At 39.0% G+C, this 131,962-nt stretch overlaps 2 protein-coding genes across 9 annotated transcripts; one reads left to right on the top strand and one right to left on the bottom strand.

Annotated features, from left to right (window-relative positions):
* Positions 1–19,690: 19,690 nt before the first annotated feature.
* On the top strand, positions 19,691–39,294 carry MRAP2 (melanocortin 2 receptor accessory protein 2). Of its 3 annotated transcripts, XM_083858518.1 has the most exons (7): positions 19,691–19,930; positions 23,480–23,574; positions 24,264–24,412; positions 27,121–27,225; positions 27,637–27,786; positions 33,224–33,323; positions 37,991–39,294. In XM_083858518.1, the coding sequence occupies exons 5-7, from the start codon at positions 27,660–27,662 to the stop codon at positions 38,382–38,384; spliced, it is 621 nt and encodes a 206-aa protein (XP_083714644.1). In that variant the 5' UTR covers positions 19,691–19,930; positions 23,480–23,574; positions 24,264–24,412; positions 27,121–27,225; positions 27,637–27,659; the 3' UTR covers positions 38,385–39,294. The 3 variants fall into 3 exon arrangements, with proteins under 3 accessions (XP_083714644.1, XP_083714643.1, XP_083714645.1); XM_083858517.1 differs by lacking the exon at positions 19,691–19,930 and having other exon boundaries at positions 23,428–23,574; XM_083858519.1 differs by lacking the exons at positions 19,691–19,930; positions 23,480–23,574; positions 24,264–24,412; positions 27,121–27,225; positions 27,637–27,786 and adding an exon at positions 31,710–31,968.
* Positions 39,295–43,318: 4,024 nt separating this feature from the next.
* On the bottom strand, positions 43,319–87,914 carry CEP162 (centrosomal protein 162). 6 transcript variants are annotated; one of them, XM_083856622.1, is made up of 29 exons: positions 87,618–87,914; positions 86,908–87,093; positions 85,976–86,076; positions 81,191–81,329; positions 75,175–75,324; positions 72,422–72,574; positions 71,976–72,162; positions 70,997–71,046; positions 69,647–69,762; positions 68,664–68,694; positions 68,136–68,258; positions 67,214–67,405; positions 66,965–67,046; positions 65,866–66,133; positions 64,475–64,742; positions 62,598–62,740; positions 61,572–61,799; positions 60,795–60,929; positions 59,785–59,897; positions 58,921–59,026; positions 58,039–58,165; positions 56,958–57,121; positions 55,450–55,554; positions 54,204–54,428; positions 51,865–52,535; positions 50,917–51,058; positions 49,856–49,954; positions 46,930–47,064; positions 43,319–45,206 (listed from the first exon to the last, which is right to left on the bottom strand). In XM_083856622.1, the coding sequence occupies exons 3-29, from the start codon at positions 86,033–86,035 to the stop codon at positions 44,988–44,990; spliced, it is 4,431 nt and encodes a 1,476-aa protein (XP_083712748.1). In that variant the 5' UTR covers positions 86,036–86,076; positions 86,908–87,093; positions 87,618–87,914; the 3' UTR covers positions 43,319–44,987. The 6 variants fall into 6 exon arrangements, with proteins under 6 accessions (XP_083712748.1, XP_083712750.1, XP_083712749.1 ...); XM_083856624.1 differs by having other exon boundaries at positions 68,187–68,258; XM_083856623.1 differs by having other exon boundaries at positions 69,695–69,762.
* Positions 87,915–131,962: the final 44,048 nt, after the last annotated feature.

The raw sequence follows: 131,962 nt of genomic DNA, 5'->3' as shown, positions 1-131,962 counted from the left end.
TCATATGTCAATGCTCTAAGTGGTGAAGGGCCTTCACAGATGCTTTTGGGTCAGGGGAAGGAGAGGGAAAGGAGGGTGTATACAATGTAACTCTGTTAATTTTTGTGGGGAAGACTTCTAAAAATTAGGAGCACGAAGGTAGGTACCTAAATGCAGGGGCAAGAAGACTGACTCTAGGAGGCACAAAGAGCAGCTGAGTGCCTCACCAGTGTGAGGAGTGGTCATGTGTGTCTTAAGGAAGAGCCATCTCCTGCCTCCTCAGCAGGCTGAGCCATTGTTGAAAAGTGCATCCAGTGCTTCTGGTAGCCTGGACTGTTTGGAGCAGTGGAGTTTGCTCCTAAATAACACAGTCAATGTGAGTTTCAAGTCAGGTTGTAGTCACCTGCTGCCTCCCTGTAGCCATTCAACAAGATAAATGAATAAAAGCAGAGTAGACTCTTTATGGCAGTGTGTTTTAAGTCTAAAAAGGTGTTTAAAAAACTATCTTAAATCCATCTATTCTCCCTTCAACATTCTGCATCATTCCTCACAGGAAAAATAAGTTCATTAACAGGAATTCAGTATGCTAGTCAAATGAGGGTTTTTCTTTTTTGGTGCAGAAATTCCTGTGCAATTATTTTTCTGTGAAGACTACTGAATAGGGAAATCATAAATAAAATAAATTCTGGATAAATAGCACAGAGATTCTCTACATATTTTGAAACCAGTGAAGCAATTTTAATAAATTAATATCTTCCCTACTGTTTGTTCATGAACTTTAGGGAACTTGCTGGCAAAGTTTACATGCTGAATTACTCCTATCTCTGCTTCTTAGGAAACAGTCAGGGACTTGACCAGCCCTCCCAAGCTGTCATCCTGGAACCATGTAGCTTGGCATGGGCTGCTTTGTCTCTGTTCAGACTCCCAATGGAGGAGATACCAGTATTGTAGGACTGTTACTCCCCTAGCTTTGGACTTTGTGAGCACAGTCAGGATGGACCCTGACAAAATGCTTTTGCAAACCTTGCACCTCTCCATGCCTCTGCTGAAGAGAAGCAGAGGCTGGAGGGTTTGCCTCACAGATATTGGGGGCTGTGGACTGGTGCACACTGGAGAACATGTGAAGTGTTCCATATGCAGAGAGCCAGCTTGGAGAGTGAGAGTTCAGTACACCATAGGCTTGAGTGGATATTCAGTCACACAATTTTGGTTTTCACCTAAGTAGAGTCAGCTTGTTCTTGCATTTCTCTTGGTTGATTATGCAAACAGCTACCAAGGCCTTATAATGTATTTTATTCATATTAAAATAAATCAATAAATCAGTTATTTTAAATGCGAAGCTATAAGGCTTTGGTTACCTTTTGAACTCATCTCCTAGACCCTTAATTTATATTTGAGACATAACCTGTCAAAAACTCCCCTCAGGAGACCTTTGATCAGGTCTTTGCAAAGGTGGTCTGCAGAATGACAGATGGCCAGTGAACAAGGGCAAGGGAGGGAATTCTGTATTGATAATATACTGAATGTTTAGTGTATTATTTTTTGGACTTGTTTTTGGATCACTTTGTCCAGTGACACTCATCTCTAGCTTGGCTTGCCTTATCAGTGTTGTCTCAAAATGTCTCTACCCTACTCCCTCCAATCTGAGGTCTCAAACCACCTCATATACATGAACCTATATACCTTATATACTCCACAGCACTCATGACTAGTGTGTGTCCCTGTCCCCTGTATCTAACACTGTGCTCACCATTCTCCTTTGCTCTGTGCTGCTCTCTTTCCTTTCCCCTTAAGTAACTGAGGAACAGAATCAAGTTAAATTCAGATCAACAGTCTCAAATTTCAGCTGGAAATCTGTTCTTAATGTTCCAGACACAAAGCTAGTGTGCTCTCCTTTTTTTTTTCCTTATTTCAGTTTGTCTAAGACAAGAAATAGTGTCTCCCAGCAAAACACATCTTGTTAAAATTTAAAAAACTCAGCACAGCCCTTTAGCATATGTTGAGGACATAAGAACATGGTGTCTTGTATGTGTAAGGGAGATATTTGCCAATATCTCTTGACAAGGCCTTGAGCTAAGGTATAACTTATCTTGGTTAGCATTTAACTCAGTGTAGTGCTCCCTGACATTCTCTTAGTAAAATAAGAATAATTTAGTAATAAAATACACTAGTGTATCTATAGCTACAATAAGAGCATCTCCCATCCCAGCAAATAATTCGTTTGGAAAATAGTTTCTAAATCATTCATAGCAAATAAAGATCTGGCAACAAAACTTGCAAGTAACAGCCAGACTTTTATGTAGTCTCTTTCTGATTATTAGTATGACTACTTCAAAATGACTACAAAGAAAAATTGAGTGCAGCTCCTTTCCTTTGCCAGAAGTCAAGAAAAGGCATGAATCTTGTGCATAACTGCTTATTCTTCAAGGCAGCAGAAAAAAAAAAATAATTTCTATACTGCAAGCTAAGGATGAATAAAAATAACTGCTTGAAATATGCTTTCATCAATTATTAACCTTTTATTGACTACTAGTAGTGAAGACACTGGTTTCAGTTCCCTCAGCTCATCAGTTGCCCTTGAGAGAACTTACAGTGAACTCTACTTTGATAACCCAATATGTCCTCCAGCAAAATTGCACAGCAGATTTAATGCTCCTGGTTTTGTCTGTGCTGTGTCATAGAGGTTGGTTTTGAACCATAGTTGTTATACCAGAAGCCATAAACTGAGACCAATGGACAGCTTAGACTGTGCTGGAACAGTTTAATCTATTAGAAAGCCAAACAATGTCTTGGAGCAAGGTACTAAGGTGTCCTGGTCTGACACACAAGCTGAAAACACCAGAACGTTTTCTCTTTCAGGTGCCTGGCTTTGATTCTTTGTATTAGTTTCTCTAGTCCAACTCTGAAAACTATCCTATGCCATGAATGTGGAAAATGCACATGATCTTGTCTCTCTGTGTATGTCTGAGATCCCTTTCATTGTGTGAAGTGTGGGCTTCTTGACAGAGGCAGGCATGGTTTTTTCCAGTTGCAGATGTGGCTATAAAGAGGTTCAGTCACCAATGAATATCTGTGCTCCCCAAAACATACATAGATATAGCAGAATAAGCAGGAGTTCTTTTGGATCTGAGGAATTGAGAAATAATTACCTAAACTGATTTCCTACCCTGGTCCTGTAACAGCTGTATAGTTACCATAGCAATGAAAATGTTGCTCAGCATAAGAGAGAAATTAGCTGGACTGATGGACCACGTCATGGGTGGTTTGGAACAACACTTAGTTCAGATTCCATTCGCTGGGAATAAAGCCAACAGAACAATGTCACAGTTAATAAAACAAGAAAATAACAAGACCACAATATGTCTCAGGTGAATAAATTCTACAGAAAAAGACACAGGATACAATTTTTGTTTGTATTCCATGCACAGTTGTATTTATAATGGCATGCAGCATTTTTGGCAGCCCAGACAGCTTCCTAAGTGAAAGTGTGTTTGCTTTTATTTCCCCTTTCAAATAGACTGGTATCATGGCACTGTTTGCAAATAAATTTTATGTACTCAAGGGAGAATGAGCGTGAGACAAATTCAGAATTTGTATCTTGTTAAGCTGTGTATAGTGAGACCTGAAGACAGTAGAATTTTACTCAGTAAATAATAATTATATATATATATATTTAAAAAATAAATAATTATTATATGCATAGTTTAATGCAGTGTAATCTCCTCTTGGTAAAGCTCTTAATCAAATTCTAAGCATGGCAACAATGCTTGTGAATTGTGTATTGGGATGCTCACACAATGTGAACACTTGAAAAAGGAGCTGACAGATCAAGACCCTGGGAAGTGGGGTTATCTGGAAGTGTCTCTAAATGTTGCTGCTTGACAGGAGAGCAGGATAAATCACTCAAGCACAGGGGTTACTTAACTGTGAGACATTGGAAGTTACTGATTCTGCAACTGCAGAAAGATCCCTCGTGTAGGTTGGGACTCTCTGCACATTCATCTCAGTGCATGTTGGGTCACAAGGAAGCAAGGCCACTGTCACTCTAATGGGGTAGTCAAGGAAAGTGAATCATGCATCTGGCCTTGCTGGTCTTTTGTGAGGGCACAGCATCAGTGGAACATTCCTCTTTCATCCTCAGTCCTGACCTTTTGCTCTCATCTCAGATTTAATCTAGATTGAAGATTTGGTATAGTGAAGATGCTTCAGTCTTGTCATATTTCTCTCATCAAATTGGCTACCTGTTTTCACAAAATGGAAAGCTGCTGGCTATCCTTTGCCCAGCAACTGCCAGGAAGCCAAGAATGTAAAAGCATGCAGGGAACCATTGGTTTAGCCTCCTTTTATGTCCCCTGGTCGTGCAGGGTGGGAACTGCATCCTGGCAGTGAAGTGGCACAAACAGCTTGGGAACCAAGCACCAGTCAAAGGTTTTAATAGAAAGAAGATGGGCAGTCTCTTGGGAAGAGCATCCTCAAATGCAGCCCTGTTGCAGAGAAAGTCTTTCTCTGAGGGTTGTTAAAGAGTGCTCCCATTAGCCCAAAGGAGACAGGTAATGCAGCTGCTCAGCAAAGCTGTCTGTTTCTGCTGGAAACAAATATTTCTCAATATTTTTGCAGAGCAGCTGTTACTGTTCTCATTGCTCTGTATGATGGAAGATGTGTCTGGCCCACACTTCTTTGGCACTGGTTCAGCAAGAGATGGGCCTGGCCAAATATGGCTGCAATCTACGTGCCAGGTACCTCAGCAGATGCTTTGGCATCACACCCTTGGAAAAACAAACTGAGGTACGATTGGCTTAGCCTACTTCTATGTCCACTACTCATCCATCCCTTTGGAACTAAAAGATGCTCCCAATTATAAGGTTTAGTGAGTGAACTCTTCTTTCCAGCTTAGGTTTGTGTGTTGCAAACTGCTGAAAATAGTTTTAGCAGTCGTTTTGTCACCAGGAACTAGAGTGTGAACTCCTAGGCACTGACAAAAAACTCACTTCTGGCTGATCCTGTGAGAGTGTCTATTTTAGTACACAATTGACTATATAGATGTCTGTGCTGGGACTGAATGTACTGACTACCCTGAGTGGTTGTTAAAACTGGAATAAAACAATGAGAACTGCAGTTCTTTATCTAAAGTTGACTTGGACTCTTCAGTATCTGTCAAAAATGTGGACTTGGAAATAGTGCCTGCTGTCTTATTAGTAGCTTGGGATGATTTCATGTGTTGGTGGAGGTGAAGGGCAGCAAACACTTTATTTCTTCTCTCTTCCTCACCTCAGGCTTCACTGAAGAGAAGAAGTGGCAGCATAATAGAGAAACACAGGTGTTTAGGAGAACATGAACTTGACACAACCAGCAAATTCAGAATGCCTCAGAGCGTTCCTTGAAAAAATGCCAAGATAAATAACCAGGAAAAACAGACCAGCTAAATGTAAATGTTTTGACCAATGGGTGTTATTTTACTGACATGTTCACAAGGGTGTTTACAGATGGGAGTGAGATGGCTAAAGAAGTGTTTCAAAAAGAAAATTAAACCGGCATGAAATTCTGTAATGTGCTTGCAGAAATCCAGGGTTGGTGCCAAGGTGCAAAGTGTTACCTTTTTTTTCCTTTGGTTGCAGTGAGTCCAAGGTCTGGCCCTGAATGCATGTTCTCCTGCTGTCATCTGGGCTTGCAGGAGACTCTTGTGATGAACATAAGTAGTAAATGTCTTCTTCCTCACTTTGCATTGGGCAAAAAATGTTTGACACAGACAGAATTTAATCAAAGTGCTAATTTGTTTCAGGTCTCCCCTGCTTCTTCTGTAAATGTGTTTTTTTCAAGTCTACATTGCTGTTGAAAACAAATCTGGAAACCGTTTTTTAATAAAATCTACCTCATCTGTGAAAATAATCTATTATGCATTGCAGGGGTATAATTACCACAGTCACTGTCAGAATTGTATCATTTAAATCCTTTATCCCTTTCTTGTATGGAAGAAAAGAAACTACTTATTGCAGGGATTCCCATTATTTAGGAAGAGCAAGATTCTTAAAAGAAATTAAGTTCTTTGGTGGCAAGTGACCTGTCTCATCCCGAGGAGCACTACAAGGCTTGTCTGTGTGAACCCCAGGGAGATGTGGGTGTGGGGCCTTTGTTTCAGCTTTTATATTAGCTAAGTGCAGGCATCTGAATGTATACACTTAATTTGCAGAAAAAAGTCTCTGTGCACATCATCTTCAAAAGCAGAGTTTCTGCTAGTACTCTGAGGTGAAGTAAACCATGTTGTCCTGGATCATTGGCAGCCAGTGCTGCTGGTGATGCATGTTTAGGCTGACAGATGGAAGATTTATTTACAAAATATGTCCCATCTTCCCTTCAGACATATTCATGGATATATTAAGATTTGAACTTACACACTTCTTCAGGAGTTGCATAGCAATGTAATTTGCTTGCTATCACATGGTGTATGAGCCTTAATTTTTCATTCATCTTCTAATCATTAGGATCTCAAACCTAGGACAGTCCTCATCAAGCATGCTGTAGGAAATGCAATTTCTTCCATTCCTTGTATTTGTTTTTTAGTAATTGCCATTGTTGATCTGTCTTCAAACAAAAGCATCAGTGAACAGGAAGGTGTTCTACCTTTATGTGTAGTGTGGGTGAGAGAGAAGTGAGATGCATGATTCACTTTCCTTGACTACCCAGAAATCAAGGATTATAGTCAGGGGGGGAAGGACAGGCTCCTACAGTGTATGTGTCACTTAATTGCAGACAGACATGTTTCCAGTAGGCAATGGTTCCCATCTTTTCCTCCACTTTCCCTGTACTGATGCTGGCTGGAATTTATTGTCTTCATAAGCAGCTCATAGGTGCTTTGCTTGGGTTTGGGTTTGTGACCACAGAGTGGTGATAACACACTGAGGTTTTAGCTACAGGTGGACAGTGTTTGCACAGCATCAAGGCCTTGGTTTCTCACTCTTCATGTCCACCCCCACCAGGGAATAGATTGAAGGTGGGGAGGGCACAACCAGGCAGATGTTGTGCCCAACCAAACAAAACAAAAGGATATTCCATGACATATAATGTCATGCTCAGTAACAAAATGGACAGGAGGGTGATTAGGGAGATGAGACGTCTTTTTCTTTTTTTTGCTCGTGGCTGGCATCAATCCACTCGTGGGAGGTGGTAAGTGATTGCTTTTGTTTGGTTCAGTTGTTTTCTTCTTTTCTTCTTCCACTTCTCCTTTGTTTATTGAAAATTTTTTATCTTGCTTTTGCTCTTCCTTTCCTCTTCCTCTGCTCCACGGTGGGTTGGAGGGGGATGCAATTGAGCAGTTGTTAACCCACAACACGACATTTCTGCATTGAGAAGACAGCTCCACTTCCAGTCAAGCTGTGTGAGTTTCTGAAGCCTTGGTTGGAATAGTAATTGTTAGCACATTTATATATAGCAGGTCTCTGAAGCCACTAAAGCAAAGCAATTCTTATAGGATGGATCTTAACAGTGAATGCTGTAATCAGCTCTCTTCGGTGAAAGTCAGAGAGTTTCTGAAGATACACAGGCATGAGGATCTGGGAACATATGCAGGGGTCTGGGTCTTCTCCACAGCTGAAACAACGACTTTGCAAAGCCATGGTTGTCTTCTAGTTCTGCTTGGGGATGACCAGTCTAGCCATGCCAATACGTGGGTCAGAACTCATGCATCAGCAAGAAAGAATGGCCTCAGGTACCAACTGCTTTTGGCTCATGGTTTTTCAAGTGCCATCTGGCTTCAGTTCCTGGCTTAGCCATGGACTGCTTGGTTAAGATCCTTCAAATCTCTGCCACGGCTCCACACGATCTGCTTCATTACTGTGACAGTGGGAGGGTGTTACAGAAAAGCTTATTATCAGGCTCAAATAATTATACACACTGTGGCTGCAAGTAGCTCTCTCCCACGTTTCGAAGCTGACTTGCCCAAATTGAAGCTGAATGAAGGATGATAGAGAGCTCTTTGTCTCTTTTCCCCTGTACAATGATAAATGTTCCTCCTGTGGTTTCATTTTTAAATTAAAGCAATTTAAATCCATTGTGCTTTCTCTGCACCTTTATTTAATTTTCAGCCTCTTGGCATTTTCCTTTCACTCTTCTTCAAAATTTGTTATGATTTTTACTGTCTGATAAAATTAATTTAGGGCTCCACTTGTCACTTGTTTATTGTCTGACTCCCTAGCTCCCTTCACTCTCCTACTGTTTATTACTTAGTACGCACTGTATTTCCCAGCTTTAGCAATCTTTTCTCCATCTTCCTTGGCTGTTTTCCAGTATTTTGCTTATGAGTATTTTTCATGACATAAATTCTTCTTACTGTTATCCATCAACGTTGGAAACCTTCAACTCAGCTTCTCAGCAAAGAGGCAGATTGTGCCACCAGTCCCGCAATTTTCGGTACTAGCTAGTAGCACTGTGAGTAGTTCAGCCACCACACTTGTTTCTTTTCTGATACTAATTGTAAGTTTTTGAAAATCTGAGAGAGGTGTTTTTAACCATGAGGTTGTACTGGTATCTCCAGCCATATGTTCTCTTGACATATCTTGCTTTTGTGCCCTTGTTGCTTCTGTGAAGATGGTAAGAAAATTGAGTTCAATTATATTTTATTCCTATAACTGACTTGTTGGTTGGGTTTTTTCCCCTCCTGGAAAATCACAGAACTATATGAAACCAAACAATGTAGCACAGTGACAGGATACTCCATCAACAATTCACCAGAATATATTTTCTCACTGCTCATGAAGCTTTCTAGTGCATTTTTATATTTCCCTCACAGGGCTGATAGCTGGGGTGTCTTCCCTGGACACAAAGTGTGGCTCTATTTTTATGCTTTGTGTTTCTCAAATCTCTTTTTGGGCAACTTGCTATAACATCCTCCCTTCCCATTTAACCTCTATCTGCTTCAGGACAGGGCTGCCCCCATTATGGACTTGTACTCTGCTTCCTACTATGAAACTTCAAGATCTGAAACTGCTGCCAAGGGCTATGTTAAAGAGAAAAAAAAAATTTAAAAAAAAAGAGAAAATGAAGAACCAAAGTTCTTCAACTTCATTTGGAGTTCCTTGTATTTCATTTTTTTTTTTTCTGGATGTTATAATCATAGAAACATAGAAGAGTTTGAGTTGGAAATGACTTTTAAATGCCACCTAGTCCAACTGCTTTGCAGTGAGCAGGGACATCTTCAACTGGATGAAGCTGCTCAGAGCCCATCCAATCTGATCTTGAAATTTCCAGGGGTTTACCACCCTCATTATAAAAAACTTCTAAATTAGATATAAGAGCTGTTGTATTTTACAAGCTCAGAGGACATCTGTCACTTTTCATCAGCGTAATGAACTTATCAAATATCTACAATAACTTGCTTACTTAGAACTTAAGTTACAGGAAAGAGATATTGTAAGTTTCGTTTTCATTCTCTCCCATGTAATTCAAAAATTGTTCTTGAAGACATGGAAAAGCAGCAAGAAGTTAATAATCAGCCCTTGCTGGAGAGAAGCACCGCAGCATTAATTATGTCTCTCATGAGGAGGCTTCAGGCATATCACTTCCACTCACACTGATCATAAACCAGCACTGTGAATTGTTTCACATTTATAGCCATATCAAGCTGATGCCAATTTATGACTTTATGTTCTTTTTAAATACTGAAATCTTATTTTGTTTTGATATGTACAGATAAGGGCTGTTAGTTTCGTTTTGAAATATATAGTCTTATTCCATAAAGCTGACTATTATTTTGTCCTGGATTTGTGAGATAAGAATGTATTCTATTTGCCATCTGTTGGAGGTGGGGGGGCAGTTATCTTATCTCTTCCAAGAACAATGTCTCCCTCCGGGGAGATGTCTCCTGCTAATGGGCCATTAAGTGGCTCACTGCATGACTGATAAGGTACATCATCCCATTGTGAGATGCTCCACCCAGAAGGAGGAACCAAGCATTCCTACCTGCATAAAATAAGCTTGGTCTAAGCCATCGGCCAGTTTTTTTCTTCACTGGATTCCCAGAGGAGCAGCCATCTTCGCTGGATTCCCAGAGAAGCAGCTTCTTCCCTGTTGAATTCCCAGAGGAGGACCAGGCCCATCTACTCTATCACCAGACCTTCACAGAGAACTATACCCTTCTACAGGATCTCTGCTTCAGCAGCATTTCATCTGCCACTGCAGGAGGCACAGCCACCATCCAACTGGACTTTTACCAACACCCTGACTCCTCAGGGTGTCAGGTTTTCTGACTGTATCAGTAGTTTTGTTTGTACTAATTACATTTGTTGTTCTTTTTTTTTTTATTTTTATTTTTTTCTAGTAAATAACTATTATTCCCATTCCCATACCTTTGCCTGAGAGCTGTTTTTTTTTTTTATTTTGAAATTGTGGTAATTCGGAGGGAGGGAGGGGGTTTACCTTTTCCACTTCACAGGAGGCTTTTGCCTTCCTTTACAGACTCCTGTCTTTTCAAACTAAGACATATTTATATTACTGAGCTGTTAGAACCTCACTCCATTCTCAAACACCATCCTAGCAAGGGAACAAGCATATCAGGCCTATTTTCACTGAAGGGCCTTTTCGTATTTGACAGTTTAAACACACCTGGTGTTCTTATTTTAGCTTAGCTTTCTAAACTATCTGTTAACTACAGCATGTTCTTGTAGCAGGTTTGTTTTGCTCTTTCTGGGCATGGTTGTTCCGTGTGCTTGCCCAGACTACACAGAGGGCTTAATGCTGCTTGAAGTTAGTGACACTCTGTCCTTTCTTCTGTCCCTCTGAGTTCCACTTGAGAACAAGTTGTCAATGGGAATTTCAGGAACAGTGTGGACTTCAAAACACGATGTGGCTCGGTTAGGCCTGGCAGAGTCATTTGACTGTTTTCAACCTAAGTAAACTGAAAAGAGTAGGTTTTTCTCCGACTAAGAAAGATTTTGGATGGATAAAAAAATCCTTATTGAGTAGAGACTTACAAATTCCATACACACACCGCCTCTGACACAAGACTCACTGAAGCAAGGCGGCATGCTACCTATCCTGGTTTTCAATGCTGTAGAGAAAAACATTTCCATACTATAAAATAATCTTTGAAGTGTTGGAAGCTACAACTGCCAGACCCTCTAGGGAAGGAAGGTCTTCAGGTTAGCAAGTTCAGCCTTTTCAATTTACTAGCAAGCCCTTTATGATGGGGGCTGACACATTTAAAGGAGAAGGAATGAATATACCTCACTTAGTTGCTGGTGAAAAGTCCTGACCTCCTGTCCTTGTGCTGGCCAGAAGGATTCCTGTATCAATCATCCTTGTGCTCCATGCTCTCCAGGCACAAAGATTATTTGGCCTCTGGAGCCCTCAGCCTAAGTCTGGTCATGCAGAAGATAAAAGAGCCTGTGACCTTTTCTCTGACACAGGAGGCAGCTTAAGCAACTCTTGAACTCAAGAGTCAGATTTGAAGCTGGCCTTAAGTCTTGAGACCTCCAGATGACAGGCATTCTGCCATACGAATAGCATGTACTTAAATATTAAATAGCTATTTCCAAGCTCTATCCTAGTCCAAGCAGAAAGATTATTTCTTTGAAGCAATACTACTTACAAAGATTAGAGGCTAAAAAACCTGACTGTACTGCAAGAATATCTTGCTTTATAAAGGGAAACTTTTCAAAGCTGAAAATGGCTAAAAGCCAGTTACACAGCAGACTTCAGTGAGTTGTGGTTTTATTCAAACCGTGGATGCAAAATGAATTTTTTAAAACAGCAAGCCCTTTAAAGGGCTAAATTTTCATTGAAAGTTAAATGAGAGTTGAGTTTTAAAATGATGTTTAGTATTTAAAGTGCCTAACAGAAATGGTAACTTAAAATTTTTGGAGTCTCTGCTGACCACCTTAAAGAAAGAAGGCAATTCTTTCCCACCAAGGAGCTTTTCTTTCTCTATAGATGGTGGGTCACTCTTGGTTCTGTGTTTCTTTCATGCACTTACCATTGCTGGTCTTATGTGACAACTGTGCATGTACTAGAAACAGGGTTTTGTTTCCATAACATAATAAGGCCTATTTAAGGGGCTCCCCAAACCCACAATGTTTTAAGAAGGAGCATCCTTTTGAAATTAATATTGTCATTACAATGAATGTTCAGTATCTGAACTTGTTATATCAGACTGTAGCTGTATTTGTAGAAGTGGATATGTTGATCTACGAATTTTGAAGAACCCAAACCACCGCTGTGCAATAGCACGGAGCAAACACCTCCTTACAGTCATACTGTCAGTGATTTCAGAGGAGTGCTCCTTTCACCTCTCTCCTGACCCTCAAAGTGTTTACCTTAACCAGAAGAGTCTGGCAGGCATAGTTCATAACTGTACTGCATACTGAAAAACCACAGACTGAAGAAAAATATTGGCTTCTGCCTACTTCCCATCCTTGATTTATTATTTACAGATCTATTCTGTAAAGAGTAAACTATTTCTCTCTCTTTTTCTGGAGCTACCAACCTTAGAGCTGTATGTCTCTCTAATATCTACCTCTGCTTTACAGGTTTTAACATATTCTTTCAAACCATTTAACAGATTAACATAAGTTAAAATATCATTCAAATTGCACTTGGCTTTGAGAATGTAGCTTCTCCTTCAGACTAGAAGAAAGACTGTGTGCATGTTAGTTTGCCTGTCTGATTGTATTAGTTTCTCCTGGTTTATCTAAAAAAAGAAGTCAGCTCACAACAAACAATGCCCTGTGGAAGGCAGTGTAATAATTTTTTATGATGAGTTGCCTAGTAGTTCAATGACATGATTTCTCAAGAGGTTCAGACCTGGTTGATCAAGATCCTCTCTACAGCAGTGAATACATGGCTGTAAATCTTCTGGCAGAAGGCAATCCCCACTGTCAGTATCCACTTCTACTATGGAGGAGACAGCAGGAAGAAAAATACAACAAATTCTAGGCTAAATTGGAGCTTCACAACCTGCCCTAAGGGCTCAGCATAAGATGACAGCCTTTGTAAAGAACCAGAAAATGAATATCTGAATGTCCTCCCTCTCATATCTAAGGGAATGTGGAATTATATTCCTGTTCTGCCTTTGCAGTCTCCAGCTGTCTGATCACATCCCATTTATCCCTGCAGGGGAGAATGCCCCTCTCACAGGCCCATCTGAGCTATGACTTGAGCTATGAGAAGAACACACACTGAGCAGAGCAGTAGATGCAGTAAAGCCAATAATCTAAATATCTGAGTCAATACCTGCAAGGCAGACCAATGTTAATGTGCTTGGCAGGTCATCCCTGCTTAGAGAAGGACATGAATCTGTGAAAATAGAACAGATGAGCTGCAGAGAGTTGCCTTTGCTGGGAAGCCTGGGGATGCTTGGAGTGAAACATTTCCTTTTCTCCAGTCTCAGAGCAGCCAGTTCCTTACAGACAACTTCAGAATTATTCAATTTCAGTGCAAGGGTCTGTGAGGACTTGTCAACCTGATGTCTGAAGGCAGAATGGAACTTAGGCTTCCTCCTTCCCTTCCAATAGTCTATGGAAAGAGAAAATTGCCTTGGCTTCCACTGCAGAAGTGTTCTTCTCTGCAGCACAGCAAAATCTGGGCAGCAAAAGCAAATTAGGTTTACCTGTTTCTCAGACTGCAAAATAAAGCAAACATAACCTGGAGGAGCTTTGAGCAGTGAGGCACACTCACTGTGATTTCCACCACTTGACATGACTTACCAGTTACAGTGGGTGAGCATGGCTTTCTGGTAAGGCTTTGAACTTTAGGATGTAGCTTATCAAATCTCAGAGACATGGAGCACATTGTTGTTTTATTACTTACTAATGCTGGGGTTGGCAGGTACTGCAGGTTATTTTGCTAAATTATGTCAGAATTGTCATCCGTAGGATAAACTAGGATATAATGGCTGTGACTCATGAGTAGTTTTGTTGGAATAACGCTGCTTCATATACAACACAATATTTAGAAAACAATATCTGGAATTTATCAGAATGAAGTGTGCCTGTCCCTCTCTCCTTGCGTGGCTTACAAGATTGAACTGGAAACCTTTAAGGGCTTTTTTGCCCTCTACTCCTCACAGAAATAGGAGCTGTTTCAGGAACAAGGCGCTTCATGAGATAGGGTGTGATATGACATCTCAAAAGAATTTATTCTGTGATCAAAACAGGAAGGAAAAAGAATGCTGTTCTAAAGCATTACCAAAAGGACCAAATGAGAGGATCTGTACAGGGATAACCTAGATAGGTTGCCACAGGTGGACAAAAGAGCATGAAGTTTGGCACAGGATGAATCAAAGAAATTAAAGCAGAGGCTGCAAGTGCTGTGAGTGACTTATTCTTTCTTTTCAGAACTTAACTTTTCTAGATGATAACTGCAAGTGTTGGGGAAGTTGTGAGAATTATCCATTAATCTGATTACTGATATTTGCAGGTTGTCAGAGAAACTGTTTGTTTTAACACCTGAGAGAAGAGAGGTGAGCTTATTCAAAGCCTAACTATCACTTAGTACTTTTAAGAGAACTACGGTATATCTAACAAGTATAAATCAGTTTTAAAATTAGATTACAACTTTGGCTCATAAAAACAATTGCAAGTTAGACGTAATATCTGCACCCTGTTTGGAGAACACAATCGCATTAAAATGTAAGTAAGAACTTATCAGATGTGGTGCTGATTCAGACTTTAAACAGCTATCAGTGGACAGGTGGCATAGTCATGGACTTACCTGGCTTTTTTTATTATATTGTTAAAAGGTATTTCAGAACATGGAGTTTGGAGAGAGAAGAACACAGGTCACACACAAAGAAAAAAGGATCATATGCTAAAAATTTATGATTCTGAAGAATTTTCTAAGGACAAAACTAGCAGTTAAGGACTTAGCTGTTGTTATGAAGTGGTTATATTGGCTCTACATCCTACTGAAAAGAGGAATATGCAGGATCGTTAGAGAGTTGATATTCACCTTTTTTGTGCCTGGTGCTGGAAAAATGCCTAGAGTTCTGATCTGCCTTCAATGGAAGATGAAAATGGATTACTTAACAGAAAAAAAGGGATGCAGTGTTCAAGGCTATGAACCTTATTCAAAGAATGCTAATTATAGTTACCCAGTCACCATTAGAATATACCAAGAAACAATTCACAGAAATGGTGCTAAGAGCTTTCAGTTCCAGCATGTAAGGAGACAGCACTTTCAATAGCTGAGCATAAGAGCGGGAGAAGATGCTTCAATGGAGGAAGGTGGATTCTCTATGGCTACTATGGGCAAGGAGAGTGCCTCAGAAGCTATTCCACTGGCACAACACAACATTTCCCCTTAGTTTTTCTGCAGCCTCCAATTAATATTAATTCCATCTTAAAATTATCCTTTGTGAAGGTGATATCACTACAAGATATGAACACAGAGTGTGAGTAATCCACTTTATCTTAATTATTTATATCTGTAGATTTGCATCTAACCAGAAGGGGTGGCTTCTGTTAAAGCTTCACTATTCATTCTTGAATATTTTAGTCTTAGCTTCTAATTCAGTTTCATCTTGAAAAGTATACAAAATATGTTTTCCCCTAAAATATTGTTTCTTTTTAAACATGACAGAGGAATTCAACAGAGTTTGAAGGAAAATCAGTCGAGTTTTGGTAACTTTGAACCCTGAATTTGTAAGTACAATTGTCTATCAACAGGACTGTTGAAATCAGCTTGGGCACCTGGTTTGTAGATCTGCAACCCTGAGAAGTTTTTTTGAGAATGTAGTACAGAAAAATGACAAAAATTCAGAAGCTTGTTTCTTTTTATCATTTTTATTAACATGCAAATGCAACCATAGAGCTTTATTCTTATAACATAGTCATAATTGTCGAAAGTTGTGCAGGAAAGCTTCTCTCTTTCTTTCTCTTTAAACCACTACAGATCTGGAAGAAATTCAAAGCTTTTCACTCTGTAATAATGTTCTTTTCAAGACTGTTTTTCTGTTGTTGTTTTGTTGTTTTTTGTTTCTTTGTTGTCAGTACTAAATCAGCTACAGTGAGAAGTGTTGTTTACTTTCCTTTGCTTTCTAGGTGTCTGCTAAACCCCAGGCAGCTGCTAACTACACACAAATCTAAAGATTTGGGAAGTGAGAAGGACTGGTTGAATGAATTCCTAAAGAATTTGTGCTCTTATTGTAAATGCAGTTTCTGTCTGTGTGTCACCAAACCCGGGGCTGATGCCACAGCTGCTGAGCCATAAGAGGGCAGCTGCTGCAGTTGAAGCTCCATCCTCATTCTGGTCAGCCACAGGGTGAATGCTTGTGCTACCTCTCCTCTTCCCTCAGCTGAATTCCTTTGCATTTAAAAAATTCCCACTGCTGTCTCTATTATGAGGAAGAGACAGTAATGATGAGCTTAAAGAGTCAGAAAACTAAACAACAAGAGGAACGGAAAAAAACATTGTGCAGCACCCTTATCTACACTTGCAGTTGTGCACCTGCAGTTCCACATCTCATCAGACAAGAACGCTGTGTTTCTTCTGCTGCAATCCCAGCCTCATTGCTATTACTGAACAGTCATTAATTCTGCATTTTCACTAATAAGAACTGTTAGAAACAAAATTTAGAATCTTGGGAAAATGCTACAATTCTGGTTCATTGGTCTATGGTTTGTTTTTATTTGGCTTTTTTGGCATTTAGTATAAAAGCTCTAAAATCTTTTCGTATAGGACATAGCAGAAATGTGTTGGAAGTACTAATTGGCTACACGAGGCTTCTTCCTTTTGGGGAGAATTTGAATGCTATTTTTTTTAAGGCTCAGAAAGATGAGCAAAAGCCTGAGTCATTCTGCCTTTTCAACAGCAGTGCAAATAGAGGAGATGGGAAGTCCCTGACTTGCCATTGTGCTTATTCACATTTCTGATTACAATCATGAGCATGCATGAGTATCAGTTCTGTATTTTTGAGAGGAAGATAACAGTATTGGTAGCTTTTATGACCACTGCTGGAGAGGGACAGTGCTGTCCAAGATGCAGGTCTTGCCTATAAAGAAACAGATGAAGACAATGCTAACAAGTGTCAGAGCACTGGCAAAGATCCACTATAACATTAGAGGGTGGGTATTGCAGGGGGCTTTGTTGGGTTGGTGATGTCTCAGACTTGTTTCCTAGCACTAGATTGAAAACTGAAGCCATGTCATTCCTTACAACACTTGGTTACCATGAAGATGATTAAAAGCCATGAAGCCATTTAAAGCCATGAAGTTGGTGAAGAGCCTGGGTCTGTGAGCACTCACTAAGGGATCTGTGATCCCTCCACTTAGAGAAGACTCAGGATGCTCTTGCTGATGTGGATGAAGACTGATGGTGGAAGTAAAGCAGATGTAGTAGGATTGTTCTCAGTGGTGTCCAGTGACAGGACAAGAAAAAATGGACATGAATTGGAATAACAGACACTTCCATTAAACATGACAATTATTTTTTTTCCAGTGAGAGGGATCAGGGTTTCTCAGGTTGTGGAGTCTCCATCTTTGGAGCTACCGAAGACTGAACTCACGTCCTGAGCAAAACACCCTAGATGACTCAGCAGGCCCAGGTGATCTCCAGATTTCCCACCAACCCCCAGTGAGTCTGTCAGAGCAAGCTAAGGATGTCACATACTTCAAAAGATCTCTTTATTTTAAGAAGCTACAATTCATAGGTTTGGAAATTCAGATGATTGGTTTACCTCATCAGTGTACATAAGCATCTAAAGGGGAATGTCAAGAGGATGGAGCCAGGCTTCAACAGGAAGAAACTGATGCGCACTGGAAGTTCCACTTGAACATGAGGAAGAACTTCTTTACTGTGCTGGTGACCACACACTGGAAAAGGTTGCCCAGAGAGGTTGTGGAGTCTCCCTCACAGGACATACTCAAGAACCATCCTGTGCAATGTGCTCTGGGATGACCCAGTTTTAACGGGGACATTGTACCACATGATTCACTGTGATCCCTTCCAACCTGATCCACCCTGTGATGTGGTTCCAGAGAACTGAACCAAATCCCTGTAGATTTAGGGTCCTTCACCTCCGGGCGGCTGAGGCAGCACCTCTAGCAACCTCCACTGCTCCCCACCAGGTTCCACTCACGAAGACTCCCCATGTGCACCCACGCTGCCCCTCAGCTCCCAGGTGGGGACAGGCCATCCCCCTCCGTCCAAAACCGATGGTTCCCCCTCGGGATGCGCGGGCTCCTGCCGGGCAAGCAGGGGCTGTTTCCAGCTGAAGCTCCGCCTGGAGCATCCCTGGCCTCTCCCCGCCCCTCGACGGCCGCCCCGGCTCTGCCGCCGGCCCCGCTCCATGCCCGCGGCCCCGCTCCCTGCCCGCACCCGCGGCCGCCCTGGGGCGCTCCCGCCGCGCTGCCCATTGGAGCGGGAGCGTCACGCGGCGGATCCTGCCGCCCGCGCGGGCCGGGGCAGCGCGCCCGCTGCTGATTCATCGGCTCCGCCGGGGAGCGCGCCCGCAGCATCCCGCCCGCGGCATCCCGCCCGCTCCATCCCGCCCGCTCCATCCCGCCCGCTCCATCCCGCCCGCTCCATCCCGCCCGCGGCATCCCGCCCGCAGCATCCCGCCCGCGGCATCCCGCCCGCTCCATCCCGCCCGCTCCATCCCGCCCGCATCGCCTCTCCTCGCCTCGCCGGGGCCGGGGCGTTCCTTTCGGCCGGGACGCGGCGGCGCTCCGGGGTCTGGCCGGGCGGACGTGCCCGGCGGGGTAAGTGAGATGCGGGGCCGGCGCTGCGGGGACGGGGGGAGCGAGCGGACGAGAGAAAGGGACGGCTCTGCCCTGCCCCGCCGTGTCCCTCCGTCCCTTCCCGGGGCTGGGGGGTCCCGGGCGGGGCAGGGGAGCCCCTGGAGTTCAGCCTGCGGTAACAGGTGCCCGAGGCGGCTCGGAACACGGAGCAGGCGGCTCCGCAAGCGTCAAGGTCTAAAGCGCTCTGCCGATTTTTCTTTAATTTTAAATAACAACAACAACAACAACGATAATAATAATAATATGCAGGAGGTGGCATTGTTCATTTGGGTAACGTGGAGAACGTCAGCTGTAGAAAAGCTTGTCTCCTGTCTGAGTTCGTAACGGAGTGATTCCTTCTGTATTGAAAAGCAGAGCAGCTAAAAAGCACACTGACTGCTGAGTATTTGAATGAATTTAATAATTGAACCGAAAACGTTTGAAAAAAAATGGTTGGGGGAGAAACCCCCAAGATAAGCTTGTTGTGTTTGCTGTGGGTTTTTTTGCCTTTTTTTCCCCCTCCAGGTAATATCTCTCTTCCTTTGTACTTTCAGACTGAAGGGGTGCACATCTCTTCTCCAAACAGCCTTAGATTACTTCTCCTGCTCTGTCTTCCCTTCTTGCCTTTCTCCGTGTGCTCTTCCCTAGTCTGTTGATTCTCATACTTTCCCTCTGCCCCCTGTCTCCCTTCTCCCTTGACAGTCTCTGTTTTTGACAGTTGTCATCCCAGTGGTTTCTTTCTCCGGTCTCAGCCTCTGTTGACAGTGACTGGTGTGTAAATTCAGGTCCCTCTCCTGAGCTGTCTGCCACTCTTTTTTTGCCGGAAACAATCACCTCAATGACAAGCTCGCAAAACTTCTCTCTGAGCAGTCCCTGTTCCCTGACATTTGCCTTTTCATCTTGTCATAGAACTTTGTTTGGCACATAAAGCTGGGCAGTGACTGGAAGCACAGACACACCACAAGTTTGGCACTTCTGTGACAGGAGTAGCTTGTAGAGAGATGGGACAGCAGTGGCAATGCTGCCTCAGACTGCCTCAGCAGGGCTGCTTGGACTTTGTTGGAGAGAGCACTGAGGTGCTTCTATTTCCAGGTGTGCTTCCCAGCCCACTGCTCTGTCTTGGAGTGTCTCCCTGTTTTGTTCTGCTCCTCTCATTTGAGCTTCCCAGAGGCTGTGCATGCAGGGGTGCAGATTTACGTAATTGCTGTGGAAACAAACAGATGTTGCAGTTTCTACTCAGAGATAATCAGGTAATTGTCCCCAGTTCTGGTTGTTTTTCTTGTCCATTTGTGGCTTTCCATTCAGGTTCTTAATCAGAGTGTCAAGACAATTTTCACCACAGGAGTAAATGTCTGGAATAATGCCAGGGGAATGGCAGGTCTCCAATGGCTGAGGACAGCTGGGCTCCATTCTTATGAAAAAATAATGAGATGTTTTGGGTGTATCAATCACAACCAAACGTGTATAAAATAAATCAAGCTATTGTAAGGAATTTTTTTTTAAAGGACAAAAAACCCAGAATAGTAACTTACTGCTTACTCTTTCCTTGGTTGTCCATGTACACTTTGTCATGGAAAAGGAGAAACACAGATCATACTCTTGCAGCTTGTTCAAAGTTCAAGTCTTTGAACCTATAATAGCAGCTATTACTGACAAAATTATACTACAAATCTTATTACAAATAAATTAAAGCCTTATTTTGTGTACTCACTACAATGGGTTGTGGTTGTACTGGTTCAGTGATGTTTTCTTGGCATCTAGTTACTTATTTATAAGACAGAGAAATGGCAGGGATAAGAATGGGAAAATTCAGCTGTGTGCCTGTGAGTTTTGTACAGCTGTGTGATTTATCTGATGAAAAATTTGTATTTGAGGCACTACAATAAATTGTTTGCTTCTTCAGCAGTGCTAGAGAGAAGACTTAGATTTGAAGACAGGAGAATAAATCCCCTAGTTCTTGTTTGAAACAATTCCAGACCAGTTTGACTCTGGATGAACAACTCCATTTCAGTGAGTGCTTCAAATCATCACTGAACCAATTAAGGCAGTATTTCTGAATTATGTTGTAGGATAACTACAAAAGTTATGAAAATATTTGTCATATAAGTGTGGAAATTTTAAAGAAAATCTCTATAATTTTGTCTTTTTACTTCTTGAGGAAATGTAATATGTGATTCAAATTAAAAAGCTCACATGTTATTTTGCATCTGAGAGATTATGGCTTTGAGACCCTGTGTGGGTGAAAACACAAGATGAAGATTTTTCCACCATAGCACTGTCAGACTCCAGCTGTGAGATACCAAAGTGTGGGAGTAGCTCTGATAAGTGGTCTATCATACCTGTTTTGTTTGGGTTTTTTTCTTCCCTGCCAGCTGGTTTATCTTGCTCTGGGTTCAGCAGAGGCTGGGAACAGAACTATTTCTGCAGGAAGAACATTGAGAAGTGAAGAGGTGCTGTGGGAAGCGTGTTGTGGCCTGTACTTCAGGCTAGATGAACACTGTGTGAAGATTAGAGAATTATTTTGTAATGGGAGAGAGGAAATTTTCATTGGCTTCCACTGCACTTGTCAGCCTCAGCTCTGTGGTCACTTTTTCACTGATGCGAAGCTAAAATAGAGCTATGAAATGAGGCCTGAACACACTCATCCATTTTCTGGGCTGTGCAACCCTACAAACAACTGCATCAAACCTGGAGCCTGGCACACTGCAGGTTGGTGCAGCAGCAGTGCCCCAGTGGGGCCTCTCCAGGCCCAGGTCACTGACACGAAGGGAGCCCAGGTAATTTTAGCTGTTAATCAGTGCTGAGTTTCCCAGAACAATCACACAAGGGTGGTTCCTTCCTTCAGCCTTGCTCCTGTCACAAATGGTTGGTTGAAACACTCCTAGGTGCCTCTGGTCTTGGGTTTGGTTGGGTTTTCTGACTGCACAGAACACTTCCAGTGTTTCTTCATGACTTGCAGGCCAGCCCCTTTGAGTCAATCTAGTCTGGTAACCCTCTGCATTGTAATTATTTCTCAGGTTTTTTTTTCTTTCAAAATGAATACCATCTTTTAGTTATAAAACAATGGCAGTGTTTGCTCTTTCCCTTCTGTGGAGGCTGTTTTTATTGTTTTTTAATAAGTTCTTGCATGGTAGCACAAATAGGAGGTATTTTAAAAGCAACTGTCACAGGTAGGTCATATTCTGATGGAGCCATTCCAGCTGACCTGCAGTGTGCTGATCAGTAAGAGCAGATGGAGGGAGCTTTCCTTTCTCTCTGCTCAGAATAAGGCATTGGGTTGACAGACTTCAGGGCTAGAAAGGAATTCAGAACATCCCCATCTCAGCACTGAGCTTTCTGTGAGAATAAAGCTAATAAAACTTGCTTTACAGTTTAATCTTACTTCATTAGTAGATATGCCAGGGATCTTTCACTTCAGAGTTTTCTACAACAAATCAGACTGAGAGGTAAAAAATTGTAGTGAGAAAGGTTAAAATAGGCAATATTATAAATAGCTGAAGGAAAGGCAGCCTTTCCTTTGGGAAGTGTTGAATATATATATATATACATACCATTGGTGTCAGCATTTATAACATGATAGGACTGAAAAAGTCTCTCTTTCAGTACTTTAATGCTTACTGATAGGGCTTCTTCTAGGCTAGTTGGTCTTGAGGGAACTTGGGTCTGCAGCTGCCATACCTGCACATCTAAGAGGAGGTTGGCTTTTAGTGGGGAGAGGAACATAGGTTCAGTACTGATTATGTAATCCCGCCCCAGATGCAGGAAATAAATGGAATTGTGGTTAATCTTTATTACTTTTTAAAAATGCTGGCTTTTAAAAACTCTATTTTCTGGCTGCAATGTAAAGCTTTTGGTACTGGAGTTGAGCTAAGTGTGTTGAGCTCAGTGTGTTTTGGGAGCAAGTCCCAGCAGCTCTCTACTCACAGTTCCATGTCCCTTTACCCTCAGTGCAGGCCTGAAACTTTTTAAGAGAAAGAGGAATGCAGATCTGTGATACCGTATTAGGTATAATTCATCTGCCTTCTCAGTCAAGGCTAATGAGCGGGCTTATGTAGTATTTGCTTTATTTATTTTATTTCAATGACAACATATAGTTGTCATTGAACTCATAGTATGGTATGATTTCATATTAGTTTCTGCCTTAACTTCCAGGTGGCACCTACTGAGCTGGACTGCTAAGTGAACATTATTATTTGATTATATTGTTATTGTCTGCAGGAAAATAGTTGGCAAATCTTTTTAGCCTTTATGAAATTTCACTCTAAAGTCATAATGTCATCACTTTTTAACTAGGTACAAACAGTAGCTATACAGTTGGCATGCAAATTGTATATAATGGTGTAGAGTTTGTGTGGGATGTGTAAGAAGTTTGTTGTTGGAGTTTACATTGCATAGTTGTAAGGATAATAAAATGCATGTAATAATAAAATGATATGTAATATGGTGGTATGAAGCAAAGATGTCTGCAACTGTAACCTCTCATCCTTAGTTCACAGTTTAGGAAGTAACTAAACCAGCTTTTTTCCTTTCCATTGTTATAAACTCTTTTTGTGGTGACTCAAACATTATTCTTGTTACTTTAGTGCAACAGGTCAGACATTGCTGTTTGTGAACATCAGTCACAAGCACAACAATGGTTAATATTGTACTTTCTTTTCTCTCCAAGGAAAGACCTAGGTATCAGAGTTGGCATTCATGATGGATTTTTAATTGTAAAGTCAGTTTTCAGATATCTATCTCTTTTTTCCCCCCTATATTTAACTAATTTTTATTGCTTGCTTTCCTCTCTTTAATTGCAGGTGGGATTGGGTATTCCCCTGAAAAGACTACAAATTTGAACTCAAACTCTGCCCACCTAGGGTATTGAGAACTGGCAAAAAACAAGGACCCTTAGGTGAAGTATTTCTTGCAGATTTTCCTGTCTGTGCTTGGGAGTGACCCAGCTTGTTCAAAGCCATGTGATAGGGTTGTAGAAAGATGGGGTCTGTATTGCTTTTCAGCTGATGCAGTGCAGCAGTGTAAATAAGTTTGTGATTGTTTTTTTCATTTATTTCATTCTCTGACTTCACCTCCTAGTCTTTGGGAGGGAATAAAAAGGAATGTGGGGGTGGCTGACTCCCTTTTCCCTCATGCAGAATATTGGTGCTGGTATGGGAATGTAGAAGATATGGGAACAGCCTGAGTTGTTAACTTCTCATAGCCAACAACTTCTGGGTTAACTGTACTGCCTAGCTGGTGGAGATGATGCACCAGAGTGTAGTGCTAAGCTTTGTCAGGCTGGGTCTTCTCACAGTTTGAAATGTTCATTCTTTTCTCCCCTGTCTGGGCCTTGGGATCTTCAGAGTTTGCAAGGGGACAGTGGTTTGTTCATTTGTTCTTCTGAAAACCGTTGAGTGCTTAGATTCTGCAGCACTAAGCAGAATAGAAGTATGTGGAAAATAGATGTAGGGCTTTTTTTGTGACTGAAAATTCACCAAGCTCCTTGTGTCTACTATACTGGTAGACTGGTACCTGAAGTTTTTTCTTGCTCCAGAAACAAACAATACATGAACAATCTACATGGTTTTCTTTTTGTGCATGCAGGTCAGCTTTGGAGGTAATTGTTGCTGGTTACAAGGACAGTTTCAGACATACACAAAACCGGATATGCCTTTGTGGTCTCAGTGGTGGTGTAAGCCATGAAGTTGTGTTGCAGATGTGGTGTGTGCTCAGTTTTGCTTTCATTTTGAAAGGTAAGTGGCTGAGAGCCTCATGCAATGTACCAGTGGTGTCCAGATTGGAGAAAATAATTCAGCTGCACACTGTTTGATATCCTGCTGCTGCTGTTTAGGGGCATGGGTTTTATGCAAACATAGCCCAACAGCCAGACTAGCTTGCTCAGGTGCCACTTGCAGGTGTCAGGCCAGCTGAGACCTTACAAACTTTCACACAGGTTACAAACAAATTCTCATGAAGGCATGATTCAACTCCAAGAGTTGCAGGTGGGTCTCCATGGGGAACATCTAGTTACATTTGTCTGCAGGGAGTATTGGGTTGCAATGCTCCAGAAGAAAGCCCTGAGCACTTGCCCTTTTTAGTTTCCAGGATACCGACCTCTCTAAATTTCTGGCTGGGAGCACTGCACAGAGTCCTGCTTTGGGGTTTCTTGAATAATCAAAGTGAAGCTTTTTGTTCCTGACTTATTTGCTCCTGGAAGAAGAGAGCTGGAGTGAAGAAAGCCTGTCTACATCCATACACACCAAAATCAATAGAGGAGCTTTCCTATTTGCCTCAAAAGACTCCTCTTCCTTCCAGAAAAAACCTCAGCAAAGTCAATAAGAAGAGGTCCCTCTGAAGCTTCAGAGCTGTGGGATGAATCACGGCTCTCTGTGTCTGACAGAAAGAGTGTTCGAGAGCATCTCCTGGAGGAATTCCTTCTTGGAAGTGCTTGCCTCTTACCTGAATCCCCGTATGACCTCCTTCAGTCAGGCAAATGCACCTGACAGGCTGTTACTGTGCCAGCTCAGCCTGCTTTGCTTTTCCTCAGCAGGTGCAAAGTCTTGTACCACCATGCTGGACGGCTTTTTTGTAGAATAAAAGGTTTTAACAAGTTTGAGGCGGAGTTTCTGGAGGTATTTGGGCAGGCAAAGCTTACAGGTGAGCTGAAAGTTGGTTTGGAACAGTGCTTATGCTTAGCCCTCCTTGTTGATTTAGAAGCATGTCTTTATGTCCTTCAAAGCACAGATTAGCCAGAGAGCTGGTGACTCCACTTTTCTTTAGCACCTCTCCCTCTGAGAGTGGCTTGTCTACACTGAAAGCAAGTCACCACATGCATGCAGTCAGTGGAGAAAGGCTAGAGCTTCTAATCCTAACCTAATGCTATACTGGGACAGATTCTATATGTCCTGGAAGTGGCTGTCCTCCCCATAAATCATAAATTGACACTAGTGACTAGACTGGGAGAGACATCTGCATGTGGCCCAATGAATCCCATCTGCTTTGAGGTGGGAGGAAACACTTAAGGTGGAATAAAAAATATTTTTCAGATTGTTCCTATACTCTATTCTGAAGTTTTCTGCGAGTGGATTTCAGCTCTTTTTTGCCATACTAAAAGGAGGGAGGTGGCAATGACTATTTGTGATGCCATGTGAGGAATATTTAAATGAACGGCTTCTCTGGAAAGTTATAAAAAAGAAAAGCAGCCTTTAAACCAGGCTGATCAATGTTGTCAAGAGATGTCATCAACAAAACATTGAGGAGAAGGGGGAAAAAGATGGTGGGAACCCTGTGTGGCATCATGTAGTCTCTTGGAGCACTGTCACAAAATTAAACAGAATCTTGTAATAAACAACTGACAGGGCTGAGACAGGAGCAAATTAGGACAGGGATCCCAGGATTTTCTCTGTGCCACTTCCTTCTCCTAGAGGCAGCAGTCGCTTGAGTTGATTAAAATACAAAAACTTCTGTCTAAAGCTTAATCAGGCATTCTCTTTTTAATTTGAGGAAATGGAAAAAAAAAAGGAGGAACTTTAATGCCAACACAGGCACTTTTAGTTAGACTTACCTCTTTCTTTCTGTCCATTCTGAAAGGGTTGGAAGTACAAGATGGGAAACATCCTCAGCCATGAAGTGGGTTGTCCACAACATCCATGGTTTTTTCCTTCTCTTCTGTGCTTCAGGCTGTTTATTCATACTGGAGCCTTTCTGAATGGCTAAGGGGAGGGTGAGGGTAATGTGGCGAAACTTATCCTGATCCAAAAATGGGATTGGTCACATCTCTCTCCAGCCCATCCCTTCACCTTTCCTGCTGGCAGGTTGCTTATTCTGAAAACTAAATTGGTTTGAGTTGAAAAATAGATCCATGTATTGTTTTAAAAGATTTATAACTTGCCAGTCAAGTTTTTTTGTATGTGTTTGAAGTTCTGAACATTGTATTTAAGTGTGAAATTTACTTTTTCAGGCATAGTACTTATTTAAAATTGCTTTGAGACATTACTGCCAGCAGTTGGTCATGGTAAAATAGCTGCAGAAAGAACTATTTTACAAATTTAAAATGCTATTCATATTCCCTGAATGAAAATGTTTCTTATTTTGCGCCTGATTTTTTGTTCTTTATGTATGGCCCTTCCAGCACTTGAAACCTTAGTCAATCCTAATGGGTTTTAATTGAATCCAAAATTATGCAAAGCTCAGCTTGCTTTCACAAAAAGTATTCTGTAAAATGTTTCAATTTGGATTTCCTGACTCCAGCTACTGCAGCAGATGTTTTGTGCTTTCTTTTGGTGTGCATAGAACTGTATCATATTCTGAAAAAAATGACTCTGTAAAATGCAAGGCTCTAGTACAGAATGGTGGTAATGACAGAGATATCTATCAAGATAATTTCATGATGCTCAGTGTTGCTTTGCAGTTTTTGTTAATCTATGAGGGAAATCATTCCTGTTTTATTTTCCTTCTGTAGTGGCATATTGAGTCCGTTTATCAGCATAGAGAAATTTAGGTTGGAAGGGACCCCTGGTGGTCATCTGGTCCAATCTCCTACTCAAAGCATGTTCAACTAGATCAGGTAAAATTTTCCTTGTATCTAATTTGAATTTCCCATTTTCCAGTTTTTGTCCATTGCTTCTTGTCCTATTACTGTGCACCTCTGAGAAGAGCCTGGCAGCAGCATCTCTGCAGCCCCTAAGTGTAGACAGCACTGAGGTCTCCCTGGAGCTCTCTTCTCCAGACTAAAAAACCCTTGGGCTGTCGTGCCTCCTGTGTTTTAGCTCCCTAAACATCTTGGTTGCCTTTCACTGGGCCCCAGTGTCTGTGTCTATAATTAGGGGAAGGAATGGCTGGGGATGGGATAGCTTGTCTGATGAGGCAGTAGCTTCTCTTGGGAACAGTGATGAGGAAGTGATCAACAGATGAGAAAGAACAAAAACCCAAAAGCTGTGCTGGGTGTAGTCTCCATTAACGCCTTTCATATCCACAGGCCTGTGTTTGCTGAGGTGCAAGATGTCTGCCCTGAGGCTGATCTCTAACAGAACCTCCCAGCAGGCCTTGTCTAACTCTGATTACACCTGGGACTACGAGTACTATGAGTATGGACCAGTGTCATTTGAAGGCCTGAAGGCACATAAGTGTAAGTTCAGTAGAGACATACGTCATTACAGCTGAGCTTCCTTTCTACATGTTCCTATTTTCCACCTGTGACTGAATATTATACAAAAACATTTCTCTCCTAATTCCTAGGATTCTCTGCAATTAGCAGCATTAATACAGTTCAACACGTGGCCAGAGTGTTATGAGCCCCCTGTAAATGTATCAATCTATGAGGGTGTCCTGCACTTCTCAGAATGGCTTAAAATAATTGCCAGATGGCTTTTTAGGGGTGTTTCGTAAAGTAAAAGGTTTAGTAAAAGCAAAATAACAAACAATACAGAGACAAAAGAAAAAGCTGAGGACAGGTGTCAGAGAAACCTCTGACATCTTGATAGGACACCTAAAAGAGTCCAGAGCACCTCTGTGCTCCTCCTTAAGTACTGAATGACCGAGGAGGGTTCTTTTTGCAAACTGTCAATAGAAACAGCTACAGGTTTTGAGAAACATCCCAAAGATTCAACCAGTTCCCCTGTGCTGGTACTGAGCCAATTACAGTGAGAAGGCCATGGAAAATTCTAGTTTAACTTCCTTACATGTTTAGAGGTAAAGTGAAACTCTTTCCTTATATAGAATTATTTGCTTGGCTGTGGAAATGCGTTACAACACAGCATCCCTCTATTTATTAGATCTTCATTATTTTTTATTATTCTGTATGCTTTTGTTGACTTTTTTCTTGTGCATGAGAGAACCATGGATTTATTTGCTGTGGTAGAAATTTGTCAATCCTGAGGAATATCTGACTGTTGGGAAAAGTTAACAACAACAAATACAGATACACTGCTGCTTCTGGTGACTATTTGTTAAGATCAGTGTTGCTTTGTTTTGGTTCTATTTGTTTGTATTTGTTTGGTATTAATGGTAAAAAAGGCAGTGGTGGGGAGCCTTACATGCATTACTTGTGTTTGGTTATTCTGATAGAAAATAAAGTTTAAATTTTTAAAAGGCTGAAAATAAGAGAAGAATTTTCTCCTTCTTAACAAACTTCCCATTGGTACTTTCTTCATAGGAGGAGTGTGCTAAATTCAATTTTCTCTTAATACTGGAATTGTTTTACAGCAGAAACAAAAAATGGAGGGTAGGTACCAGAAAGATGAAAAATGCAGGTTGGAGCTGGGAGAAAATATAACTAGGACAAGCTAGTACAGCTGGACCAACATTATTCTAAAAGCTAGACAATGGATTTCATGATCTTTCCTTTTAGAGGAGACGTGAGGCACAAACAATAAAAGAGGGGGGGAAAAAAGTAAAATAAACTGACTCAATTACCTGCTGGGTAACGCAAGCACTTTGCCAAAGAGAAAAAACCCATATTGTTTCTTTGTTTCTGAGCTAGATACGCTGTGAAAGGGTTTGATCCTCAGACTTCAAAGTTTTGGGGAAGGGTCCCTATCCAGTGCTGGAGGGCTGGTCCAGGATGGATTACATACTTTCTGTCTCATTTGTCACGATGTCAGATTGTGAAAAAGTAGGTAGTACCTGCACTGGCAAACAGCAGCCCAGAAAGGCTGATCTCCCTTGTCTCTACACAGTCAAAAGGTTTTGGGGAGACTCTGCAAGGGACAGAAGAAACTTGTTGAAATTACTAACACTTCTGAAAAAAAAAAAAAAAAAGAAGAATAGAATTTACTTTTTATTTTTCTTCTTGCCCCAAAAAGTCTTCTGATTACTGTCTATATTTTTACAAATGATAGGTACTTGAAAAATATGGGCTCGCTTTCATTATGTTTTTAATTTATCTTCCATTCTTCCATTTAATCAGAGGTTAAACCTGATTGCAAAGATTACTGGTTGCAAAGATCAGCTAAAATTCAGCTCAGTGTCTCAAAACGGTGTGATGGGACAAAAAGGTATAAATGACAGCTGCCTCTGGATTGCAGAAGGCACAGCTGCAAATCAGATCTTGGATTGCCATCAAAGTGATTGCCATGCTGAGCGTGGCAGCTGAGCTTCCCTGTCTGGCTGTGCTGTTCACAGAGCAGAAGGTCCTGGATAGCTCTTAGAGAAGGGGACAGAAGTAACAATTGCTTTTCAGGTGGAGCTTGACGAAAGATGTCACTAGTCGTACTTGAGTCAGTGATCTAGGAAGTCCCTTCTGGTTATGGTGGATTTTCTTTAGTTTTTGTTTGTTTCTTTGTTTAACTGATAGGTTGGAGTTGGCTCTGTTTTCTTCACTGTTATTGCATGCATTCCCCAGAGGGCAGAGTTTAATCTACTAAAGGAATAACCTGTGTTGTGTATGGGATGATATTTCTTGGCATGATGTGTTCTTGTTCCAGCTATTGCCAGCTGAGCTGAGATTGTTGTGAAATGTGGAGGCAATGTGATCAGACATTAACTTCTCTTAAATCCTAAACTGGGGAGGAGAGGAGATTAAACAAGGGTTGTATGGGGAGGGACACCTTGAATACTTACAAAGAAAAAGTGTCAATGAATGCCTGTAACTTATGTTGGAGAGCTCAACAGGGAATGGACTTCACTTAGGTGATTTAATTTAAATATAAAGGAATTCAGAAGCCCATTTTCTGAAAACAGAGAAAAATTTATTCAAAGTGACCTGTCAGAAAAAGGATAGACAAAATAATCTACTGCACAAAAATATTTTTCTTTGGGGAAAAAAAAAAAAAAAAAAAAAAAAAAAGCCACAGATGTTTCAAATATATGACTGCAAAAGAAGAAAAACAAAAGGCAAAAAGTATGTTCTGCTGGAGAGGAAGTGAAGGCAGGAACTAGAAATAAAAAAAATCTGGAAAAGTAGGAACTAGATATTTTGTACATTAAAGCTTTAGAAAATAAATAGACAAAGATAGCCAGGAGATAGTTGTGACTGGCAGAGATAAGAACAAAATCACTTTTTGTGCCCTTAAAAATGAGGAAGCTTCAGTAATGTTAGCAAGAGACAAAATAGGTAGGAATGATCAGAGGAGTTGGAACTGCTGCCAGGATGTTATGAGTCTGTATTATGAAACTGCAAAAGTATCCCATGACTATCTATTTGTAACTTTGGGCAGTGTAAGTGTCCTTCATACCATATTTGTTGAATAGAAGTTTGGTTATGTACTGTTAATTTTGAATAAGTGTTTAGAATTTAGTAGGTTTGAATAATTTCCACTTAAGTGGGTGAGACCTAAATGAAATATTGAAGAGAACCCAGGATACCTGCTTGAATTTTAAACAAATTCAAACAATGTAATTTATACAGCAGAGGGTTGGAAGTGTGTCAGGAGGCACAATAAAACAAGGAAGATGTAGCATTAGGCCCAGTAAACTTAAGAATTCTGTTGGGAGTAGGGACACCAAACCAATCACAAAAAAGGCTTGTTATTCAGCACACAATAGTAGGTGTGATTTTTGTGGGGAGCAGTAGTTTATCAGAGGCTTGATTTTCTCTTCTCTTTTTTCTTCCTTCTTCTCTCTTCTTCTTCTCTCTTCTTCTTCTCTCTTCTTCCTTTTAGTTAAGTTTTTCAGCTTGATTGATGCAATCTATGCACATATTTTTTAGTCATCCTGATCATATTTTATACTCTGGTTGTTAATGCAGCTGCATACCATCCAAGTATGTCTGACTAACTGGAAGGCTCTAGTAGCTATAAATGTTTAAGTGGTAAAATTTTTAAAGGGAGCGGGTTTTTTTAGATGTAATCTTCAGGTACTACAGAGTCCAGCAGGATGAGCTATTTTGTATCAGGAAGGTTGACCATAAGGTGTATATCTTTAACCAGTGAATACAATCTGTGCTTACAGAATGTAAGTAATTTAGTGCACAGAATGTATGGAATTACAGAAATAAACTCATGGCAGAATGCTTAAAGCAGAAAGGGATATGAAAATTTCCTCCCCCTCCATCACAGAGACCTATACTCAAACCATGTTCCTGTTATTTTACACAAGGTATTGAGAGGGGAAGATATGGCATAGGAGCGATGGAATAAATATTGTAGTGGGAGACTTGAAACTTAAACTCCTTAGCTTACCTGAGAAAGGGATTAAGTAGACTTCACTGTGATAAAGTATTTTCTCAGGAAGAAAATCTCAAGTTGCAGCAGGCATTTTGACTTTGCAGGGAGAGAATGGTTTGAGTTGATTTCCAGTTTCCACATGTGCCTTTTAGTGTGGAAGATACTTCGGAGTGGGAGCATGATTAACAGCTGGGGTCAAGCACCAGGTAGGATAGCTGATTCCTTGTTTTATATGTGTCTTTAATTAGTCCTGTAGGAATTCTGTGCTGTGCCTGCTGCACTGGGTCAGACATTAGAGCCAGTGAGGATCCCTGAGGTTTGGTAGTGGTTGTGTAATGAGAGCTCAGGGTAGAAAGGATTCCTGTTCTAACCAAGCCTTGCCTCTTGCATGTTTGTATGCTTATGTTTTTGAACTTCTACAGTGGAAGTTTTGAATACTTGCATAAGCAAAGTATAACTAACTGAAATGACAGGTAAAAAAATACCTGGGTGCTGATGGGTCCTGGGCCAGGTGGTATTGAGTGTTGGTGCTCTGTAACTTTGGTCCATGCTAATCAGTTGATCATTGTCTGGAAATATGTTTGTCTCACTTGAACCTCTCTAAATTAAGTTCCTGGAAACTTTGAATTTCCCCCAGGGGCAACTTTGGATTCACCTTGAAGTTGTAAGTGGATGTAGATTTGTTTTCAGTAGTACTGGCAAATTGTCTATGGTCCATTTGCTATAGATGAGAACAGTATATACAGTTTTTGCACACAGGCAAGAAGCTGTGCCCTTCTCTATTGCTTAACTGGTGATTTGACTTTTTTGTCCAAATCTGTTGCACTCCTCTGACATTGTGCTGCAGTTTTCTGTACTTAAGTTGGAAACCCAAATTGAAAATTATTCAAAAACATATCGTATCTGTTGGTTGTTGATATTTATTGAAGTAGCAAATAGTTTTATCTGTGGTTCTGTTTCTTGCAGAACCCTCTGTCTTGCTACTAAAAGGTTTTCCTAAACATATTTTGTCAAAGAAATCCATTTAAATCCAAAAACTTAATGATCTGGGGCAGAAATAACTTAAAATAGCAGGAGTTCAGTTCTACAGAGACAGAGGATTTTGAGGAAAATCAAATAATCCTCTCTTCATAGTTCTAGCACCGAAGTTCCAAAGCAATGCTTGGAAATGGGCCTGGCATCACATAGGGAGCTCCTCTTATTTTACTAACCACAAAAATTGTCTTCCCTCTGTTATCTACTGTCTGGCTTGTCTAGATATCTGTAGAATTTGGTCTCAAAATGAGATTTTCAATGGCAGCTCTCTGTTTAAAAATAGACAAAGATAAATTTGTTTATCCCTTCTCTTTGTCAGCCAGAAATAAGCTGCAAATTGTTTTGGGTTTGCTGCCTGTGGAAGGCAACATTTTGCAAGTGCAAGTAAAATATTGATCATCTTGTTTCCTCTTTTTCTTTCACCAGATTCCATTGTGATTGGATTTTGGGTTGGTCTTGCAGTTTTTGTCATCTTCATGTTTTTTGTCCTGACCCTGCTAACGAAGACAGGAGCACCACATCAAGAGTGAGTCTGAAAACAGGAATAACAAATCCAGCCTGCCAAGGGGCACACCTGGGCTCTTGCAGCCCCCAAACAATCAGTGACTGTGTGACATCGTACCACTTTATTCTAGTCTGCTCCTATGAAACAGTGCAGTCTGCCTTCAAGTAATTTTAGAATTTTCATTCTAAAAGCATGTTTTGGGTAGGCTGCCATACAGGTGCCTTTAGATTGCTGTTTTGTAAACAGGTGGGATGGTTCTAAGTAGGCTCAAGTTTTCATGGAGTGATACTGTGAATATCAACAGAGTAGATACAAATAAAATGCAGTGCAGATGTTGAATTAAGGAAGCTGTAGCCTGGCTGGTTTCCAAACATTTGTGTGTTCAAGTCCAAAGACAGATATGGGTAGTAATTGCAAAATCTTCCCTTAACCTCTGAGATCTGGAAGTGTCTTAGTTTCTGCTGAGAAATTGCAATTGATGCTGAATCAGAGATCAGCTCTACATTTCTTTAAAGCCAGGGTCCCTTGAAAGTCCTCTATTTTTTATTCTTTCTGGCTGATAAGTATGTGCAGACCATGCCTTGCCTCAGTGGTTTATCTGCATTTGCACAGGACGCAGGCTATCAGTGTCCCTTCCTCTGAGAAAGTTTGAAACCACATCTCCTCTCAGGCTTGTGTGTCATAAAGTGGAAATAAAAAGCCTTTCTGGAGCGTGAGATTGCTTGCAGGCAGGTAGCAATGATGAGAAGCTGATTGTAAAAGGCAATTGCTAGTGCTTATCACTTCCTAAAGCAGCCTGTCTCTGCCTCCCGGAGCCCCTTTGCTATTTAATCACATGTAAACGCGCTCTGGAACTCTGTGTAATAGCACATCTTGAGAGACAGGGCCACATTAGAGAGGGCAGATGTATGTCCTGAGCCTCTTCTGTGCTCCTAAAATTTTGCTCCTGTGAGAAGAAAATAGAGCAGAAGAATCCAGCTTACCAGAATTGATGTGCTGGTATTTTTGCTTTCCCTATAGACTGTTAAGAGGTAGCCAGATACTGCCCCCAAATAGGTTTAAAATCCCTGTAATTGTTGGTATGTTGTTTCTTTTTCACAAAGGTCTTATTTATTAGCTGAGCATGAGTCTGGATCTCATGTGGATAACTTGAGAGGAAAAAGTGATGAAGTCAAAAATACATATATAGAGAGAATTGAATATGGATATTTGTCAAAATTTTTACACTTGTAAAAATTTACTTTCAGGTACCAGAGGTCTGCTTCATATCTCCTACTTTTTTCTGCTTTTTTTCATCAATCTTCTCAGAACAGTGTCCTAGACAGTTTGTGAGATGTCCACCTTTGGTCAACTTCTACATCCAGCTAATGTGATTAGAATTCACACTTGCCCTTACCTTCATCATTAGGCTTGAGACCTCCAGAAGTCCCTTCTGTTCTACACCTTAATATAATTTTTCTTCAGCTGGAGTGAGACCAATTACTCCTTTCTGTATTTGTTATAGATCTCTTTGCTGCTTTGGGAGCTGTGTGCCCGAGTGCTTGCCCACTTGCTATGTATGCTGAGTTGGCACCTTTAACAAATTTGAGCACTGTTTTTTTGACATTTGGTAATGAAATGTGCATGGTACTGAACATGGATCCTCTGGGAATATGCTAAGGGCAGTGAATACAGTTTTGTTCTCTTATTTTTGATACATGTATATAAAAACTGGAGAACAGCTACCTGTAAAACCAGAGCAGAGTGGTTTTAGTTTGCCTGTGTCTTCTATTTTTATACCTGACTGGACTCTTCATGACTCAGTGTTTCATTACTGGGCTGCCTCGAGCCCTCCTTTAGAAATAGATGTTAACGGGATTCCTGAGTCCTGGGAGAAAGCCAGCTTGATGGATGGATGAAGTCTCTGACTTCACTAAGGCTATTGTGCTGTTCTTTAAAGTACCATTAATGTGAAAGATTAAGTGTATCTGTGCTCAGATGGATGGATCCAAAGTAGAATACTCAAGATTTTTTTTTTCCTAGTAATATGCTTTTCTTGGCTCAATATAAGAGGGCATGATAGGATGTACTTTTCAAAATCACACAAGATGTTCAGAACTAGGTACATTCTCAGACCAGAATGGACAGGATATGGATGGGGACTGGCAGAAATTTAATCAGTTATGGAAATTATGTCTGTTGCATTTCTCCTTTGTTTGCTTGCATATATAAGTATGTGTGGAACATTAGCTTGTACAACTGAAAAAAAAATTGTTAGCAGTATCTGAATTTCAAAAAATGCTCTCATTCATCACTCAGGAGAGGAAAGCATGCCATATTTGTTTCTGCATTTGACAATGTCCTTAAGAGCATATTTGTGCAACAAATGCAAAAGATCATGCAACCTATCTACAAAACCTATCTATCTACAAAATATTGGCTGATGTAATCTTAAAGCGGTACATGTTAGGTAACTGATTTTTTTTAAAATTAAATCAGTTGATCTTGGTTAAGTAAACGTGATTTTTGAGGCTGCTTTTCTTGAATGTTCTCAAAAGATATCTGCTGAGGAATTCTTGCAGATTGTAATGAGCAGGACTACGCAAGTTTCTAGTCTAGTTTTAAAAAAATCTAGTAAAATTCCTCTCCAAAATACAAAGATGGTGTTTGTGAATTTCAAAATCAAAAATATCAATGTATATTAGATCATGTGTTTCCTGCTCATGGACACAGTTTTATGCTTCATCGTGTATTGTCGTCCTGATCTTTTTCAGCCTTCTGATGTTTGAATTTTTGTAGTGGAGTTTCTTATGGATTTTCATGTAAACAAAGTGATTGTTTATCATTTCTCTCTAGATGGACCTCTAGTTTGACCAGTGTGGTTGGAGAGGTGGCAACCTTCATCCTCCAGTCCCTGGAGGGATTGTCCAAAAACTATATAAACCCAAGTAAAAAATAAACCGCTTTTTCTTTTTGCCCTGACAACTGACTGTGTGCGTGTCCTTCATTTTGTGTCCTCTAGTGACAATATATCCTCAACATTCTGGGTCATTGCAAAATTTATTTGCATCTTCTGTTCTTCCATTAAGATTAGGTTGCCATTGCCAGTCTTGTGTGCCCCTCTGCATGGTCAGCCTTAGCTCCTTCTTAAGTCACTGGAATATGAAGCACTTTTCACACCTATGAAGTAATTCTACTCCTGTAGTGGATGTATTTTAAACTTTCTTCTGTGGTCACTTCTTCCTGGGCCTACAGTGTTTGTCCTGTCTGTGCTTATTTGCCACCTCTACTGCCCGTGCCACAACACTACCTAGAAACTCTTGGAAGAGATTTGCCAAATTATATATGAAACTTAAACTCAGAGTGGTGCTTTATACTGCATTATGAACACATAAATGTCAGTTGTCAGTTCAGAATTATTCCAGGCTGTTTGCCCCCTGCTGTGTATATAGTAGATTATTACTTAGTTACTAGTCAGTCTTACATCAATTTAAATGTTATTCTTCTACCTGATTCCCTTTGAAATGCAGAGTGAGCCAATATAGTTTTGATAAACTAGAGAACTGTTCTCATTTCTAGGCTAGTGGAAGCGATTTTGTGAGGACAGAATTTCTCTATCAGGTAGTGGAAGTAAATTAGCTTTTGAGAAGCAGGGATCTTTAACTGTGATTGAAAGACTAATGGTAGGTATCCTGTGAACTTGAAATTTTAGTGGGTATATTTCTGAAGGTGTCATCTGAGACTTTGAAAAGCTTGTAGGCACTTATCTCCTACTGCAGGCTTGGAAATTAAATTACATCAAAAAACTCTTCAGTGCTGGGTGGACCTTTAGGTGTCAAATGATTGGACTCCTGTGTCATTTGCTACATCTTCAGATGTAAACAGTGTGATTTATCAGTTCTTAACAAAATTCATATTCTGAGAACATGTTTCATTGCTCATTCTCTGAATACCTCTCCTGCCTTCCAAATGCAAATAACTTGCATTTTGTGATGATAGCATATAAATTCACTCTGACAAAGAATGAATCTGTAAAACTGTTTTCTAGCTTAAGCTCTTCTCACCTTCAGCTGCAAATGGCTCCTGCATGAGTCCATGCAGGTTGATGCTGGTTTGAGATACGATTTATAGAGAAAACTGCCAAAAACCATGTTAAACTATCCTTCCTGAGCTGCCTGGATTGTTAAGACTGGCAGTGTTTAAAGCAGTCTTTAGTTCCAGCTCTCCTCATCTAGAAATCTGAATGTCATTGATTGAAGTCAGTGGAAAAGATGGTTTGATGTTTGGACAAACATGTACTCAATGCCCCTAGTGAGAGCAGAGCTGCCTGTGCCTCAGAAACATTTTGTCCATCAAGGACTTTTCTCAAACTGTTCTTATGAGCCATTTAAAACAATTATTACTACTTGAAATCAAGAGTGTTTATAAATTCATTCAGTGAGGTGATTATTATAGTATATTGATTACTAGAAGTGCCATTTAAGAGTGCTGGCATTAACTTATTCCCATGGAAAATTATCATTACAAATGAAGACTTAAAATTGCTTCAGTAGAAAATAATAAGTAGTGCTGGCTTTAAAAGTCTGTGCTAGATAAACTGAAGGGTTTCCTTTTCTCCTGATCATAATGGTTGCTGAAACCAAACTTGTTGCTAAGAACTCAAATAGCTCTACTGTTGTGTTTACTGTATTTTTCTTTTTCCTCCATAGCAATGCAGAACTTTCTGAAAAAAGATTTCGCATGAACAGCTTTGTGGCAGATTTTGGAAGACCTCTGGAATCTCAGAGGGGCTTTTCTCACAAAATGGCTGAAGAATCCCAGTCACTTTTCCATTTCTGCATTAATGAAGTGGACCATATGAACAAAGAAAAAGAGAGTCAGAAAGGTCCAAGTCTGGAGAGTAATACACACTTTCAAGAGGTTCCCAAAAGCAGTGGAATGTTTGAGGAAGACCTACATCGTCTTACAAAATTTAACATTCCTAACTTTGTGAACACTGAGCAGAACTCTTCATTAGGTGAGGATGATCTCCTCATCTCAGAGCCACCAATCATTTTAGAAAACAAACTGGTTATGCAATCTTCTCATCGGATCCTTGATTGAAAAAATCTTTTACTTTAAGGTAAACATTCCCATTATTGTCCATTATTTGAAGCCTTTCTTGGCCTCCTGCTCTTTTGACAGAAGGTATTGCCAACCTGTGCTTTCTATTGTATGTAAGACTGGCTGTACTGATAGAACTCAGTTTAAACAAGAAGTAAGAAACTGAGTGCTTTATTCTGATAACTTCTGTGGTCTAAAACTTCTGCCCAATATTATTTTTGCTTTTTGATTTTTTTTTGTTTGTTTCTCGTATTGATCTTCATTTTTAAATGACTACTTATGACTAGCTTCTGAAGGATAATAATTTACAAGGACTGTGAAGACTGGAGCCTGGCACTGGGAAGTCCATGAAAATTCATTGGCCAAGAAGAGTGTAAATCTCAAAGAAGATGGAAGAAAGGAATAAAGAGCCCCTGGGGAGGTTCTGTAGTTTCTGCTACTCCCAATAAGGATGCCTGAAGCTGAACAGCACAATAAATAGCTGCTTGAGACTAACTTCAGTTTCTGATCCCTAACTGCTTTTTGGTGCAGGTTAAACCCAATTTAAAAAGCTTCCAGAGGGAATACCTTGCAAATTAAATTGTTTGGTTACAGTGTTTACAAAATGCTATCACCACCTGCTGCTGAATAAAAGCAAATTGGTGCCTGTAATTATACTTCAGAATGACACCTCAGCAGCTGCCCCATGATGACATGGAATTAGTATTCTACACACAAACACAAACTGTGATTTGACTCTTTCTTTTCTTTCTTTTTTTTTCTGTTAATTGCTGATGTGAAATTCTGTTCAGTAATTACAGGATTCAGTAGCTAAATCACAGGAAATAAGAAAAAACATTTTTCTTTTGCCAATAAAGTTACTGCATGCAAACGGTGGTGGTATGTTAAGCTGGTGTTATCTTGCTAATAGGCTGAACCATCCTATGACTTTTGCCTTCATAAAAAGTCATTTCTTTACTCATTGGCCAGTGAAGTGCTAGTAGGCCAAAGCCTACTAGCTTTGTTGAGAGGACCAATCAACTCCAAACATATAGGTAAGCTGTGCTTGCTCCATCTTTTTAAACTCAGCTGGGATAGGGTTCCAACCCCAGCTGTTCTCCCAGTGAAAGATTTGGTAAGGATTTTTTCATAGGTGTAGTTTCAACCTTTATTTTTTAAGCATGGAATTAGGTTCTGAACCTTTGAGAGTACTTAAAATTGTATTTCAGCTTTCTTCAAAAGATGGCAACTAATGACTGAATGGTTTTAGAGCAAGCATGTAAGATGCAGAGGTACCAGGTTCAAACCCTTTGCTGGATTTCAAGTATGCTCTGCAGGAAGTTCTTAATTGAGATGAAAAGAGTGGATTCCAGACACTGTGCCTAACTGGATTTTCTTGAAATAATGTGCTTTGTATCCAACACATCTGTGTTTGAGGTTAGAGACCTGCTGCTACATTCTTCAGCCACTTAAATGCTGATTAATTCATCCCTTCTTCACCTTACAAATAGGAAAAAGAGTGAATGGGTTGAGCATTAAAAGAATACAAATTGTGTAGGAAGAGTGCAGGAAACATCTTTTGTTTTTATGTCCTGCGCCCTTATTACACACCACTTACAGAATAATTTCGTTTTCAAATGTAATTTTTTCAGGACTTGCTAGTATTTAAAGAAACAGGATTACACTTAAAGCAAAGCAGAGACTATTTTAAACTACTGTGTTATTGCTGAAAATACTTCCCAGAGAAGACTGAAATGAACCCTGTTCTGAATGAGCACAGAAAGTGCTCATAACTACAAGTATGAAGGCTGTAGGTATGCACTTTCCTTTTCCTAAATATGGAAAATCTGTCTCTGAATATGGCATCTATTTCCTGCTGAGACACCTCAGTAACTATTAGCTATCTGATGGTTAAACTTTGAAGTTCAATATTGCTCCTGCTAACACATTGTGGGACTTGTACTAAACGGCGCTTTTATAGTGAACTGCCTTTAGTAATGTTTGAGCTACTATTTTTATTTTATTTTTTCCTTTCCTGTGCTTGAAAACAGCAATGCTGCCTGAAGGAGCAGCAAATCTATGTGGAATCTATCTCCTTTGCAACTAAGAAATGAAGGGTACTTTTAAGGCATTTAAAAAAACATTTTAAATGTTTTAAAAACATTTATAAACATTTAAAAAACATTTATAAAACATTTAAGTTGGAAAAAGACCTTTAAGATTATAAAGTCAAACTATTAACTCAGCACTGCCAAGTCCCCCTCTAACTCATTTCCCCCTGTGCCATATGACTTTTTAAAACCTATAAGGATGGTGGTGGAAGCAGGGATGGTGACTACACTGCTTCCCTGGGCAGTCTGTTGCAGTGCTCCACAACTCCTTTGGGGGAAAAAAATCTCAAAAGTTTCTCAAGTTTCAAAATAATGCAGATGGGGTTTTAGAAGAAGATGCCGCTATTTCCTGTAGGCTAGCCTACGCTTTTCTTCTGCTGCCTTAAATCTCAGTGGCTTTTCTTTGGGTACATAACTACTACTTTGGGGAGAAAAAGGAAGCATTTTGTGTATGGATGTTGGCAGTAATACTTAGATGAATGGTACTTAATAAAATGACCCAAAGATGATGCCAACTTAACTTACAACACATTTAAACTGCACAGTTAATATCCTTCTGCAGCATGTATTAATCCTGTAAAGCTATTTAAGTGTTTGGTTCCTTCATCTGTTCTTTCCTGATGATGGTTCTGCTTTTTTCATCTTATCTACCTTCTATATTTAAAGTCCTTCATGCTGCTTTTCTCAGAAAAATAACCTGTCAGTCCCTGCTGTAGAGCTCCCACACCACTTCAGAGACAACACTGTGGCATCAATAGTCTGATTCAGATTTTTGCTCTGCCTCTGCCTTAAAGCAGAGCCAAAGGCAAATGCAAAAATGTTCTGCAGTCTTCGAAAGTAACTATTTTAAGGCTGTCCTTCCTTTTTTTTTTTTTTTTTTTTCTTTTTTTTTTTTTTTCTTTTTTTTTTCCTTTTTAAGAATAAGACATTTAGCCTCAGGAGAAAGGGCAATATATAACCTGTTTAAAAAAAAAATCCATCTTTTCTCAGAAAATCAACTCATTCGTGCACTGGAAACAGAATAGAAAGCGTTCTGATCAGAGTAATCTTAAAAAGGAGTACTTGGAATTTAAAAGTGTTTGAAAATTGGATTTTTGTGAGTTTTCTTAGTGCTTGGCCTCAAGCCTCTTATCAAAACTCAGTATAAATGCATCACCTGCAGCAGATTTAACTGCAGAGAGACATAGCTCCTCTAAACTAGCAACATATATTTTCTTATGGAATACAAGATATGTTTAGGCAAACACTTACTAGGTCAAGTTATTTATCAGTTTTCAAACTGCAAATATTTGCAAAATGCTCTTCTGTGTAAACAAGTTTTAGTTATGTATCTTAAAAAAAAAAAAAAAACAAAAAGGCAAAACCCCAAAACCTATAATGTAAAATCAGTAAATCCTTGCTTATAGAGAAGAGAATGGTAAAATTGATCATCTCTACTACAATCCAGAGCTATGTAGTCTCTGAGATTGCAAGGTGAAGTAAATGAGGTATATTTGTCATGAAATTAAGTATTTATGCACCTGAGCCCTCGACCTTGAATACTGTAACACGGACAATTTCTTGCGACTTTTTAGCCTTGGATATTGCCAGGTAGCAAGGACAGCAGAGAAGAACCTTCTACCACATGCTCTCCAATGACAGCAAGAGTTGGAGGCCTGTGCTTTCTTATTTTTGGATGAGAGGTATGTAGTTAGCTGTATGAAAGGCTAGTTTCAATTCAGAGATATCACTTGATTTTCTGTTTAAGAGTCAGGGCAGCACATTGCCTGAGGAAGTGGATTTGCACAGCCAGTGCTGGTGTACTTATCCTTTTTCCTTGTATTTTCCAGAATAGGTTAAATATGGGATAGAGGAACAGACTTCAAAATGTATTATGTGCTATCAAATAAAGTCTTCACTCACAATAACCTGTTTGTTACATGAACAATTTAGACACATATTTCAAAGAACCTGAAATGGAACACACGGCTGCTGCCTCTGCCCCAAGTGCCATGATGAAATCTGATCCTTTTCTGCACATCATGTTTTCCGCTCTTGAAGCAATCTAGGTCACTGAGTCAACTAGCCAGCTGTTCACGTGATTTCTTAAAAGCTTCAAACATGACACTTCAAATTATTATACTCCAGCTGCTTTGCTGTAAACAGATGAAGACCAGCTAAGCATTAGACAATGACTTAAAGACATTATGTTTGATTCTTTTAATCAATCCATTACGCTGCCTCCTGCAAATGCTTGATGAAACAGGATGGCACAAGAAGAAAAATATACGTGAGGAGTATATAATTACGTAACTCCTTGCAAGATCACACTGAAATCCTCAGAGAGTCAGTAACAACTTTAGAAGAGAACTTAAAACTTGCATCGTAGTTCTCTAAAAGGATCCCCCAATTGCAGCCATTCAAGCCCACAGGGAGTCTGTCACTATGCAGAGTGATCACTTCATGGTAAATGCCTAAAAACTGAAGACCATGCTTCAGTGAGTGTACAACTGCCTAAATACTTGTAAGAAAACATAAATAATATCTAAATCATCTGACAGCTTACAGTAATGGCAAATAATACTGTTCCTGCTCAGTAAAACAGACTCACAGAGAGAATTTAATTCCCACTACTTAAAATACCAGCACTGGCTGAGAAGTGACTTTACGAATAGTAAAAGGTGTTTGAATGAACTGCATGAACATTAGGGCAACCTTCCCTTGATGACTTAGACATCATACATGGGAGAGAGTTTCCAGTAACCAGAAATGCTTCCTCTAGGATTCCTTTCCTAGGAACCTCTATCCAGGACCTGGCCTCTCTGGGAACACAAGGGCTGCAGTAGTTGAAAAAACATCTCTCACTTCAGGTCACACACTTTAATACAGTGTTACATATATAGCAAATTGTACAGGAAATAAATTAGTTGAAATGATTCAATTTTTATCCTTTTCATTTGCAAAACAGACCCCAATCAAGAAAATGCATCATATTTACACCTAGCTTATATTTTATATACAAAGCATTTTTATATTTACATATTTTATGAATATAGACTTAATACTTTGTTGGTTAGGGACAAAATAAAAATACCGAAAATATCTGATCATGAAACAATCAAGATTACCATATTAACTGGCAACCAACCATCCTTTTAAAATATCTACGTATATGTGTATACAGGTTCATTTTATGTTTGTGTATGTGCCAAAAAGAAAAAAACCTTGTGCTTAAGCACTGTGTGTATCTATAGGGTATAATTTTTTTATACTATTCTGTTTTTTATGCATGCTCAGCCACATACTTGTATGAGAGAAAATGCACATTTACTGCTGGTCCCTGAAGAACATGAGACATAAACACACATGCACAGACCTGAACTATTTCATATCTGACTTAAATGCAAGGTTCAACCAATACTGCAGGTACCTGTTCTACAGCACAGGTGTGTATCTGGCAGGGCCTGAGGAGAGGGAGAAGGCAACAGCCTCCAACATTCAGCGCGTTACCTGCCACGATGCCTGTCAGCTCAGCAGAAAGTTACCTCCATGTTTGGTATTTTGGTTTGGTTATCAGTTGGGTGGGTTTGGTGGTTGGTTTTTGTCGTTGTTGTTTTTATTTTTTTTTTCCCTCTGGTTCCTTTCCTAACTTGCTCAATATTTTAACTCTAAATTTCCCCACCTACACATCTCTGAAGTCTGAGCTTTAGCACATTGTCTTCACATCTGACTGGTCTCTTTGTCTGTCAAGATCACCTACAGAGGTACTTAGTATCAGACCTTGAACACCCCATTGTAAAAACCTTATCAGTACAGCCTTCCCTTTTAAAAGGGATGCCAATAACTTCTCTCACACTGTATTTTATAGGTTTTTTCTGTATCTTCCCTGTAAGAATTCAGCTAGATCCACTCTGCCATCAGTCTTACCAGCAGAGTTGGAATTATCTGAAAATGAAACAAAGAACAACTTGAATTTGACCATCAACAGGGAATGCCTGCTCTGTTCCAGCCTTCCAATCATACACTGAAGTGGAAAGGAATCATAAAGATAAGGCAAGAAATATTATATGAATTGGAGGGAGAGAAGCAAATTGGAAAAAGCCACTTTTCCTGCCCTATGGAATGAAATACTTGAATGCTATACACTAAACATACAAACCAAAGAGCTTACTACTCAAATTTTTCACAAGGGAATCACTATAAAACAAGTTAGACATCAAAAATATTCAAGTATGTTCTACAGTCTGTGAAAAAGGAAAATTTTCAATGGTAGTTAAATTTATGGAATAACCTCAATATTCCTATTATTTAAAAAAAAAGTATATTTATTACTAATAAAATAGAAGACATACAGTGTGATTAGAGTATTGCTCAATGTAAATCTGCCTCCAGACATGAGAGATTCCAGAGAAGATCAGAATGTAATTTATACAACAATGCAATTTATACATGTTACAATAATGATTTTCGATAATATTTTCTATACATAACTTTGAATATTAAAATTCTGCTGCTCTACTTAACTGCTACCTAGTCATGTCTTCCAATAGCTATCTGTCACTCTGAATCCACTGGAGTCAGGTGCAGGAATAACAACCCCTTGTTTCTGCAGTTCACGTAAAACATCCAGTATTGAATCCAATTCCACTCGAAATTTCTCCAGTTCCTGATTCTTCTGCTGTGCCAGCCTTCGCCACTTCTCAACCTCCTGGGTTTGCCTCACTTCAGAAATTTGCTGTGTTAGTTGGGTTGCCTGCAAATAAGAAAAAAGTCAGCACTGTGACTTCCTATGCCAATACTCAGCCAGTGCTGCCACTTAGCAAAAAATGTGCCACATCATTTTATCTGATGCTCAGTATCAAAGCTGAATGCTCACACTGAGCAGAAGCAGTATGTTCTGAATATTACAAAAATCATTCCAATAGCAATGAATTCCTTTAAATATCTGCATTAATGACAGAAGGGTAGACTTGATTATTGACTAATGAGCCCCAGGAGAATTTAACTTATCCTCTCCAAAGCAGCAATTAAACTTTAATATTTAAAACAAAGCTGAGAATATAACATAAAGTCCTCTATAAATCAAAATAAACTTTTTGAATTGCCCCTTAAATGTGGTAATTAAAATAACGCTCTGGAAACAAACTAAATTTGAATGACATGTTGTAGCCTACTACTCTGCTTTTAAAAACCACGACTTCTATGAATTATCAGAAATTGTCCTGGAGTCACAAAGATCTGATGTTGCTACAGTTAAAGGTCTGAATAACTTTAACATGAATCCCTGACATAATCCTATTAAATTACACAACATAAGAAATGTCATTAGAGATCAAAATCTCCACACCACAATGAATTGTAATAGATTTTTTAAAGAAAGCCTATGACTTAAAGGCCATAATTACCATATTTGCAGTTTGATACTAAGGAAAACCTGTTAACTTCATGCTCAGCAATTTTCTTTTCTACTATTCATTCTGATATAATTCATTTGGCAACTGTTCAATGCCCCAGTGCTGATGGTTAAAGGAGAAAAACTAAGACAAAACAAAACCCAAAGCTTAATACATAACAAGGGCAGGAGCACCACAAAAATATGAAATTATTTAGTACTAATTATGTATACTATTATTTCTTAAAAAAAAAAACAACCTCCCCAAAACATTATGAAACATCTTAGTAAATACTACTGGTATTCAGTGGAGCTAGGTCAGAGTAGGCAGCAGCAAACACTTCATAGAAATGGTAAAGACATCCTCACATTACATAAAAGCAAATTACCAGCAAAAAACAGAGTGACATTACAGTTACCTTTAGCAAGACAGAATGTGAACAAAAATAACACAAACAACAGTGGCAACAGGATTTGTTTTTAATTCAATGACTTGCTTTATGCACAGGTCTTTTTTGGCAGAAAAGAAGTATCTGATACAGAAATGTACAAGAAGAAATCCTTCTATGACAAAAAAAAATCTGTCCATTAAAAGTATATTCCTTGAGATCTAGTTCTACAATTTAAAATAAAATAAAGTATTTCTATACTTTCAATGCAGGTTTTCTGAACAGAGCTGCTAGGACTAGATAATTACAGCTCAGTTGAGGAATATATCATAGCTCAGACTCTGTATTCCAAACTCTTGTCAGTTTTCAGCAGTTCGCTTTCATTGTGTAACTGAAGCATGAAATAATGATATTGACTCCAGAGGTCACACTGTCCAAACCTCTGAAACAACGAGGCCTTCTTAGACCAGGCTGCAAGGAAGTTACACAAGTAATCTTAATTACCACAGCAGGATCGAGCTGACCAGGCCTGCACTTTCATTCACTAGCATTAGCAGCAAAGACAAAACCATGGCTGTATAAAAGCTACTTGCCTCCTGCAGTGCAAGCTAAATAAGCCTGAATAAATACCATAACATTATAGCTAAACCAATAAATTGCTCTTGAGAAGTAAATGCAGTCATGCACTGGTTTACCTTTTGAATTTCATGCTCTCTTTCTGCATATCTGCTTTCTATATGCTTGATTTTCTTTTCCAGGCACAAGAAATGCTTCATTTCAGGACTCTGGCTCTCCCTAGCCTCTCTCAGTTCTTCCAACAATTTTGTCACCTACAGTCAAAGAGAATGGACGAAAATTGATATCATTGTGTTAGGTAGTGTATAAACAAGATTCCTATAAAAATGTATTTGCATTGTTTAATCCTTACATTCAAAAGCTGTAGAAAGGAAGACCTAAAAGATAAATCTCCTTTGTTCAAAAGCTTTAACAGGAATTCAGGGAGTTATGTTAGGATTTTTCTTTTCTAAGAAGTAGTCTCAGGACATGAAAGTCTAGTCCTTTTCGATAAATCAAGTCCTGTTAATAATGTTATGAGGGGATTGTGTTCTGTCACATTTTATACCTCATACAACAAAAGTTAACAGAATATTACGATTAGATGTTCTTACACAATCCCTTCTCACACCCAAGATAAAGACCAAATACAAAAGATACCAGTGTATTTCTATGGACTAAATTAATTAAAGACATGCTGCTCAGAGAGATAATTACAAGCCTGCATGTAAGTTAAGTAATTAGCAGGTAAAATCAACTTGACAATACTTAAAATTGATTTCCTAATACTCTGGAAATTTTCTTATAAAGTCCTACTGGTTTATTCTCATTCCTTGTCTATTTTAAGTAACTTGATATTCCTCCATTTAATATCCAGTATTTTTAGTCACTTTTCATGTGTGTAAGTAAAGTAAAGTGAAAATTTCGACATCTTTATCCTTTGATAGTCCTTAGCTCCCCTTAGCCAATATATCTGAGAGCTGCTAACCCTCTTCAAGTGCTCAGCCATCTTTGGCTCTCTGCTGTGAATTCAAGTAGCTGGAAGCATTCATTGTGTCTTCATAAGATGTCCCTCTTACTGAGAAGTGACTCTAAGCAGCTTTCTATTATTTCCCTATTTTAAGGTGGCTTTATAAAATAACAAGGCCTATGTCAGTACAGTTTTGCCTGTCCATTATTCCAGTAGCTTTGAACCTGTTCAGCCACATTTGTCAGAGGAGCAGAAGCCTTAGTTTCAAAAGGTCTGTGCAACTGAGTGTCTGCTGCTTGGCTGCTAAGTTGCCACACTGAAGAGAAGGGCTGATGTGTGGTCTTAAGTATATAATGAAAAACAATTAAAAATCATGATCTCACAAGAGGAAAAAAGCCCCAGGAGAAAATGGGCTCTGTGTATTTTGCCAGCGACAGAACCACGTCAAATACAATGCAGTGCTACGTGCAAGCTGTTAAGGAAAAGAAGTACTCAGTTAATGAAAAACATCCATGAACAGCATTTCTGAGATTAGTATTCAAATAACAATCTTCCAAGAAGCCTCAGGAAAAACTTGGCCCTTTTGGACTTACCACCATTTTAGACAGAGGACTCAATCTTACTACCAGTGAGGTGCTTTCCCCTATCACTACTATTTCCATTTGCAGGTTTGGTTCTTTTTTTCTCAGCAAAACTTATTTAACCATTTAATGCTTAAGATGTATTTTAAAAGCATCACAGAAGTTGTGCTAGAAGGCAAAACAGTATCTACATCTATTATGTAGATACTTCTCTCTGTACAGTCTTGCAATGATTCTCCTTCACAATTTCTTGAACACCTTGAAGTTGTCCTATAACACGTGGGTCAGACTGGATGATCACTCTCTTAAACCACCACTGCCAATAATCTGTAAAGGGGTCATAGAGGAAACAATAACATTTGTCTCATTGTACTCTCTCCCTGTTTTTCCAGGAAGAAGTATTACATACACTGACACTACTAGAATGAAACAAGTTTTGTATGGACAGCAAACATCTATATGAACCCAAAGTCTCAGCCTCTATTCTGCAAACACAGAACTTGTTTAATCGGACATCTATAATGGATCTATCTTTTTCCTTTTTGATGTATGACATCCCCCACAGTTTAATACAAATACATCACAACAGGTGGAATTTTGCATGTGTAAGATAAATACCCAGATATATCCAAGTTTAGTGAGATTAAGATTAATCGCTTTTAATAACCCTTGCAAGTCAGAGTGTTGTCAAAATTAAGTTAAAATCAGTGCTGTTCATGCTTAAAGGAGATGGTAAATGAAGTATAGGCACAATTCTGGGACAGGCTACATCCTGCTCCTGAACAGGAGGTGGTAACAAAAAGACTGGCAGTACTTCAATAACAACAAAAGCATAGCCAGTGATTCTAAAAGCCTGAGCTAAAAGGTGGACAGCAATTTCACACAACATTAATCTAAAAGCAAAGATAAGAACAAATGTAATTTTCAATTATGTGCTATTGATAGAAGTAGTAGATTAGAAAAAAATCCTATATGCTTCTCTCAAAACCCACTGAATTTCATAACTTTTATAGCTAACTCTCCCTTCTTAAGACACATTAAGTTTCAGAGATAGCAGAGGAGAAAGCCAAGAATGTAACTACCTAAGTCAGTTTTATGGCAATGGAGGATGAAAAAAGAAAAGCTTTTGAAAACAATAATATAAAATCCTCTTAATAGAGAGGAATAAAGAAAAAGTCCTATGGTCTATTTACCACTACTCACCATAACTCACAGAGGATATGAAAACCTGAATTAACCTGCTGATCAAACTTCATACAGATGTCAGACATTTCAAACAAAATAAAAAAATAATAAAAAGATTAAAATCAAAAAAGATCAAAGGTCTGCATTCTGTTCTGTCTTGCTGTCCTGGCCACACTAGAAAAATCTTGCATTCTCAGGGATAACTGATGTAGAGGCAACCGACAAATTTTTTTTCTAAGACTTATTTTATGATATATTATTTGAGGCTTGATGTGAATTAGGATGAAACTCTTAATAGACTAAGGTATCCCCATTGAAATTTAGATATACCTCTTTTTGCAGGAGTTGCTCTCTTATCTGTGAAACTAAAAGAGCTTCCTGACGTCTCTCTTGTTCACCAACTTGTTCTTGAAGATGTTTTATTAATATCTACAAAAGGTTTAAAAATATTTTGTTGTTAGCATACACACCCATGACAACATGTGAAACCTATGCAGGAGAAGTACAGACAAAAATAAGCAGCACTGAGAAAGTTGGGGCTGTTCGGCCTGGAGAAGGGAAGGTTGTGTAGAGACCTCACAGCAACCTTCCAGTATCTGAAGGCGCCTACAAGGAAAGCAGAGAGAGACTCATCACCAGGAACTGTAGTAACAACACAGGGAGTAATGGGCACAAACTGAAAGAGGGGAAGTTTAGGTTAAACATTATGAAGAAATTCTTTACTGTGAGGGTAATGAGATGCTGGAACAGGCTGCCCAGGAAGGCTGTGGACACCCCAAACCTGACAGTGTTCAAAGACAGGTTGAGGCCTTGAGCAACCTGGTCTAGTAAGAGGTGTCCCTGTCCATGGCAAGGGGGCTTCTGAGTAGATGATCTTTGTGGTCCATTCCAACCTCTTAGCATTCTATGATTCTAACTGTAGTACTGCAGGTGTAAGTGATGTGTGCATTAACAACACTGCCTCCAACATGCGTGTGTGCATGGGCTGCTAAATAGCACACAGGTACATATGTAGTATATGAAAACAAGCCTCAATCTTCAAGTTATTTTCCTCATTTTATGATGTTCTTAAATAATCTGAATGAAACAGCTCTTTCTACCCTTTTTACCATATGTAAAACAGGCCAGAGAAGTGGTGGAATCCCCCTCAGAAAAACTCAAATGCCACCTGGACATGGTCCTGGATGACCCTCCTGAGCAGAGCAATTGGACAAGATGACCTTTAGAGATCCCTTCCAACCTCAGCCACTCTGGTATTCTGTGAATAGTGTGGCGCAGGATGATTTTTGAAACAATAGCTTCTACTTCAAAGAAAGTAAATTTATAGTAATACAGAAAGAAATAACTGTAATATATATTTATATGTAAGTAAAGTATCTACTGTATCTCACCTCTTGTGTTGAAATTCTGTTCTTTAGTTCAGCTACTTTAGAAGTAGAATGTTCCTTTGCATGCTGGCAAACAATTTTCTCGACTTCCCTCTGGTGGGAAGCTTTCAGAGATGCAATGTATTCTGCTGTGTCTTCCTGCATCCTGAACAGGGCAAGAGAAAAAGTGAGGTGTAGTAAAGCAGCTACAGACAGTTCTACAAAAATGCAGCAGCTTCTGACTTGAACACACAAAATAACAAAAATGATAAGGGCAGCATATCTTTGATATTTCACAACAAAACCTTGCAAGACAGGACCACCATTAATTCTATTGCTCTGAAGGGAGGAAAGTGTGGGAAACCTACAAATGGTGGACAGGTATATCATCTCACTACAGGCAGTTTGGATACAGAAAATTCAGTGAATCGTCTTTGCTGGTTCCTCTTATTAAAACAGTGGTGAGAAAACACGCTTTTTAATCAAAACGCGGCTATCATCTTTCAGGTATCTATTCTAGAAAAGAATGTGTTGCAATTGAAATATACCAATTTCTTCTTTGATTGTGAAGGGCTGTAAGGGAGACTAGGTCAAGTATAAGGTTTCTACAGTTGGCCAAGTAAATCCCACCTGAATTCATACCGCAGGTTTGAAGGAAAGAACATGGACCAAGTATTAATGCTATACAACACAAAGCATCTAAGATATGATTTACACTGAGATAGTTTACTTAAAAGCATAAGAAATTGTAGCATTAATAAAAGCACTAATATAGGTTTGCCTGTGACAGTGCGCTGCTTAAAAAAACCCAAACTTAAAAAAAACCCACCAAAACCCCTCCCAAAGACAGAAAACAGTACAAATGAAGGTATAAGCAACCTTCACACATGGCTGACATAGTATTGTGCTACTTCAATCCTATGTTTGCCAACACTTTAAGAAGGTTTTTAAAGGAATGTGTTGAGCATTTACCTTCGTATGTTACTTTCAGAATAAGCCAGTGCTGCTTGAGACTTTACCCGCTGCTGGCTCATTTCTAGGGATAATCTCTCCAGCTCCTCTTTCAGATGTGCATTTTCTTGCAGAACTTCTGAGAGATGCGAATCAGAAAAGGTATGTGGTTGCTGTATTTTGTCATCATTGAAAATGCTTAGACAGGCTTCATTGTTGTTGGAATTCCTTCCATCTGTTGCTGAGCTATTCTTTTTCAAGACCTCTGCAGAGTTTCCATTAGTGTTTGTTTTATTTCTCAAATTATTATCAGACAACATCACCACCCTTTCTTTTTGAAGTTTCTCTACAGTTTTTGTAAGATCTTGTATTTCTCTATTTTTGGTGACCAATTCTTCATTTAGTTTTAACAACCTGTCTTTTGTGTTACCTTGTTTCATTTTAGAGTCCATGGACTCTAAGTCTTTATTATCATTTTTACTTCTGAGTTTTAATTGGGAATTTTGACTTTTAAGATCTTCAATTTCTGTTTGGAGTTTTCCAACAGTGATCTGATGGATCCTCTTTAGATTCTGAAGCTCCTGTTCAAGTTCTGTAGAAGTGGCTTTATCACCATTCAGTTTTGGTGTTTCATTCATAAATTCATAGGCAAGTAGTTGCTCAAGCTCTGCAAGTCTTTGTTCATACTGTATCTAGAAGGGCAGTACAAAGCAGGGACAAAAAGCAGTTTCATAAGTGTACTGTTACTATTAGCTCTTCCTATTACTCTTCAAAGTTATTGCCTGTCTGAAGGAAGATTTCAGAAGACAGGAGACAAATAAGGATTACTAACAAACTACTCAATCAGTTCAGAAATTAGAGAATGAAATAATTAAATCTGCTGTAAAACAGAATTACTCAAAAAATTTACTACAAAATAATCTAATCACAATGGATGCAGTAACTATGGGACAGAAAATTGTATTGAGAAGAAAATATTTCATTTTTATGTAATTGAGTTCTCTTCAGATGCTACCGATTTTATTTTTGTCATTATGTACCCGTTGTATGTCAGCTGGCCAACACTCATGTCACATGTTCAAAATTGTACTTCATATTTTTCAAAACATCTTAATTTTTAACAGAACAGATCTTTCTTTTAATGTATTTATAAGTATAGATGGAAGGATGAATTCAGAGAGACACAGAATCTTTCCTCCTAATGAGCTGAGGAAAACCTAACCTTAATAGCTTGGACAGCCTTTGAAGAAAGTATAATGAGCAATGTGTGGAGAAAAGGTGGAACAAGTAGCCAATGCTTTCCTCTCCTGCTCATTAAGCACCTATGCAGTTCACCTTCTCCTTGAAGTAAAATGCCAGACTTCTATGCTAACCTGAGTCTTTAGGCTTACTATCATCTAATTTTTGGACAGCATGTTTAGTGGTTCCCAATGTCCCCTGCAAAAATGCTCAGTCAGCAGACCTTTGAAATCACAGCCTTTGGAACAGCAAGGAATTAGATAAGCAGCTACTCTGACTCACAGGGTGAAAACCACTTACCTTAATTGTAAAAACTAAATTATTTCACCTTGAGACCACGTCCTCATTGTTTCAATACTACCCTAGCAATTTCAATGCTATTTTTATCTTAGGTGCTGAAGTTTTGAAACCCTAGGCACTGAGAATTTTAGACTTTCTGTGCTGACAGGCACTGAACCCCAAGAAAACACTGCATTTCACCTGAGGCCTTGGAAAAGGCTTCCAGAATTAAATGATAGCACTGAGATTATGGGTGTGTAGTTTTGAATAGAAGTGTGTAATATCACATGGTAGAAAATTTAAGAGTTTAAGATTTTAGAATATAGTAATATATAAAAAGCAAGATGGAGGTTTTAGGGCATAGGCTAGTCCTTGTTTTTCACCTTCTTCTTCATGGGTATAGGTGGTATTTTACAACTGGAGAAAAAAAAGTCTGCATTGCAGACCAAGGGTGGTTGGTTACTGGGTTAAAAGTAAAAATAATTTAGGTGTCATTTCTTTATTGGACAGTTTGTCCTTAACAGGCCTTGTAAAGAGACAGAGACGGCTCCATTTTTACTTTGTTAGCTACAAGTGCTCACGGCTTGTGAAACTGTAATACAGATAAGAATTAATAAACATCTGAGTACGAACACGAAATACCATCTTAAGCATTTAATTCCCAATCTGGCAGAAAAGAAGATAAAAGCAACACTGAAGATACTGAAATTCTGGTTCTAAATTTTCTGAGTATTTTTTTCCCCCTTGAATGTGGTCTTTGCCTTCAGTTCTAACTACAACCCTGTGTTAGACTCCAGTTGCCTTGTGACTGCTACTTGCGAAGTGGACTACTCAACTTTTACCTTTATTTTTTGAAACTGTTGTTCCATGGCACGGAGGCTTTTCTTAGCTTCATCATCTTTACCTTCAAGTTCTGTTTCTAATTTCTTTATTCTTCTCTCCAAAAATTCAACTGTGTTTGTTTTAGCTGAAAGATCATTTGTTTTCTCAGCAGCAGCAGCAGCATAAATCAAAGCAGGCAAAGAATTTGGATACCTTCTTTTTATAATTCCTTCCATTTCTCTGATCTATTCATAAGAAAAAATAAGTCAAAAGTCAAAAAAAATAAAGTTCTAATGAAAAGGGAACAGAAATAAGTGACGGAATGTTAACAAATTTCATTCCCTTAAGGTGGAAGAATGAAAACTATAGATGCATATACTGAGAATTATTTTATATTTATGTTTTTGTTTACAAAAACAGCAAGACTCATTGTCTCTTACTGACTAACTTACACATAACTTAAACAAAATATTGCTCTGGTCTTCAGATTGCCTTCAGTCAGTAGCCTCAAGGAAGTCAAAAAAGGGATTGGAGTATGGCTCCTAATGCTGTGAATATGCATTTTATTTGCATTCACATTCTACTTTTCCAACTGTTAAAGATATTTCATAGTGATATTGGAATTATTCTGCCAATAACAGATTATATGCCTTTTATTTTGTATTCTGCAATAATGTAAAACTAATACTTTGCATGCAACATCAATAACAAGTCCCTCTCTTATCTATGGGTAAAATATTCATATCAAAAATCTGCAAAGGCTCTTGCCCATGAGTCCCACATCCCTAACTAATGCAACTGCCACCTCCTAAAATATAGGAAGGCCCACTTCCACTTGATGTTTCTTTAGTAGAAACATGGATTTTAAGGTGTCCACTCCCCTAGTTTTCATGAATCTTGTAAGAATCCAATAGAATTTAAACTCCTACTCTTCAATCAATTGGTTGAAATTTGTCATACTGTTAAGGAATTGCTGAACGTGGACAGGAGTCTTAGAAGGTAAACAGCAAGCTTTGGCTTTTGCCCTCTTGCCCCTTTTGAAGAAACCTTAAAAAGTCATTTTAAAAGGGATATCAGCTTGTTAGAACAAGCAAGAAGAGCTCCTTCTAAGTCAATAATTGCAGCATTTTGTGTTTGAGCATTCAATAACACAAGTTACTTTATCACAGAACTTCATGCTATGCTTTATCCTTATGAAAGCACTGGGGTTTTAAGAGACTTATCTGAAACAAAGGTTAAATGAAGGACAGTTCTTCTATTGCATACTTGTCGCTCAAGATCCTGAATTCTTTTAGCATCTGCTGCTCTGTCTCGCAAACGTTTCTTCTGTTCCACACACTGATCTCCTGCTTCAGCTCTGAGCTTCTCAACCTGTCCAATTGACCAGGAGACAAATTGAAATATGTATTCAGAGACACTGTCCTGTAGCACAAAAGCATTTCAAACACACACGATACAATGGAAGTATTCTGCCACTTAAAAACTTGTAATGGTAATTTCTGTACTAAATGATTCTTCAGACTCCTAACCCACATGACAACTTCCTTCTACAAAGCAACTGAAACTAGATATGGAAATCTAAGAGAGAATTTCAACTCTGGCCAATCTAGTCTTCATACTAGTAAAACTGTTTCTTTCTTTCATACTGCTAGTATGCAGGCTTCATTAATAAACTATCATATAAAATACTACAGTGCATTCCATGATTTCAGGATGAGTTTAGGAAATGGTTTGTGATTTGCAATGCTACACTATGTGATGAGACAAAGAAACAGCCAAAAGCCAACGTTGTATTGTGCCTAAATAAAAGCTGAGTCCCAGAATCAGGAGAAGGACCTGGATAACTCATGTTCCTGCACTCCCATGAAGTCTGGGCACGAGGACTCAAAGTTATAATCTAAAATTGAATATCCTACCTCTATTAGCCATTATGACATCCATACAGAGATATTATATTACACCCTGGATATTTAAAAATATTCCTGCCTTGAATTCTCTCCTACATTGGTAATATTAGTGTAAGCCATGCTTTTATGCCAGCATTATATAGGTTGACTGATTTGATTATTTCCATGAAGTCACAGCTCTAGGCAACAGAATTCTTAGACACCAGTCCAGACCAGAGAACATGCCAATAATAATATTTTCTTTCACAAGAATGATATCTTGATCAAAGTTTGATATGGTGGTGTCTGACCCTGGCTGCTCCTTCAGAAGCACCTCCTTTCATATGTGGTTTCTCTAATAAAACACCATTTTAAAAAAATCCAAGATCAGTTGCATTTTAGCACTGGTAGAACTTACTGTTTTTGTGAATCCTAAGTCCACCGACAAGTAGACAATGCAAATCTCAGCAGTATTAAAGATTCATGTATTAGTTTTGGTTTAGATTTCAAGTGTTTTGGGTTTTTCCTCCCTACTACAGTACCCAGGGAGTTTTTCCTAAGAAAGAATTTAGAACTGGTACTTAAGAGAAAAAAAAAAAAGTGTTGCTTAAGTTACTATGGAGCAAAAAGGAGGAAAAGAGAATGAGAAGAGGGGCGTTCCTAGTTGTTAATGTAACAACAGACTCCTTTCTCTTAGGTCAAGAAATTTGAAGGTTTTAGGGAAGCACGTGACTTTTGTTCCCAGAAGTATAGCCAAGATGTCCAATAGAATCTATCTAATATCTCAAAAAAGGGATTATTATGAAGGAAATAATTACATTACACTCATCACCAGAAAAAGAAACAATTTCCAGTTCCAACTTCTTAAATAAAGCTAGATATTATCACCTCTAGTCTTAGTTTCTCAATTTCTTCTCTTGCATCTTTAAGACGGGCTGCATCTTTATCCAGAAGATCTTGATTTTCTGCATACCACTGAAGTCTTTTTTTTAAATGAGTAATTTCCTGTTTGTATGATTCTTCCATAACTTTAAATTCATAAGACTTCTCACCTACAAGAATAAAACATTCTTAGAATTGTTTTATTAGTAATTATGTATTGAAGAAATAATTAGTCAACACTGTTTTCCTTAGCATATTTCTACATTTACCATTTTAATAACATTGTTACTGTAGTAATTTTAAAACCAGATCCTAATTATGATTTTAAAAGCAATAGTATTTGTAAAACCCCCTTTATTTCTCTCATACATAGCAGTACTCAATGGCTCACAGTTCACCACAGAAAGTATTTAAAACAGAATCTCAGGAAGATCTATCCTTGATCATGCTCTAGTAAACAGACCTTCAGCATCAAGATGAATGACAACATAGAATATATGCTTAGATGTGTATTGATCATACTCCTCCCATTTAGGGATCAAGCATTTTCAGAAGAGACATGGAGGTAATTATTACTGTACTTAGCATTTGTGATGCTAGAAATGAGAGAGAGAGAGAGTCCAATTTTGAGTCTTCTCTCATTAATTCAAACTGGAAAAAGCTCTGATAAGAATGCCGAAAAAAGTCCCAAGGCATAAGTTATAGGTTAAAAATAGGCAAGAACTAAATAGGAGACTAAGATGTAACATAGTAAATCTTTTTTTATGAACACAGCTGTCACATAATTGAAAGCATCTGTTTTCCATGTCCAGTGAAAGATGGGCAAGAAATCAAACTTAACAGGCCACAACAAAGAGTTTGGTTGGATACAAGAAGATACTCTCTAACAGAGTATCAAAACTACTGCAGTATGCTCTTCACTGTATGCTTTTGTTAGAAGTTTAGACAATATATTTGGAAATGGTCTAGATGCATTTCACTAAGTAATACTTTATTATGAAACAAGTTTTTAAGTGACAAATGTTATGAATTTATTTACTGAAATGCAAAGTAAGCAAAATTATTCAACAAAATGAAGGTGCTTTACTTGATGCAGATGCAATCTGGACTTTCGCTAAATCTCTCTCTTTCTTGGCTTGTACCAAGTCTACCTCAAGAGCTTGTTTATCTTGTTTTAGGCGTCTTATCTCTTCTTGTAATTTAGCTTCTTCTTTCTGGGTTTTAGAGAAAACAGTAGAACATGAAAAACTAAACACATAGTATCTCACAAAACCCCTAAGCATGCCTTTTCATCATACAAAGATTAAATCACAACAGTTGCATCTGACAACAGCAACAATAAGGTCTTTTAATTTTGGTATTATTCTCACGCCTTGCTATAGCAGAGCATGGGAAAACATAAGATAAACATTAAAAAAACCCCAAACCTCAGATTTTTTAAGCCTTACGTAATTGTCATAGAAGTAGAAAACCTCTGCCTTTTGTGAGGGTCAGTAAAGAAAATGGCTTGACTTACTTCTGAGACTGAAGACTGTAGGTTAAATGGGCAAATGTATTGTCCAACAGTTCACCTTACTGTATTCTACTTCTTGCCATTTTCTGCAGGCATTCTCTTTTCTTTTTGCTACATGTTAACACTAGTAGAATTCAAGACCAAGTGGGACCAAAGGTCTCAGTGCCAGAGCCACCTCTAGAGATGAGCCCCTTGGTCCTAGGTGTGCACAGGTACAGCAAAAATCAACTGGGGGCTGAGATTTTGGGAGCAGCCAGTAAACAGACCAAGTGTCTAAGCTTGTGCATGTAGGTATGTTACTGCTAGTGAGCTCCTATCCTGATCTGCTGAGCAGCCACATCAGGCCCGTGCGCATGAGGCCACATGTGCTCCTTGTATTTCCAGCATATTATTTGTATTTCTGTGCTACAAGCAAAGGCAACACTCTGTTATCTTATAGGCTCGTTGTATACCTACCCGTGCTGCTCGAAGCTCTGAAATCAATTCTGTGAAACTCTGATTTCTGCCTGGTTCAGAATCCTGCATGATTCGTGACTGGTTATTAGTCTTCTCTACCTTTTCTCTACAGAGCAAGAGCAAAAGCAGTTATGCAATGTGGTGACTCAGCATACTGAGAAACAAACACAACTCCCAGCTCCCCCAGATTGTACCACAAAGTCAATCTGTGTAGGTTCAAAACCAAAACAGAAGCAAATATGCACAGCATCTATATACAAACAAAATTCACTGAAAGGCAAAGTCTTCTCACCTCACATGAACTAGTTTATTTGGACTACACAAGGGAAAGAAATAAAAATCTACCCTGCATCAGTGGAACTCATTTACAGGCCTCTCCAAAGCAAAGGTCCATAGATTAGGAGTACACACAATTGCTAGGTTGTTTTCCCTCATTACTAGCAGAGGATGCAAATCTCACAGGACCTACAATGCTGTGAATTCTCCACTCACAGAACCTCCTGTGAGATACACAGTAGATCAACAGCATCAAAATATCTTAACAACATCACCAGAGCCATAATATCAGAACAAGTGCAGTACAATGTATTACGCATTCTGATATAAATAAGAACACTGAAATATTTCCCAAGTGGAAGTCTCTTGTCTTCCCACGGGTTTGCAGCACCATCAAGAAAACAAAGAATTAAGTGCCCATAATCAACACAAATCAATTCTCAAAAGAAGAAACAAAACCACAAACCTGAGAAACACTAGAAAACATGCACCTTGATAGACTCTGAAATGGTTCTTCATAAAAAAAACCCCACAAAAACCCTAGCAGAATATCCAGAGATTTTAGGCCAGATATGTAATTAAGCCTACCTTAAGTGTATTAATTCAGACTTTAAGCATTGATTCTCCTTAAACATTCGTTCCTCATTTTTTTTGTTTTCGATTTGTAGCTCTTTCATTTGTTTGTACAACCTCTCATTTTCCTGAGTTGAGACAAAGTTAAAGCATGTTCATAAATTACTGTTTTCTACAGTTATAAAAATATTTTCTATGAATCACATACTTTCCCTGCTGAAACAGTGGAAGAAAACACTAAATATTTCATTACTGAGCTTCTAAAATGGGTATCTTACCTTCATTATCTCATCCAAGTGTCTGCTCGCTCTGCAGGAAGGCACTAAGACAGATCCTCTACAAACTATCCCAACTATATTCTAAAAACATGTTCATGCCTGAGTGCTGATAGACCAGAGCTCAGACTGCCCATGCTCCAGTCCTGGGGACACAAACCATCATTGTTTGGGATGCTCATAGCCATATTGGAAAGACATTGTGTTTATATCAAGGAATTATGCTGAGTATCAGCTGGAAGCTGGTTGAGCTGCCTACTGGATTTTACAGCTGCAAGTATTCAAAAGGATTATTAAGCCTGAATTACCTATTTCTCCACTCCACTAAGTAATACAAATCAGGCATGCTAATAAGGTTACCCTGAAATCTGCCACTCAGATCTTGAGGAAAACATTTTAAAAAACAAATTTTTTCAGATTTCTAATGCTGCTTAAATGTACTAATTTTCAACTACATTTGGGCAAAAAGTTTGTGGTTCTTCATTGACCATAGAGTATTTTCCCAGCTCTCAACTGAAAAGTTACCGATTTTTACAATTTAGAACATTTACATGAAACTGTGGAAAAACTTAGTCCAAACTAGATGTGTGAAAGATTTTTTAAACCTGCAGTATGTTTGCCCTTCACACGCAAATTCCATCCATTTTTGAGAAAACAAGGTAACTATTTTCAGCAGAAAAGTAGTAGCCATTAAACAATTTTGTTTCTGAAACTGGATAGAACACAGCTCAACTTGATGTGTGGTGTTACCTGTTGATAACCTTGAATAATGACCTCTTGATCTTCAATCTCTTTTTGTATTTGTGCCAGTTTTTCCTCAGTTACAGGAATTGTTGCTGCATGGGTCCACCTCTTTTCTTGGGTCATCTCTTCCATATTTCTTAGCTTTCAGAAAAAGACACACAACCAATAACAAAGTTTTGTTAGCAATTTGGATTTTTCTGCAAGACTACCGTCCAATCTCTTCATTAAGGTATGAGAGCAGACCAACAAGTGGCTCTTGCTGGAGTTTTACAGAAGCATTATGAAACAGAAAAGAGGTGTGAAATGTTTGGGAAAAGCTAGAAGTTTCTGTTCTCATGTGTCTAGACAGGAGGATATGTTACAAAGCAGAGGGTTATCTGCAACAAGGGTATAGTGGAATAACTCTGGGAATATTTCATACAGACAAAACACAACATTGAAAAATGCATCAAGAACTTTAAGCAATATCTCAGTATATAATACTTATCTATAACAAGTGGTATCTGTGAAAGTGAATTAAATCCTTGCAAAACATTTCTGCAAGACTCTCGAAATAGAAAAGGAAGGGAACTTGGGATAACATGGTTTATCTCCAGGAAAAAAAAGAAAAAATCATGTCTTACAGGTAATAAATGTAACAGCAGGTATGCATTTATAAGGTTGCAGTGTCCATAAATTTGGATTTTCTGCTCATCAACAACTCATGTAAAGTAACATTGATTCAATTTTCAGAAGCAATGTTTCTTCTCTTCTATAGGCACAGGATACAAAATGATAAAGTACCTTACTCTGAAGAATATAGTTTTCCTGACCCAGACGGGAAAGCTCCTTTTCATGCTGTGTTTTCAGTTCCACTACTTTGGCCTCCATCTCCTTCTCTTTTTGTGCAAGCTTGCTGCTCAGCTGCTGAACCATATCCCGAGCTGTGCTCAGGTCCTCCTCTGCTGCTTGTACTCGTTTTAACAAATACAGCTCTCTATCACAGCTTTTGAAAGGGGAAAATGATAAGTCCTAGGGTAGACAATTCAGGGAAACATTACACTGAGCTGATTGTTTACTAGAACTCTGCTCATCAGTTTTATTTAACTGGTTTATCTGGCTCTCAGCAACAACACAAGGTATTTGAAAAAACAACCCAAAACACAACCCCCCCAACATTTTAATAGCAAAACATCCTATATTTATTTTAACGAGCTACCATGTCATTTGCAAAATATATATGAGGAAAACAAGACAAAAAACCCAAAAAGAAACAAATACACCACATATGACAGCCACTGTATTGCTACCAGAATTATTCTATTATGCATCTTACTTTTAGAAAAGCTGCAATGCTCTAGGTATTCAATGAATAGCTTTTTTATGCAGTTGATAAGAAAAAGGAAAAACCATTATGGTACTGTAAATTCAGTTATCTTGGAGAAGTCAAAGGACACTATTAAATATTTAATGCAATGCAAATAGGAAAAATCCCTGAACAGTAGTACTGTTTAAACATTCATAGCAGAATATTATAAACAGAAGTTCTATTTAACCTTCTTTTACAATGAAATAGTAATTTTTAGAACTTAATAAGCACTTCCATTATATAGAACCACCAAAGCAACAGCATTATCCAAGCAACTGAAAAGTAGTATGGTTATATTTGCATATTTTAAAAGCAAAAACTAGCGTTTTGACCAAAGGGAAGTCTTCATTCAGTATTTCAGTATTGCCAACCTCATGATAATTATTAAAAGGCTTGACAAAATAGGCTTGCAAACCAAGTTGAACATGCTATAATTAGGAGCATCACTGATTATTACTCACATGATGATATTGCCTGTTATAATCCACAGCCTGGTGTCCAAGATTACTAACAACTGATTGGCCAGACAAAACTCTGTTAATACTTCCCTCCAAAGTTGGTTCATTTGTTGCAGATCTTATTATCCTAGTAGCAAATAAGGCTTCTTCATTTAGGCAGAAAGTAAAATAGAACAAATTAAACTCAGAATTTTATGTCCCTTAAGAAAAATATGCATTAATGTGATCCAACCTGTAGGTTTATAAAGTATTCTACAACCTCAATTTTGAATGGAATATAGAAACTGGAGAACAATGACAGACTATGGAAAAACTGGAGGGTTTTTTTTTTTTTTTTTTTTTTTGTTTGTTTTTTTGTTTGTTTTTTTTTTTTTTTTTCAGTAAGGAACTGGTGACAAGATAAAACAAAACCCAAGAGAACAACTAAAACAAGTAGCTGGATAATAAATCCTTCATGAAACAAGGTTAACCTCACTCTTCCACTTCAGAAGTTGCCACTTATCTAAGTATGCAGAAACACAACATATTCCAAGCTATGGGGAAGATAAGACACAGCAATTTTCAAAATAGACTTTGGAGTGCAGACAGCATTGAAAGAAATGCAACATTTATTAGTTGCATCAAATAACAACTTGACTTGAATAAGAAATCAGGAAAGTTCCCCCTAGAGTCACTAACGTACATGGAACTGTTCACATCTCAGTCTTCTGAAATACAGATAGTAACTACAGCTGCCATTTCAACTGCTCCTGCTTAGGAATGTTACACCTGAAAAAAACCCCATCAGACAATGAGGTTTCCAAATTTCATGCTTTTTTAATGTCACACTCAGAAAGGTGCCCCCTTAGCACTGACGACTTGGGAATTGTTTGATTCAATGCTATTTTCCTCCTAGTTATAGAGGAAGCCCTTGCAGAATGCAGCCAGGTGAGATTAATTTCTGAAATCACCTAAAATTGCTATCGTGAATGGTTAGAGCTAGAGAAGGAAAAGCAAGTTTGAATAAAGCCACCGGTCTTATTTTCTCAGTACTTGTCATTCACTTTACCACCCTCACCAGGCTGTAAAACCTTCTCTTCCCCAGGGAGAGACACACCAACGTACTGAGGAACTGAGGGCCTTCAGTTCAACAGCTGCCACTGAAGCATCTCCCTAAGATAGGTAACATAATCCTTAACTGCTTTTCCTGCCACTGCCTGCAGGATTCTTAAAAGCACTGCATGCTACAAGTGCACTAAAGCCCAGGTACCTGTAGAGTTACTTGCCCATGCCTCACAGATAGCTAACATTGTCTGCAAAGACACTAGGCTGAAATATCTCATGAAACTCTTCAAGCTTCACCCCAAAATGAAAAGGTTCAGTCCTTTCCTTGTAACCCCGTTTTCACAGGATTATACTGGTATTCTCCTTTCCATAGTGTTTCCAAGAGACAGGAACAGAAAATAGGACTTCCTTTTTAGTACTTTTTTGTAGTCTAGGAAAGCAAAGATCAAAAGAAGAAGCTGAGAACAGGAATACAGCCTCAAACATACAAGTCAGTGAGTCAGCAAATCTTTGCATTTACTGTAATGAAAAATGTCAACTTGTAGATATCAATTTTCGAACACCAGCTTTTTTTATTCTTTCAGTCCTACTGGTGAACAATAGGTAAGTCTCAAACACTCTGGTGGCAAATGTGAGTGGAAATGAAGCAAGACTACAATGATTCATACAAAGGTCTCTCTCACAGCAATTTCATGCTAATACAGAAAAAAATCAGTACTTAACTGCTTTTGAGTTTAGATTTCTCTATGACCTTTGGGTTTCTTTTAATGTGAAGCATAAAAAGCAAACCTCTCTGGCTCTTAAACTCAGAATTAAATCTTAAAACTTAGAATTACCTTTAGATTTTGTTCTGTCTGCAGGACTTTTGGCTTTCATACAGGTATTTTTGAAAGTTTCTTTTGGTGTTTTCTTTTCACTAACTGGAAAAGATTGCTTTGAAATTAAACTGGGTTTCCCATAGCCAGAACTTCTAACCAGTCCATGAGGACCATGTGAAGGTTTCTTTTTGTGTGCAGTTGCTGGACTTCTGATATTCTTATGTGACATTGGTTTGGTTGTCATTGATCCTGATCTTTCATTCTTCAAGGAACAAGACCGAAGAGCCTGTGGCAGAACACATTTGCTTAAAACAAGTTTTAGCCTCTGCTGTAAAACTGAGGGTAGCATTCACCAGTGAAAAACATAGAACCAGTTACCAAAATTACACAACTATAAGACTCAGGGTGATGGCAAGCATTATATTTAATCAAATTAGTAGTAAGTAATTTTGCAAAATTGTACTACTTCAGAACTACATAGGGCAAGTATTTTGTCCTGGCTCAGTTTAATTGATCTGGGAAATAGTATTTTTATTTTAATTGTACTCTACATTACAGGATCTTTTGTTTACCAAATAAAGTAGGTCATGACTAAAGGCCATGAAGAAAGGAACAGTGGCAGGCAGAGGAACCCTGCTAAAATTGATCATCAAAAACAAAGCACACAACTCCCAAGACCAATGAAAAGGTTTAGCCTGTTTGCCCTGGTGGGCAATCCCCCAGGATAAATCAGCCAAAGCTCTGTCCCTACAATGCCTGCACACACAAGAGATAATTGCCTAAAGGAGTGTGAATCTAGGGGATGCAAGGAGAAGAGAATTTGGGGATGCAGGGAGAAGATTTGGGATTACATAAATCTTGTTCTGGAATGTCTGAGCTGATTGTAAAAATGTACAAAATTTACAGTATCTTTAGGGAAAGAATAAAAACCAGGTAAAGAAACAAGTCTGGGAAATAAAGGAAAAAATCAGATTAAAAAAGCTGGTGACAAGATCAGGTGGGCTGGTCAGCAAGCTTGTCTGACTCAGCTGGACACTGACCATTGCAGTCTCTCCCATATTCTTATTGAACTTTCTAGCTGTTCTCTCTGTTCCCTGTTCTGAGCCTGTTGTGCATTTATATGCGTCCCTCCAATGTTCACATGCTCAGAGACATCACTATCTCCAGCTGGAGACAAGGCATTGCAGCAGCCTTGCACATGTTGGGCTGGGATAAGAAGAATTCCACTGGTCCCAGTGTCCTCTGGATTTGGTGACCTCCAAGAGTAGCAATGGCAACATGAGAAGTTCAAGAGAAAGACAACAGTCTCTCAATTTCTTAACATCAGAGCATAATCAAGTGACAGGCAGTCTAAATACATACCTTTAAAATTACTTCCATATAACAAAAATCTGGTTGGTAATACTTACTTTTTTAGTTTTGCCTCCTTGTGAAAGCAGAGAGTCTTGTCTTATTTTTTCTCTTAGTATGTCAGGCTGTACTTCACTGGTTTGAATTTCTTTCTCAGTCATCCTCTGAAAGTTATCATCATTCATGCTTGTCTGTAGAAAGATGCTTTCTTCTCTGTTAAACTTTTCAACTAAGTGTTTCTCCCAAGCTGTACTATGATTCTGGGGGTCCTCAAAGGGTGAGTGGCTAATGAGGTCATTTTCTGTGCTGCCTACCAGTTTCACAGGACTACAAGGAAAAAGAAGACATACATAATAAGACTTTTGCCCTTTGCTTTTCTAGCACTCTGCAAAAAGCATGCTATTTTTTCCTTAGGTATCAGCTGTAAAGACTGCCTGAATGTCAAAGAGCTACTAAGCCTCTTTTAAGACCTATCTTGCAGATTTAGTCATACAGATTCGCTCCCATGCTGTGTAAAAAGAGCCTCTGTTTTTGGGGAGGTAGCAAAATTGGCTACAAGATAAACACCTGTAAGCCTGCAATTAACACAAATTAAAAAAGAGCAATATTTCTGTTGAGTGCAGCTACATGATAAGATCCCTGAACTCATCTGCTAAGCATTACCTGTATTTCTGACAGTTCCAAGGCCTGTGTTGTCTGCTCTAGACAGAGCAGTTGCAGCAAAGAATGGGGAGGTATGGAGCACAGGCTGGTAAGAATCGCAACAGTGGGGTTTGATCTTAAGAGGAACTGAAGTTAAAATTAGGGAGTTTGGAGAGCTAGGATAGGATGTGGGCTGAAATTCTTCTATAGAGAAGGGGAAAGAGAAGAAGACTGGGAAGGCAGAGATCCTAGCTGTTAGAGTGACAAACACTCCTTCAAATGATTTGACAAATGCTGCTTATTACCCAAAGTAAGTATGGGAATCCCTGGTCTAAAGCTATTAACACTGTATAATTAATTTAACGGCTCACTGCAAATGCCATAATGCCAGTGCAGGATGTAACGAAATTTCAGGATTTAATTAGAGAAAGATGAGTTATTTGGTTAGGTATTTTTCACAAATCGTTAGCAGCTTTAAGTTACTGCAATTCTTAAAATGCATCTTGAAATAAATACCTTTCAGGGTCCACATCAAAATTTCTGATACTACTCATATGTCCTTTAATTGTTTTCATCAATTCTTCCACAGTAGGTAAATCTAGATAATGAGAAATAAATATAAAATAAATTAAAAAACAACTTAGAAAAAAAAAATTGTTACAAGGACATAATTTAAAAATATTTCATAAATGGAGTATTATAGATATCACTGACTCACTCGTTTCACAAGCTTCTACAAAACATGTCTTCCTTTGAGCTATTTACCTGAATCAACAGTTGACATTTTTTTTGCAGAGATGTCATCATTTTGTGAAATGCTTTGCCCTAAGCCTTCTGAGACTGCCAGTGCAGAATTGTGCAATTTCTGCTCGTCAGTGTCTCCCAAAGACTGACCAATGTGATCGTATGCCTGCTCTAGCGCTTCCATCTCACTGGTGGTTTGTCCATAGGGAGTACCTGAGAAAAAAGCAGGCTTGTAAGAGACATTGGATTTTCTGTGTTGGGAAATGTCCCACTGGAGCCTGTATTTCAGTTACTAGCTTGGTCTATTATGTGGGGAAAACAGTGATACCACTTACATTAAAAAAATAATTTAAAAAATTTTCATTTTTCCTATAAAAAGAGACAGTTACCAAGTTAATTAGTGCCTACTAAATTGTCTCATTTACAGTTTGCATTCCTCTCCCCCATCCTCCCCCACCTCAATATTTTAACAGCACTAAAATTAACAGCTTATGTTATATGACTATTTTAACAGGTGCCATCACAGCCATAATATGGATATAAGTGGCCTTACATCCTTATAGGGGCCTTATGTATAAATACTGTTTTGTGAAGTTTGCTAAGAGAATATATTTAATAATTCAGTTCAATGCTGTCAAAGAAGAATTTTAGATTGAGAAATAACCAAAGGAGATGGTATTTAAATATGAAATTGCAGCATCAAAGGCTACTTTGCAAGAACCAAGTGTAAAAAGGAATCTTTTTATCAGAAACATCACCTTTTCCTGAAATATTTCCTCCTGCTTTTAAGATTTATTGGCAAAAGCCAAGAGCTTCCAGTTAATCTAAGAACAAGTGAAGATATTGGAGTCACCTATTTTAATAAAGTAAGATTTTAGTTTTTGAGTTTCTTGTGTGGTGGGGTTTTTTTGGGTTTATTTTCTTTCTTTAAGAAACCCCTTACCTGCTTCATTCATTTCAACTGCACTGACTTCTTCAAGCTGATCATGCTCACCTGGAGCTACATCTGATGTTTCAATGGCCTTCTGAAGTTCTACAGTAGAATCTTGTGAATCAAGCAATACAACTAAGAAAATAAATATTAAAGAAAACAAAAATCCTCTCATTTATACTTTGTCACACTGGAATTAAAAGTATACCAGAGCTTATCTTGATGTCTTAAGCACACAAAAACTACTATGTAGATTATTTTATTGCCATTAATGGAAAACCAATGAACTCTGATTACAAGTTTGAGTTCTGAGTAGGTGTAATGAATACAAAAGTACGTTGATGATCACCTTGAAGTGTTCATGTAGATTATTTTTAACTATTTCAATTCAACATATTGAATTATTTAACTATTTCAATTTAACTATTTCAATTCAACATATAAAATAAGGTAAAAAAAATCAAAATTGTAAAAATCAAGTAAGCAAGTTTCAAAAAGTTACATTTAATCTTCTTCCACTGATCAAAGTTTGTATTTTACCTTTAGCCAGCATGCCAGTGTTTGCTTCTTCCTAAAGAAAAAAATAAACAACAACCACAAACAATTACTTTTTGAATATCAGGGAAAAAAAAAACCAAAAACGGACAAACTTTAGAAATTGGTCCAATACCTAAAAAGAGTTTTTAGGACTAAGCAGTTATACATTCTCCAAGAACAGGCACTTCTCTAAAACCCTCCTTAGGATGCCAAAAGGTTCTCAACATCCTGTATTCTATAAACCTTCTCACAAGTGAACAGAAATTAAATGCTTCTCTGCATAGAGGAGCATTTTAACACCTTCCTGTTTTTTTTCTTGCAGTAATTTGAGAAAAGAAAGTTAAGTAGGAGTAAGCACATTATTACACTTCCATTCTAACTTTTCAGACATTTATTAGAAATACCACACTAATAAATTTATTTTAAAAGAACTAAAAAGCAATTAAGTTTACCTAGTGAAAAGGAACACATGAAGCTCTATAGGCTACTTCTGAAAAAAACCCCAAATCTGAATGCGTGCTCCAACCACACGTGCTACACATCGCAAGACCTGACTAAGACAGTGGACAGCAGTGCCCTCAGAGCTCATACAGTGGAGATTTTTGGGTCCTCTGTCCAAAAGGGCTTCTCTGCACAGAATTACTTCCATCAGTCTGTGCTACTTGATAGTGTAGACATCACCTCAATAGCTCTGAGAGATTAATCACTACTCAGTCCAAGGCTGAGTCTCCACCCAAGCTCATTATTTGTGCACTTCCAACCTCATTTCTTAATTCAAAGGAAGTGTAAGCAGGAAACCCTGTGAAGATCTTAACCCTTTCTATGATCTATCACAATAAAGTGTACATCCTTAACAGAAAGATATAGGGCCGCTATATTCTTTCAGACAGTACGTATCATATAAAGGTTTACTGTATTTAGTTACACATTGTAGAGCTTTTAAAATCCCTGCAATAGAAACATTTAGCAAGCTGTTCTTACAATACCTGTTCTTGAGGACTTAAATCAACTTCTGACACAACATTTTGATTCACCTGATCTCCCTCAGTTTTAAGGGCAGGATTAGTATCTGTTTCTTCTTCAAAATCCTCACTGTAGCTACCTAAAAGAGCAAAATAAACATCAAATAGAATGAATAACTCAAGGAAGATGAAGCAGTAAGAGACAGCTATTTCCTGTTCCTCAATGCCTCTTCTAAGAACAGCTACTGCTAATGATACTCCTTTTAGAGGCAACATAACATTTCCAAAACTGAGTTTGGTACTAAAACTACAGTGAAAATCACACATAATATCTCTAAATTCAAAGGAAGCTTGCCCTGTGATCAGATATGCTTTGTTTCCTCAAGGTGTACTTGAACTGACCCCTTTTATTCAATTACTCTCTCTCACTTAGGGGTGAAACGATGCAATTTCAACCCTGTAGATAAAGTACTCCATATACTCACTTTGACAACTCCAAAAGTTCTGAGGCTCAGAATCTGTAATTTGGCTTTTTATGACCTGCTTTGGTGGGCCAAAAGCCACTTTCAAGAGTAAGCACTATTTAAAACCAAGTGTGTCAGAGAATTAACTTCATAAGCAAGCCAAAGGCTTTTCCTTCAGTCTCCTAGATCCTTTCACAAGTTTCAGCTCTCTTTTGCTGCATCTCTCCCCCTCACTTCCTGTGGTTACAGGCTCCATTGTCTGCACTATCTGTAACACTTAAACCTAGAACCCTTGCAAAACACTGGTTCATAATGTGTTCTTTATGTGTTCACGGTTTTCAAATACATTCTCCTTATGCTTGGAAAATTCAAGCCTGACAACAGAACCTCTCAAAAGTTCAGCTAAATATATAAATTTGAAAATACAATCCATTAAATTACATGAATACACTCTATCATATGCCAGCAATGAAGCATGAAATAAAGAGCCATGACAGGTGGAAGACAAATAAGCAAAAAATGTAGCATGGAAATTTGGTGGGGGGGGAATCAGATAAGGGTAATACTGCAGATTACAAAGATTAAACACAGGCATGAGAAGATGGCACAAAAATACAGATGACAGCTAAGACACTGGAGTAAATCAAACATCAAATCAAATTTCAACATCAGGGTTTTTTTTCATTTATGTCTGACAGAGGGTTTTTAGTACCTTTTCTTTCCCTTTTCTTTTTTTTTTTTTTATCTTTTGGTAAACAGTAGATTAAAAATCTACTTAAGAAAAGAAAAAGCACTGAAGCAAGAGCAAACCCCTTAACTCCTCTGTATGAATAACAGATACACGGCCATAATGCAACGACAGCCTAAAAGGCTGATGTAGAACTACAGGTAAAATAAAAGATTGTATTACCAGATTTCTCTTCATGTGCAGGTTCTTCTTCTTTTTCAGCATTTTCATTTCTGAGAAATAATAAAAAAAAATCTACTCTCTTTTTGGACAGCAAATAAATATATCCTTTTTCTTGGAACTCTACACTCTGATACTTTTTACAATTAGTAATAAAAGAAAAAATTGTAATTTGCTCAACAAATCAAATCAATATAAGAAAAGTGGTAAAGTGTCAGCAATTATTAACATAAAGTATTTCCCAGCTAAAATTCTCAATCGAATTCTTAAAACCATTCCCCTTCTGCATTCCCTTCAAGATCTACATTAACTCCTCAAAAATATTTTTATCAACAAGGTTTGCCTCCTGTTCTGACACTGTCATTCTGGATTAACAAAATAAATTAAATAACCACCCAACTCACCTTTCTTTCCCCTTTTCCCATAAAATGGAAGTTTTATTCCTATCTAAAGCTCTCCAGAATTCTGCCCCTCCAACTGTTTTTATATCAGAAATTGCCTCTGAACTCAGCATTTTCAGCAACAGCAGCCTGAACTTCCCCTTCATCCATTTCTCCCACACGTTTTAACTCATTTTTACGTAACTGATTATAAATGGGCTGCCCTAGTCTATGAAGAGTAAGTATTTTTCCTCTAGATTCATTTGTAATATCATGTCTAAAGGAACACAGAATAATTCCTGATCCATCTTCTTATTATTATCAGTCGTTACCTCTTCATTTAGTTATTCCTTACAATTAAGAAGCTGATTTGTTACTACTGAGTTATGCACAAGTTATGTGGAGCTACATTCACTCATCACTAAGTCATGCTCTCACTTTCATTTATTAAGCTCATTTCTGTTTCTGTCTTGAAGAAAAAAAACCAAACCACAATAAACAAACAAAATCATATACAGGGTAACATCCAAAATCTCAGTGGCCATACCCAAGCCACATGTGCCCACTAACACAGTCCACAACTTTTCTTCCCTCTAAATTACCGTACAGATGGTGCTAGTATGACAGAATCATTGGAATCCAGCTCTTTATTTAATCTTGAATAATCAATAGTAGAGGAAGCTTCTTGTTCAAGCTTGGCAAAGAAGATCTCCTTTTCTTCTTGTTCTTCCAAGGTATCCAATCCAACTCCTGTGATACTTCGATTAGGCCCAGAAGCTAAAACTGAATCTAAATTTCAAAAAAGAGAATAAACTGTGTTTGTGCTGTATGTCCACACAGAACAGCCATAATAGTTAACAACAATCACAGACAGACTCATAAAATATTAATGGTATCAAATCATCACAAACTAACACCAAGAGACTTCACAACACAGCTGACAGAAGTGAAGAATTCAATCTTGAAATGAATTAAGGCAAACTGCTTTTAATAGTAACTTATTTAGATCTAATTAACTTGATGAAATAGTTGGGCTCTCAGTTCTCACCATTTGTCTCCAGGCTGTCTCTACTCAAAGAGACAGCATCTCCATTACTTTTCTGAAGCTGCATCTTTTCCAAATCCATATTTTCATGACTTTCTCCCACAGGCTGTGAAGTGTTCGGTATCTTGACAAAGGTTCCATTGCGTTCAAGCATTCCTAAGAAAAACATTGTAATATTCTTGACTACCATCTGAAAGCTATTTGATACATTGGCCTTCTAGTCTCTTTCCAGATCCACCAGTTTTAATCTCACATTGCAACTGCAAAGATATACAGTCTCATGAGTCACATTCACCTAATTTCCGCTGATTCTATATGTAAATCTTGTTTAATTAATTAAGCTATTATAAACATTATCTTCCTATCCTTTGCATGCCTACCTAAAGTTCAGCACAAGTCAAATGTAAAAATTGAGTTACCATCACATTACTAATGAAAGACAATCTCACACACAGATCCTATACAGAAATTGACATTTCTTTCTTAAAACACAGTTAATTTTATTTGATCTACTACCTCAGATCACCACAGATTTTTTAAACTTGCTAAGCCATTGGCTTAGCAGCTACATTTCTTTTGATGCTTAAAGGCTATAAGGAAAAAAATAGTAATCAAAGTCTCTTAAAATTCATTGATGAACACCCAGTTCTCCCATTTATGCAATTACAACTTGTAGCTGCTCTCCTAATTGTAATTTCACTTTTGTGAGGGCTCAACATCACCTTAACTTTATGCTGGCTCTCAGGTAGAATGCTAAAGTATCTACTTCCTCATGGAAGACTAAAAGCCAGATATTGCAGGACATTCCTAGTTCAAAAACTCCCTTCTGCCTGCCTGCAAAACACACACATTTATACTTAAATTCTGAGTAAGTTCTTGTTGGAGAAGGGATAGGAGAAAAGCTGCTTATGCACTTTATGAAATGACACATGAAATTATTTAATAGTTCTCACAGAAGGGAACAGAAACTAAGTCTGTCTTTTCCAACATGAATCGTCAGTTGGTAACACTCAGAATTTTTTGCTCTGCCTGGTCACATGATGTCAAGACTGTAGCTGTGCCCTTGTACTGAGCACACCAGAAGGGGTGAAGACACTGACAACAGCTCATTTCCTGCTGTAGGAGACTGGATGAGATCCATACATTGTCCTGATCCATACATCCATGTGCTGACCAAGTGCCTCAGCTCCGGGATCTTCCTCTGTTCTCTACACAGGCCCATACAAGGCCCATTTAAAAATGCCATACTTGCCTAGATCACAACAATGGAGAATCCTTTCCCTTTGGTACTGAAAATGTACTTAGGGTGAGGGAAGGTGGGAAAGTAGGAGTCTCAACACCTTTTCTCTCCCTACTAGGCAGTCCTCAGCATGTTCATCTCATTGTAGGAGCCTCCTTTTTAAAAAGTGAAATATAGGTTTATTTTCTTGATTTTAATGACAAAGTCCCCTTGGATGTCTTATTGGGAGGCTAAGAGCCTAAGATTCCACATCTTGGAAATCCACATTCCTGTATGTAACCTCAGCTCTGTCCTCAATATAGAGCTCTGACTGACTTGCCTTGCATGCAACAAATAAATGTCAGAGACATTGTCTAAAGGTCAAGCTTCACATGAACAGAACAGTTAATGCCTAAATAAATACATATTGCTACACTGAAAAGTAGAAATTGAGAAGCTCAAAGTGCTGAACAGAAGTAAAAAAACTACAAATAGCCCATTTCTCAGGTAGTCAAATGCAGTAATTTAAAGTAATTTACTCAGATGGCAGATGGCACCCTATTGTAGTTATCAAGACAGCAAACAGGAGTCTGTTTGCAGCTGAGTCACAAGTTTTTTGCACAGCTTTAGAATAGCCATAATCTCACCCGACCTCCAACACCCTATTTTTGAATGAGAATTTATTAGCAGAAACAAATGCCAACTGCAACTGACCTCTTATGTAGAGATTTGCAAGAAAGGAGAAGGGATTATACAACAGTTAAAACTAATTAGAACAGAACAAAAGTTTAAAGAAAACATTTCCAGGGAAATTGCTCAGCAGATGTACATTGATCTTGAAGGCTTCATGGGGTTTATGAAAGCTATCTAATAATTTTTAAATGCTTTACTAGTCAGGGTTTGAGTCAAATCAGAGGTTTTTTAAATAAGCACTTTCCATAATAATCTGAAAATCATATACTGCTTCTGCAGCCATTAAACTTTGCAATTTAGCCATTCTCAACACCCAGACACACCCCCCATTGCTAGTGAAGGGAAGAGTATTTGTTTTCTCTTGCCCTACACAATCTGAACTCTGAGAAACCTATCCAACTTGGAGAAAATATCAACTCATGGATTTAACAGTCTCTTCACTGTGGTTTTGGCTGTTTGAACAGTCCCACGGATTTCAGTGAGGCTAGCAAGAGCCACTTGTTTTTGTTACTTCTCTTAAAAGGTTCTTAAATAGTTATCTTGAATGACAAAGATTTCACTACCTGTATGTTTATATGCAACATTTTGTAAGGCTAATGATATATGGTATTCTTTTTTAAAGTACAGCCACTTGAAATTAAGAACCTGAGTTTCACTTTGAAGAATATTTCTAACTACCACACTTGCAGAGAAACATTTAGAAACATAAATACAAAAGACTCAAACTGATAATGACAAACATCTACTTTACGAAGTATCTTCTTTTTTCCTAATCTGAGCAAGTCTGTCAGAATTGAGTCATTTTACCTTTGTAATACCATATAAAATACAGTAAATTTGTTACCCTCAGAATTGTCTGGACTGTCAGAAGCGAGGGCTCCTTCTTCATTGTTTAAGGATGAAACTTTCTTGTCCTTATGAAATTTTTCCAACATTTTGGATTTTGACAAAGCCTTGCTGCAAGATGCACTGGAAGATTTAGAGGGAACTACTTCTAAGTGTACACAAACATTATAAATTTTAACGCATAGTGGACAGGGAATAAAGAGAAGAATGAGATGTGAGACGTCAAAGTGACTTTACTTTTGAAAAAGTAATACAGTTTAGTTTCTTGTACATTGAAATACCTCTAATTTTCTACCTATAATTAAAAACTAAAGTTAATACTTATAACTTCTGGAAATAAAACTACTCTTCTCCACCCTTTATTTTTAAAAAGATTCTTGATCCATGTATACATTGTATTCAATTACACTGTTCTAGGAGCTCAATAAATGACCCAAAACCAAAGAAAAGTAGTAAAACTAATTCAACTGTAAAAGGTTTTTACTATGGGGTTTGAAAGAAAGCATCTAGACTGGTTCAAAGGAAAGTGGGAAAACATAGGTACATAAGTATAAATTACTACTGTCTTTATCACTGTCAGGTGTAAGAACTGCATTTGTTTGCTCAAACCCTTGTGGGGACTTGCTCAGCAGCAAATACAACAAATGCCTTCAATTCACATTAGCAGAATTTAGTTTTAGATAATAGCACCCATGCTGAGAACTGCTCTCATGATCAAAGAACCTTAGAATGGTTCAGGTTGGAAGGGACCTTAAAGATCAGCCAGTACCAATGCCCCTTCCATGAGCAGGGACACCTTTCACTAGACCAGATTTCTCAGAGCCCCATCCAATCTGGCCTTGAACACTTCCAGGGATGAGGTATCCACAGGTTCCCTGAGCAACCTGTTCAGTGCCTCATCACACTCACAGCAAGGAACTTCCTCCTAATACCTAATCTAAACCTAGCCTCTTTCAGTGTGATATCATTCCCCCTTGTCCTATCACTACACATTCTTGTCAAAAGTTTCTCTCCATCTTTCTTGCAGGCTCCCTTCATGTACTGCAAGGGCACAGTTAGGTCACCCTGAAATCTTCTCTTTTCTAGGCTTAGCAAACCCAGTTCTCTCAGCCTTTACTCATACAAGGGGTCCTCCACCTCCCTAACCATCTTCGTGGCCTCTTCTGGACTCCTACATGACAGCTACACTACAGCCTTTATATACCTTAGGCTAGCCAGATGGTCTGTGTTAGATTTTGCCATGTTGAAATTGTTACACTGGAAGAGGCTTCAAAATTGAATAGTTCAGATAAAACTCTTAATTATGGGTCTTTTGAGTTTACCTTGACAGAAGAGAGAGTAGTCTATGACATCAAGCCAAATACTTCTGCTGTTTAGAACAGGAGTATAGGGATATGTGACCAGAACTTAACACAGCTCAAACATCCAAGATCCATTGGATCCATTCTGATACAAATACATTCTGATAAAAATCCATTCTGATACAATACATAGGTCCTTTATTCCCTCAACTGATGTGTAAGCTCACTAGCAAGGCACTACTTCTCTAGACCTATATTCTCCCACATTTACTGGGAAACTAGAAGTGTTAACACTGCACCATCTATTGTAAATAATGCAAACACCTGATACCTTTTAAAACAGTAATTTGAAATAACTACAGAGGTCCTCCTATTGCTCATATTTCAAACATTAATCCTAATTTGAGAAATAAATTAATTTTAAGTATTTATCTCCCAGACTGAGATGCTTTCCAGCCATTCTATGCAAATGAGGCTCATGAAAACATATAAATACATTTTGAGAGCTGCATATACACTCAAGAGAACTAACGCAGGGAGATGTTCTATAATCTACAAACTAGATCACCAACATGATCCAAAGACCAAGTGCCAAATATTTCATTGTCATGGCTCTCCAAAACATTACTGATCTGCTTGAATTTAAGACCAATGCCACACTTAAATTAGGACAAATTAATTGCTATTGTCTTTTATATAGAAGTATTTAATGGATCAATGCTTATAATTCCTACCTATTTGCTGGAGTTTCTTTTCAGATACCATAAAATGACTCACACAGAATGTTGAATTTAAAGTTACACTGACTAAAACAATCCTGCAGACGAAACAATTTAAGTTTTTCATTTATACCAACTGCTGTTTCTGTTCCAGGGGCAGCATGCACAAAGCAGCATAGTTGTCAACAAAGGGGAAAGAACCACATCAATAGAAAATAAGTAAAATGCTTATGTGACTGCTGTCTTTGAAATTAAACAAGTAAAACAATGGATATTAATCTCTCTCGAGTATGGAATGCAGGAAAGTGTATGAGACTTTCTATTTACTAAACATCTGCTTAGTACAGGTGAGAGCTTTTTGTTCAGATTTTCGAAGTTATTTCCTCCTTTCCCCAGACCGACGTTCAATATTGTCTGTCCTACTACATCACTATATGTAGTGATACGTGATGCTACAACAATTCAGCAAAAGTTCACATAATTATTAGTTTCTTCTGAAAAATTATAGAAGTATGTGGCAGCTTGGTCAAATGGACAGTTTGCTAAGGATTTTCTATAGGAAACACACTAGTATTACAAGGTTGATACTGGATAAATATATTAAAACATATTTAATCAAATACCAGACTGGGAATCTGAATGGGGACTCTTTTGTTGAGTATTTTCCACTACTTCAGCATGGCTTTCTGTCAGTTTCTTCTCTTTTCGCACTTTAACAAATTTTATTTTAAAATCTTGAAAAGACAAACAGCAGGAAAAGACATGCAAGCAAGACATGACAGGAATTCTTAGCATCCAATTTCTTTTTACCATTTAAATGACAAAAACAAGTAGAAAGGATATTACCTAGGTCTCTAACCTGTCCGGTATGGGAGACAGTGTCTTGAATCATAATTTGCACATTTGTTTAAAGCTGAAGAACAAATAATTTAAACGTGTCTAGAATAACTAGTGAAATTATTTTAAAATGTACTTTATACTTCTCAGTGAAACAGGCTATTAGTTTAACTCTCTAACTATTTCTTGGCACTTCTGCAACAAGACGCTTTGGGAAAAAAAAAATAGACAACAAATAAGCGTAGAGCGCATATTTCATCTTCTTCTCTTTGTCTTTCAAGAAAGCATGATATAAACAATGAAGTAACTCAAAATCAGAACCTTGAACAGCAAGCAACATATCAGCTTGGTGTATTAGAGAAGCTAATTATCCAGGCTTTAATCAGATAACATTATACAGTCACACCCAAAGACATCAACTTATACATACAGAGCATGAATTTGTAGTGAATGCAGTGCCACACTGTGGGTGAAGTTAAGATTTATCCATTTATATAAGTTTGATTTATGATGATAAAACAACTTAAAAAATACTAATTCTATTAGCTGACAGTCTATTGATTATGTCCCATCTGCAACCAACACGAAGGTTCAAGCCTAGAAGGACACACAAGGATCTCCACAAAATTTTGAAGCATGCTGATATTACACTTTCCAGAAATTAAATTCAGCTTATTTTCATGTTTGTTAGCATCACAGCAGTATTATTTTCTCCCATAGGAGATTATTTTGCTATTTAGGGGATGTTTACATATAACCTTACAAAGAAATACAAGGCTAAATCATCACCTTCTCTGTCCTCCAGTGCAGTAACTTACATTGAAATGCTGCTGCGCCATTGTCCACTTTTAAGAGGTCTGAGCAACACACTGTACACACTGAGTGTATTAGACATGGCAAAATGGTATTTCACGAAGTACTTGGAAGCACACAAGACAAACAGAGAGATACACAGAGGAAAACATGCGCAGTTCTGGAAGCCTATCCATAGTGAATTCCTTACAGTCACTCGACCTGTCATTTTAAAACACCACAAATACATCTGCATGAACTAAAATTATAGCCACATAAAACTGCAGAGGAAAACTCAATTTATCCCAAAGGTGGCCAAGGTAGTCTCTGCAAATGGCTCTCTTTTGACTCTAGGTTAATTGCCCTACAACTAGACCCTACCTTGCAGAAAGGCATTCATCATAGCACACATTTTGCATCTGCTACCATTTGCAAGTGTCCAGTGTGACAAATATAACCTGTTCCTCCTATAACCGATGACACAACCAGGAGATCCACTTTATGCCATGGAGTGCCACCACCTTCTTGCCAAGATGGAAAAAGGAAAGCCCCCTAGTAGGAATTATAGGCCCCTCTGCTTGACAATATTAAAGCAGTAGGAGGGTATGGCTTATTGCATATGCTCCATGAGCGTGGTATTCCAGGCAGAGTGGTGACAGAGCAGTAAATGAAATAAAACTAATAATCTACCTGGTAAAAATGGTGCTCAGGGAAGAATTCTGTGCATGGATCTGGCACCAAAAAAACTGCCCCTCATCAACAGTATCAATATGAACAGGCCAGCTTCATTTGCATGTAAATTGATTCCATACTGGCAAAACTGAGTAGGCTCACCTATGAACGTTTTTCTGTTAAATACGAAGCTTTTCTTAAGAGAGACCTTAAAAAGTTTTACCGGATATTTCATACATCAGTAAACTGCAGATCAAGTTTGTTTCAGTTCTAACAACTTTACCTCTAGTTAACCTGCAGAGCTGATAAGATATTCTTAATTTTAAAAATGACAGTGGTGGAAATCGTTTGGATGGAACATCTCAGTATAATCCCATTGTTTCTTGTGATTCTGTTTTGAATTTTACTTAATCCACACAAGCATTGTTCTCTAAAACTTGTAATCACCCTACCCTTTAGGAACCTGTTTCCAGTGTTTTCTTCCATAAGAAGTATCAAACGTGGGTTGCCTCAAGACATGGAAACATGGAAACTTCTAAAGTCACCAGAAGAATTTCTTTGATAGTATGCAGAAAAATGAGGTCATGCTAACCTCTTAATTCTAACATTGCCCAGCAAGATCACTCTATCCTTACATCATTTGTAAAGCTGTAAGGAAATCACCATATCTCACAACCACCTGATAAGAACTTTCTCATATCCATCTGAAATTTATGTCAACATCTTAAAAGGCCATAGACAGACAAGAAGTCCAGCTACCACTATTAGGATTAAGCCTAAATGGCACAACTGCTGACTAGGATTTGACTCCTCACTAAGACAAGACTGACAGGATACAGCTCGTCTTAAAATCTGAGACTACCAGCAGTATTTTAACTCTGTCAGAAGAAAAACAGATTTTTGTAACTTTCTGTTAAGGTCTACTTGCAATTAGTACAAATCATGAAAATTAAGAAACCACCAGTTATTACAAGAAGAAGAGGCAATCACCCTGTGGAAACTCACTACTACTACCCATAGGCTCTACTATCTAACAAGAAGATAATGTAGAAATTAAAAAAAACAGAGGTGGAAAGCTTGCAAACAATTATATATTCTCTTCCAGAACTATGTGACCATGTTAATACTGAACCAGCAATCATGTCATCACAGCCTATTTCGCCTTGAGCCACAGTTCCTGGCAAGGGAAATGTTGAGAATACTGAAGACATACATCTTGGATTCAGCGGGTGTTGAGAAGCTTTTCTGTGCTTTTCCAACCTACTACAAATGTTGCAGTTAGCATATATTTATACAAATTGGTCTTTTTCCACTACAGTTTTGAAAACAGAAAGCTATAAAAAGTCAGTATAAAGAACAGGTTGGCTACAAAACACAGACACCAATATTTCTGCAGAGTTTGTAATTTGTACTTTCTAATTATTTCACTATTTATAATGTGTTTATTTTTTACAAGTTTTATTAACTCAAAAGCTATAGAAAAAAACCCAGCAGACAGCTTGCATACAGCTTGAATATGAACCATTAAAAATACAATTCTATTTGACCCTTATGCTTTATAAACTTGCACTGTAACATTCTAAAACACTTGAGTGGTATCAGCTTAATCTGAAACCTGAAAAGCCCTAACACACAGCATGAGAAAGAACTAGTCTGACCCCCTGTGGCCAAAACATTGCAAAAATAAATTTACCACCATCATCTGAATCTTCCTCAGACAACCACCACGGCACTGAATCCTTTTTCTTCCTTTCTTTTTTCCTGGGCTGTCCCAATTTCTCAAGAATGCTGGACTTTTTCTTTGAATTTCCAAGTGAATCATCTGAAAGAGACTGAATCAATTGCATACAAGATTAAAGAGAGCTTTTACATTTTCACATTGTTTCAGCCACTCAATTCTGGACTTCTGAGCCCAGACGCCTTTCATTATTCCCCACTGTTTGTCTTTTTTGTATATGCATGACAAAAATGATTAAGAAACAATAACTATATTCATGTGGCATAATACTGCATATTTTAATTATCCTGCTGCCAGAATTTGGATATATTAAAAGTTGATTGCTTCAGAGAATGTATGTTCAAATGAACAGCATCATCAGCTCTTTTTCAATTAGTTAAGACATATAAGAACCAAAACTCTAACGACATCCCTGAAGATAATGAAGTAGAGCAGAAACAATTTTGCCTCGTCCTCGCTTTGTACATGAACATTATTATTAATATTCTAAAAATAAATGTGCACTAGCAACATTCCAGCTGCCAGCAAATCAGATTTCAGAAATTAATTTTATACTTTGTATTCATGGAATGTAATAAAAATGCCAGAACCATTGCTACCCAACTGTGTATTAAACTTTCATATATGTTAGTCATCCCTGCTGATTTTGACCAATGGCTTAAATCAATGGAAAAAAATCTATGAGTATGGATGCCATATGAATTTAAGTTACTGAAAAGTAACAGGAAGGAAAAGACAACTAACCTCTTCTCTCTTCCTTTAATAAAGCTCTCTGTGGCCTACAGCAGGCTCAGAGCCACAATCAGCTATCCACACACTAAATGAGGAAATATTCATTAGACTAGTGCACTGCAACTTTATGTTCTAGATATTCTTTGTGCAGCAAACTGGGGTTAAGGGGAATGGAATACTTTTAATCTAAATTTTTAGCTATAACTGTTAAAACAAATTGTCCTAAAGTGTCTTAAAGAACATGGTGCACAGAGTTAGCAAAAGCTATAAATGGTAAGAAACAAAGAATTTATGTATGAAATGCATCACATGGGAAATTTTCAAAAGCTTCACTTTTGTAATAGTCACAAATAAGAAAACCTGATAATATAAACCCAATATTAGAGGTAACAGGATCGTGGATGCATAACATGTAAAACACAAGGGTATGTTTTATTAAAACAAACCTCTGCAAACCACTGCCTCCTATTACATTAAAAATACTGCCATAAAAGCCTACCTTTACTATATGACTCAAACTTCAACTTCTCTAGGCTTAACAAGAATATTCAAAAATCAAATGCCAACTATATAAAACTATAATTTAAGAAAAAAATAATTGTAATAAAATATTAGTATCTCTGATCAAGATCATCTTTAGAGCTTTCAGTTTCACTAGAGAAAACTAAATGCCTGCCTTACATCTCAGGAAGAAAGAAGTGCCCTGAGCCTTGAACTTTAATAAAACATAATTTTAATAAATTATGAAGCTGTTAGACAACAGGATGTATTGCAATTTCTCTAATTCGGCTCTGTGACACAGAACAAAACAGCTTTAGATTTCTAAGAAATACACCATAAATAACAATTTCCTGACACTAGTCACAACTACTAATGCCATTGTCCCCAGACTGCCTCCTGCTAGCTGGAAGCACTGACAGGTGCTTGATGCAAGCTCTGTTATCACTTGCTGTTTCTTTTACAACCAACAGTATCCTCTGCTCTGCAAGCAGAACTTCAGTGATGCTCATACTCCTTAGTGGACTGTAACTAAAGAACCTGCAACTCCCACAGGTTGTGCTCAAGTTCTGGAAACTTTCCAGGTCCAGCCATCTTGTCAACTGCAGACAGCAAAGCTGCAGCAGCTGGGAAAGAAATGCTGACACAAAAATACTTGTGATTTTTCCCAACATGTCAGTTGTCTGAACAGCAAAACTTCCAGATTTTTTCCTGCCTTTGAAAAAAAAGTCAATCAATAAATCAACCATCAATCAGCTTTTTGGACTCATAATGACTTCTCAGCATCAGGAAGCAGCTCCAATTTCTTTCTTTCTTTCTTTCCCTCCTCTATAAGACAGCCTCTCAGCCTTTCAGGAACACAGACACACAAAAAGTGTCAGTTGTTTAATCTCAACATAAATAAAAGCCAGAAGAGACAGTTCTAAGAACTAGAACAACTACATGGCACTTCATCAACTTACCACCTCCTTTGCATGTGAAAGAACTTAAAAAAGATAGGTAATACAGAATTTGATCTAAAACACTCAGACTTTCACGACCAGTTGTCCTAATTAATTCATGAAACTAGTATTCTTCAATTAAATAAGTCTACTTCAAAATATGCTTTTATTACACAATAATATTTTAATCTATTTGATATTTTAATAAAAACTTAAAATGTTTCTCAAACATGGCTTAATATGTGATGTTTCTCTTCCAGATACTATTCTACAGATATTCTAGTAAAGATGGTGTAACTTTCCTTTTGAAAGTCTTCATTCTCAAGTATCCATGAATATCAAGTAGAACAAAGGTCAACTGAAAATAGTAGAAGCAGACAATGGCTTTTTCACAACATTGCTTTGGGTCATCAAAAAGAGGAAATTAATTAATTTAATTGAAGCACTGTGTATTAGAAAGACTTTCTCACGTTGCACGTCCCAAGAGAGCACCACAGCCAACAGAGCGCACACTGAAAACCTGGAGCTAAACCAGGATGACAGATGATGCTTAAGGGAAATCCAATTGACAACAGGTGAAGCACACCTAAACAAGATACTGATGGTGAGGAGTGGATGGACCACAGGAACATAGACAGTGGAGGAAGAAGGATTATGGGAAGAATTATAGATGACAACAGGCTGTCTTAGCAAGTGGTTAGGAAGAAGCATCACCAGGCAGAGGAAATCATTAAAGGATTTATCCTAAATGCTGTCATTGTTATCACACATTTGTGCTTCCTTCTGTATAATGACAATAGTCTAGAAAATCCACTGATGGCTTTTAAAGTTCAGTGTATATGCCAAAAGACTTAGTTTAATCCTCATATTAGACCTGCATCATCCAGCTGTATATACAGTCTTTCTTTTAACTTCATACGTTTTAACCACAAACATACATACACAGCCTCACCTCAAACACAGATTTATTAAGAGTTATTTAAAAGGGAAAAATCCTACTCCATTTCCTCTTTGAAAGACTTGCTTAAACAATATTAAGTCTTCCCCAAACTACTGAGAAACAGATTTTACTATTCCCCACCCACTGTGACACTCTCAACATGAACATCACCTACAGAGAGATTTCAAGAAATGGAGCACACCAGTTTCTCATCTTTCTAATATTAAAAAGACCAAACACTTTTTATAAAAAACAAAAGCAAGGAAAAGAACATAGCAGAAGATGCATGTGTAAAAATAACAAAGAGTAGATAATGCCATTGTTATTTGGGTCTGTATCTAACTGGCAAAAAACACAATGAACCTTTTTAATAACTAGATTAGCAGTTTGAAAACAGTTTTGGATTGAAATCATAAAAAAATTAAGACATGAATTGTTAAAGTTACATTCTCTGGGACATTCTGAATGCCACTTAGAATAATTCAATAGTTATTTGGATTTTATTTTTTAAATGAGCATTCTCAATGTGGGCAATAGTTGAGAAGAAGAAGTGCATGTCAAATGAGGAATAAAATACTAGAAGCAGTCACATGCAGAGTTTTGACAGCTGTGCATAAGAAATAAAAGAATAAAACCCCTTTCTCTTCCCCAGAGCAACTCCCTTTGTAACAACAGTAAGTAAAGAATTTTGAAGGAAATGTAAAGACTAGTTTTCCAGTTTTACTAACATTAATAATTTCAGTGAGTTCAAGATGTAACTTAGTTACATCATTAAATTGAATTACTTTTCACAAGTCATTAAATTGTAACACATTAAATTGTAACTCTACTTTAAAAAAATTTCAAGCCCACATTACATATAACAGAGACTCCAGAAATGTTCTCTGCCATTACTAGTTATGCTTATATACAGGATTAAAATCTAGCAAAGGCCTTATGTAGCAGTATTTATGTTTTAGGGTTACCACACTGTGTGTCTGACAGACCAGAGGGAAGTTCTGAAATTACAGGTCTATTTGCATTGAAAAAAAAACCCCATACCTAGTCAGGGCATTTAGATCATGTCTGATAATTCTTAGCTTAAGTCAGAACCCACAGAGTTGCATGATTTTGCCACTACTCAAAACCGTGAAGCACCATGAGGAATTAAAGGAATCTAATTCTAATCACTACAGTGTGTTTCTTTTTATACAAGATTTTTAAAAAACAATTCAGGGAGAGCAGGCATTGCACAGAAATATAAAGAAATTTTTAAAATGTAGCTTGTGGTTACATACAGGCAGAATTTTTATATCATTTTCAATTATACATCAATTTGAAGCTTCTGGTACTAAGTAGCACCAACAATAAAATTGAAACGAAAATCAAGAACCAAGGGCTCTTTCTGAAGATACAATCGGGCAACGACAAAATATTTATTTAATTACAAAACTGTTCTCTTGATTTCAATACAGGAAAATAGTATTAATTTAGCTTAGTAATTAAGAACTTGCAAAGACCCATACATAAGACAGCTATGTTAATTATGTGATAAAAGCACAGCTGAATCTTACATTTCATATTCTTCTATACTCAATTTTCCCCATTTTTTAATAGAGAATAGGGATGTGACTTTGCTCTCAAACATACCTCTTTCAGAAACTCTTCAAACTGCTCATCCAATTCTTCCTTTGAAAATCGATGAGCCATAATTTGCAGCTGGATTTTACCTTCCTTACTGAGTCTAAAAACTAAAGTTTAAATTAAAGTTAGTTAAATGCATTCTGAAATTGATGTACTCTAGTGATTGGCTTGAATAGAGCTATAAGCAAAAAAACTCCAATCCAAAACTTGAGAAATTACAAACACCATTCTCCAATCCCTTAAGAAACTATTTACTGAATGAGACAATCAATGCAAATGTACCTAGATTACCCAAATTCCTTATAAGCAAAATACTAATTTCCAAAACACCAGCTTCAGCATTTAAACTTTGAGGGATAAATAAAATATTATTCACTTCAGCATCTTTAATTTTTTTTTTCAAAAAACAGCTCTCTTGGCAACCCGCAATTAAACATTTTGTTAATAATCAAACGAGAATCTACTGCAGCAATATTTCCATTTTAAGGGCTTTTAACTCCTTTGTATGTTTCTTCTCCAACACTGGGGACATCTGGCACTGTTAGTTTTGTTTCATCATCTCTGCTGTGCTTTGGATTTAGTAAACAATAAATACATGTAAATATTTTTAAGGTTAGGGAATGGCACTTGGTTTGATCTGCCCTGACACAGAAAGCCACTTGCCCCCCTCTCCTTCCCCTAAGCCTGCAACAACTTCTCAGGTATAAAATATGCCCCACAACCAAAAGGCTGCAAAACTTTTGTGTATCACACTGCTCAACACATATGGCTGCCTTCAAAACTGCATATGTATGGCAGTGCTAAACTGCACTAGCATCTTCCAGGCTGAGAAGTGTGATGTAAACATAAAAGGGCTAAACATTTGCAAAAGTACTTTTACCATTAAATAAAACTTCTCCCAGTATGGAGCCCACTCAGTACACAGGACTGTTACCTACCTAGTAAATTGATTTTGACAGGCGAGTTGTGACAACTGTTTCCTGCTTTCACTCCTTATCCATCCACAGACCACCCGACACTTTGGCTTTGGCAGTTAAAAAAAAAAAAAAAAAAAAAAGAAAAAAAAGACTGCCCAGGCGTTGAATTGAGCACGATATCCTTATGTAAGCATTTGGACAATATCTCTGAAAACATGGTAAGGAGATTAAGAATGTTACCTCTCAGGGCACAAATAATCCAGTATCCTTTTATACTTTCACATCAAAGAAGACTTGATGTTAAACGCAGGATGCTTTAGCAATTTACTAACTGTGCCAGCTACTTTAGCAAGTGGGGAATATTTAATTCTAGCCTTGCCAGAAAAACCAAAGTGATTCTTGTGACATTTCCCATACTTCTTCCTACATTAGAATGACGGCTTTCTTCCTAACTTATAATTACGCCTTTTATAAAAACTAACAAAATGTAACTTAAAGGACAACAAATACGTTTACAATTTCGGTAACAGAAGATCACAGGCAAGCATTAACCTCAGGAAATACACTTTCCAGCCATATCTCCTGACCTGGCGGCTCACAAATGACTTTGTGCACACAACAAAGGCGGCACTTGCTGGGATACATGCTACAACACAGCGCGATGAGGCGGAAGTTTTGAGGAGATATGAGGATGGAGAAAAGCTTAAACAGCCTAACACATTTCACCTAACCTTTTATTCATCCCAGCCGGGACCTGATCCTCTCCTCCTCCGGCTTTCCCTGGAGCACACACAGGCCCGGCGGCGCGGGGGTTCGGGCGCGGGCGGCGGGGCTCGGCTCCCAGGCCCGACGGGCGCCCCGGGGCAGCGGGGGAGGGAAGAGGACGCGGCGCGGAGCCGAGCGCTGCCCCGGGCGCCGGGCGCGCACCTGCACCGCGCCGGGCCCCGCTCACCCACGGCCGCCCCGCTCGCCGGCGCCGCGGTTGCCCGGGAAACCCTCCCGGCCACCGTCCCGCCCGCCCGCCAGCAGGGACCGCACCACGTGATTCCGCCAAATGCACCAGCTTCCCTCCGCTCTGCCCGCCCCGCCGCGGGACACACGTCACGGGGGGAGCGGGCCCCCCCGGCCAGGCGTGACGGGACGGGACGGGACGGGACGGGACGGGACGGGCCGGGCGCGGGCGCCATCCCCGCCGCGGGACACGGGGGTCCCGAGGGGACGGGGACGAGCGCGGCCGCCATTGACGGGCGGCAGTGGCCGGGGGGCCGCGCGTGCGGAGCGGCGCCCCCTGGCGGGCGGTCCCGGAGCGGGCAGGGCCCGCCGGCGCTGAGGGATTTCCATGGCCGGGGCTTCGGGAACAGCCTGGCGGCCCCTGAGCCGGGACCGGAGCCCCTCAGCAGCTCCATCATCCGCAGTCACACGGTCAGAGAAGGTGTCCTTTCGCCTCCACCCCAAGCACGTCTTCAGAAGGCGCACAACCGATCTGTAGGAAAAGCAACAAGGAAAGAGTTAAAAGCGTGTTGCATTCCCTAATGCGAGGGTCAAACTCAAAGCATCCCTTCTCGCTTTTTCACACAAATCCCTTTCTAAAGTTTTCCTAATGTTTCAGCCTTAGATGTCGGCCGTTGTGCTTTTAATACATTTTAGCACATCTCTGGAAATGTTTAAAGCACGCAGGGAAATTAATGACCCCTGTTTCCCTGACCACTGCCTCTCAAATAACCACAGAACAATCGCAGCCTGTGCCTGCATGTGCTCTCCAGCCAGGCTCTGTCAGTCCTGTTTGTTGTGAGAGTCACGTTGCTTCAGGAATTTTTATGCCAGCATTTAGTAAATGGCAAAATAAAACAAGTTCACTTAAGAATACAAATGGACATTGTTCACACACGGACACACGCACACACACATGCATTTTGATTCTCTGTTCAGCAGACTTGGAAGGAAGAGATTTTGAAAGGAAGTTTTCTTCCACGACTGTTGGATATTCATTGCAAGTGAGAAACCAGTTAAAGTCTTATTACTGCCTCTCATTTCCTGTTAGCTTGAGAGATAAAGACAGCACATCCAATATGGCCTTTATGTATCCCAGATTTTTTAATGCTAGTATAAATTATAGTTTAAATTCAAAGAAGCAAAGAAGTATGGCCTCTGTATTTTCCACACAAGTCTATAGGAATTACTTTGCTAAAGGTGCTGCAGCACTTCTTTCAATCAGGCCTATTGTCTGCAGATGGGGTATTATATTTCCATTTGCAAAGTTTTTTTTTTTTTTTTTTTTTTTTTTTTTTTTTTTTTTTTTTTTTTTTTTTTTTTTTGTCTTAATGTGCAGCTTCTGCTGCTGTCTGTGGGAAATGTGGGAGCTGATCAAGGACAGAATGCCCACATAAACTAATATACTAGAACAATTTGTTACACACGATAGCCTACAGATGGTGAAAACATCGATTTCCAACATTTACTCTTTTCTCTTGTCACGTGAAAAAGCATGGAGTGAGGCATGAGAATTTAAAAAGAAATATGGAAATTAATTAAAAGAATGCCAGTCGTGCTTCATGCCTTGATCCTGCTCAGATTTAAGCCAATGCAAATTTTACTATTAACTTCAAAGTGATAGCTGTGACATCATTCATTGATCATGAGAGTTACTTCATATACGATCAAATAATCACATCAAGGGCTCAGTCCTTCAAGCTGTTAAAAAACTATTGCACATTGAAGCTTTTCTCTTTGCAGAAATATGTTCAAAGAGCCTTGTACAAAGTATAGAAAAATGTGTAGAGGGATCAATGCTGTTAGAAACCTCAGTACCCATATGGGAAAGAAAAAACCTAAACCACTCTTGATGACTGTGGTGGAGAGAAGGCATTGCCTGGTGTTGAAATGTCATCCAGTGCATTCAAATAATATACACAATAGCCACTTAAAAGATTTTCATTTCCTTCTAATGCCAACCATTTGTTGGCATTAGAAGGAAAACGAGCAGTTTTCTCAAGAGCTCTTAACAGCAGAAGTTAAAAAATTGGAGAGTGGGGCTAGCCATGAATTTCAGCCAGGAACATGGGAATTTGGGCAGCAGTGATAATAAAGCAGAAGGATGGATGCAAAAACTAAAATAGATCCTGCTGGACAGAGCCCCAAATTATAAGGTAAATTTCAGGCTCTGCTGACATGAGTGGGAAGCCTTGGTTGACTTCTATAAAACCAGATTTTTAGTGCTCTAGTCATTGGCTTCTCATTTAAATCTGTGGCATCTGTACACATAATACATATGTCTTTCTTGCTAAACAGCAAAAATATGAGGCTTCATAGATTATTACAGTAATTTCCAAAGATTAATGGCAAAATTAAAAGGAATAGACTATCCACACTTTTACTCTGTTGTCTAATTTCAGTTTTGTATCATCCATGAAAGTTAAGGGGGAAAAGATCAAATAAAAACCCAAAAATCTCTGCCACATTGACTTTGGCTGAAGCATTGCATCAGATAGTATTTCAGTACTGGACTTGCAAATATGTGAAATATGAGATTATGATAATAAATATTTCACCATATTCTTGGTTATGTTTTTTTAAGGGTTAACAGTTTCCTATTGGATCAAAAGCAAACAAACAGTGGTGGACTAAGAAGTTAAAATTGCATTCTCTGTGTATGCTCACAGAGATGAGACTTCCTTAAGTGACGATGCAATAAATCCCTTTCCACTATGCACATCAGAAAAAAGAAAAGCCTTTCATAACTAGAAATTGTACAAGAAACAAAAGGAATTGCATGGAACTATATTCCATGTGGGAGAAAATGGTAGTCAAATTAGGATTAGTTATAAAATAGTCTGCATAACTCTAACTGTAGTTTAAAAGAGGGTTTTAAATACTTTCACTTTTGGTTCACTGCAGGTCTCATTTTGTTCCGTCAGTGATAAAAAGTCCTCAGATCCCAAGGGTTGGATTTTTGGTTGGTTCAGTTACAGTAGCCTGAACTCAGCGTCTCACCGTATGGGTTTTTTCCATCATGAATTTTCTCCACGGGCTGAGAACTAAATTCTGTGTCATGTTTCAGATCATTCCAGAGACTCAGACTGGTCACAAATCTTATTTCTTCTTGCATCCCTTGAAGGGAGCTGCAAAGTTTGAGGTTTGGAAGCTGGGCTGTTGCTGGTTATTTCCCTTTTTCTGGAAGTTAGCAGACACGCACTGTTTCTCATGCTTTTTGAAAATGGATCCTCCCTCTGGCTTATTTGTGTAAATGTTTAATTGCCTTAATGTTGTGCCCTGTATTGCCAAGTTTTCAGTTTCTCTGGAAGAGTGCAAAGTTGCTGTAATTACTGGCTGCAGGAATAAATCCTTCACCATCACAGAGGAAACTCTCCTATCACCAACAACTGCAAGCAATTAAAAATTCTTTCAAGAAGGTGATTGTTTGCAGTCAATAATTAAAGGTGCTTATCACTCTCTCAGATTAAAGTGCATTTGCCAAATTTAACACTGCTTTTTCTTTCATTTCCCGATTCTCTACAAACTTGGAAAACATTGCTCCACTGTGTAATCCAGCTAGTGGTGCAAGATCCTGTCTGTTGCTTTTGAGAAATCCTGGGAAAATTATTATGTAAAGATAGATACAAACATAGCTGGTTTTTGATTAACTGTAGCACTTTTTATTTTCTGTAATGATGCTGCCCTGTGCCTACTGAAAGTTTTTTGCCAGAACTGAAAATTCTCAGTTCTTGGCATCAAGCAACATGCTTATAGTTCCTACTCTGTGGGACAGGAGAAATAGCTTGGATTGCTTCCACCTGAGATAATTTGAACTGGAAACCCTCATCTGCCTTGAATATTCTCCTTTGCATATAGAAAGTTTTGTAGTCAGTTTTCCTCTTTGTGTAAAAAGACACTGCATGTGTTCTGTTCAGAAAAAGTTAAGGTAAATATTTTTATAAAAATTTACTGGTGGCTTAGGAAAGATCAAACTCAGAAAATTCTGCAGAGAAAAATTAAGTATTCTGATTTATTAAAATTTTTCAGATCTGTAACATCTTTCATTGATCCTGACAACATATCTGCTTAACACTGGCAGGAATGTTAGCTTTGCATTTCAGATTTTCACTTGGTTATTTTTAGTTCTTCTGAAGCCTGGGAAATAAGAAATATAACCGCTTTGAACAGTCTGAAAGAGCCAACTCTAGCAGGGCCTCTGAATCTGATTAGATAAAACAACAAAGAGGTTCTGTTAGGGCAGAGGCAGGAAGAACTAAGGTGGGTGGCAATATCTGTCATAACTCAGGGGAAATGTAGCCTCAAAGCACTCAAAAGTGGGTGAAAAAAATAACATAAGCAATAGACAACTTTCCCACATCTTAGGTCACTCTCCAAATGTAGTTTGAAGAACTTTCTCTGTGCTCCACTTTTTTTTTGTGTGTGTTTTTAAAGTACAATAAACAGCACATGCATGTGTGTTTTTATTAAAAAGCTGATTTAGGGGAACATCATTTCTCTTCAGATAAGTATCTGAAAGAGTACAGTGTGGCAAGTGGAATTAGATTTGTTGATACAGAAACTGTATAAGATCTTAAGGGGCAGATTTGCAATTTTCAACATTTTCCTCAGAAAGTTAGGTAATTTAGGGATGGACACAGGAGATTTCTGCCTTAAAGTACAGCTAGTCATAAACCACTTTTTATCCTACTGTCCAGAAAAAGAATCAAACTGTTGTGTTTAGTGCAATTGGGAGGTGTTCAGATTTTTGAGGGGTTGATTTAAAAATGATCTGTTATTGAAGGGGTGGAAACCTGAAACACTCACTTGGCCAAGGATTGTGCTTCCCTTCATTCAGTGTAGGGTGCTTATTTTGGGTTGGAAGAGATTGAAAGAGAGATGTGTGCATTTCCTCAGGAAAATCAGTGAAAATGTTTTCCATTTGTGCTGTGCATCCACGATGTTGAACTTTGTCTATGTCAAAAGCTGGGAATGTTACCTGTTTGAAGCCCACTGCTAAGTGTGCCCCAAACTAGTCCTGCAGGTGGGGAATGTGGTGCTTGTTCCTCATATTGGAGGTGTATGAGAAAAGTCCCTCCAAACTCTCTTTCCCTGTGTGTAACTGTGGCATTCCTCCAGTAAACCCAGGTCTGTCTGCCATGGGACAGACATGGTGTGGAACAGGAGATGCATACAGGTGTGATAACTAATGCTAATCCAACACCAGTTTGCACTGTTCCAGAGGTTCAGCCCACCATGCCAGGCTGTAGGTGTTCATACCTGTGAACTAAGTGGCTTGTAAGTGGTATTTTTCATCAGGCTAAAAGTAGTTGTGGTGTACATTTGGGCAGGAGAGCTGAAGTGTGAAATTTATCCCTATTACCTTTCTCTTCAAGTTTTTTTCTCATTGTAGTTTCATCAGAAAATAATCAGCTCCACAGTTTTTAATTTTCTTTGAAATCTCTCTGTGAGGTTCAGTTCTACATTTATGCACAGGGAATTGAGCATCACATCTTAAAAGTTTGAGGGGTCAAAATCAGATTCTTGCCAGGAATTGTTGCCTATACAAGTTATTATGCTTCAGCAGCTGATCTGTAGACTACCCAGACGAATGTATAGGAAGACTTTTTCCTGCGATGAATGGAAAAAAAGATAGACAAGTAGACATGGATACCCCTTTTTTTCTTTGGCCAGTGAAGGAATAACCCCCTCAAAACTGGATTCACATGTAATAACAAAAGCCCTGGGATGTGTTAGCCAGTATTGATTGGGGGGGGGGACACAGGGTGACTATTACAAATTTGTTCTCTGTGAGAAGCAAGTTTACATGTTTTGTCAATTTAATATAGCTGTCTCACTCGTCATCTGCTCACTCGTAGAAACAGAGGGCTCAGCTCCATGCTGTTTTTACAGATGCTGTTATTACAGAAATGGGGGACGAGGAAGTCAGGGAAATCTGAGGTCTCCTTCTCTGTGGCCACATCCCAGCTCTGCTTGGGGACATTTCAGGTAGGTGTCCCTCACCTTGAGCACATTTCTAGCATGACACCTTTGTTGCCTTGTGCTGGCATAAGGAGGTTTCATTCTGCACCAGGTGAAGCAACCTTTCTGGAGTCAGCATGTGTCTCCTGCTTTTTGGTTTCATTTTTCCTTATCTGGAAAAAAAGGTAATCTAAACTGATGTTCTGTGTACATAAAACGAGAGCCAGCCAGATAGGTACTGTGGAATAGAAAACCTCACTACTCTGGAATTCAAATGTGAGCAGGCAGATTTATTTATTTTTTCCCCCTCTACAAACAGTGCTTTAGGGATATGACCTATCATTACTTAGAGATTTCCAGCAGTGGAACCTTTGGTGTCTGTCTACCACCCACCTAGTACCAAAAATGCCACCAAGAGATCAGCTTGTCGCAGGACTAAAATAGTTCTTAAAGCTTAGCCTCAAAGGACTATGACACCTGTTCACCTGTGTCTTCTCTTTCCCTCCATATCTACCCCACTAATCACCTATTAGCTCCTAAGGTACCAGAAATAAACACCAGCAGTCCCAAGGTTCAGACAGTGTATATTAAGACCTGTGAAAACAGCCTTTTGCAAGCATTTGTCTGGAAAATAATACCTAGCTTAAGGATTTGAAACCTACTGAGGTTTCTTTGTTATTTCAGGCTTCTGGGAATGGTCATTTTCTTAATGTGATAAGAAACTGAAATGTTTTCAAAGAAAAGACACTTAGATGTGTGGCCTGCCTGGATTAGTGAGACTGGAAGCTGCTGTTTCATGAATCCCTTAATTACAACAAACCTTTCCTGGCAAGCTGCTATATATATTTAATTGAATGCTAGGCTACGATTTTTACATGTATACTAAAGGTACTTAGGTGTTACAATTGTCTCACAGTGTAATAATATTTGAAGTGATTTAAATTAAAGTTGGGTAAACTTGGACTTTTTGTTCATTTCCTCCACTCTGAGGGATAAAATAGCATGGTGTGAAAGCCTTTTAAGATTCAACAATATTGTTCAAGCATAGCATCTGCAACTAATAACTATTTAACTTTGAATGAAAAAAATAATTATCATGGAAAAGGGAAGATGGTTGACTCATCTTCTGCAGTTTGGATTACATGTGTGGGATTGTGTTTTGGATGGAGCACTCCAGAATAGCAACACTCCATCAAAAACACAGTTGTGCACCTGTACTCCAAATGGCTGAATAAGGCAAAACATATGTCATCTGAACACTGTGAATCAAATTAAAAAAAAAAAAAAAAAAAAAAAAGAAAGAAAAGAAAAGAAAGGAAAGCTGGAAGAGAAATAAAGACCAGTACCATAACATTGGTGTGTGTGAAGCCTTGTTTCTTTAAAGCTCCCTGAGTGATTTATTTATCACTAAACCTCTGTTCGCAAGCCATGTTTGATTTTTCTTGATGCTGATATAGACACTGAAACTGGATATTATGGAAAGGGCTGCCAGCAACTGTTTGATCCTGATAAATTACAATAACAGGCACAATTTACAATGAGAAGCTATTGCTGCTTCTGGCTCTAATGTGTGATGAGGTTTAAAACATGGTGGGCCAAAATTCCCTTACCTGGTGGCCCCCTCAGACCATTTACAGCAGAGTGTTTAAGAGAGCCACTGAGCAGAAGAAGATTACATTCACAGCAAGGGCCAGGCCCAATTTTATATCAAAGGTGAGCACGTGTGTATCTGCCTGCATTTGGAGTGAAAGATGTGGAGCAAAGAAGTAGAAGCATGTATAATCCACATTTGGAAACTTGTGTGTTAACTGAGCAGCCCATTCCCTGGTTTCTTCTACATGTGCACACACCCCCCAACACCCCCCACACCATGACCCCTCACCACCCCCCTTTATGCCTGCAATGCATATGTGTTGTGAATATTGAAGTATTTGCTCTGGAAAGTTAATTGATGACTGGCTGCTTATTTGATCTTCACAGTGTCAAGTTCAAAATGTAATAATGGATGATAAAACCCACCCAATAGCTGGGCTTGGAAAGATGTGCAAATTCGGAAAAGCGATATGAATTAGAATCCCCTGCATATTTTCTTTGCAGTAGCATTCCCAGACACCTGCCCTTCATTCCAGAAGCTTATATATAAGCCACAGTACACACCCAGGAGAATAAAGACAGATTTCTTGAGGTATTTCATTGCCTAGGAACTTTTGATAATCTCATCAGGTGCTGTTTTTCCTCTTTAGGGGACTTTGAGTGTAATCAGATTAACATACACGTTCTTACTGATGTGCCAAAAGTTAACTGTCATGGGGACTGATGAAGAATGGAGTGAAAGGAATGCTGCAGGCAAAAGAGGAACAAGAAAAAGATACCGACTACACGTACATGAAACTATGCATTCTCTGATCAGCTCTTGTTGCTGGTGTCTCCTGTAGTGAAGTACAAGGGTAGAAGAGACAATTTCATACACTTTTGTTAGTGAAATATTGAACGAGGCTTCCGAAGGTCTCTAGGAGTAGTGGTGATGTGATGTTCAACGTCTCTGATGGATTGTTTACTCGACTTCTGAAGGACTGTAAAGGACCTCGCCTAACACTGGATTCCTGTCTTTGGGAAGTGTTCATCTAACCATGACTATCCTATCTCTTTCCTGACCTCATCTCCTGTTAGCTGCCTCATGCAGCTGCTGTTAGATTCACATGGGATGTATCCAGAGATGATCAGGAGAAGTTTTTCTGTATTTGTAGCATGATTCTCCCTTATTCCAACATATATAAACACTTGCACCTGAACAGCAGAAGCTGTCCTCAGTTCCATATTCACAAACCTACTTTGTCTGTATCCTCTGTCTTTGAGGAGTAAAGTTGTCCTTTTCTTTATTTTTCCTCTCTTGTTTTCCCTTTTTAAAACCCTATATATATATATTCCACTAACCATTCCTCTTTTCCATATGTATGTATACACATGCCTACCACCCCCTCTCGGCCACTGCTTCCCCAGCCTTTATATAGGATCAGTATTTCCAGTGTCATCTGCTGGAGAGAAGCAGACAGAGTTGATGCATACCTTTAAATAGTGAGCATGTATCCATACAGACACATGTGCACACACATGCTCTCGTGCATAGGTGCATCCCTGTCTCAAGGAATGAGGGGTTCCCTGGATCACGGAGAATGAAGCAAAAGAGGTGAACATGGACTTGTCTCTCTATAACATGGACACAGTTTAGCAAAGACGTAATATGAAATACAGATCTTGAATAAAAAGGTGACGGGTGTTGAGGACAAAAGGCACACACATCCCCCTAATTCTAAATATAGGCAAATGTTTAATGTCAGTATCTATGGACTCTGTGTGGAGGTGCAAACTACCTAAGAAAAGAAGCTAAGAATAATTTTTAAGGACATGCCCATTTCCATGCTGCTGGAAATTTTTTGCCAAGAATTAGGTTGGATAATTCCAGGCCAGGTTCCAAGATTACATACCTACCAGGTGGGCATACATTAGAAATTGAAATTAGATATGACAAGCTGATCACAGGAGAAAAAATGTTTAAGTCAAAATATTTTGGAAAAAAGATGAGCCTGAAATTAGATTAATGGTTGCAAAAAGTGGCCTGAATATTCAAAATGAAGGCAGTCTATAGGAAATGCCTTAAATGAGTCTTTTTTTTTTTTTTTTTTTTTTTTTTCTGAGTAGCCTGTTCAAATTGCCAAAAAAGAGCATAATTTAAGGGATTTGTTTTCTCCGTTGATCCCATAGTGAAAGAAGCATGACTGTCATTTCCCTATACTTCCAGGGAGTGTGAGTTATGTATCTACAGCTTGGTGGGTTCCCAGAGTAGATAGGTCTGGTTTTCTGTCCATTGGAAGTACTGTGGTCCTGGGACATGTAACTTGTGTGACCATGACTTGCCCTCTAGGAAAGCAGCCATAAAGACATTGCTTTCCCTGGTAACTGGTTCTGGTCAGTAATAATGATTACTTCTTTGGATAAAACCCTATCTAATTCAGCACTTAAATGTGTTTGACTTGAGCCTTCCTACTTGTGAGACCCCCTCTGCTAGAATAAATAGTTCAGAAGTGTACTCTGTTTCTTTTCTGTGGCAGTATCTTGAAGCCAAACCACTTCTTCTTGACCAGCTGTGACTTGAGGTCAGCAGACTTGCCATGGGTAGCTACTGATTTAGTTTTAAACCAGCTTTTATGATAATAGAGCAGCAGGATGTGCAAGTCACTGGAGTTTACCTTTCCACCTGCTTGTGCGGGCTGCGAGCAGCAAATGCAAGTGATGAGGAAGTTAACGACCAGTGACAACAGAGCCGGCCACACGCAGTCCCCCCTTCTGTCAGCTCTGCTTCAGCCAGGCCGATGTTGCCACAGGGGGTGTCCTAGGTTTTAAGAGAGAGATTTCCACGTGTCCCTCCTGCCTTCTCTAGGCAGCAAACTACCTTACATAGTTCAGATTTCATCACAAGCCATGTTTACTGAGTTGTCAGAGATAAGCCTGTCTCTAGAGGCAAATGTTAGGACCGGGAACAGAAATGCCAGCAGTGAGCACATATGGCACTGTTTGTACTCTTAAGTTTGAAAGAACTAGACAAGTTAACAAATACAGATGTTTAAAATCAGTAAGAGTGTTTAATGAAAACAAACAAAATACTGTAGTCTATAAAGCTAAACCTGTTTTTCTTTTGCTCCTTTTGACAAGCTGGGATTAGTGTTTTTCTGAACCTATACTGTCCTTGACATATGGGATGTTTTTGAGGGACATTAGTCCCAGCAGATGCTGGGTGGCGCTTGGGTGGATGCCTCTGACTTTTAGTAAGTTAATAAATTAGCTTTTACAACCATGTGTATCCTATGATTTAACACATGAGTAACAATAATACTGGATTAGGAAGAACAAACTGTTTCACTGCAAAGGATATTTTCTTTCTTAGTAATATTGCATACAATAAGAGCTTTTCTGTAACATAAACAAAGGATTCATGCTATTTTTCATTTAGCCAATGCCCTTCATCCCCATGGATCAAATTGTACTCAGAATTGTCTTAGTACAAATGCAGAATACCTCCACTGAGCTCAGTAAAACTCTTTCCATTCACTTCAAAGGATGCTGCGTCAAACCTCATGCAGCCTGCTTTCCACAGGCATCAGCAGCCACTTCCTGCCTAGCAAACTGCTTAAGTGATGTTCCCTCAATTAAAAGACTCATGTAATGTTTTACCTAATCAGAAGGTTAAATAGTGTCATGTTGCTTTCCTACAAAAATCTTTTTCCTGTGTGTTCTGCTCTTGTTTTTGGAAGAAAAATTTTCTTTTTAATCTTTAAGCTCCTACTGCAGATATGTGCTAAGCTACTAGCACACATGACATCATCTTTGGCTTCAGCCTTTGGAAGTGAAATGGTATTTAAAAATATGAAATTCTGGTAGCAATGTCACACCCGAAGTTGAAGTTTAAAACAAAACTGACAACAAAATCAGCTGCCAGGAAACAGACTATTTTTTAAATTAGACATCTATCATGTCAACTTCGAGTTAATCTCTGGAGCCAGCTCAAGAATGGATGAGGTAATATTTGCACATGGTGTGGGTAAGATAGAATGAAAATGGATTTTCTCTCTCTTTTTTTTTTTTTTTTTCTTCCTAATATGCCACAAAGCTTATGAAGCCTGATGGTTGGAATCACGAGCTGTGATTGAGGTGTTATGTGTGAAGCAGCAGATTAGAATGGCTTTAATATGTTACATGATGATCTCCGAAAGTCCCAGGCTGTATGCGAAGTGTGGTGAATAGGGGCACTTGCAGGAGGTATGAAGATAGGTGATAAGTGAAGGGTTGACATAATTCTAGAGAAAGCTCTCAAAGCCAACACATTTAGTGGATAAGTTTAAGGACTTGGTCTCACTGCTTTAGTAGTGAGTGCCAGGAGTTGAGGCTTAAAGGGGAGTCAGGACTTGCTGACAGAGCCAACTAAAAGATGGCTGGATGTAAGTTATAGTGCATGAAAGAAAATGAAACATTGAGTCATAACCTGTTACAAGAGCAAGCTCTTTTGCTATTACAGAAACTATCTGAAAATTTGTTTTTGTCTGTGTTAATAGTGCTTAAAACACATGTGAATTACAGCTGGGAAAGGAATTTCACTAATTCTTGTTTTCTGTGCTGTTTGTGAAAGCTTTTCTTAGCCTTTGTCCACACTGTTCTCTAAAGCATATTCTTGGCAAAGGCCTACATTCCTTGCTCAGCATTTGTACCCAACTGTCTGCGAAAGGTTGACGTGCGGAAACTCTCAGAGGCCTGGCTTAGGAAGTGTTGGGCTCAGGTGGCTTGTTCTATCTTATTCTTTTTCAATAGTCTCTGTGGTCTTTTCTATAACTTTGGCAGTTCTGGACACCAATTAAGTTAAATCAGTTCTTTCCAAGACCCTGCCCAGAGGCCCATGCTGCAGCCTTGTCCGTGGTTGAACAGCTATAAATCGCTAGTCCTTTGATCTGTTTCTCCACACCACTGGAGTAGCTTTGCACCTCCTAGAAGTGTGCAGAAGCAGAGGCAGGAGAGTTCTACAGGGTAGGACCCCATCCTCCACGGGTAGACATAGGAGATTTTTTTGACTTTTTGTGCCAGTTTCCTATGGGGATGTCAATGGAAGAGGACTGAAGGACATAAAACGAGCAGGAAGAAAAAGATATCTTTCCATGGGAATGCAAAGGCCAGGAAAATAAGTGAGATTTTTGTCTTTGAATCAGAGCAGGAAAGGTATATCACACAGCCATCTCTGTCCCTTTTAAGAGATATGCAGGCAAGAGGTTGATTTCAGTTACTAATGTCAAGTTTACAAGTGTAAGAGCTGAATTTTCTCTCAGGCGTTTTTGCTGTGGGCAACTGTGAATTTGTTACAATCTTCTGGAAACCCCACAGTCAGGGGTGCTGCAGTCTTTATTCACAAGTGACCATTACATATCCAACTCCATTCATATCTGCTTTCCAGCTGAGAAATAGATCTGAAAACTGATTATCTATGTTTAGGGCAAAGACACTGTTCTGCCTAAAAATGCCAGAGGATGTTCAGGTGAGAACCAGCAAAATGTGAAAGAACTTAGTGCCAACCTTAGCTGAGGACACGACTCAAACAATGAGCTGAGCTTCCTCCAAAGAAGAGCACACTGAAAGTTCTTGTAGGACCACACAAAGCAGGGCACAACACAGTATTTTCACAGCCAGCTGCTATTCTGTCAGTGGATTAAAAAATAAAACCATTAATTTAAAAAAATTAAAAATCAGTGTTTTCCAAAGTTTGGGGGTTTTGAATAGAATACAAAATGAGTACAGAGTATTCACTACTTTCAAAAGAGAGTCAGTGTAGAAAATCTGAAGTAACCATTGCTAGGATTGGGAAGGAATGGAAGTGAAAAGATTTGAAAAGCTTGCAGTTCTGTGTTTTTTATTTCCATAAGAGTTGTGGGTTTTTCCTGTGTTCATTTTGATTTATGGAAAGCTGTTTACATGACATTTATGCTGTATACCTCTCTGTGAAGAAAGTTATACAACATATGTGTTAGTCTATGTAGGTGTTTATAACTGTAAATGTTACTTTTGTAGTTTGCCAAATGGAAAATACACCCAACGGCATCTTCTTGAACCTGTAAATAAACTGTTTTCCAGAGCAGCCATCAAGCACATCATGAAAGGAAATGGCAGAGCAATTCCACTGACAATAGCATGAGAATTATTACAAACCAGATGTGAAACAATACAAATATTAGAGAAAAGAATAGTTTATGTCTACCGAAGCATGACAAAGCTTCAGGAAACACAGGGATATGGATTGGATGTGGACAGAAAATAAGTGTGTGATTCTCTGACTGGAACTGCATGCTGAAATTCTTCTGGACAAGCTCACGAACGATGTGTTTTTGTTATGAACACTAACCAAAACCCGCTTATCCCTGAGGCCAAACTTCTCTTGCTCCCCATGGGTGAAGAGCTGTGGTATTCCACCTGGGCATCAAACCCATGACTCCTTTCTGCCCTGCAGCCACAGTTCTATTATGGGTCCCTGCAATGCCTGATTCCAAAGGGACTTAGCAGGTTTACACCACAGATGTAGATGATTTGATTCAGTGCTTCAACCTTTGGTGTCTGGCTGTGCTTTTAGTGCTGCTCTGTGTGTGCCTCCCTGAGACAGCTGCTTGCCGCTCTGGAAAGGGAGGCAGGGACATGAAGAGCAGTGGGTTGTGCACCCTGTCTGCCAGCCCACTGGGGATGTCTCAGACAGAGAAGGGCATTTGAAGGGCACCAAAACCTATTTTTGGGCAGCTGAATCATGTCCTAGGTGTTTCACACAGCAGTAAGCTCCAGCAAGCTTGGATGTGAATGTGAATAGCAGCACTGCACTATGGGCTATGACTGAAGATTCAATATAGTGCAACACAGGTATTTCAGAAACAGAAGATAAGGTTTCACTCTGGAATTTACCAGAGTACCGGTGCTAACATGTAAATTAGGTGAAATAATTACATTTTGTCTTTTTAACTAAGGTTTGAGCTCTTCCTTATCAGCAAATGAAGTGTTTACCAACTGACCAGATTTCTGTTGAGACTGGGCAAGGGCAAACTGATGTGATTAAAATCTCACTTTTTTTTTTTTTTTCTCCAGCAGTGTTTCATGTGAGAACTTCAGCAGCCCATCTGGCCTCAGTTGATGATTTTCTAAGTTGTCAGTTTTACTTCAGAATATCATGATAATATTATTTCAAAATAGCCATATCATCAAGTATCTTTCAGGATGTGAAATATTTATAAAAGCATATATTCCTGTTTCAGTTCATACAATCCCTGCCATCCCTTACCTACCAAACTTGTGTCATGTGAGCTTTTATTCCATTATTAAAAGGGAGATGTAAAGTCATGTGGCCATCCTATCACAAGTTTTTGCCAGCTGTAAACCTCATCACAGTTCCTGTAAAGTACATTTCCACAGATCAAGTTACTGCCAGGGAAGACTTTAACAATCTTCTACCCTACTTTCAACCCTCAACAATTAGTATTAGCAAATGGTCCAGGCCACTGCCTGAATCACATATGATTTCTATTCAAGAAAGACAAACTTTTATTCAAACCAGACCCATAAGCTAAACACATGAGTTTCCCTGCTTAAAATAATGAATCTGAAGTAGTTTCTATCATTCATTTTAAAAATCACTCTCACATTTGAAATCAAGTTGGCTATTTTCCCTTGTCTGTATTAGCCATCTGGTAAGAGTGACTTTTCTAACACTGGTGTCTAGAGCTAGGATTTATTCTTTAAAAAAAACCCAAAACCAACCATCTTCCCCTTCCCACTTTATTTTTTTTTTTTTTTTATTTATTTTTGGAGCTTGTCCTTGTAATAAAGACAAAACTCATCCTATCTTTGAAAAGGGAAAAAAATCCCCCTCCACACATGGCATACCTTCCTCTATAGGATTCTTAATATATTTTACAGTCAAAATGTAGTTTCGTATGTGATGATTTAAGAAGGCACACACATGCTTTCAGGTCATTAAAGTGCATTGTAAAAATAATAGAGACACAAAGGGCTTATTCTCAAGAAACGATGCACACCCTCTTCTCCATGGAATATTGAAGATCTGTTTCATTTTTCAGCATAAGGCAAGTTCAAGATGCTATTTCCTTACCACATACCTCAGTGGTGCATGACCCCTGAAATAAAAAAAAAAGTGAGGGGATTTATACACAAAAGAAAAATCTTGGCACTTCTTAACGTTTTGCTGCTTTTCCTAAATAAAAGGCCTTCAGAACAAATCCTCTTACTGCTGTTGCAAGGGGGTTGTTCTGTCAAAGAGCCTCATTTTCTGTGGATGGTCCCTGAGTGAGTCAGGGAGTTTGTTAGACGCTGCTTTGTAACAAAAACCATTGTTACACATTCTAGTGAAACAATGTGTATTTAAAACGGCCCTTTGTCCCTACCTGATGATTGGCTGTTCACAACAGATGAGGATGAGAGATGGTATTTGTGGTTTTGATGCACCGACTAACAGAATTGTAATTAAAATCCAAAAGCGGGATCAACCAGAATATTTTTCCAATTATGTACACCTCAAGGTCTCTTAACTGGTACTTTTTGGCAGAAGTAAGCTGTCTGTATGCTTTCCACCTCCTTTAAAAGTATAAAATAACTTGATACACTGAAGCAGGGATCAATAAATTGCCTATCCATACAGTGCAACATGCACATTATTTCTTATAGCAGTTGGTCTTGGCTTACCTGTCTGTCCTTTCAGTTGTTCAAGTCTCTCGTCTGTGTAGGTATTGGTTCTCCCTGGATGAGTGAGTGGGAAAGAATTCAGCATTTGCCACAAATCTTCCTGTATCCCTACCCTGTTAACAAAAGACCACCTAGACAAATTCTACCATACAATCACAGAATGTTTGGGGTTGGAAGAGATTATATAGTTCCTCCCCACTTAAAGATTTTTTAGTTCCACCCCACCTACAATGGGCAGGGACACCTTCCACTAGACCAGGTTGCTCAAAGCTTCGCTGAATCTGGCCTGTAACACTTCCAGCGCTGGGGCATCCACAACTTCTCTGGGCAACCTGTCCCAGCACCTCACTGTAAAGAATTTCCTCCTAATACCTAATCTAAACCTATCCCTTTACACTTTGAAGCCGTTCTCCTGTCATATGATAATCTGAGAAAGCTGAATGTAATGGCAGCAGTCCCTGCAGGTATTCCTGGTTCTGCAGCAGCTCTTAGCTCAGGTGCTGTGCATGTGAGCGAGTCTGTGACAGTGTGGGAGCATTAGCACAGCAGCTTTCACATGTCACACCACTTGCTGAGGCTACACAGCGAAACCTTCCGCCCTGCATCAGCCAGCTGCATCCCCAGCATGAAGACAGCAGGAAAGGGCAATCTGAGGCTCACAAGCAGCAATGTGGAGGGAGGGACAGCCCTGCCAGGGTCTTGAAGCCTTGACCTCCATCCTACTGTGAAGGGTGTCCAGCTCTCTTGAGGAAGATGCCGTTTGACTGTTCTCACCATTATTCCTGCCATTTGCAGCTCCAGACCTGTCATAGTTATGAAGGGTGTTGAAGATCCACCCAGTGCACACTCCTAAGGAGACTCTTCTCAATCTGTGACTGCTGGCTCAGAGTATCAGTTCCACCTACAGAGAGTTATCTGACATGGCCCACATCCTCTCCTGTGCTCCTCTCAGACCTGGGGTGAATTGCAAATACAGTATCACACAAAATGGCTTATTTTCAGTTGTGTCTGTCTAGACCATTTCCTTTTTTAGTGTGATTGCTGGAGTGTGCACACAGAAAGTATGCTGGAGTTGTCTGCAGATGATGCTTCACGAGTTGGAGTTGCATTGCATGGCGTTTCTGTGGGTAACAGGCCAGTGCATTCCCACTTGAGTGCTTTTCATTTGATATTTGCTGGGACATTAAGCTCTGCAATTTGCTGCAGAGCAAGGGTTTTAACAGTCTCTGTGAGCCTGGAGGCGCTGAGACGCAGGGGGGCTGCCCCCCAGCAGGTGCCCAAGGTGGCCACCACTGCCACAGGGCTGCGGCCCCTCGTGGGAGTCAGCAGAGGGTGCTCCTGCAGCGAGGTAGCGCTGCCATGAGGCCCTGCGTTAAACAATGTGCCGATAGGAAGTATTGGTTTATAAATTATTAACCGCAGCCCTCTGACACGCTAGCAGACTCACATCTGTGGACATTTTATATAAAAGACACGTAATGGGAGAAGGTGAGATCTTCAAAGTGTCTTGTAACCCAAGAAGGTCTGTACTGTATAAGCACAGGAGGCAGCAAGTGATTACAAAAAGTTGTGTTTGTTTGGGCTACAGGGAAAGCCCCTGCTCTTTGGCCACTGTTTGATTCCTGGGGCCAGCATGGAGCCTTTGTCAGCAGCAAGTTTCCTGATGGTGATGCTGAAGGGAAACCCTGGAGGGAATATTTCAGCTGTTCCCTTTAGAGTAGGCAGGCCATGGCCAGCTGCTGGGTACTTGCTGGCTGCCACGGGATGTGTGGGAATGTACAGGGATGTGTGGAGATTTTGGGGGGGTGGGAGGAGGCTTGTGGCAGAGAGATAGCATAACTTAAGGTCGAGAGTAAGAAAGGGCTGCTGCCAGGAGGAGGATAAAAGAAGGAAAAAGCAAAAAAATAAAGGGAGGGAATACTCCCAGTGGCTCCAAATACCCATGGACTTTGTGGCATTTTTTTTTTTCACACTGTGGTTACTTTTCTGGGCCTTTGAAAAAGATGTGTGCATTTTGTGTATATGAAAAGAGGAGGTTGTAGGGATGCTTTGAAATGGGGATCTCAGGGCCTGCTGTATGGAGACTCAGTCAGTTTTATGGCTTGGAGGTACTCTCCGCTTGATGATCTGGAAGATTTGCTGTAGGCAGCTGGATTCTGGGTACTTTATCATCTCATTAAAGCCAGTTAGTGCACTGTCAAGGTCACAAACTCTTCTTTCTGGCTGATGTTTTTCTACTCAGTTGTTTGCTGGTGTTCAAGAAGTTGGGAGTTAAGAAAAACACGATTTTTTTGTTTCTTAAATAATTAAAATTCTCACTCAGCGTGTTCCTCTTGTCATGTTGAAAAAACCTAGTACAATTATCAAGCATTTGGGTGTAGGCAATAATATAAAATAAATAGAAACATTTTTGTACTATCTCACACTGTTAGCTCCTGAGGGAAACTCTCATAACAATGAGAATAGAAACGGACATAAATTAGGCTGTAACTACAGCTGACTAAATAATAGCCAGAGATTTTTGTCAAGTAAGTTGTTAAATTAATATTTTTGTGGTCTTCAGCGGGGAGAAATTACTTGACCAATATTGCATTGTATTTTCTGCAAATAAAGCAACATTGATAAATATGTGCTCCTTTGCCCAGAGTCACTGTCTGGCTTTGCCTTCATATTCTTTTCTTTTAATCACTTCCTTAAAATGCATTCTTCCTAAATGGCTTATGTATGTTCTTTTCAATTAGACATTTTTAAACCAGAGGAAAAAATCATCCAAACTGGCTTCCAGACCCTTGTAATGAGCATGGCTTCTCCCAATCTATTTTCATTTCCCTTTCTCTTGACCCATCTCTTCTACCTATAGGGGTGTATCCTCTCTTTTTTTCTGTTTCTAGGTAGACCCAGCTGCTCCTCCTGGAAACCCCTGATAACAGAGGGATGCAGAGTGTGTGTGAAAAGAGGTATCTGCCCCTGCAGACAGGGCCTGTTGTTGGAAAGTTATTTCAGTAGTGACCTTTTCTTCTGCTCCACAATAGAGCCTCCAGCCAGCTCTCAGTGCTCAGAGAACAGCAACAGCCACATGCACTGAAATTGAGGTCAGTTGGCACTTGTGTAGCAGCAGACATTGAAAAGTAGCTGCAAGTCAAAGACTATGTGATAGTTGGGAATGAGCAGAATTGTCTGCTGGTGGATATGAAGAGGCTCAAGTCTGCTGTACCCATTGTTGTTGACGGTAAATGCAGACTTTAAGAAAGAAAGCCAAGGTGTAATATCAGCTATCCATTAATCCAGAGATATTTCACCTCCTGTTTATCTCAAATTCCTTGGATTATCTTCACCAGTGGCAGTATTAACTTGTCCTGCCTTCAGACAATTCTGAATCAAAGCATTTATCTAAACTAATTCCTTTGTATATTTCATTATCGTGATGAAAGGTGTTTTAAACCAATGCAAACATGGAACACCTTTAAGTCAACTAGTTTCAATTTTACTCCGCTTTCATAGTGGATACAAGCAGACACTTGAAAAGACTATAACTGCAACATTACAAAGTGAAAATGCAGATTTTGCATGCAGAAAACTTTTCTGTAGCAGAACATCAGTGCTAGGTTAAACCACAGATGGTGTGGTTAAATGCATGTTTTCTCCTGTATTGTTACAGAATTGACCTGACCCTGGAGTACCCCCGCAACACCAGTAGAATTCAATGGCAAAATTCCCACATAATGGGAATGGGCCAGTACTGGGAAGGATGAGATCCTTGAAACAAAAATATCCCAATCACTGCATTGAATTTGAGGACTCTTTACATGCATCAAGGTTTGTTTAATGGACTGCTATATGAGTTCAACAAATTGCAGGATCGACCTGCCTGCCAAATGAGTAATGTGTGGTTGCAGCTGCTTGACTTGGCCAGATTCAGAACAAGGTTGGTGTGAAGTGGCAATTCTGCCCCAGGGAGTCTTCAGGCTCTGACTCACCTGTGGCAACAGAATACTACTTCGTGGCTGAAGGGGTTCCTGCCCCAAGCCGTGTGCTGGGGGGCTGCATTCTAATGGGAAGGTGCCGCCACCATCTCATGGACATCACCTACCCTGCTAGTGGCATTGAGGTGGGCTGAAGTTCCAGCTAATTTCAGACTGGAGGTCACGACTGTTTTGTCTTTCAGTTGAGCTCTTCCAGAACAGATTATTTATTTGGACTTCAGTGGCACGGATGGAGTCACAGGGTGGGGGTGAAGTTATCCCAGACCTAAACCATTCAGATAGTTTTGGTGGATGGCACAGTTAAAATCCTAATTCATTAGAAATGATTATTGATCTGTGGACTTTTAAACCTTTTAAAATAAAAAAACAAATAGAAGGATATTTTGAAATAAAATGTCCTATTTTAATTAGGAAACATAAAAATACTTTTATACAATGTCACTGTGAACAATTGCCATTTTTGAAAAATTTCCTAAAATATATGTGATTTGTTTAAAGCAAAATGTGTTCATAAACTGTACATTCATAAACCTGATGTGTTTATAAACTTTGTGCTGTCAAGTCTGAATTTATTAAAAAAATGCAACAGCACAAATGAATGCAATAAAAATTCCTTTTATTTGTTATTCTAAAGTTAAAAAAATGCCAAAGAACATTTTGATGTTCCTCATGTGACAAGTTCCTTGATCCAGCTGAAAGCTTAACTACTTATATTCTAGCATTGGGTACATCCATAATCATAATTATATTATATGGTCAAATATCACGGAAACACAGTTAGGTCTTATTCTACTGCTCTGTCAGTGATGACCTGAAATCTTAGCTCAAATCTTAGATGAATTTTGCTTGATACTTGCAGTGAATATTCTGTGCCTAGTCTGCAACCTAAAAAATTGTATTACTTTAGGTTAAAGAAATAAGCAGTCAAATTACACCTTGTTCATAGGATATTTATAAATAGAAAAATAACCAGCCAAATCCTAAAATCTGTAACTATGCTGTTAGCTATGGCTATACCAAGGGCTTTTAATTTGTCTGTTTATCTGCGGAGTTGGGAGAGTAAGGAAAGCCTAGAAAGCATAGAAGCCTCCATCAGAGTTTCATGAAAGATGCCTTGACTTTTAAGGATTTGGGGTTGAGTTAATATCTGTGGATCAATGCCAAAATATTATTTTGGTGTCACAAACATTTTTTTGGTAAAATTTTGTTTTGTGCTTACCTAATGTAAAAGACAGCGACTGAAATGTTTCCGAATTTAATTCCCTTTGGCCATTGGCAAATTTTGTCTCTTGACAGTTGCAATTCTGAATGTTTGCATGCTCTGCATGAAGTTGGCCATTTTACAAAAGAATTATACAAATCCTAGAATTCTTGGCTTGCCAATGGGCTGGAATGAATTATGACTTAGCTGAGGTGTATAAAATTAACTAAAACCCAGAGCAAAGCAAAAGGCCTTCAGCAAATGCTCTTCTGCTACTAGGCTTTCTCTAAGAGATCATGTTGAATTAACTGTTTCTTGAACTTCCAAGAAATGGAGTGGTTGGATTATTACAAATGCCTTGGATCTGTGAAACTGGGATCCTTTTGTTTTAGTAAAACAATAGGAAGGCTTTTTTTTTTTTTTTTTTTTTTTTTTTTTTTTTTTTTTTTTTATGGACAAATTCTCCTGGGCTAAGCAGCATGACTCCTGTGCAGTTACATCATGGTCAGCAAAGCCTAACAAAGTGAAATTAGTTGGTTCTAATCCAAGTGTATTTATTCCTGGGTGCTTACCATACACAGGAAAACTGAGCAGTCATCATGGAGCCTATGAGACGCAAATGAAAATTTTAATTCTTGAGCTAAATCACAGAAAAAAATCCTATATTTGGAAACAGATAAGAACCTAACAGGATGTTTAATAACTGGAGCAACATTAGATACACTGTATAGATGAAATCTGTGTTCTGGGGAATAGTTCTTACCACAACAAGAGATTATGTCTTTATTCCTTAGAGACTGAGGGAAAGAACAGGGGATTATGTATCACTTAAATGTGCCACACACATTGTCTCTGAACACTCTGGTAAAAAGTGTTCTAGGGCCATGGCTTCCTTGCTTAGTTGGAGAGCTTTCAAGGAAAAAGGAAAAAAAAAGAATAAAAAATTAATAAAGGAGGGGACTTTTTACATGTTTCACATTACCTTTGTTTTTAAGCTGGAGTATGATGTGTGGAAAAATTTCAAATCTTTAAGGCATCTTTTAATATTTTAGTTACCTGAAATATTAACTGATTTATTAGGTTCTATGATATTGGATCCAGGTCAGTACAGGAAATACTCAGCTGCAGTGAGTCTACAAAAACATAGGTCAGACTATCCATATATCTTCTTATATTATTGGGAAATTGCTTCCCAGATAGCACTGTAAGTAGAAATGTGAGTTTTTTTGCATTTCACCATATCCCCAGTGGCTGCACTGTGACTTCCTGCACATGCTGTTCCAATGCCCCTCCTGGTCCATAAAAGAGCTTACTTCATATTCCCTAGAATATCATGAAATATGGAGACAGTGATATGTTGCATTTTAGGAGCAGAGCAGGTTGTGACATTCTAGGAAAAAAACCTCTTGGTTACACATTTGTGGAGCCTTAACATCTCAAAGGCAGAACAGCTTCTAAAGGTAGGGATAGATGGTATAATATTTTTATGGAAAAATAAAAACAGTTTTGAAAACACTGTGTATTTATTTTACTAATAGAATGCAAATCAAATTCTACTATAAATTCACAGACCTGTGTGGATTGTTGTATTAAACCAAACTGTACTATTTGCTCCGGAACCTTCCTCCATTTCACATTATATATCCACACACAAAATATCAAGAGAATGAGTGAAAAATCTGCAATGTCATAGATAAAAATCTGCAAAGGTCTAGTCAAAAGTTGCTGTTTCAGGTAGTGGATTTTGGGATTCTTACTTATCTTAGTCCTTCTCACTACATCTGACAAAAATATCCCCAGATGCTCCTTTTGTACCCAGTGAAGGCTGCAGCTTTCTGCCACTGTATTGCAGCCAAAATGGAAGAGCAGCACTTGGATCCAGAGTGCTAGAGCTGAAAAGTCCCACTGACAGTCGTGTGCTTTTAGCTTAAGCTAGTTGCAGCTGGTTATTCTATAATTTGCCATTATCCAGGACACTTCCTGCCAATCTTGGTCATGCTGTAGATTAAAGCATCAAAAAAACCCCCACACCTTGAGGAGTAGAAACCTACATGCCTAGGGTCAGTAAGCCCCATTTGCCTTCAAAACTAATTTTTATGTGTTTTTGTGTTGCCTTGGATGCCCATAAGGCCTACAGCCCACCACAGGAAACACTAAGCATAGAGATTCATGTGAAATTTGGCTGCCCAGAACCTGGTCCAAGGAGCTATAGGGAGCACTTCCATCTTAAGGATGTGCAGGAAAACAGTTTCCCCCCTGAATTATGAATCCAGTTCAAGATGCTGATCCTTGCCTTGAAAAAACAGGCAGGGCCTGAACTCAGGTTTTCCAGAGGACTTGCCGAAAGGCTGGGGAGGAAAGATTATGGATGACCATTGGTCTTCACCTTGAAGACTTGCTGAAGCAGGGACCTTCCATGGCAGTGGAATAACTCACTTCAAGAACAGAAGATCATCTGCACCTGACTGAAGATGAGGGTATGTGTCTTTCCAACACATGCAAACTCTCTGTTGTACCCAAAAGCAAAGCAAAGGAATAGCCCAACAACCAAAGGAAGCACTGTCACATCCACAACTCTCATCCAGACAATGGGCCATATATGACAGACACTGTGCTAAGGAAGGAGGCTTCCATACTTGCATACTCTTGTGATGACCAAAGTTATGTGGAATGTCACATAAAGTAATTATTTCTGGCCTCCAACTCCAGACCTTCAGCATATTTGGGGAGATACTTTGCTTACATCCTCACTGTGGCCCAGGAAATATTGGAGTCCCGTTATATTTGCGGAGTGGGAGGACCTGATCTGTTGTTTACATGTTATTATCTGAAACACTTGTTTATACAGTTTTAGTCACCGTATCACAGGAAGAGGATATAATTTGTCTATTTCTAAAAGCAGAACAGTAGGTCTTAGAAGACCTGGTGATAAGGAAAAGTTACATAAGCTTTTTTTTTTTTTTTCCTCAAAGGCAAAGGAAATCTTTGAAATGGCCTTGTCTTTTAATGCAAAATGATTAAACAAAAATATGTATATAAACTGGTGACCAGGGCACCTACATTAAGTCCAAGTGTAGTTCTTTGAAAGAATTAGGCATTGTAATGCCTAAATTCTAGACATTATCTATATAAAAATATTAGGATTTGTACTTATGCAGTGTGATGCATGGGTCAAATGCTTATGAACCAAAATCACAAAATCCAATAGGCTGAGTTGGAGTCATATAAACTAAGAAATGATTAAGCTAAATGATGAAGGCTCATCCTAGTTTGGAACTTAGGTTATTAACTCTGAACTCATTAAGCCTTGTACCCTTGAATATCCTTCTGGATTAGATACTCTGTAATCCTTTTTATCCAACATCTCCAGTTTAGTTATGCACAGCTTTGGAGAAGCATTTGTTTATTTGCCTCGTTGTGTTTAATGTCTTCTAGGTAAGAAGTTATTCTATCCTGGGATGGATTGCTGAGGTTTGGTGGATGTAGGGATGACTGCATGGGTAATGGGCTCTATTCATCCCATAATTTGCGGGATTAACTAGCATCTGAAACTACCTTGTAAACTGCTCAGTTCTTTATATTTTCACCTTTTGTATTTAAGGGTATGGTTCTTCAGTGGAAAAAAGTCCTACGGTGTCCTTTATCTTGGTTCTCTATTAGATGTTTTTTTTTCTCTAAAAGCTCAGATGAGAGGGCATCAAAGGGTTTGCCTAGATCGTTATATCTCAAGCAATGGAGTAGTGGTTACCTCATCCAGACAGCACAGAGTGGTACTGCCTTGTACTGTGGCAAAGGAAAAATGCAAGCAAAACGAGTTTGCTCACTTCTATTTCAAGCCAGGGAAAGTTTGCCCATTTGGGAAATGCAGTTAGCCAGTGGATGAGTTGTCATTACTCGGAGGTGCTCCATATGGAATGGCTGGAACCTCTCCAGCAGCAGGACAGATCTTCTGCACCGTGTCCAAGTCTCACACCTGCAAACCAACTGCAGCTTTGCTCACCTTTTGTCTGGTGGAGACCTTGATTCCAGGCTGGCTCCAAACTTGCTGGGTGAGCCTGCCAGAGGCCTTTGGGATGTGAAAGACTACCCCTCTGTCAACGCTAGCATGACTGTTTGCAACACATCCAAACTAAGTGAGAACCTATGGCTGTTAGTAAGGAACCTATCCCTGTGGATTAGTTCTCTAGCATGAGACGGCTTTTTTTTCCAACCCATATATCTCCTTTTGAAAAAAATTTCCTCTGGATCAATCACTGAGAACACAAAAAGGATATTTCCATCTCTAAATGGACACGTAACGAATTCGTATGGAAGAAAAGTCTCTGTTTTCTCTCTTTCACATTTCCAGTCTTCCTGCTGTTTTAATCCTTGTGGAACAGAGCAGCTGTCAGAACGTGCATGTGTTTTGCTGCAGTTGCATCCACAATGACAACTAAAAATAATACGGGAGGGAGATAATTAACATGTTGCTACTTTTCTCTTTGTACTGTGCTGCTTACACATGTATTTACTAACATGCTGCTCTATCATGGCTCCCATTAGAGTTGTAAAATTTTCCTACATATGGGCTTTAAGCTTTTCTAAGCACAAATTTGACTTTTATTAGAGAAACTTGATATAAGACAGTAATTTCAAAACTGACTTATTGCACACTTATTGGCTCAATTTGTGAAGTTTTATAAGATGCCATTATTTAATTCCCAGAGCATGCTTACAGCTGCTGCTGCTCTTCTTGGAACACCTTTTTGCTTTGGCAAAATTGTGTGCTACAACCACCTCCAGTTGGTAAACACACAAACAGACCATTGAGCGCTGAAACAAAGTATTCTGTATGCTTCTGTAAGCGATCCTAATGCCTGCCTGAAGGTTTGAGTCAATGCTTTGGAAAACCAGTTTTCTGTGCATGACCACAGGCAATGGGTTATCTCTGGAGCCAAGAGTGCCTGCAGTGTGTTTGGGATGGTGAGTGCAGCTGGCAGCATGATGCAGGCATACTTAAGCCAGTTTTGAACAAGGTGGCTGAGGTATTGAGAGGAAGCCAGAGCCTGGGGTTCCAAAACCCAACTGAGAGGCTGGCTAAGCCCACGGGCAGGGACCCACCTTGCTCTCAGCACCACCACTGCCACTTGTACACAACCTGTCACCTCCAAGCTTCTCAGCAGCACTGCTTGGTTTGGCTGCCACACAGAGCACAGAGAGGAGGAACAGGGGGGTGCTGCAGAAAAGCTCTGGCCAGCTGTCTCAGCAAGAGGCATTGCTCCACATGTGTCCACCTGAGGGGCTGTGCTGTGAATAGCCTTAAATTTCTTTTAATTGCTATCATCTTGCAACTTTCACAATAGATTATATAGTTACAGACTGTCATCATAGGATTTCTTCTGGGATTGCTTCCTTTGAACAACTGAGCAAGCATGGCGCAGCATTACAGTGTTATGGGCTGTGGGAGCTGATAATGAAAGAAGAAACACTGGTGCTCCAGAGAATCCTTCTGCCAATTGGTTGATGCTGTCTTTAATCTTGTTTACCTATCTCTGAGTAACCTACAATGATGGCTGGTAGCTCATTCTTGCTGTAGCTGATTTTGTTTTCCATATGTCTCAACATTCCTACATCTGGTGCAAGAAACCATAACAGAGCAAGCAAAACCATTAAATTGCAAAACCAAATGTGAAATGTTCTCATGTGCACTGTGTATGTTTGTATTTTAAAATGTGGCCATTTAGAGAGGTGTAAGAAGGCAGAAACCAGTCAGATTCATTTCAGCAGATATATGGAAGAGTGCTTTCATAGGGAGGCTGGTTCCAAGGCATTCCCTCAGTCTCTAACCACTAAGAGCACCAGGCTTTTCCAGAGGGAGGTAGAGGGAAGGAGCCTGGTGCCTGAAGTCAGGAGCTCCGAGTGTAGCTACACCTTCTGGAGCACCTCTAGGACCATCGTCAGTACAGATTATTTTTACTTAATAAACCTTCTGTCCAAAATGCACCTTTGAAACTGACCTGCTAAGATGCAATTTCAGAACAGAGGTGCTGATATAACTTTAATTATGCTTATATTAATGCTAGTGATTCAACTTTATGGAAACATTCAAACTTATTTCATTCAATATACGCATTTATAGAGTGCATAGTCAGGGTAACCCGAATCTGTTGCTGCCCTAAGGGAAGCATACTTTATTTTCTGAAGTTCAGGGTAATTTCCTCCATAGACTTGCCACCCTTCCACCAGCTAATAAGTAAAGTATGCTGGAGAGTAAAAGCACTATTCAAGATATCAGGTGATAATTTGGCAATCCTGTGATGGGAACATAAGTTTTCACTGCTTATTAATTTGTTTGCTTTGTACCGTTTCACTCTATAAGTTTAATGTTTGAATTCAATACCTGGCAAGATGACCTATGAGTTTTTAAGTTCTCAAGAGAACATGAACATGGCAGCAGGCACTGCAAAAAGCTGAAGATCATCAGATACAGTATCTTGTTTCTAACAGTGGTTGGCAGCAGGCATGAAGGGACAGAATACTAATACAAGGCATGCGGAGTTTCACTCACATTCCCAGCCTTTAGTTATCAGTGCCTTAGTGATGCCCTACACTGTCATCCACTGTGATCAATAACCTGAGATAGACCTACTTCCCATAAATCTGTTTGTTTCTTTTTGAACTCTGTAGCTTAAGCATGTGCAGTGTTAAAAACTACTTCTCTACAGGCATTTTAGCCATATCAAAATTTCACAGGTGGCACAGGGCAAAAGCGTAGGTTCAAAGATAGTGTGGCTACATCCAAGCAGTAAATAATAATTTCTTATGTCTCTTTGCCATGCCACTTACAATGCTGTCTGTTGCTCTGTAATACCACTTTTCTGCTGTTGTTTTTCCAAACTGAAGACACACAACCTATGTATTCTTTTGAATGGCAGGCGTTGTGTCAGTGATGCAGCTGACATACCTGAGGCATGGGATGCCATTCAGAGGGACCTGCACAAACTTGAGAAGTGGGCTCATGTGAACTTCTTGAGGTTCACCAGGCCAAGCTCAAGGTGATGCACCTTTGTCAGAGCAACTCCTGGTATCAATACAGGCTGGAGAATGAAGGGATTGAGATCAGTCCTGCCAAGAAGTATTTGGGGGTGCTGGTGGATGAAAAAATGAACATAAGCTGGTGCTTGCAGCCCAGAAAGCCAACTGTATCCTGGGCTGCATGACAAGGAGAGTGGTCAACAGGCCAAGGGAAGAGATTGTGGAGTGCCACATCTGGCTCTGGGGTCCTCAACCCAGTAAAGGGTAAGGAAGGTCCAGAGGAGGGCCAGGATGATGAACAGAGAGCTGGAGCACCCTTCAAATGAGGGAAGGCTGGAAGAGCTGGGGTTGTTCAGCCTGGAGAAGAGAAGGTTCTGGGAAGACATTATTGCGGTATTTCAATACTTAAAGAGTGCTTATAAAAGAACTGTGAAAATAGAATTTTGGGAGTGTCTTTAGTGATAGGGCAAGTAAGGTTTCAAACAAAAGGGTAGATTTAGACTATATATAAGGAAGAAGTTTTTTACCATGAAGATGGTAAAACACTGGATGCCCCTATCCCTAGAAATATTCAAGATCAGATTGGACAGGGCTTGGAGCAATGTGGTCTAGTTGAAAATGTTCCTACTACTGCAGGGGAGTTGTGCTAGGTCACCTTTAAATATCTCTTACTATCCAAACTATTCTGATGATTCTATGTGTGGTTGTCTGGGTTGTCTGTCTTGGCATTTTCTCTTATTTTAGTATGTAGATTCCCAATATTTGAGGACCTGGTCCAAAGATGTGTACTTACATATACACTTAAAATTAATATCCAGGACCAATGCCTCAGATTTTTACTTGGCTTTTTTCCATTGATATATTTTCTCTAGGCCTACCCAATCGTTGACTTAACACTCTAGGATATATGCAAAGCTTATGACTAAATAATCCAAAAGTTCTTTTAAGACAATGGAAACTAAAGTGTCCTGGTATCCCTTCAGCTTGTCTGCTGCCTTGCCTGATTGTCTGATTGTTTTTTTGGGTTAACCCAGTAGTTTCCATGACATCTCTGAATTTCGTCTGTTGTTCTCCAGCAGAGCTTATCCATATGTAAATGTTTTCACAATGCAGGACTGCATCTTCACATTATGTGCTCTATTATGGGCGCATAATATCAGCCAGTGCTCTTTTCAAGGACAAGCATTGTGACTTTTCCTAACTTCTTAGTCCATGAGTCTTTTCTAGTTGAATACCGAAAGCTCCCCCTGTCATTGTCTTCTTTCTATTCCTACAGTCATTGTGCTGTGAAGAGCATGTTAAGAAAGGGACGCTCATTTCCCAAGCAAAATCAAACCCTCTCCAGTCCTTGTGCTGCAGTCCTGTCTGTATTCACTCTATTAGACCACTGTCAAGGGCTGCACTTGTTTTTCCCTCTCATTGATTGTATATTTTGGCAGTCAAATGCCTACAGTGCAAATCTGCCATGCTCAGGCCTACCCTTGGCACGCTGGTCATGCAGTGACTGTTTTCTGCAGCGATTGTGTTTCTACTTCAAATCTTTTGAAAAACTCAGGAAAGGGTAAACCTGGTCTGCGGACTGCATGGACCACAATTTTGCCTGGAAAAGGCTGGTTGCCCCTGGAGCTTTTTGGGACCAGCAGCTACTGCCCTTCTCTGTGCTTAATGAGGCCTGTGGGCATAGAGCTGATTTAGTGGAAACTAACAGTCAGAGTTTAAATATGCTCTGATGACAGCTGACTTTACTTGTTAGAGGTGTTGCACAAGGCTGTTGCTAATGATTAAAGCAGATGGACAGGAGGAAGAAAGCAGAAAGCTTGAATGTGTGAGAGGTGAAAGGGCAGGAGAATTAGCTCAGAGATTTCCTGTGGTCTGTGGGTGTTTTGTGTTAAGCGCTAAATCAAAGAATTGTTTTTAATGAATGAAAGTGCTATACTTCAGTGACTTAATTACAGCTAGCCTTCCTCTCCTGCCACAGTGGGAGTGGGTATTATTTTAGATACACTTGTGGTGGAGTATAAAATTGCCTTGCTTTACCTTTCTGCTGTTATTCTGCAAACATTTAATTTGCAGGGACCCTGCAAAGGGTGAGGCTGTGAAGCATTGCTCCCCTGAGCAGCAGGACATCGCTCAGGGCACCGAGGAGGTGAGGGGGACACCCTGCCTGGCCTGGGTGTTGGCCAGCAGAGCAGATGCAGTTGTTGCATCTGTTGTACTGAAACCTTGCAGGGTTTTTCTTTACACTGGCCTTCATGTGGCCGGGCTGCCGTGCCATGTCTTGGATTTGTTGCCCTGAGCAGCTGCCATGGCCCCTGCCCCAGCAATGTGCCTTGCCAGGGTCCCCATCATCCTTGCTGGGGAACGCAGGCAGGTTTGGGCAGCACAGCCAGCTTGTACATGGACATCCAACTCCACCAAGGGCGTGCTCTGATAATGAGATTAGAGGGAGAAACAAGGCCAGGATGAAGCTCTGAGGTACATTTTTCGCATCATCTCTTTCCTAAGCATAATGCATCGCATTTCTACATGGTCTTATTATCTATATAAAATCCTATTGATTTTAAACCCAAACATAATCACTGGATTTTTTTGAATGACACCCAAAAGGCCCTGATTCTATACCTAGTCACGAAAATGAACTCATAACTACATTGTATTCTGCTTTACTTGGCCATGGTAATACCAAAATGTTCTTTAGCCTCCAGTGACAAAAATATTAAATATATTTTAATTGTCTCTTAAGACAAATTGAAGTACAACTATATTTATTCCAACATCAACTGCATTATAAATGAAATTAAATGAAATTAAATGCAGCCTTCTTTCAAGGAAAACATCTATAATTCAAATCAAAATTTTTGTTTTGGTGAATTTTATGATTCAAATCTGAAAAGAAATTATTTTGTGCAAACATATGAGGAAAAAAAATGCAGTGCTACCTGCCCAAGTTCATCATATTTTGCTGTTTCGTGTCTGTTTTTGTGAGTAGTTGGCTATATATCTGCGTTAGCTTCAATTTCAAATTTCAAATTATTTTAAATATTTTAATTTTAAATTTCAAATTATTTATTTTGCTAGGAGACAATTAAGGCTATGCAAAAGTATTAATGAAATTAAAACAAAACTGCTTGCAACTTACTTCTACAAAACCTCTCTCTGGAAAACAACACTCCACTTGATGATTCCAAATAATAACAATGATGATGATGAAAAAAGGAAGTGCTATAAGTTTTGCAATGCATGTGAGATCCAGAATAGCAGAATTAAACTATTTAATTTTTTTTTATTTTGCTATTTTATTGTTGCTTCCACATGTCTATTCCCTATAATTTAACATTTGGAATGGTAATTTGGTTTAACCTCTTCAATAAAAGCATAAGAGTTTCCCTCTGTCTTTTTGGTTGAAAGACTTCATATTTTAGGCAAAAACAGCTCTTTGTTCTGGAAGAGTCTGTTTGCCGTGAAGAAATCAACCTTCAAAAAATTGTAAGACTTCTTACATTCTGGTGAAAATAGGTAAATGATGATCAGGAAAAACCTTTTATTAAAAATCAGCATGATTTTCCATTTTCATGTGTGCTGGCAGACAAAAGGCACAGATAAAATATTTTATTGAGTTTGGCTCAAGATGAAAAAAGAACCAAACCAAAACAACTTTTATTCCTGTGAAGAAAAAGAAAAAAGAACAAAAATAAAAAAGGAAAAATCCAACAACTGTTGTTCCAGTAATGTCTCTCCAACTTTGATTTAAGCTTCAGTTTCATTCAAATTAAACCACTTAACTTTGTCTGGTTTGAGAGTCATAATCATACAAAAAAACAATGTTTTGCCAAACACAATAAATCAACCCAAGTTCAGGCTAAATTTATCTCACATTTTTCCAAATTCAATAAATATTTAGCAGGTTGGACCATGGTTTGAGGTTTCTAATGGATTCCCTGACTGTGTTTAGCCTCCTTTGATGGTTTGATGCAGAAAGAAAACACAGTTCTGTCGAAATCTAGAAGGAACTGACCAAGAGAGGCAGATGGAGATCTGCATAGACATGTTTGTCTAGTCCTCCAGAATTGTTTAACCATTAAAATCTCTGTCTAACAGAGCACTGTAGCAATAATTGGCCATGCACAAGGTAGTAGGCATTACAGATATTTTGATGGCTACCAAAGTCCCCAGTCTGCCTGCTGAATGAACTACTCTTTTCCAAGTCATGCAAAGTTCATGTCCTTTGATTTCAGCCAGTATTTTTGTGTTGTCTGGATGATGTAGGTAAAATGATTTTAAAAATGTAGGATAGTTTTAATTTCTATTTTTGTTCAGGATCTTCTTGATATTACTGCATTTATGTATCTGGATATATATTTACTGAGCCTGGATACAATATTTCCTGTCAATGGAAAGATTTGTTGTTTGATGGATATTCTTAATTTGTTGAGGAAGTAGGGAACCCTGGTGATCATGTGACTTAGAGATTGAAAAATGCTGATTTATAGTGGTTCTGTGAAGTTTGCAACAGTGTCTTTCATTTTATAACTTGGTCCTGCTATCCATTCAGAATTTCTTCATTTAAACTTCCAAATAGAAAAGTCTCTGGTGAAGTAACATCAACTTCCTTTGGGTATAAGAACTGCAAAAGTTTCCTCATGGCAATTTTGAGATTAGAGAATGTTAAAATTAACAAAAATGTGGGAAAAAAAAAAAAAAAAAAAAAAGTAGTGTTGTCATTAAAGTGAAAAACAATCTGAGAAAATTCTGTGGGTAGGTTGAATTCCATTATAAGCTTTTTAAGAATTAAATAATGTATTATTTTCTACATGTTAAGGTAGTATTATTGCTACATTTAAGGGGAAGAAAAAAAAGAAACATTACTTTAAAATCTGTTGCAATACACTTTTGCTTTAACTAAATAACAATTAAATGCAGAGACACAATTGCAACAGGGAAAATACTATAGTTAATATAAGTAGAAGTAGAGAACTGATTTTAACTACTTTCCCTCACAAAATACCCAACTGAAATATAATTGCTCATGAAAATTAGTCTTAACTAGTGATTGTGCTTGTTTTTGAGCACTTGGGTTCCCACTTTTGTGCAGCTGTGAGGGACTTCTGCTGTTTATACTGTGATGCAGCATAAGCAAAGAGCAGAATGGATATAAAGCTATCTTTCAGTCACATTGCACATAGAAACATATGATGGCAATTATGAAGGACAATGAGCTTGGACAAGGCAATATGAACAGGTACTTGAAATATCCAGGCTGGCTCCAACCCTCCTGGTTTTGTTTAAACCCATGCATTGCCTGTGCTGGGGGTGCCAGTGGGACCCCAAGATGGGGGAGAACTGATTTTGGGACTGTTGGACACAGTCTGATTTATGTTCAGGCTCCACCTATGTTCAGAGCTGTGCTTGTGTTACTAGTTTATTGTTACTGGTTTATCTCTGGAGATAACAGCAGGTGACAACTGAATGTATCTAGAGCCAAGATGAACTTTTTTCAGGTTGATGTGTCAATCTACCATTGGAGCCAAGGAAACAAACAAACAGAAAAACCCCACTGTCTTTGCAGCTGTCTTTTGCAGCTGTCTTAGGAAGGAAGAGCTATGTAAAAAGCAGAGAAACTTTTTTTCCCTCAAATGTTTCTAAAAGTCTGTGGCATTCTTCCTCTTCAAATCATCAGTTTTCTCACTTGATCACAGTTGCCCAAGCCTTTGTTCATCTCATTTGTATCTTAAGTTGTAAGATGAATTGCATAGGCAAAGGGCAGAAGCACACCGAAAGCTTTTGAAGCCAAGAGAGGAACCAAGAAAAATGATATTCAGACATTAAGAGAAGTCCTGGCAATTTAAATTCTGAGAGCAAGGAAGCTGTCAAAAGCAGGAAGCAAGGAAAAGGTGCATTTGAGCAACGTGGTCTAGTGGAATGTGTCCCTGCCAACTACATGGTGGTTGGGACTAGATGATTTTAAGGTCATTTCAAACCAACCATTCTATGATTTTATGATTATTCACTGCGTATTTTGTTTGACTTCTGAAGTGGCATATGGAAGAGGTTTGGATAAGATTAAAGGAGATTGGAAGGTGCCAGGACCAAAGAAGGAAAAAACCCCAAGTCAAGAATATGATTTGTAACTTTGTTTTTCCATCCTTTACTCTGGAAAGTAGGAGGGGTGGGATGTGAGACAGCGAAGAAACTGGTATGGAAGAACTGACATTGGCCAGAGGTTGCCTTTTGTGGCCCTGAACTGGTGTGGTGAAGGAGAGAGGAGCCCCCCTAGACAAAGACAAAGGGTGGCAGAGCATAACAAGTGCAGAAAGCCCAAGGTGGAAATGAAGGCTGAATGTGTCTGCTGAGACGTATGTGTTCTGTAGGGAAAGCTAAATCACGGAGGGGAGAAAGGAAGGGAACAAAAAAAGGAGTATAACATGTTGAAGACTAGAATGTAATTTAGAAAAAAAGGCTCTTGCAGAAAGGGTACGTATAGCCTAAGAGAATTAAGTGTGGATGTGTGGGAGCCAGTCCAAGACTGTAAGTTTAAAAAGGGTAAGAAAACATAGCAGCAGGAGTGCTGAATTGAGATCAAGAGCAAGCGTCCTTACAGGTCACTGGAAAATCAGCGTTGGCCAGTCATTACCTCATTGTAACCACTGATATCTTCTACCCAAAGTGGAGAGAAAAACATACTAATCTCAGATATCCTTGTGTGTGAATTCTAGGTCTGTGACAAATGCTAATGATACCAAGTGAGGTCTTTAGGTCTGACTGGCTTTAGTAGAGAAAAAGAGCTTTAGCCTCAATTCTGGCTTGCAACCATTTGTTCTTCTGTTTTATAGCATGTCTTTGGGCCTAGTTCCTAGCTGAAAAAAAACCCAGGACTTGCCTTACATAACTGAGGACAGGAGAATGTCCTTAAGACCACAGCAGAGAAAGCAATGCTCTTCTGAGAAGAGACAGTTCACTCCAGTGTCCTTGTAGAGTGTGCCAAAAGATGCTGGTTGTGGAACCAACCACCATTTACTTTGATCTTGACAAATTTGCAAAAACATATCACAAACTTGGGACAAAATGAAAATGAAGCAGAGTTCTGGACTCCAAATGTTTTTTGTTTCATGGGATGTAGTGAAAACAATGGTGGAAGCAATTGACAGGTCATTTTTTAACAACTGAATTTCACCATTGTTTCACATTAATTTTCATAAATACTCAATAATGTGACACGCTGAGTTGACTTGTGTAACAGTTTGCCATATCTGAGGCTATTCTGTTTATCCTGATCATTTTATCACTTACACATCTGATAGAGACAAGCTGGGCATGAATGTGAATCTGCTTTGTTCCTCCAACTGTTTAAGTTACTCCTCTCCTTTAACTCAGTTTATTAGCCCTGTATTTCTTCCTTACTGGGCTGCCTGGTAGAAGAGTATGTGGAGGAAACTCACACTGCACTCTGGTCTCTGCCCTTGTAATCATCATAAACTTCTCATGTGAATGTCTCCTTTCCATACTGTGCACAGTACAGCTCATTCTCAAAGGAATCAAAAGCCTAATGCGTGATGCAACACTCATGAAAGAAAATGTAGAGATGTCTTTCCTAAGCAAGTCACCTCTAGCTTCCTTTTCCCAATATTTCTTGCAAGCATGGAGCTCCCAATTCATGACTCCCTGAGATATAAAACCTTCAGGATTTGTTATTCTTATCATCAACCCCTACTTTTAATATTTAAAGAACAATAGTGGTTCAGACCACTGTTTTCTCAGCCACAGCACAAATGATTGATATATTGAAAGAAAGTGTCTCTGTCATTGACAAATGAAAATCTTGGTATATGAGATGAGAAAATGTTCTGATTAGATAAAGAAGGCAAGGAAAGTAGAGAAGAAACATATACTTTCTCTGAAATTTTGTGACAAAGCTTTGTTAGTTAGAAGAGAAGGCAGTATGGAAGGCTTTTGAGAGCTAAGGTTCAAGGCTGCAGAGATGTGATCTGTGTCCCACCCCTGCTGGAGACAAACCTTGCACACCCAGGTCACTGTTTGCTGAAAGGGTAGAAGAGACTTCATTCCTCACCATCATTCTGTGCGCAAAGCTGAGAAGGATGATTGCCATTATGGATTGAAATACACAAGGTATTAACATGAGCTGTTGCTCAGCAATTTCGTTGGCTCAAAAACCAAGAAGGAAAGTAGCTGTTTCTCACATATATGCATATGATACTTGAGGTTAGCTGAAAAGTTCTCTCACTGAGTCCTTAAGGATTTGGGATCCTGTGGGTAGCTTACACTATCCAGTCAACAACATCCACCCCAAAGCCAAGGTTGCCATCCAGCATGCTGTGGCTGACATACACCAGGATTGGTGCAAGGTCTGAAGATGGAAACCACGGTATTGTGAAAGGAGTGTCTGTGAGAGGCACCAGGTCCTGCACTCCACCTTCATTAATGTTAGCCCAAGACAAGTCTGGAGACAGAGGCTTCTCAGTGGCCTCATTCTTCTCTAATGAGCAGCAGCATCTAATGATGGGAACACATCATTTCAATGAAAGAAAAACCTCATCTCCCATAAAAATTTGCCTGCTGCAGGCCTAAAGTGTCTATGTCAACTCAATCAAGCCTTTCATTATGTAGGCTTCATATTTTCTCTGAAGGCTTCATATCAAACCTCCTTGCTTATGAAATAAAGCAGTCAGGAAACTTAGATTTCATTTCAGTGTGCATGACATGTCCATTTGAGGAGCAAGGAGTCTACAGCTTAGGCTTTAAATCACTTATACAGAATAGGATCCTTCTGCCATCAGACCAACACCAGCAAATGCTCTTGGCTGGATTTCCAAAATTGTTGAACATCTGTTGTTCTTGCTGATTTCAGCGCGCTGTGCAAAAGCTCAGCAAGAGCTCAGCAAGTCTGAATGTCAGACTGGCTGCGTGACATCCTGAAATCTCCTGTGGTACAGGGAGGTCCACAGTGGGTTTGATGCTGGCATGAGACCAGTTGTTTCATATGTGGGAAGAAAGAAGCACTCATGCTCTGTGGCCAAACAGGCAATTGATGGAGGAAATGCAGCAGTGGCACAAAAAATGTGGTGCAAGCTGAGGCAATCATCACTCCAGCAAGCACAATGAACACCTTCTGGCTACATACATGGCTACATGTGTTATGCATTAAAGTTACGCATGTTAACTATACCCATATATTTTTTCCTTCTGTAGAGATAGCCAAGCCCTGGTACTGAAGGCCAGTTGACTGACAGACATAACATGATCCACTGGATTCACAAGTCTTGGGCACAGGAGGCCCAAGATAACTGTAGAGCTGCTGACCAGTAGGTTGACCTTGGGTGAGCTTCCTTCTCTGCTACTGCTGTTGGTCAATCCATTCCCTGCAGTTGTAACCTCCTGTCAGGAAACACCAGAAGGAGCTGGGGGAATAGAGGTAGCTTTTTCCAATGAGTGCTACTGCCTGCTGACAATTAACTTCACCTTAGGAGAGTTGGTGGGGTTTTGCAGAATGGCTTAGGAGGAGGAACAGGTATTAATATGGAGTTAGTCAGGAAGAGAGACAAAGGCCAAGCATAGACTTAGAGATAGCAAAGCTGTGAGAAGCTGTGGGAGGACATTATCCATCTTCTTGACTCAAGGCAGGATCTTCTGTGCTCAAACTGTATCTGACAGATGCATTTCTTCTTACAAATGCTGCCAGCACTAGGAATTGCACAACCTCCTTCAGAAACACCTTCCAGTGTTTAAAGATCCTTATGGGTTTTCCTAATACCTGGCCTCATTTTTCTCTGCTCCAATTTAAGTATGTTACTGCTTGTCACATCTAAACAGAGGTGAAAAAAGCAAGAATAGGTTTTTCTCTTTTGGCAGATGTCCTTCAAAGCCTATTACCATTCTATTACCATTTTTCATCTCAGTTTCCCTTTTTTTTTTTGGCTAAGCATTATGAATTCTTTTCTCTCTCCTTGTTTTTCAATCTCAGCTTATTCTTATTGTCTTTCTCTGAGTCCCTCCCTTCACATAACTTTAAAGTGCTGCATCCAAGACCAGACTCAATACTTCAGCAGAAGTCCTCCAGTCATGCTAAAGGGTGTCTCACAAATGTCACTCCTATTTATACCCCCAGCATTCCTATTTTCTGCAGTTCCCAGCACCAACAGCTCACATTTGATGTCTAAGGTAGAGTCACTCACACAGTCCTCTTTCTGTGGGGCCTGCTGTGTAACAAGCTGTCCCTCCTGAGGAATTCAGGCTGCCAATTGCTGAGAAATAAAGCACTCAGAACAAACTAGAAAGCCAGAGCTTTGACACGTGATTAATTTTGAAATGGACCAATATTTACCAAGCAAGAACTCCCGACCTCAGCACAAATAAAACTGTTCTCCCAACTCCATGGAGAGCTGTCTGGTCCCCAAACAAGCTCAATTTCATCTCTGCTAGCCAGGCCCTTGTAGCAAAGAAAGCTGCTGGAACAATAGTAGAAGTTGCAGCAGCAAGGAAAACAGAAGCAGCGAGGTTTGTAGGACCTGGATGCTGGCCATACATCTGCGCAAGCCCATTGCACACAACCTGTGATGCAAGCCCTGCACGATGCAAACAGACATGTGCATTTAAGTCCAGCCTATGTAAGCTTTTAGCAATTGGATCCCCTGGAGTGGCCCTCTTCTGAATTAAGAGCCCATTCGTTTCCTTGCTGGAACATAATAGAGAAGGGCACAGCAAGGGCATAAGGGAAGAGCCACTGGTCTCCCCATCAGAAGAGAAGACTCTTCAGTCTCCTGGTAGAAGATGATGCTTTTTTCCTTCACTCTTTGTAATCTCTTATCTGGACATTAGATTCAAATTCTAAAATAAATCAATATAGTGAAAAACCAACCTCTCTGAATAATTTGAAGGGATATTTTGCTTTCAGATGGAGTGCCATCAATAATCAAATTAATGTCAGCATTTTAATTGTTTTGTTTGAAAAAACAGTTTGCAGAAAGTACTGCATTGCTCTACATAAAGCTCACATAAGTTTAAGGCTTACTCTTTTCTTTAGGTTTAGATAAGACACTATCTCTTGAAACGACTTAAAGAATACTGTGGTTAAAGAGTACTCTATGTGTGTGTGTGTGTGTGTGTGAGAGAGAGAGAGAGAGAGAGAGAGAGAGAAGCACAGAGTGGCTTTTATTTTCTTAGGTTTAATAGGGCTATTTTGCGAGGCTGAAAAAAAATTGTTAAACTTGCCTTAATTGATTGTTTAAAGTACCATGGTGGATTTGTCTTTTAAACATAGCCTATGGTTAAAGTTCCCGTTGCATTGTATTTGAAGTAGGTCTTTTGTGCTTTAAAATGAAAACTGTAAAACTTTTGGTGTTTAAGGCTTTCTGACTCCAAGTTAATTGTTTTCCTTTAATATGAGCAGAATTAAAGATATTAAAAATCGACTGCTGGAGCACATAATTGTGGCCTCCCATCTATTCTTCTTGTGGAAATGAAAGGAATATTGAAAGAGTTTCTATTTTACAATACCAGAGGTGGCCATGCATTTACAACTCTATATATTCTTTTAGTTGAATTCTTCTAAACCTCACGCCTGGCTAGCAGTTTTCTCCCAGACGATTTTCATTTTCAAAACATTCACATCCAATAAACTACACGAAACATAGTGTGAGAGAAAAAAGGGGACAGGAAATGGCTCTGTTGCATGGTTATTACATCCTATTGCCTGTGGGTTGCTTTGTTATGAGTTTTAACTATGTAAATATGACGTATATGACATCAGAATTTAATCTAAAGCTACTAGGTGGGAGATAGAGTGTGACTTTATTGTTAAGGCTAAAATCAACTGGGTGTTGACAGGTCTCAAAAGTCACTGAGTATAAGCTTGAAAAGGAAAAGCTCAGACTGATAAGCTGTTCCTTGATTGACAACTTCAGGCTTGACTGCAAGTATTGAAAACAGTTGAGCAAATGGAGGGAAAAAAGTTTTATTTCATAAGAAACTACACTGGGAAATACAGGAGGATTTATAGGCTGACGTAGCACAAAAACCTAAGAAAAACAGGTGTGAGGTTTATAAAATCTGGAAACTGGGAAAGCACATTGTCCACGAATGATTTCCCCATTATAGTTTAATTAACCTTGTAAAAGCCCCTATGCAAATATAATGCTAGAATGGAGGAGAAAAAAGAACCCACTGGTGTCCACTAGCTTCAACTTTCAACAAATCATATGTCAACAGCTCATGGCAAGGAGGTGGGTTGAAAAAAATGAGAAGAAAATAAGAGAAAAGGATTTCAGTGGGAAATAAATTCACCAGGGAAAACAACACACTGATTTTTCATCTTTCCAGTGAAGTCAGACCAGTTTTTGGCACTGTAAAATCCATTATGGAGACAATAAAATAAATACAGTTTAAAGTAGCAATCGTGGGTTGATTGAAATGTTATGATAGCTACACATGCTATATCTTATCAAATATTATCCATGAGGAAGCATTCAATTCATTTTGTGCCAATTATCATACTCTGTGCATCATAAACTTTTATTACTTGTTATGGAATGCCACTCAGCCAACTTTTTCTTCAGATATTGCATCATCAGATTCAGATGGAAAACATCTTTTAATGTGGCAAAGTGTTAAAGAAATCTAATACTCTAGGGCTGAATGAAAATGTTAAGGTTCATCTCCTGGATAAGAAAAACAATTTATGAATGCAATATTCATTTCCTGAGGTGGGCATAAGCAAAAACCTCATCTGAAACTTAAAACCAACATGTTTGCCTTCGCTAGTTTCCTTAGTTTAACTCATTGATGTCATGTATTATAGTCTGCTGCTAAGACCACATCTGGGAAGGACTCGCTTTTTTCAGTTCTCCAGATCACTTTTACAGGGAACTCCTTGTATAATTGCATGTGCTGAGATTTGAACCTCAAGGGCCAGCAGATCAGATTTCACTTTTAATATATTACTGGAGAATATCAAAATAATCTACTTGTTTAATCTTGATCATGCCAGCCGATTAACGCTTTGACACCCTGAATCACAGATGTTAAGTGCTACAGGGTAAGGTTACAGGGAAGCCTACACACTATAATGAAGCTTTGTGAAGCTACAGACCTGAGGTTAATATATTTACTTAAGCATTTGCAGTACACAAACCAGGGCTGTAGCTATCAAAAGGTAAGTTGGACAACACTTGTAAGAAACATCCATTGTACATGGGGGTAGGTGTCGAGATTGGCAGCAGCTTGCTGGATGGGAATATGCTTCCTGGAGGAGGTGACAAAATGCTTCTGATTTCTCTTTTAGGGGCTTCATAAGGGAAGCAGAAAGGGTAGAGTAATAACAATTCAATTCAAAGGACTCATGGATAAGTGACTTGTAATGGAATCTCAGTTTCTAATGCATCTCCTACATAGAAACACTGACAGTAGTAAATAGCATTGATTCCCCAGACCTGCAGGGAGTTCCTGCAGGGAACACTTAGAAGCAGCTGATACAGGGGACGTCCTGTAATGTCCTCAGTCATAGCTGGTACAACTGAGGACCAGATCAAATTGTGTTTTCAGATGTATTGGATCAGCTTGCACAATTCGTAGTGTTTGTCTCTTCATCTCACCAAAAGCCCCATTGATATCAATGGCAATTCATGGAATTCAATGACAATTCACAAACATAACACAGTCTTAGAAGAATACCTTCCTGAAGAAGATTTTGAATATTTTCTTTCTAAGTTCTCATGGTTTTCACTTGGTAAGTTTACTGACACCACCAGCAGGTTCAGTAAATCATATGAGGATCATTATAGGTGTAAAACACATGACAATATATCAAAGAAATGAGACAATGAGTTTGACTCTGCAGTCCATATTGATCCAAATACCTGTTCCAAATTTTATTCATCTGGATCATACTTATTTAAGAAGAAACCAGAGGTGGGAGGCAGTATATACAGGTCAGATTATCTAATGTAAATGATGGAAAAGGGAAGGACCTGTACTTGGCTTCTTCAAAGCACTTCCTCAGATTCTCCGTGTGTCCTGCAATTGAAGACAAAGTTGAAGTATCCTACTTTATGTCTACTAGCCTGTCCACTTGCCTTCCCTCTCTGAGTGGAAATCCTGTACTGCCATAATCACTCTCTCCAAGGAGATGTCTGAATTAGTGGATAGTGAGTAGAGCAGGAGGCATTGTCTTTCATATACTGAGTGTGGGACCAATTGTATGTTGCTGTGTCTGCTGCTCCCACAGGGGGAGTGGACGTATAGCAGAGATCTTCAAACATCGCTGGTGCCCCACTGAGTATATACAGCTCCTCACCTAGTTGAAAAGCCCAGCATATGTACCACATAACTCTAATAGTCAAGGGGAGAAAAAACACTGAAAGAGGCCTGATGCCCTGCAGCTGTCCAACTGTTCCACTGGGAAGGAAGCAACCAGGATTCTAGGAGACCACTAGCTGCTATAACCTCAGATAGGCTCCTTCTTCCTGTCCCTGGACATCCCAGTAAGCCACCAAAACATCGCTGCTGTCATTCATGCAGAGCAGAGCCAGCTGAGGAAAATATTCAAGAGTCATAGAGTGGCCACTGCTATTTCTTTTTCCACTGTTTTATTTAGCTACCTGCAGTAAAAAAACCAGCAGCTTACTTCCAGAAGTACATATTTCCATTCTGTGAAATACAAGCTGCTCCTGAGTCCTTGATCTCTCTTTCCCAGCTAAGAATTCTTAGTTACTCCCAGTTTACCCTGAGAATTGGTTGGCATCTCTAATGTGTGCGTGATACCAGGCCCTACTGCTGTAATGGCTCCAACTCACCACTGCATCCAAGGGCTTTCTAAACAAACAAAAAACTAGGATGCCAGATATCCTTCATTTAACTTTTTACATGACACACTGCTCTCCAAGGGCTGCATTTTCCCTTCTTGATGACAATTGAGAGCAAGGTTTGAAGAACTCATGAGTGGATTATTTCTGTTCTTTTAGAAGTCAATGGTATCAGATTTAAGCCAAATCTGACCATTTAAAAAATTCTAAAAACAGATAAGCAAAAACCCCATAGTTTCTCGAATGTTGAACGTAAGAGTTTCTGTAGGTTCTACTCTGGCAACATACTGAGAAAGCCACTGTTCTTCCCTCATGCAGAGAAATACTGTCTATCTCTTCTTCCCACTTTAGTGGCAGGCACAGACAGATACCATGTATTAAAGAATAAGTAAGTCTGTTATTTTTTTCTTTCAATTTTTTTTTTTTAATTAACTGTTGCTGGTCACTAATACAGCAAAATACCAAAGCCTTAGTCACAAAAGGGAAAGGATACAATCGTTTGGCTAGGGCTGTTTACCATCCCAAGGGCCATGATAAATAAAAGTTACTCAGGGAGGAGGAAAAAAAGTTCCCCCATTGCATCTCTCCAACTCTTATTACTTTCTTAAACTTCTGCATTCACTTTTTGAATGTACTTTCCCCCTCTTTATTAGACCACAGTGCCAGAACTCCCACCTCACACCTCTGGACTCTGGACTTGGCAATGTCATAAAAACAGATCCATCAGCCATCACCAGACCTGGTCCAACAAACCAGTGACAAAAGAAATATGAATTATAACCAAAATAGGTTCCTTGGGCAACAAAAAATAAGAGCAAATATGGGTGCAAAGTACAGCACATTTT

This window comes from Zosterops lateralis (genome assembly GCF_965231275.1).
Source record: "Zosterops lateralis genome assembly, chromosome: 3".
Taxonomy (NCBI): Eukaryota; Metazoa; Chordata; class Aves; order Passeriformes; family Zosteropidae; genus Zosterops; species Zosterops lateralis.
Note: the sequence above shows the minus strand (reverse complement) of the source record. Positions and strands in the feature narration are given on the sequence as shown.

What these genes read in the sequence shown, in the direction of transcription:
- MRAP2 (XM_083858518.1), top strand. Translation starts at nt 27,660, where the DNA reads ATGTCTGCCCTGAGGCTGATCTCTAACAGAACCTCCCAGCAGGCCTTG. An exon ending in AGGCCTGAAGGCACATAAGT is followed by an intron (nt 27,787 to 33,223) that starts GTAAGTTCAGTA and finishes TTCTTTCACCAG; the next exon opens with ATTCCATTGTGATTGGATTT. An exon ending in ACAGGAGCACCACATCAAGA is followed by an intron (nt 33,324 to 37,990) that starts GTGAGTCTGAAA and finishes TTTCCTCCATAG; the next exon opens with CAATGCAGAACTTTCTGAAA.
- CEP162 (XM_083856622.1), bottom strand. Translation starts at nt 86,035, where the DNA reads ATGGCTCATCGATTTTCAAAGGAAGAATTGGATGAGCAGTTTGAAGAG. An exon ending in CAGTCCAGACAATTCTGAGG is followed by an intron (nt 72,575 to 75,174) that starts GTAACAAATTTA and finishes TGTTTTTCTTAG; the next exon opens with GAATGCTTGAACGCAATGGA. An exon ending in ATAACAGGCAATATCATCAT is followed by an intron (nt 61,800 to 62,597) that starts GTGAGTAATAAT and finishes TGTCTACCCTAG; the next exon opens with GACTTATCATTTTCCCCTTT.